The sequence below is a fragment of the Coenobita brevimanus genome, chromosome 77 (genome assembly GCF_032717465.1).
Source record: "Coenobita brevimanus isolate Jiangsu-jjx chromosome 77, ASM3271746v2, whole genome shotgun sequence".
Classification (NCBI taxonomy): Eukaryota; Metazoa; Arthropoda; class Malacostraca; order Decapoda; family Coenobitidae; genus Coenobita; species Coenobita brevimanus.
In genome coordinates, this window is record NC_137030.1 from 8,695,522 (window position 1) to 8,839,700 (window position 144,179).

Here is a 144,179-nt window from a genome sequence, read left to right on the forward strand (position 1 = left end):
GACCTTTATGGGTAGTGTTTCTGTCTCACTGTTTCTATATCACCTACAGTACAGTCACTGTTAAGTCTTCAGCATGACACTGGGGTCTGGAGGCATAGTCACTGGGCTGCTGAGGTCTGGGCTTAACTGAGGAGGTGCCTGGGGGTGGAAGGAAGCCCTCCTGCAGAAGGCATGGGACAGCTCTCGGGTGCGTCACGGCCCAGGTGCGTGTCTGGTCCGGGGTGCAGGGAGGCCCTTTTCTGCTCGGGCCTCGACCTGGTGAGGGGCCCTTGGGACTGGGGCCAAACAGTGTCAGGAGTCGGGCCTGCCACTTCTTGCTCCTGGCGGAGGGCTGATGGTGAGTGAGGCCAGAGCGGTCCTACCCTGGGGTCCAGGGACTGGCCCTGGAAGGAAGGGGACTGCGGTCGCCGCTGGGTGGGGGTGCCATCAGGGGTTGACTGTGGCACCTCCCCCACGGGGCATCTGTCAGGATCTGGCGTTGTCCAGGGGCAGACTGAAGGGCATGAACCCCGCCTTAGTGATAGGACCTCGCCACCACTCCTGGAACGGCAGCACCTCTGGGGAACCACACCTGGAGGGAGAGACAAAAAGGCATCCCGTGCAGCCGAGGGGTAGAAAGTGGGCCGCGCAAGGGACCTCCTCCGGGAGAACCTTCGGGACTGTGGATGAAGGGCATACAGTGGCCGTCCCTTCCCCGACGCATACAGTGGCCGTCGTCGCGGTTCCACAGCCCCTTGGGGTAGCAGCAGAAGGACGTACAGTGGTCATTTCTTCCCCAACGCATACAGTGGCCGTCGTTGCGGGGCTGCTCCCAAAGAAGGAAGAGGCAGATGAGGGATGTACAGTGGCCGTTCCCTCCCCAGTATGTACAGTGGCCATTACCGCGGGTCTGCCTGCCCAACGAGAAGTAGCTGATGGACGTACACCGGCCGTTCCCTCCCTGGTACGTACAGTGGCCGTTACCGCAGGGCTACTCCTGCAAGAGGCAGAGAAGGTGAATGAGGGATGTACAGTGGCTGTTGTCGCGGCTCCACTCCTGCCTTTGCCCGTCGGTGTGCATATGGTGGCTGTCACACTGAGGCTGGCTCCAGATGTGGCTGCAGCAGAAGGACGTACAGTGGCCATTCTGTACCCGATGCGTACAGTGGCTGTCGTCGTGGAGCTGCAGGGGGAGATAGCTGAGGGACGTACAGTGGCAGTTCCCTCCCCGGTACGAACAGTGGCCGTTACCGCAGCGCTGCCTGGGACTGTATCTGGAGCAGTCCCACCCCAATCCCGACAAGGGCTGGTCCAGCCGAGTAGTAGTTTCGCATTCCTGCAACGTCGTAGTTGGGTAGGTTGAGGGGAAGAGGGACACAAGGTTAGGGTGCACCTGAGCCCATCTCGCTCTGGGCCAGTGTCACAATCACCTGGCCCACCGTGGTGTCCTCCTTGGGTGGGGGTAGCACTGCAGCTTTGTAGCGGGGTGGGGGGTCTGGCGGCGGAAGCGCGCATTTTGCCACCGTCTGTGGTGAAGAAGTCACGGCCCCGTGACTGGAGGTGATATGTGCTTGTGGTGGAGGTCTGGTGTGTAGGGGTGATGTGTTGGAGGAGGGCGGTCCAGTGTTGTGTTATGTGGTTGGGTTCTTGATGAGGGTTGAGTGTGATGTGGAGTGTGGAGTGTGTAAAGTGTGGTGGAGGCTGCAAAGGAGCTGGTGTGTCCCTCGTATTCTCTGTTGAGGTCCGTGTGGAGGATGCCAGATGACACGCTGAAGTCTTGTCTCTGGTGGTGATGAGTTATTGGGGGTGTAGGTTGGTGGCGGAGAGTTGTGGGGTGGAGGAGGGGGTGAAGGTAAGGCAGCAGAGTGAGGTGTGTCGGGCGGAGAGGATGGTGATGTGCCGGAATCGGAGGAGGCCGGCGGGGGGTCAGGTTAGGGTGAAGTAGGGGAAGGGGTCCGTGAGGATGGTGAGGTTGAGGGTGGGGTGGGGGAAGTGAACGAGGAAAAAGAGGTGGGTGAGGGTGAGGAGGAGGAGGGTGTGATAGGGAAGGTGAATGAGTTGACTGTGTTGGCGGGGAAGGCGAGTGGTGGTGAACTGATGGTGGTGGGTGGTGCAGAGTGCTAGGTGGAAGGCAGTAGCCAGGAGGTGGTGGTTTTAGGAAGTAGGTTGGGGAAGATGAGGTAAGGGTTCTAGGAGGCCTGTGAAGGGGGAGGCAGGCTTTGTGTTGAGGGGGGATAGGAAGGGGGGAGGCGATAGTAGTGGAGAAAGTGGTGTGTGAGGTGGGAATGTTAGGAATAGGGGAAGGTAAAAGAGAAGAGATAGTAGGAGGAGAGTGAAAGGAAACATGATGTTTCCCCCTGTTGGAGACTGGGGGGGTATGTGGGGTGGCCCCAGTCATTACGGTGGGGTGCGAGGGCACCTTCTGTGCCTTTTCTGATGTCTTATCTTTCCCTGAGGCTTGGGGCAGTTGGTGTATGATGGGGAGGCTTGTAGGCGCCCTTGTGTTGTTTTGCTGCGCCGGGCAGCTTTTAGCTGCTCACAGATGTCTTTGATTGGGCATCCATGGCAGCAAGGAGAAAATTCCCACGGGTTGACGGTGACGAGACTCATGGGGAATTGATTGATTTCGCCGATACGTCGAGGGGTGGTGTGGATGACTAGAAGGTGCCTCATTAAACTGATTTCTTTATCCAGGTCTCCCGTCGGTTCATGTATCATAAAATGTTCTTTAATGAAACCGGGGAGGATCTTGAGGAGTTTGTGGAATATAAGCTGTTCGCGGGTTTTTGCGTCTGTTTCCGGGTACGCAGTGGTGACAAGCTGCCTAGCCTGGATGAATGTGTCATCAAGGCTTCCGTCGTATGTGAGGGTGTCTAGTTGCGAGAGGGCGACAACTTTGCCCAAAGAAGGCCTAACTGCCCGTTTCATGATATGTGTGAATTGGTTCCACTTTAGTTCGGGGACGATTTTTGTGGCTATGGTTGCCACAATTATGCCCAGGTGAGACAGTGTGACGGCAATTTTCTCCCTGTCGTTATCAAACCCTATGTCTAATAAGGGTTTTCCTCATCTAAGTACACACTGATGTCGTACTGTTTGGGGTTGAATACAGGCATTTGGACGTGTGGTTTGGCCGCCATTGTGCTAGATTTCCCATTATGTTCCTCCGTGTTCTAATCAGATCCAGAACAACTGCTTGCCACCAGTGTTATGCTGGGTGTTTTTAGACCGTCTTCTCATTCTAAAGACACCAGCGACTGAGCGGGGTCCTCTTTCTAGACCAGAAATAGAACACTTACAAAGGAACAGGGCATAAAAACTTGGCAGGACACCTTAACACATCTATTGTCTTAGTTCAATTCCCTTACAATATACATACAAAGATACACTGAATATGGATGGGGTAAAGTGACAGGTTAATTAATATTAGCATAACATATCACATGGGCACTGTGTTTACACCTGAGTTAATACACGAGAGAATATCACATAACCGTGGTGACACTGTTCATACACTTGGTCTCTTTGGACTGTACGTGGTAGGTTGGTCTCTTGACCACTCACTAATATATTACTCTGGTTCTGTGGCGCTTAGACATACACATAGCACTCTAGATAAACAGGAGTAGAGACCTTTCTGGGTAGTGTCACAAAGAAATGCTTTACAACTTTCTCTCAACAAGCATTGACTAAATGTTTACATATCTGTGAGAAGTGAGGACTGAATAAATAAGTGAATGATAAAATATGGTAATTTATTCCCTCTCTTCTTTTTTTTTTCATTCATTAGGAAGATAATTTATTCATTTATAACATGCAGCAATATCATAACAATACAGTTATAAATAAGGGTAGGGGAGAACGTTGAATGTAAACATTTTCCAATGATGCGCACATGAGTGCGAGGTGTGTGGCACATAAGGTCTGGGTCAGCCCATGGGGGTCATGCAGTACTCAGAAGCTGTTTGATGCAGGTTGCATCAAAAGAATTCGAGAGGGTTAATAACTATAAATATGTAGACAAAGCATTACTATGCAAGTATGTGGAGATGGTCTGGAAGCTCAACTACCCACACAACCTAGTGCAATCTATCTTTCCATCTCAATCATGCTGTAGTAATTTTTTGTGGGGATTTAAAGATGATATAAACTTTTTGTGAGATTGAATATGACTGGCCGACTCACCTTTCTCGATCGCTTCATATTCTAACTTTGGTAATTCACTCAAATTTAATGGCCAACAAATACTGAAATGATTGAGCTCTTTGACTAACAAGTGGTTATTTATGAAGTTGAACCCCGAATGACGATGGACAGACAGCTGGAATGGCATTTCTTCTGGACACAAGGAACAGTATTATAGAGCAGCAGAGCGAATCTACAGTACTGTCCTGGGATGTTTACACTCCAATGGCCTTTTCCATGCTGACTGTGAATATGACGATGAACAGACCGCTGGAATGGCATTTCTTCTGGACACAGTGGACAGTATTATAGAGCAGCAGAGTGAATCTACTGTCCTGGGATGTTTACACTCCAATGGCCTTTTCCACACTGTGAAAAATGGTGAATCCCTCTGAGTTTGTTTGGAGTGGCCACTTACTACTTTAATCATTTACATGAATTACCATTGAAACTACAATTTATCCATCCATTCATACACCATCCAATCCTATGTTGCCCCTTGAGAAGCATAGGAGCCTGGGGCTAGGCAAATTTGTCCTGACATTTAAGATGAGTGACCAACTTCACTCCTCCCTGAGTGGCATTTTGTGAGCAATAAATCCCAACCATCCCCTGGATATCAACCTCCACAGGCTCAATCTGACTGGAGTGCTTTAATTACTGTACCCACATAACCACCAGGCGGCATAATTTGGCTATATGGTTACCAACCAGCATAGTAAATGGTTTCCTGGTGTGCAGGAAACCATTTGTCTTGTCACTCTGAGTAGAGTCACCCATAGGCAGAAGGAAGAGGAAGGAATGAAGGAAAGAAAGACAGAAGACAGAGTGTAAAGTCACCCATAGGCAGAAGGATGAGAAAAGAATGAAGGAGAGAAAGACAGATCAGGAAGGAAGGAAGACAGGAGAGGGCAGACATCCAAAGCAGCACTACATCCAGTGAGTGGATGGTGAATGCCCCCACACAATTTATTCCTTCACTAAATTATCAACATAAACTTAACTTCATTGCTGCCATGGATTAACAACACAAACAAAATTTTATGAGCTTAAATTAGTTTTATATAAGCACTACAGCCAAGTTCAATATTAATTTTATTGGACCTCTCCATTTTCTTAATGGAAAGTTCCACATCAGCAGTCGCTATTTCATGAATTTTAATGCATGGAATTTTTTTTTTTTTTTTAAATAACAGAACGGAGGAAGGAAAAACAAATGGGGGAAAAAAAAATAATCCATACACCAGACTACTGCTGTCCTCCATTCATAAAATATCTGTAACAGTTAGACTTGAACAGTTGTGGGTTGAAATTTGGAGGAAAACAACTCTGGGGAAGTGAGTTCCAGAGAGATGCAGTTCGGGGAATGAAAGAATTCTGATAGGCAGAAGTTCTGCAATATGGTTGAGTGACATTCCAGTCATGAGCGCTACCAGATGCCCGTGTAGCACGAGGGAAGGCATGGAGAGGCGGCACCATGGACACAACCTTGTCTGAGCACTTGCCAAAAAAATATCTGTAAAATAATGCAAGGGAGGCAACTTTCCCTCTTACTTGCAGGGGAGGTAGTTTATATGTAATGGCAGGGTTGTTAATGATTCTAACAGCTTTATTCTGAATTTTGTCCAGTTGTCTCAATGCAACCTCTCCACAACCATTCCACAAGGGTGAGCAATATTCAAGCTGAGAGCGCACATGACTCTTATAAATTATAGCTAACTGCTCATCGGCGAAGAAGTTACGGACTCTGTACAATAATCCAAGTTTCTTTGAGGCGGCCTTAGCAAGTGATCTGACATGAGAGGTCCAGCTGGGGACACTGTTAAGTGAGACACCAAGAATTTCAATACTTTTGGAGATGGGAATATTAGTAGCACTGAAGGTAATGTATGAATCTGGCAATATCTGTCTATTAGTAAACTGTATATATTTAGTTTTACTAGCATTAAAAGAGACAAGGTTGTTTTGTCCCCATTCACTGATTGTAGCTAGATCTTGATTTATGGAGATGGCTGTACTGAGTTGAGAGGTAGAGATATTAGACTTTGTAAATGGATGTCTGAGTGTGAATGAACTATGTAGTGTTGAGTCATCTGCATATGAGTGAACGGGATTGTGAGTGGCAGATAAGAGATCATTAATATGAACCAGAAATAGGGTTGGCGCCAGAACTGATCCCTGCGGCACGCCAGCGTTAACCGAGTGGAAATTCGAATATACATCATCTACTTTTACTCTTATTTTCCTGTCACTAAGATAAGAAGAAATCAAAGGAACAAAAGACGTTAGTCCATAGCAAGGGAGTTTGGACAGCAGGGAACAGTGCCATACTCTGTCGAAAGCTTTAGAGATATCAAGAGCTACTGCATGAGTTTCTCCAAAAAGATCAATTGATTGATGGATGGTATGAGTTAAGAGATTGAGTATGTCAATGGTGGATCTTTCGTGGCGAAAACCGTATTGTCTATCACTAATTAAGTTGTTGGATTCAAGATGTTTAACAATATGCTTATTAATTAAAGTTTCAAATACCTTACCAAGAGAAGATGTGACAGCTATTGGTCTGTAATTGGAGGGGTCAGACGAACTTCCTTTCTTCGGAACTGGGTGGATATTGGCTTCTTTCCATGAATTTGGGAATAAAGAAGTACGTATGCATAGTCTGAATAATTTGGCTAGGACAGAGGCAAGTTCAGGGGAACACTTTTTCAAAACAATTGGAGGAATTCCATCTGGGCCTGGAGCTTTGTTGGTAGGTAAATTGTCTAGGATGGATTTTACGAATCTTGTCTGTATTTTAAGTGGGGCAATTTCGGGAGAATCAAGTTCCAGTACTGAGACATTCTGGCTGGTATCATCTATGGTAGAGTTTCTTGCAAAGGTACTAGCAAAGATATCTGCTTTCCCACGTGGATCATTTGTAATATTGCCATCTGAAGATTTTAGTGGGGGAATGGAAGATGACTTGTTAAAGTTATTATTGAAAGAATTAAGAGTTGACCAGAATATTCTATTGTCATTAGGGTTGTTAAGTAGTTTTGATGCTTGCTTTTGAAGAAAGTTTGATTTAGATAGATTTAATACAGCTTTTGCATGATTTCTAGCAATTTTAAATTGGGAGAGTGATTCAGATGTTTTTGATTTTAAGTAAGAGTTATATGCTAATGACTTTTGGGCTGTTGCTCTGGCACAATTGCCATCAAACCATTTTGGAGAGTTTGATCTTTTAGTGAACTGTTGACTTGGTATGAATAAATCCATACCAGCTAGTATTAAGTTGCAAATGTGGGACTGGGTAGTATTGGGATCACTAGAGAAGAAAGACTGCCATGGAACATCAGCAAGATAATTTCTAAATCCATCCCAGTCTGCCCTGTCAAAGTGCCATCGGGTCACCCTGACAGGTTCGGAATGGGGAGGTGTAGGAGGGTTAACTAGTGAGGCTTTGATGAGATTGTGGTCAGAGGATCCAAGTGGTGACAGTACCTCTATCCTGTATTGATCTGGATTATTTGTCAAGAATAAATCCAAGAGATGGGCATTATGGTCAGGTATATCAGGTATTCTGGTTGGTTGCTTTACCAACTGGGTGAGATTAAACGATTTCGCAAACAGCTCGCATTCTAGACCAGCATCGTCAGTCCGGGCAGAATGCAATAACCATTCAACATTGTGTATGTTAAAATCACCCAAAATGGTAATTTCATTGCCAAGGGCAAGGTCAAGGATACTCAACTAAGTGGATATGGAATCAAATACACTGGGTTCCGAAGAAGCATTGGGGGAACGATAAACTACACAGATATATTTGGTAATGTTTTGGCAATTTAATTTATATAATGAGTAATCAAAACTGGATGAAGTGAAGTTTAAAATAGTATCAACTGCATATTGGAATTTGATATAACAACAGGTGCCGCCCTTGTTTCGAAAGTTTGTAAGGAGATGGTAACCGGGAAAACAAAATGGAGATATATCGGTAGAGGGTGAGATTTGTGGTTCTGTGAGGAAAAGGGCCAAAGGGGATATGGACTGAAGGAATAATAAATTAACTCATTCATCTTCTAATCCAGTGTTGCCCCATGAGATGCGCAGAAGCTCGGGGCTAGGCAAGTTGGTCCTCATATTTAAGATGAGCGTGACCAGCCTCACTCATCCCTGAGTGGCATTATGTGAACAATAAACTCCATCCACCCCTTGGAATTAAACATGCACTGGACCACTCTCATTGAAGCACCATAATTATCCATTAAACCCCCAGATGCCATAATTTGGTTATATGGTTACCACCCAGCATATTAAATGGTTTCCAGGTGTACAGGAAACCAGTTGGCTTGTCACTCAGTGTCGAGTCACACGTAGCCAAAAGGAAGAGGAAAGAATGAAGGAAAGAAAGACATAAGAGAAGTTATTAACATCTTGATTACAATATAACTGTCTTTGACATCAGATGCAGTACATTTTATTTGATGGTATTTATAAGCTACCATTAACTAACAAAAGGAATGCTATTTCTTGGATTTCAAAACCAATTAGAATCATCAGCCCATCATTCTGAGTTTAAATCTTTGCTTCAAACTATAAGAATTATATCTAAGGACACCTCTCAATGGGTGTGAGGGGAGAGGATTTTCCCAGATGCCTTACTCACTCCCAATATGTTCTTACAAATGTGATGAAGAAAGTTTGCTTCCTGATTCACAAACTTTTACCTGGGCAAAACATAACTAAAAACCAATAAAAAAATAACTGTGCACTACGATGAAGAAAGATTATCATGATTCATAAAACCCTGAGTTGGGCAATCATCACTAAACACAACCATAAACCTGTAAACAAATTTTTTCCAGTGAGCTTGGAGAAAGCTCATTACCCACTTCAAACAACATCTACCCCAGTGATAGGCAACTATAAATCAATACTCAAAGCATTACCGCTTAATTGGAGACAATCTGTTACATGTTTAACACAACCTTGAGCTGAACAATCATCATACATAACCATAACTCTGTTGCAGATACAAACCTGCTTGCATATTTACAATGAGAAAGTTCACTACACAATACACACAAGATTAAGCTGAGTAATTCATTACCATCAATCAGGAGGGAAAAAAAATGGTAATGAAATCAGGAAAATTCACTGCTTAACCTGACCTACGGTCCTTCATTTCATCCCCATGAAGCATTCTGCATACATTCCTTAACTTTATTCTTAACCTCATTCTCAGCTGACTCCATTAATCAACATCATCATCATGAGCCTATAACCACCTTCAGCTATGGTGAGCTTTTGTTGTTGTCCTGGGCTCACATATATGTAAACCCAGGAGACTGATGGCTAAAGATTCCCTTCTCCTCAGTCAACCATCCTCTTTTTGGGGGAGGGAAGGAACTGAGGGGCATTTATATAACTGGGCAGCTCCACTACCCAGTTGAATGGGTGCCACCACTGGAAGGCCCTTCTCTTCAGCACCATGGGGATGGGTCCAGAAACTAAAGGGAAAGTACATAAGTTGGAGAACTACTAACAGCATGCCCAGTGAAATGCCCTTCAATGAAATGTTACTGTGGACTAACACTTCCTTTAGCTTGGAGAACAAAGGTGCCTCAGTGCTTCCTTTTCCAGTGCTGTGAGGTCAGGATGCCATAGGTCCAGCATAAACACAGCTCTAGGGTTATTCTGTGGGGCACCAGGGGGTGTGGGAGCATAGGAAGCAGTGTGAAGGAAGGAGTCATCAAAGAGTAAACACTGCCCTGCCTCCCATTGGTGCTGTCTGCCAGCCACCTCCAGCCAGCAGCCTTTGGGGATCTCCAGACCTAGGCAGGAGGTAAAGATCAGTGGTCATCACTGTTATCAGTTTTACTATCATCAGCAGCAGCAGCTTATCATTATCACTCATCAGCACCACCAGTATCACCCAGTTCAACATTATCAACATTATTATCAAAAGCTTTGTCTTTATTGCCTTTATCAACAGAACACCAACACCAACACTGCCACCACCAATTTCATCAAATCTAATTAAGTTTGGGACCACAACAACTGCAACCATAATATAACAGTAATGACCATCACCATCATTACTGTCATCATCTTCCTAACCTAATTTCCTACCCTATACCTGTATTTCAAATGAGTGGGTATGATGCAGCAATAGGAAATGAATCAACATGGATTAGCCATCTTTTTGAACGTGGGTCATTACACTGATACAAATGACAACATGACTAACCCTATCATCATCATCATCGCCCAATTTCCCATTATATGCAAAAGGGGTGGGTAAGATCCACAAATAGATGATAATCTAATGAAAACATAAAAGGATTCAGAAGCCTCATACAAGAATCTGCCAGTAATAACATGAATCACAGATAACAAACAAAGGTCAACGAATTGCTAAAAATGGAATGAACAACTACTGTTGTAATAGAAAAATGCATTTTTTTTTTTTTTTCATCACCCAATAACAAAGATAAAGAGTGCAATGACTGACTGAGAGAGGATATAGGACTACTGTCATCATCACCATATCACCATCAGCATCATTTTATCATATCATCCTAACCCTAAGTTCCAACTGACAGAAGGGGTGATGTAGATTTTAGAAACAATGAAGGAATGCACACCGAAGTAAAACCATCAGACAGCATCCTCAATGAAATAGGCCTCACAATCACTGACACCTCATCCAAGCTTCTGAAATCCTGGTTCCACCTCAAGCAAAGCCATTTGTAGATTCTTTTTTCTGTCAGATACACTGTTTGTACACATGAAGGATCATTACTCAGTCAACTATGAGGTTAATAATGGGGTGTCATACTTGTTATGTGCATCTCTGTGCATACTTCATCCATCTACTTCAGTCTATGATTTAGCTCCTTCAACTACCATATTTTTCTCCATGGCCATTCATCAGGCAAAATGAAGAAGGACTGATGCTATGTTTGGAAATGATAGTGATTTTTTTTTTTTTTTTAAATTTAAATCAGAGGATGTGTTGAAGAGAGATGTCTTCACACGGAGGCACCGATATAACTAGGCAGCTCCATTGTCTGGTTACACAAGCATTCCTCATGTGCCTCACTATCGCCTGAAAGGTGGAGGATGAACTCCAGAAAAGCCATTTTAGCTTGCAGTTCAATAAGTTCACATTTATATGAGTCTAAGGCCACAACAGCCACAGGAGGTCTTCCTCAAACTGAAGACATCTTTCATTTTCTTCTTGCTACCTCCAGATGATTTTACTAGATTTGGAAGTGACCATTCATTCTCTTGTTTATACATATAAAAAAAAAAATCTAAAAAAAAAATCTGGAGAAAGCAAGAATAAAATTAAAAGATATCACACCACTGAAGTGATTAATACTTTGTATACACCACTAATCACTCAAGAACAAAATGCTCAAAAGCCTTGCAACCCTGTGAGATTACAGCCTTTGTTTAGATGGTACTCTTTACTGTACTGGATGGTAGGCACAATGGATACCTTGTTAAGGCACCTAAATCAGATGTGCCACACAGGTCTAAGGCCAAAGGGTAGCTGAGATTAAATGTACACATATTCAAGGGCCAGCGACTAGTAACTTTCACTTTATATGTCTGGACTGAGGAGGCTAGTCCCAGGCCTTGGAGATTCTGAAAATGGGGAAGTAAATAACTAGATGTTGGACAGACAGAGTAACTCTCTCACCTAAGTGGCAACGTAACCTGATGTTGGAAGGTCCGTGGTGGGGTGAGATAAGTGAGTCGGGGTAGAGACAACTGAAGCTGGCATTACCAAACACACAATCAGTCATGGCAGGCGGCAGTGATTGCAGCAGGGCAGCAGTGTTTGGACACCTGGTGGAGGGGGGTAAACTTTGTATCATCTATAGTGTCCCATAAATTCTGCCCCTCTCCCGGTGACGACTCAGGATGCCTGGAACCATTGTCTGACTCTCTTCTTCTTCATTTCTGCAACATTCGTGGCTTTTCCTCTAACTTTCGCTCTGTTGAGCACCACCTCTCCTGCTCTAAACCTCACCTTCTTTTTCTAACTGAGACTCAGCTGTCCAAGGCAACTGACAGCAAACCCTTTTCTGTATCCTCCTACTTTCTCTATACTCATTTCAAAGCCAAAGGTGGCTGTTGTGTATATATACGCAACAACTTATCTTCCTCTTGTGTTCCTGAACTAGATTCTTCTGAATTCTCTATACTCTGGCTTTGGTTTTCATGTCATACTCTGACTAAATATATCTGTGCTGTTTACTTATCTCCTAATTCTACTGACTATCAAAAATTATTTGACTATCTTACTTCTACGATGGAACATATTCTATCCACTTCTCCTTTCTCTGAAATCTCCATTTTAGGAGATTTCAATGTTCACCACCACCTTTGGCTCTCCTCTCCTTTCACTGATCCACCTGGTGAACAAGCCTACACCTTTTCTATCCTTAATGACCTAGAGCAGCTTGTACAGCACCCTACCCGTATCCCTGACCACCTTGGAGAGAGCTCCAACATACTTGACCTCTTCCTTACAACTAATCCTTCTGCTTACACTGTTAATCTTTTCTCTCCGTTGGGCTCCTCCGATCACAACCTTATCACCTTAACCTGTCCTATCGCTCCGGTACGGCCTGCGGACCCTCCAAAGAAACGTCGTCTGTGGCACTTTGGAGCTGCGGATTGGGAGGCCCTCAGGCAGTACTTCTTTGATTTTCCCTGGAATGATTATTGCTTCCATGGCCGGGAGCCATCTGGGTGTGCCTTGCGCATTACGGAGGTTATTCTCTCGGGCATGGAAGCATACATTCCTTTCTCATATCCTTTGACTAATGCACAAAAGCCTTTGTTTAATCACGCTTGTTCTAATGCTGTCCACAACAAGGAGAGGGCCTATAAAAGGTACCGGACCCAACCCACCCCTGAATCACATCATCTTTACATTTCTGCCCGGAATCGTGCTAAGTCTGTTCTTCGCTCTGCTAAAAATAATTTCATCCATACTAAATGCTCTCAACTCTCTAACTCGAATTCTTCCTGCTCCTTCTGGCACCTTGCCAAAAACCTTTCTAACAACTTTACCTCATCATTCTTCCCTCCTCTTTTCTACTCTGATGGCTCTGTAGCAATTTCTTCTACTGATAAAGCAGATCTCTTTGCTCAGACTTTCTCCTCCAATTCCAACCTAGACGATTCCGGTGCTGTTCCTCCATCACTTCCCCCCCTCTAACTTCCTCATGGTTGATATTAAAATTTATTCAGCTGATGTATTTTCTGCCATCACAGGCCTCAATACTAATAAGGCATATGGGCCTGATGGAGTCCCTCCTGTTGTTCTCAAGAACTATGCTTCTGTGCTTACACCCTGCCTAGGCAAACTCTTTCGCCTTAGTCTATCAACTTGTACCTTTCCATCTTGCTGGAAGTTTGCTCTCATTCAGCCGGTCCCAAAGAAGGGTGACCATTCCCAACCCTCTAACAATCGTCCGATTGCTTTAACATCCTGTATCTCAAAAGTTTTTGAGTCTGTTCTTAATAGAAAAATTTTAAAGCATCTTTCCTATCACAACCTTCTTTCTGATCGTCAGTATGGGTTCCTACAGGGATGTGCCACAGGCGATCTTCTCACCTACCTTTCAGACTCCTGGTCATCTTCTTTTCGGGACTTTGGTGAAAGCTTTGCCATTGCACTTGGCATCTCAAAGGCTTTCGATTGAGTCTGGCATAAATCTTTAATTTCCAAACTGCCCTCTTACGGTTTCTATCCTTCTATCTGTGCCTTCGTCTCCAGCATCCTTTCTGGTCGTTCTATAGCCGCTGTTGTAGACACCCATCGTTCTTCTCTTAGATCTATTAACAATGGTGTTCCTCAGGTCTCTGTCCTATCAACAACTCTCTTCCTTTTATTCATCAATGACCTTCTAAGCTGTACATCTAACCCTAACCACTCATACACTGATGACTCCACCCTTCACTTTTCCATTCGATTCCCGCAACGTCCATCTCAGCAGTTACTTCAACTAAAAGGGATGAGGCTATGGCACACCTAATGTCTGACATGGCTCATATCTCTAACTGGGGTAAAAATAATCTGGCTGTTTTTAATGTATCAAAGACTCAGTTTTTGCACCTATGAACCCGACAAAATCTTCCACAGGTATACCCACTAATGTTTTATAATATTCAGCTTAATCCTGCATCATCCTTGAACATGCTTGGGGTTTCATTTACTCGGGACTTATCTTGGAAAGATCATATTACATTTCTTGTAAAATCTGCTTCCAAGAGATGGGTGTGCTAAGCCGACTCCGTTCCTTCTTTATCCCTGCACAACTGTTGACTCTACACATGGGTTTTATCCACCCCTGTGTGGAGTACAACTCTCATATGTGGGGAGGCTCCCTACATACAGCTCTTCTCAATAGGGTGGAGTCAAAGGCTTTTCACCTCATTAACTCTCCTCCTCTTACTGACTCCCTTCACCCTCTGTCTCTTCGCCGCACTGTTGCATCTTTTATTTCTTTTCTATTGCTACTTCAATGGTCACTGCTCCTCTGAACTGTCTGCATGCATTCCTTCACTTCTACGATGGGTGCGTAGCACCCGTCTAGCAGCAAACTCTCATCCCTTTTCTGTCCAACTCTCTAATGCAAGAGTTAACCGTTACTCCCAGTCTTTCATTTATGCAACAGGTCAACTCTGGAACTGTCTCCCTCTGTCTGTATTTCCTGCTTCCTATGATCTCCAGTCTTTCAAACGCAGTGTGTCCAGGCATCTCGAAATGATCGGATCTTGAATTTGGCTCACTCTTGTATTTTGTTTTTCTCTTGGAAGGAACAGTTTTGCGGGCTCATTGCCTTTGGTTCCTTCTTCCTCACATAAAAAAAAAAAAAAAAAGTATTCATACATGCTAGAGCAAAACTTTCACTTTCATTACTCCTAGTATATATACTCGTATTCTTATAAGACCACGAATAGGATGGATGGACAGTGTGAAGAGACCGTTGGATGCGAGAGGGATGTCTGTTGAGCAAGGAAGAGTGGCTGTGCGTGACAGAAATAAATGGAGAGAAATTGTGAATGAATAAGTGATGTCGCAGCCCTGAGGGGATATTCTCCCGCATTTGGTCTGATCAGTTAGTCAGGTCAGGTGTGGGTAAGGGGATGGGTCTGTTATGATGTGGCAGGGGTAAACCAGTTCTGCTGTCGGGCCCTGCTGCAGATGTCACTGATTGCATTGCGCAGTTGACCCTTGTGCGGTGAGGATCTGTCCGTTCTCCCCTTTGGGGCTAAGATGCGAATGAATGTGTTTGAATGCATGAGTAAATGGGGAGTGTGTTGTCCTGTCTCGGCTACCTCCCTTTCCTTGGGGGAAGCAGCCTAGGTATATAGATAGATAGATTTTCATTTCTATTTACATTCTCTATTTTATTTACACTATGTTATGCACTGTCACTTGCAGTAACTTATAAAACTATTTTCCACTGTTCAGTTATATTTATTCATTGCTTTCACTTGCTGTTTACGCATTATTTACACAGTATTTACATTTCCACTTGCACTGTTTTAGAGTCACCAGAAAGATTGTAGTCACTGTCCATCATTATCATCGATACATTAGCCAGTTCACGTTCCACAGCAGAGTCACTTAGCCCTTTACCCTTACACATGAGGTTTAATAGAGGTAGAGGTCACAGGGCCCTTTGCATGGGGCTAAAATGCGGAGGAATTGGACAGGCGCGAATCCGATGTGGTTTCACCTTGAAAGACGACAGTAAACTGAATGCTGTGGCCTAGGGGCAGTGAAGGATTGCCAATGTCAGCTTGGTGACAGATGCTAATATATACGCTAAGAAATGATTGGCAGGAAATCTAGACAATACATAATAAATTTGGTAGTTCCAGGTGAATGTAAATATCACTTAGGCTTCTCCCTTCCTTTCTTATATAAATTTTTATTATGATAACAGGTCATACGGCATATTTCAGGGGGAAATAAACAGGGAAAATTAGCGAACGAGTGCATGTGAGGTGTTGCCAGGTGATAATTAGCCCATTCCAGATGTATGGCAGTATCAATTACCTTTTCTCTTTCTTTAATATATCATTTGGTATAAGAATAGGGCAAGGGGCACATTTCAATGGATAAAATGAGTGGAAAAATCCGTCCAGGATTTGTGGTCAAGCAGCAGGAGAGGGTTATGGTGGGGAGGTAAGGAGGGGGGGAGTCAAGGACAGGAGAAAAATGGCTAAATTGTCAACAGTGGATGCGAGTACAAGTGACATTAGCAGAACTGAGTATAGCTGGACACTGGTAGTACTGATAGCTGATACAAGCCACCACTTAGAAGCCCGGGCGAATTCAAAATAACACAGAATCAGAAAAGTGACACCCCGCCGTATGATCCCTTGCTCTCGAGCGTCACGAAAGTGACGCCCCGTGGTTAAGGGGTTAACATGGCATAAAGTTCCCACATCACCATCTTGAATGCCTAGTTGTAACAGCAAATTAAAATATGATGTCGGTCACAAAGGAGTGCCATGGAAAGGAAGTAGTCATACTACTGTTTTATTTTGCCACTACAGGAAACACTGCAGAAAACAAAAACTGGGCCAAGTTGAGATGAAAAAAAGTACTGACTTTAAAAGTTTTAGCATTATTGTATCACAACATTGGCCTAGACTAAAGTATATAAGGTGCTCACTGTACTGATCAGTATCAGTATCATTATCACTATCATCCTATTATTCACTAAAACAGTGGGAAGGCAAGATCCATATATAGGAAAAGGCAACCATAAAAGAACAACAACCAAGAAAGCAACCAGTGAAATGAGCCATACATTGTTTAACTCATTCCTGCTATCAAAAATCTCACCTCCACCTAACAAGCACAAAAACCATTTACACAGTTTTATTGATACAGTGCTACCTACTTCTCCCATCCTTCCTGTCACTTTTTATTACTCTTCAATTCAGCTAGCTCTGCAATGAATGACAAGCCTAATGGTTTCCTGTAACCCAGGAAACCATTTAAAACCCTGAGTGGTACCCACATAACCAAATAATTGAGTAATGTGGAGCCAAATATGGTGCCCTTCTTAACTGGGTGGGAGACTCAAAAGCAGTGTCCATCCAGGAACCAAATCTCCACATTTTTCCCTGCACCTTGCTGTGATGGGGCACTGTCTACTGCAAGTGAACATCAGTTCATTGGATGGCTTGGCTCTGCAGGGGTGGTTGTTTGCCTAAGGTCAGGCAGTGAAGAGGAAGAGGAGGCAAACAAAATGGAGGTAGGTGAATCAAGGCAATGCATCGATGTTCTGCTGATGGAGTGAGTCAGCTTTTCCTGCATGCTGGTGGATGTCTTAGCTGGGAAGAATGATAATGTCATTTGCCTCGTTGCTTGTTTCTTGTGTGAAAGTAGCTCGCATTACATATGCAACTGCTTCTCATTTGCATAGCATGTTGCATCATTCCAGGCTGATTGGATCCTTTTCCTGAATGAATGCAAGGGCATGGTCCATCATTCCTAAAAACTCCTTAAGAGTCTTCAGATCCAACACTTATGCCAGTTCCTCCTCCTCTGCCACCTCTTCACCTTCTCCTTGTGGCATCTGCTCCTCCATTTCCATCAGCAACTCACTGGATATATTTTTGGTGTGGCTAATAAGAACCCATGCCGCCATGTGGCCTGCATTTGTTGCCTCCCCATACATCATGATACCTACTGTATATAATTTTCTGAGGCTGGCATGGGCCATGACTTGATCAAACCAGCTATTGCTGACTTCTCTTTAATATCCACTCCCTCCCTCTCCTTCAGGTCCTTCTAGAGTGATACAGCCTTGTCACAGACAAAGCTCTTACCTAGGGACACCCTAGCATAATTCTTCTTGCTCATCCACAGCACAAGTACTCGCTCCATCTCCTCTCTTATCAGTTCCCTGGTCCGTGTAACGCACATGGCAGTCTGGGTGGGAACCTGTTTCCCGGCTGTGAGGACTGCCACAGACTTCTTGATCATGGTCAACACAGTCGACTGGGACATCTTAAGGGTGTGAGCAATCTTACTTGTCCATTCTTCAGCCACATGGCACTTTACAATGTCCTACTTAACTTCAAGGGAAATGCTTCACCTTACCCTCTTGGCTTTTCCTTCAGTGCCTTCACTGACACTGCACTCTCCACTGGGCCCTTCACTTGCAACACACTTTCCAATGGACCCTTTACTAGCACCACACTTACCACTGGGGACTGCACCTTTGCCAGACATGAATTCTAAGTTTCAAGCTACTGTATTTCACTATTAAATCATATCTATCCACTTCATACTGAACACTACACAGTTGAGGGAACACTTGCACTGCAATACAGTACACTACTGCAGTAGCAATGGTAGTCCAATGGCGATGCACAGGCAGGAAGACGATGTAACACGATGAACATAAGGGGTGATGATCGCTGCAGCAAAACACATGAAAGCGGCCAATCAGGATGCAGACTTCAAAGGAGTGGCGTGATGGAGGAAGCATATGTCGAGGCTTTAAAAAGGGGTTCTGTACATGAAAACACACACAGCCATCTTGGCTCAAACATATGACTGTTGGCTTATGTGTGTGGCAATGTGGATGCAAATAATAATTGCATGTGGGAGTTGGATTGCACTGGCCATCATTATAATGATTCTCACGACAGCTCAGCAAGGCCAGGTAGACCTTTTTGTACATTGTTCTAGCGATTCATTGCATGGTGAGGCCTGACTACAGATGGTATTTCTTATTAACTAAACATCATCATCATCATCATCATTATTATCATCCGGACCCCCTTTCCCACCCTGGACAGGGAGATTCAGGGTGATAACAAATGATTTACATTAATGTCACATAACAGAATAAAACATTTACTGAAATAGGACAAACAATGCAGGAAGTCCTCAAGACATCTCAGCAATGTGTTCCACAGTATCACAGAGGGAAATTGGTAAATCAGCTATCTAGGAAGCATGGAATCTTTGATGCAAGTTTTCTGTAATTTACTATTGACTTACTGGCAAAAAAAAAAAAAAAAAAAAAAAAAAAAAAAAAGCAATTTGCAACAAGGATTTACTGTACAATATTTCAAAGTTCTTCATCATGTGTTTCATAATACACAGCAATGTATAAGTGTCAATTTTTTTTTGGTTGGCTGCACACAATGACTAACCTGTGACTGTTGGCCTGGTGTATGATGCCCTGGTCCAGCAATGGGAAGACACACCAGTGTCCACGCTCAATGTCATTCAACTTCCACCCAGAGTGATCTCCGTTCTGCAGTGCCGCAAACACTGACTGAAACACATAACACTTAAACAATGTTTACTCATACACTAATCATGCACATAATCAATTGGCTACATCAATGATATGATATATTGTATAAAGCAAAATATTGTATAAAGTGGAGAAAAAACAAACAAACAAACAAAAAAAAAGCATTATAATTGGATGGAACGCTTTTGGTAAACATAGAGACATTATGAATAGTAGCCTGCCAGTTTGTATGAAACGAAAAGTATATAACGAATGTATAATTCCAGCTATCACGTATGGTTGTGAGACCTGGAAACTGACAAAATCAATGGAAAATAAATTAATCCATTCTAAGAGAGCAATGGAAAGGTCAATATTGGGAATATCTTTAAGAGACAGGAAAAGATCAACTTGGATGAGAAAGCAAACTAAAGTCAAAGATATTATAAAAGTTATTAAAGAACAGAAATGGAGGTGGGCAAGCCATGTAGCAAGAATAAGGGATAACCGATGGAGCAAGAGGTTGACTGACTGGACACCAAGAGACTGTATGCATAGCAGAAAAAGATCAGACAAGGGGTGGAGAGATGAGATAGAGAAATTTGTAGGGAAAACGTGGCAAAGATTGGCTCAGTCAAGGAATTCGTGGAGAAGGCTGAGGAAGCCTTTGTTCAGCAGTGGACTTGTAATGGCTGATGATGATGATGATATATATACTGTACATATATATATACAGTAAGGAATATATATACATAAGGCAGGAATATTGTGCCCTGAAGCTCCCACTTTATGAGAATTCCGCATTATAGGGCCGTATGTTTACATGTTAAAGGGCTTCATGGTACCTAAGCCAGCCCCAAGTTAACCTTTTGTGGAGCGCTTTGGAGCACAAATGTGGTGGAGTACACTGCTCTCCTGGTCCTCCCTCCATTCCCTCTCTTCTCCCCCCCCTTCCCTCCTTCATCCCCCTAGGGCTGTTTCTGCCCGGGCACAAAGAAAAAAATTTCCACTGCCAAATTTGCCCTTGGAAATTGGTTATTATTGGTATAAATTGTATACCATAATCTTTGCTGGTGTTTATACTGTAAGATAAGCTAATAAAAACACACAAAACTGATGAGTAAAAGTGAAGAAATGCATATGAGAATAAAATTGTTCAAGTGTAAAAACAGCTTCAAATAACATCCCACCATCTTAGTGCAAAATTCTGCAAATACTGAGCAAGAGCAAAACATATGCTGAGTTGCAGAATTTCACATGGTTTCTTGTGTTCGTTCATTCATTCGTTCATTTTTGAAGGCTCCAACATGCTTTCAGGCATCAGCCTTGGTCACCTAATGGCAACTCTCCATGCTTGACGATCTATTGCAGCCTCCCTGTTCAGTCCCTTAACCCTCAGGGTCACACTTAATGACCTTGTCCCACGTCTTTCTCGGTCTACCCCTCGCAACCCCACCACCAACATTAACATTTCTCACCCTCTGCACCCAATTATCATCCACCATCCTCTCCACATGCCTAAACCATCTCAATCTACCTCTCCTCATCACAACACCAACACACTCCAGTTCCATCCTACCTCTCAACTCTTCCATTGTAAACCCAACCCCCCCAAGCCCTGCACGCAGGGATGCACTGCACATCCACCTAATCATTGTTATTTCTGTATGTTTGAGCCTGAGAATATCCTCTTCCTTTACTCCCCAGGTCTCACTACCATACAACATCACACTCCTAACACATGCATACAAAGGCCCCTTAGCACGTACGGAGAGTCCTCTCAATGTCAGGAGAGGTAACAGTTCCCTGAACTTCTTATAACTGCTTCTCACCTGAGTCACAGAGCCAGCTTCAGCCCCACCTCCAGCACATAACATGTCTCCCAAATAACAAAACTCTTCTACACACGCAAGAGACTCACCAGCAAGTTCAATCCTTTCGCGCCTGACAATCTCCACCTGCTCTCCCCGACATGCTGCACACATAAAATCAGCATTATCTTGCAGTCTACCTCTTATACCACTTCATCTCTTGTGCAACCATTTATCACAAACACTGCACAAGATGGAATTACTTCTCACGCCCTTGTGGCAAACTGCACATGGCCACTCTCCCTCGTCTTTGACAGTACCGCCACCAACCCTAGATATCATCATTTTTGTTTTACCTGCATTTACCCTTACGCCCTTGTGCCCCACACCATCTCTCCACTTCCTAAATCTTTCCTCTGCCTCCCTTTCATTCTCCGCAATCAACACCAAATCATCAGCATACAACATCTCCCATGGGAGTCTGTTTCTGAAGTCACGTGAGAGGGCTTCAAGTACCATATAAACAACATGGGACTCAAAACTGACCCCTGATGCACACCAACATTCACGGAAAACTCATCATTCAAATCTCCATTCACTCTTACCTTGGTGCGAGCACCCACATACATGGCCATAACCACCCTAACTAACCACTCCTCCAAGCCAAGCTTTCTCACTGCCCACTTCACCACCTCTCCAGGGACTCTGTTAACGGCCTTTTCCAAATCAACAAAAACAAAATACAGATCCCTTTTCTTCCCAATATATTTTTCTTGAAGCTGTCGAACAATGAATATGGCATCAGTGGTTCCCCTGCCTGGCATAAACCCAAACTGTATCTCATCAACATTCACTCTTTCTCTAATCATACCTTCTAGAACTGTCTCCATTACCTTCATTATGTGATCTAAAAGCTTTATACCTCTATAATTTCCGCTTTCCAGGGCATCACCCCTCCCTTTGTACACATTTACAATTACACTCTTCAACCAATTATGTGGGACAACACACTCATATATAATTATATTTATCAGGTCAATAACTAACCTCACCCCATATCTCAGGAGGCTTTGGGCATTTCGGCAGTCAACCCAGACATACCTGCTGCCTTCCCCATATGAATCCTGCCTATTGTCTCACTCACAGTAGCAGCGTCAATCAAAGCCCAAGGACCAAACTCTGGATCTGCTGGTTCCAAACCTTCCCTGTCCCAGTCACACTCCTCATTCAACAACTGGCTATAATGCTGTCTCCGCGCATCTTTAATATCCCCACTGTTCACCACTACCCTTCCTTCATCATTCTTCACACACTGCTCACCTATAATATCCTGATTATCCTTCTTCATCCGATTTGCCACCTTAAATACCATATTTTTCCTTTCCCCATGATTGTGTGTGTGTGTGTGTGTGTGTGTGTGTGTGTGTGTGTGTGTGTGTGTGTGTGTGTGTGTGTGTGTGTGTGTGTGCTTTTTTTTGTAATTTCGATACCATCAATTGTTTTTGAGTAAATCGCCAAAAACTAAAACAAAAAACTGCTGGGTGTGGCAGGGGATGGAGGAGGGATGGGGGGGGAAGAATTGGGGATGGAAGGAGAAGAGGAGGGGAAGTGTGTGTTCTTACCTAATTGTATCTTTACAGGAATGAGTCAAGCTCGTACTGTCCTGTGTCTTAAGCCATATTTATCGTACATATCCTTAAATTTGTGAATTGTTTTGGCACACACTATTTCATTCGGTAGTGCATTCCATTGATCAATTGCTCTGTTTGGGAAACTGAATTTCCTTACGTCTTTATCACCTCTCTTCTTATGCAGTTTTTTGCAGTGTCCTCTTGCTGATGCTTCTCCATATGTTAAGTAATCATTTATGTCTATTTTCTCCTTTCCTGATATGCACTTATATAGCATTATCATGTCACCTCTTTTCCTTCTCTCCTGTAGTGTTGGTAGATTCAGTTTATTTAGTCTTTCTTCGTAGCTTAGGTCCCTTAAGCTTGGTATCCATCTTGTAGCGGCCCTTTGAACTTTTTCAATATTGTCTATATGCTTTTTGAGATGAGGACTCCAGACTATTGATGCATATTCCAGGGTTGGTCTAATGAATGATGTTATTATCCTTCTTAGCATGTCTTCATTTATGTATGTGAATGCTATTCTCATATTTGCAAGCAGTGTATACATGTTCCGTACCTTCTCGCTGATGTGGTCAGCCGGAGATAGTCTGTTATTGATAATCACACCTAGGTCTTTCTCTCTTTCTGATGTGTATAGGGTTTTATTTCCTAACTTATAATCCCAGTCAGGTCTTTTTCCACTTTTACCAAACTTGATTACATGACACTTGTCCACATTGAATTCCATTTGCCATGTACTACTCCATTCATGAAGTTTATTTAATTCTTCTTGTAGCTCCCTACAAGAGTCTGTGCTAGTAATTCTCCTTTGTATTTTTGCATCATCCGCAAACATATTCAGATAGCTCTCATTTCCAGTGTTACTGTTTATATCATTTATGTACACTAAAAACATGATTGGTGCCAGCACCAAACCCTGTGGTACTCCACTAGTCACTTCTTTCCATGATGAGTAGTTTCCTCTTAGTACTGTCCTCATTTCTCTTTTTATGAGAAAGTCTTGCATCCAACAAAACAGTTTACCTCGAATTCCTCCTTGATGGTACAGCTTCCATAAAAGTCTTTGGTGTGGTACTGTGTCAAAAGCTTTCTTGAAATCTAAATAGATACTGTCCACCCATCCTTCCCTTTCCTGTATTGTGTTTGTTACTCTGTCATAGTAGCTCAACAGATTAGTAACACATGATTTTCCTTTTCTGAAACCAAACTGTCTTTCTGTTATCATACTGTGTTCTTCTAGATGATTTACCCAAGCTTTTCTTATAAGGTTTTCTAATACTTTGCTTACAACACTGGTCAGTGATACTGGTCGGTAGTTGAGAGGATTTTGTCTATTTCCTTTCTTGAATAAGGGGACTATATTTGCTTTTTTCCAAATATCAGGTAGTTTACCTTGACTCAAGGATTTCTTGAAAATTAAAAATAATGGTTTACTTAACTCCTTTGCACATTCTTGTAACACCCAACAAGAAATTTCATCAAGACCACTTGCTTTTCCTCTGTCTAATCTACTTAACTCCTCCTGTATTACTTTTTCTGCTATTTGTATATCTGGTAGTATGTGTGGACATGCGTGTTCCACATAGTCCCTCTCAAAATTTTTTTCTCCTGTAAAAACTAATTGGAAATTCTTATTTAGTGCTTCACAAATATCTTTCTCTTGTGTATAAGTGATTCCCTCGTCCGTAATGGATTGTATTATATCTTTTACTTTGGTTTTGCTTCTGATATAGCTGTAAAACAGCTTTGGTTGATCACTACTTTTATTTATTATATCCTCCTCAAACTGTTTTTGGGCTTCCCTCCTTATTCTTGTATAGTTGTTTCTTGCCTGTTTGTAATTATTATACGCCCTTTCACTATTGTGTCTTCTGTATCTATTCCACAACAAATCTCTTCTTTCTTTTGATTTTTTACATTCTGTATTGAGCCATTTCTGTATTTTCTTATCTGCTTCTTTGGGCTGTGGGATGTACTTCTGGACTCCTATTTCATAAAATTCACAAAAATTTTATATACAGCATTTAAATCTTGTCCTCGAAGCTCATTTTCCCAATCAACTTCTAAGAAATACTTCTTTAGGTCTTGATAATTTCCCTTTTTATAGTTTAGGCTCTTTTTGTAACTGTCATTGCTGTTTACTATGTCATATGCTATCCTGAAGTTAAATTTAGTACTGCATGATCGCTTTTGCCGAGTGGAGGGTGATATATTAAACTGTCAATGTCATTTTCTTGCCTAGTAAATATTAGATCTAGCACTGAAGGTACATCAAGTCCTCTTTTTCTAGTGGTTTCCCTCACATGTTTCGTTAAGAAAAACTCTTGTACGAGATCCAGGAGCTTTTGGTCCCAACAGCTTTCTTGGCTATTTATATCTAGAGTATTCCAATTTATATTTGTATTGAAGTCCCCAGTTAGTATAATTCTTTCCGATTTCTCTTCCATTTTATGTAGCAATGATCTTATACTCTGAATTGTACTCTCTGCCAGGTCCTCATATTCGTCTCTTTCCCATGTGTTTGATCTGGGTGGCATGTACAAATTGGCTACAATTACTTTACCTTCAGATGTGTCAATCTCTACTGCAATCAGTTCTACTTGTGATGGTATATCTAGGTTTATTTCCTTGACTTTTAGATTTTTCTTAGTTAATATTAAAATTCCTCCTCCTTTTTTTAAATTTCTGTCTCTTCTCCATATATTGTATTCCTCTAAGTTTAGTATGTCATTGGATATCCTTGGTGTTAATTTTGTCTCAGTTTGGCATATTATTTGTGGTTCATTTTCTCTGACATAATCATTCATCTCTAGTAATTTAGATACCATTCCATCCACATTTGAGTACATCAACTTTATCATCTTGTTTATATACTTGCCATGACATGGTTCTACTAACTTCCTCCTTTTTCTTCCATCCTGTTTGTGTACCACTTTCGTACCTGCAATCCTATTACAGTACTTTGTAAAAAAATTTCTTCTTCTCCTCTTCTGATCTTCCATCATTTTTTGTTTTTGCTTCCTCCCTTTTCTCTTTCAGTAATTCCAGTTCCTCTTGTGTTAGGCATCTTTTTATCCATACATTTTTGAACTCCTCTTTTTCCATAAGATTCTTTGCATTTTTTAGTATCTCTTCCACAGTGTTTACACTCTGGAAAGTCACCTTTAGAGGCCTTGTCTTGCTTTTCTCGTATTTCCCTAACCTTTTGTGTTCTTCTATATCTTTACTACAGATTTCCTCTGATACTTCTTTCAGTAAGCTCATTACATTTGCCATCTCCTTTTTGTCTCTAGTGATCTTGTTTTTAATTTCTTCCTCTTCTATACCAGTGATTACTATTGATTTATTTATTTCTACTGAATCTCTGACTAACTTTGGATTGTTTTGGATTATTCTTTTCACTTCCTTTTTAATGCTTTTTTCCTCCACCCTTGTTTCTAAGTCTTTCTTTACTTTCACCATTTCAGCATACGTGGTTTCTACATCATTTTTGTAGCTTTGCACAGCTTCATTCACCTGTGTTATCTTCTCCTCAATATCACTGCTCTGGTCCATAAGACTGCTTGCTTGTCTAATTGTCTCTGTGTCATTTTTTAACTCTTCCATAACACTCTCGTGATTGACTACTGTACTTCCCATTTCACTCACTTTCTTCCTAAGCGTACTCAATTCCACTGTTAGTTCACTGATGGTTGCGTCTTTCTTATTGGCCTCCCTTCCTAGTTTTTCTATCTCTTCCTTTTGCAAGTGCATTTGCTTCTTTATTTCATCCATTTCATTTTTGAAAGCCATTTCTAGTTTGTGTACACGTTCAACCAGTCTATTGTGAGTCTCCACTTCAACCAGTTCTTGGTAGAAATCATCATTTTGCTTTTTACTTTTATCCCTTTTCTTTTCCAAATTTGTTTTACTGAAGTATGTATCCATTTTGTAATACTAAATGAACAGAGTATGTACTTACACTTTCCACATGTTGCTGTAGTATAAACAAACCCAGCTGACTCAACGCATCGTGGTTCTATGTTCTGTTTGAACCAGTCTTATTTAAACTTATTATTTCTTTTCCTTTTAATAATGAAAAATCATTTAGTCTAACCTGGTACAGAGCTTGACTCATTCAAAGATACTTATTTAGGTAATGTCTCTGGCCGTGTTGGTCTGGTATAGAGCGCCGGTAACGGACGTCTACCTACGACGATGCCCTGTGTGTATGTGTGTGTGTGTTCTTACCTAATTGTATCTTTACTGGAATGATTCAAGCTCATACTGTCCCATGAATTAAACAATTTTTATCATACACATCCTTAAATTTATGAATAGTTGTGGCACACACTATTTCATTCAGTAGTGCATTCCACTGATCAACTGCCCTATTTGGGAAACTGAATTTCCTTACGTCTTGATCGTCTCGCTTTTAATGTAGTTTTTTGCAATGTGGGGCTGAAACAGGGATGTGTAATGTCTCCATGGCTGTTTAATATATAGATGAATGGGGTTGTAAAGGAGATGCAAGGTAGGGTAGTGGATATGAGGGTGGCTCTAATGAATGAGGGTGAGATGTGGAAGATTCCGGTGTTGCTGGTTGCTGATGATACAGTATTGTTGAGTGAAGATGAATGGGAGTTGCAAGGTTTGGTGAATGAATTTGGGACTGTGTGTAGGAAGAGGAATCTGAAAGTTAATGTAATCAAGAGTAAAGTTATGATGTTTGAGAAGAATGAAGTCACAGAATGCACAGTGAGGTTGGATGGTGAGGATGTGGAGAGTGTGAGTGCATTCAAGTACTTGAGTAGTGTGATGAGTAAGGATGGAGCTTTTGGGGATGAAGTGCTTGAAAGGGTACAGCAGGGTAGGAAGGTTGTTGGTTCATTGAAAGCAGTGATGAGAAACAGGGAAGTGAGTATGGAAATTAAGAAGTCCCTGCATGACAGTACTGTGATCCCTACCCTGATGTATGGAAGCGAGGTGTGGACCTTGCTAGAGGGGAACAAGTCAAGAGTGAGAGCAGTGGAAATGAGTTACTTGAGAGGAGCAAGTTGAGTGACATGGAGGGACAGATTGACGAATGAAGTGAAGGAACGTTGTGGGGTGGATGTGGATGTGGTTGAGAAGATAAAGAGAAATACACTGAGGTGATTTGGACATGTGGAGAGAATGGAGAATGAAAGACTGACTAAGAGGGTGTATGTAGGTGAGGTGGAGGGAAGGAGAGGGAGGGGTAGACCGAGGATGAGGTGAAGGGATGGAGTTGTGAGGTATATGGGGGAGGGGGGAGTGAGCTGGGGGGTCGGGTAGTCAAATGGTGGGTGACAGAGCGACTTGGAGGCGTTTTGTCTGCGGCCACCCTTTACGGGATTAGGGCGTCGGGCTATAGATATATAGATAGATAGATAGAGTGATCTTCCAAGAGTTAAGCACATGTCTGGATGCAGAATTTCATGAGCTTTCTCATGATCACTTTGGAATTTCCATATGACCAATTGTAAGCAAATAAATTGAAAAAAAAAACTTGAAAACTCACAAGTCAGTGCTATCACCATGGAGGAGGGTAGGGACTGAGGAAGTGAGGGGGGAGCTGGGAGGATATGGAGGAGGGACGGGAGGGGGGGAGAAGCGAGGCTGTGGGCAGGATCCTCCCACTTCCATCAACAGGTGGAAGGACACTTCTACCATGCATTTACTCGTGGCTTGTGGTCCATTAGACACCAAGTGGCCATGGGGAAACAACTCACCAGGACCGAGGGACTTTCGATGTTTGGTAGAAAGGCAGACGGCCGCTGTCGCTGAACATGTACTCGTGGCTTGTGGTCTGTCTTCGATGGAGAGGGCGGTTGGGAAAGACTTAGCCCATATGCCGCACAATATTGGACATTCAATGAGAATGCATACGGACGTTTTGACACCGTTTGTGGGTTACAGTTATGTTACTTGGGTGCTGGAGGTTCGTTGGGAGCGATATGACGAGCGCACGATTTTGACCATTCAGCACAGGGCCGGACGGACATTTTAGCTCTGGTTGTGGGTTATGAACTACTACCTGCTCACGGCTCATGCCCAGTGGCCACGATACTGAATGTTTGAACAAGTCGACTACCGTATTTGCCGGTGTATAGGGCAACTTTGGAACCTCAAAAAAAAAATGCCTAGAATTGGGGGTCGTCCAAAACACGGGTATAAAATCCTAACCTCTACATCCTGAGATTTTGGAATCCATAGGCGTGATAGGGAACATCGCTAAACACTCACCTTGGTCCTTGTTTCCATGTATATAGTACACAAACGGTCAAAAACTGTTGAAATTACTATCATCATCATCAAACAACTTGTCTTCTATATGAAGGCAAACTTTTATAAAAAAATGTCTCCATGGATACAGCCATGAAGTCAAGAAAGATGAGTAACTTGTTTAGCCCACGCCATGAACACCACTATGTGTATCTGCAGCGACTGGCGGGTTGTTTACGAACTACCACCGAGTGTAGGGTTGCCAGGTCTGAAGCAGGGTTCATTACCAACAGTGATAAACTACAGTGACATTGACGTTATTCCTGGTGGATTAACTTCAATCCTGTAACCACTTGATGTCTGTCTGAATAATCCATTCAAAGACCGCATCGTTGAGCAATGGAACAAGTAAATGATCAGTGGTGAAAAGTCGTATACAAGTGGTCGGAATATGCGTGCCTTGGGTCTGGATGAGTTGTGATTTATCAAGGCATGGAATGATATTTCTGTGAAACAGTCATCAACTCCAATTAAGAAATGTGGAATATTCAGTTCAGTGGATGGCACAGAAGATGACATTTTGTGGGGGGATGAGGAAGAGGAAGCTGATGCCAAAGCTTCACCTTTGAATAAAATGTAACGTTCCTTTAACCTATTTTATAAAATCCATGGTAACTTGATTTTAAGTTTTTAATAAAGTATGAGTTTATACTCGAATATTATATTATAACTAAAATGCCGGGAATGGTGACTGAGGGCAACACGACACCCCTGGGAGGATCCTACAGAGGGGCAGACAGAGCGTGACCCGACCCCAGGCGACAGGGACATAAGTTCGCCCGGGCCACGCGCCCCTATGACCTGGAACTCGCCCACCGCCACCATAGCAGGAAAAAGAAACTACCTTGCGGGCAAGCTGACCATTGATAGGATCGGGGTGGAGCTACTCCTATAGCTCCAGGCAGCACCCCTGCAACGTCCAGTAGCTGTGCCCTTTTTGAGACAGCCTGCAGCTGCTCACCCCTTCTTCAGGTGACGGCCGGTAGCTGCTCCCACCTTCGTCAGGAGACAGCTGGTAGCCACTCTGAAGGTGCCCTAGAGACGGCTGGTAGCCACTCACCCCTCTTTCAGGAGACGGCCGGTAGCCGCTCCGAAGGTGCCCTTGAGACAGCTAGTAGCCGCTCACCCTTCCTTCAGGAGACGGCCGGTAGCTGCTCCCACCTTCGTCAGGAGACGGCCGGTAGCCGCTCCAGCCTTCGTCAGGAGACGACCAGTAGCTGCTCTGAAGGTGCCTGAGACGGCCGGTAGCCGCTCACCCCTCCTTCAGGAGACGGCCGGTAGCCGCTCTGAAGGTGCCCTTGAGATGGCTGGTAGCCGCTCACCCCTCCTTCAGGAGACAGCCGGTAGCTGCTCCCCCACACGGGCCATGGCAAGTAGCTGGGCTTCAGCGACAGCCGGAAGCCGCGCTCCCAAAAAGACCACGGTCAGCAGCCGGGCCCTATGACAGGAGACGGCCAGAAGCCGCTCCTCCGTCAGGTGCTGCCACCCCCCCTCCAACGTGACAACCTCCAGAAGGAGGGTCCCAGTCCCGAGGACCTGTGGAGAGGCCCTGTGCTATCCCCAGGGTTGTCCTCCGCCCAGCCGGCTCCAGAGGGACCTTGCCTGACAGACTCTGATGACGGCCGACACTGCAGCTCTCTCCATACGGTGTCCCCAATGGCAGGAGACCGCAACCACCGGGCCCCTGAGGCCACCCCCAGGACCCTCGGGCGAGGCCTTTCCCCACCCCGATGCAGATGACCCTTGTCCTCTGTCAGGAGCCCAAGTGGGTGCTTCAGGAGGCTGTTTGGCCCCAGCCCTGAGGGCCGCACTCCAAATCCCAGCCCTGACAGTGCAGGGCCCTTCGCCGCCCACAGCCTCGGATGAGAGAGGACCCCCCTACAAGTGATCCCGTGGCCGCTTGATACAGAGGCCACAGGCGGGACTCAGCCCCCATCAGGAGTAGGGTTGTGAGTCCTCCCGCTGCCCCCACTAACCATGCCGCCGCCCCACCGACAGTGAGTGACGGTGAAGAGTGCAGTGACAGTGTAATAGTGACTTGAATATCGGGCAGTGTATTATCCGAGGGAATATAAGTCCAAGGGTTATTAACGTGTGATAGTTATGGTTATGGGCTTCAGCGATGGCCGGAAGCCCTCGTCCTCTGTCAGGGAAGGAAGGTTGTTGGTACACTGAAAGCAATGATGAGAAATAGGGAGGTGGGTATGGAAGTTAAGAAGTCACTGCATGATGGTATTGTGATCCCTACCCTGACGTATGGAAGCGAGGCGTGGACCTTGCAAGAAGGGAACAAGTCAAGAGTGAGAGCAGTGGAAGTGAGTTACTTGAGAGGAGCATGTGGAGTGACGTGGAGGGACAGGTTGACGAATGAAGAAGTGAAGGAACGTTGTGGGGTAGATGTGGATGTGGTTGAAAAGATTAGGAGAAATACACTGAGGTGGTTTGGACATGTGGAGAGGATGGAGAATGAAAGACTGACTAAGAGGGTGTATGTAGGTGAGGTGGAGGGAGGGAGAGGGAGGGGTAGACTAAGGATGAGGTGGAGGGATGGAGTTGAGAGGTATATGAGGGAGGGGGGGGTGAGTTGGGGGGAGGGGAGTCAAATGGTGGGTGACAGAGTGACTTGGAGGCGTTTTGTCTGCGGCCACCCTTTGCGGGATTAGGGCGTCGGGCTATAGATAGATAGACAGATAGATAGTTATGGTTTGGGCAGATAGTGAAATAGTGAGAGCAAGAAGAAAGATCTAATAAGAGTGCAGTGATTTCAGTGAACATCAAACTCGCCCTTCACAGTGTAATTCCTCTGCACTGCAAGATCTGTGAATTAGCTGCCCAGCCTAAGCACAGTTTATGTTTCCCTCCAAGTGACAATAATCTATTCCCCTTCCAAAAGACTGCAAACATTATTCGTTGTGCTGTTCACCTACTATCCTGAACTACTGTCTAAATAGTATCCGGTGTGATACTACTGTCCGCGATACTTGCATATGACTTATAAATACCCAGATTTCTGTTGTTGTGACATCTACCTGTTCCACGAATAGAATTAGTCAATACACGTGTAAGGTTGTTGCCTTGAGTTTTTGTGTCCTGCCTCTCTCTTATTTGTATAAGCTCTGGTCTAGAAAGAGAACCCAGCTGCACACTAGGTGTTCAAGGGACAGGAAGCTGACCTTTAAACACCTGGCATAACAATAACCAATTTTGATATAGGAGGTGGCACATGCAGCTTAGATAGCCTGTAAAACCCACAGAAGAAGCTGGTTTACAGTAAAACCTAACCAAAGGCTGTGTTGCTTAGCAACGTGTTAACAGAACATAAGAACATGAGAAGAGAGGATAACTGCAGTAGGCCAGTTGGCCCGTGCTAGGCAGCTTCTAGAAGAGTAACTGAAGTACTAGAATGAGATAAGGACAGCAAAGAAGAAGGCTCTCCCCAGCCCTCCAAACCCTCCAGCTGAAGCCGGCAGGAAAAAGCCAGAACACCACGCAGTATAGAAAAACTGGCGTGGACATTTTATAGGAAAGTGTGAAAGGAGAGCAGAGACTATCGTAGTGTAACCTGAAAAGGAAAAAGTATGAATCAGTATAGGTTATAAGATTTTCTTTATTTCTATACCCACCCCTTGTTTGTCATATGCTTATCAAGCCTATGCTTGAATCTCTCAATACAAGAGGCAGCAACAACTTTACTAGGTAGCTTATTCTATTCGTCTACTGCTCTATTACCAAACCAATTTCTACCTATTTCCTTATTGAATCGGAATTTTTCTAGTTTGAAACCATTACTTATAGTTCTATCTTGTATGCTCACTTTAAGTACCTTGCTAATATCTCCCTTATTTATACCCTTCATCCACTTAAACACCTCAATTAGGTCTCCCCCCTACTCTACGCCTCTCTAGCAAGTGCAGACTTAGGGCTGTTTCACATCGGCTGTCATGCCATGTGGGCCACGTTATGCTGCAGACTCACACTAACGATGTTTGCTATGCGAGTGTTCACACCAGACGCTATGTGTGTTAACACACACACAGTTTCTTGGCTGCAGCGATGGGAGATGGTACTCTGTGGTCCCCTGAGGAGGAGGAGTTATTAATGTTAACTGTAGCCATGAGCAATAAGAGAAAACAGAAGTGGGTACATGGAACAAATATGAAAAGACTAGAATGTGATGAATATCATCATCTTATTCAAGAGCTGGAAATAGATGAAGAGAAATTTAGACAATATTTCAGACTGTCTCCCGTGAGGCTTCTGAAGTACGCAACGCATTCATGGAGTACTTCACATCAGAAGAGGGAAGTGTTCCCTGGCAGACGGATATGGTCAGCCGTCGTTAATGAGAGAGAGAGAGAGAGAGAGAGAGAGAGAGAGAGAGAGAGAGAGAGAGAGAGAGAGAGAGAGAGAATGTTCTCTATGAGTCTGTAGAGAATATATATTGTATAGATACATACAAAGTATTTTTATTACATTGTAATCATAGGATATGTACTATTTACATCAATCAGTTAACAAAGACAAAAAATATACTAACAATCCATTTGAAGGCTCTTTGCTATATTCTCCCAGCATCTGTCCTTCAGGGTAATGTCCCGGTAGCCTTCCGTGGTCATATCATACAAGCACGGATATTTCTGTACCTCCTCTATCAGCTGCTCCATTCTGCATATGGGCTCTCCAATGATACGTCTCGTTCAAGTGCACATAACAGACAGCAGACTGACATCTGGGGACTGAGAATGGGGAGTGCAGGGCAGCTGGTGCAAGTCCCAAGACCAAGTGCGCATGCGTGAGCAAAGCTACGCCGGGAAAAATTGCCGGCCCGGCAATTGGGAAAGCTATGTGAGTGGTGTCACAGGCATCACATGCGTAGCTTTGCATCCGGTGTGAACTGTCTCATTTAAAACAACGCAAGTGATTGAAAGCCATATGGCTCGGCATCGCCAGCATAACGTGACTCACGTAGCATTGCAGCCAGTGTGAAACGGCCTTTAGTCTTTTCAGTCTGTCTTCATACGACAGGTTCCAACCATCATGTATCATTTTTGTCATTCTTCTCTGTACATTTTCTAATGAGTTAATATCCATTCTATAGTAAGGGCACCAAAATTGTACTGCGTAGTCTAAATGAAGCCTTACTAATGCTAGATTCAGTTGCAGTATTACTTTTGATGACCTGTTGCTCACGCTTCTCGAAATAAATCCTAGGACCCTATTAGCTTTATTTCTTGCTTTAACCCGTGGCGTTCCGTCGACGTGAATTAACGTCCACACGTTTTGTCACTGCCAATCCCACTGACATACATAAACGCGAATCAATTGCGAGGTCCCTAATTTGCACAATTTTCAATTTCCGCGAGTGATTTGTTGGTACGTATACACGGGACACTTTCCTCTACAAGATGCCTGGCAGGGACAATGCCTTACCCAGCATGACCTCCCCCCCCCTGCTCGCCACTGTCTCAGCAATTCACCCGTTACCAGCGACCTGGCCAGTAAAGCCATGTCATGCCACGGTACAAAATTCAGGGCCAGAGTGATTCCCCAATCGATGACAACGTGGAGGACAAACTTTACATAGCATTAGAGGAAGAAACAGTCAGAAATGATGATCAGGTAATGTTGCCAAAAAAGGTCAGGTATGTTGAAGTGTTTATTGAAACAATGTTTATATTGCCTATATTACTGTGTGAAAACCAATATTCTCTCATACTACATATAAATTCGTACCAAATAAATAAATAAATACCATTTATGAGTGGTGTGGAATGGTCACACTTCCATAGAACTCGTTTTCTTTGGAGCCAGCCTCATAGAAAACACAGTAAGGTGAGGAGGTACTGCTACCTGTATCGAGTATTTTAAACCTCAGGTGAGCGATTTCTCTATGATTTTTCGATGTTTCTCACCAAAAGCGGAGGTTTGAGCCAAAAAAAAATTTGTTCCAAAAATGGTCGGGATTGGGGGGAGTCAGTGGTGGAAAAGTGGTCGGGATGGGGTGGGTTAATACACTGTTGCCTTGGTTTGAGGTCGTTACTAACCATAACTCCTAGATCTCTCTTGCATTCCGATTTGCTAATTTCTTTGTTATCTAAGTTGTATTTAGTATCTCCAATGGTCTTGCCTACATTACGTACTTTACATTTTTCAACGTTAAATTCCATTTGCCAAGTTTTAGACCATCTGGACAATGCATCGAGGTCCTTTTTTAAGTTATGGTAATCATCAGTCGAGTTAATGATACACCCTAGTTTCATATCGTCAGCAATTTGCTGATGCTAGTGACTCCTAAGTCTAGATCATTTATATATATTTTTAATAATAAGGGACCGAGTACTGAACCCTGTGGTACACCGCTAGTTACTAATCCCCAATCTGACTTAGTTCCATTTATTAATACTCTCTGCTTTCGTTCTTTCGGCCAGGATTCTATCCATTTTAATATATTGCCATCTATACCGTGTGCTTGAACCATTCTAACTAACCTTTTGTGTGGGACCCTATCAAAAGCTTTACTAAAATGTTCGTTTCGTTTCGTGTTCGTTTTTAAAGTCTCCAACATGCTTGCATGTGTCGGCCTTGGTCACCTAATGGCGGCTCTCCACGCTGCACGATCTATTGCAGCCTCCCTGTTCAGTCCCTTAACCCTAAGGTCACACTTAATGACCTCGTCCCATGTCTTTCTCGGTCTACCCCTCATAACCCCACCCCCAATATTAACACTTCTCACCTTCCTCACCCAATTATCATCCCCCATCCTCTCCACATGTCCAAACCACCTCAATCTACATCTCCTCATCGCAACACCAATACACTCCAGTCCCATCCTACCTCCCAACTCTTCCATTGTAAACCCAGCCCCTACAGGCCTTGGACGCAGGGACGCACTGCACATCCACCAAATCATTGTCATTTCTGTACGTCTGAGCCGGCGAATATCTTCCTCCTTCACTGCCCAGGTCTCACTGCCATACAGCATTACACTCCTAACACATGCTGCATACAAAGACCCCTTAGCATGTAGGGAGAGCCCTCTCAATGTCAGGAGAGGCAAGAGCTCCCTGAGCTTCTTCCAACCACTTCTCACCCTAGCCACAGAGCTAGCTCCAGCCCCACCTCCAGCACACAACATGTCTCCCAAATAACAAAACTCTTCCACACACTTTCACCAGCAATTCAATCCTTTCACGTCTGAAAATCTCCACCTGCTCACCCTGGCACGCCGCACACATAAAATCAGCATTATCTCGCAGTCTACCTCTGATACCACTACATCTCTTATGCACCCATTTATCACACACACCGCACAAGATGGAATTACTTCCCACGCCATTGTGGCAAACTGCACATGGCCACTCTCCCTCGTCTTTGACAGTACCGCCACCAACCGTAGATATCATCACTTATGTTTTATCTGCATTTACCCTTAAACCCTTTTGCCCCATACCATCTCTCCACTTCCTAAACCTTTCCTCCGCCTCCCTTTCATTCTCTGCAATCAACACCAAATCATCAGCATACAACAACTCCCACGGGAGTCCGTTTCTAAAGTCACGTGAAAGGGATTCAAGTACCATGATAAACAACATGGGACTCAAAACTGACCCCTGATGCACACCAACATTCACGGAAAACTCATCACTCAAATCTCCATTCACTCTCACCTGGGTGTGAGCACTCACATACATGGCCATAACCACCCTAACGAGCCACTCCTCCAAGCCACACTTTCTCATTGCCCACTTCACCACCTCTCTAGGGACTCTGTCAAAGGCCTTTTCCAAATCAACAAAAACAAAATAAAGATCCCTTCTCCTACCAATATATTTTTCCTGAAGCTGTCGAACAATGAATATGGCATCAGTGGTCCCCCTACCTGGCATGAACCCAAACTGCATCTCATCAATATTCACTCTTTCTCTAAGCATACCTTCTAAAACTCTCCCCATTACCTTCATTATCTGATCTAAAAGCTTTATACCTCTATAATTTCCTCTTTCCAGGGCATCACCCTTCCCTTTATACACATTTACAATTACACTCTTCAGCCAATCATCTGGGACAACACACTCATAAATAATCCTATTTATCAGGTCAGTGACTAAACTCACCCCTATATCGCCTGAGGCCTTCAACATTTCGGCAGTCAACCCAGACACACCTGCTGCCTTCCCCACCCTCATCCTGCCTATTGCCTCACTCACAGTAGCAGTATCAATCAAAGGCCAAGGGCCAGACACTGGATCTGCTGGCTCCAAACCTTCCCTGTCCCAGTCAAACATAACATCGTAAGCTTTATCGCTATCTACTGCCTCATAGACCTCCAAGTAGAATGACAACAAGTTTGTGAGGCAGGATCGTCCTTGCCTGTATCTGTGCTGACTTTCGTTTATAAGATTAAATCATTCTAAGTGTTCTCTAATCTTATTTGCCAAAACTGACTCTTAACATTTTTCCTACTATTGACGTTAGACTTATCGGACGATAATTCGACGCAGCTGATTTATCACCCTTTTTAAAGATGGGTACTACGTTTGCGGTCTTCCATGCCTCTGGAACTTCTCCTGAAATTAAAGTCATTAAATAACGTTAAAAGTGGCTGACATAATTCCTCTTTGGTTTCTTTTATATATTTTGCATACATATTGTCCGGACCTGGCGATTTCGAGGTTTTAAATTATTAATTTCTTTCAATATGTCCTCCTTACTAATGGTTATTTTACTAGGGATATTTTCCGTATTATCATCGTAAATATATGCTGCTTGAGGGACCAGGTCTACATTTTCCTTGGTGAATACTATCTATCTATCTATCTATCTATAGCCCGACGCCCTAATCCCGCAAAGGGTGGCCGCAGACAAAACGCCTCCAAGTCGCTCTGTCACCCACCATTTGACTACCCTCCCCCCAACTCACCCCCCCCTCCCTCATATACCTCTCAACTCCATCCCTCCACCTCATCCTTGGTCTACCTCTCCCTCTCCCTCCTCCCACCTCACCCACATACACCCTCTTAGTCAGTCGTTCATTCTCCATTCTCTCCACATGTCCAAACCACCTCAGTGTATTTCTCCTAATCTTCTCAACCACATCCACATCCACCCCACAGCGTTCCTTCACTTCTTCATTCATCAACCAGTCCCTCCACGTCACTCCACATGCTCCTCTCAAGTAACTCATTTCCATTGCTCTCACTCTTGACTTGTTCCCCTCTTGTAAGGTCCATGCCTCGCTTCCATACGTCAGGGTAGGGATCACAATACTATCATGCAGTGACTTCTTAACTTCCATACTCACCTCCCTACTTCTCATCACTGCTCTCAGTATACCAACAACCTTCCTTCCCTGCTGTACCCTTTCACGCACTTCATCCCCCAAAGTTCCATCCTTACTCATCACACTACCCAAGTACTTGAATGCACTCACATTCTCCATATCCTCACCATCCAACCTCACTGCACACTCTGTGACTTCATTCCTCTCAAACACCATAACTTTACTTTTGTTTACATTAACTTTCAGATTCCTCCTCCTACACACTGTCCCAAATTCATTCACCAAACCTTGCAACTCCCATTCATCTTCACTCAACAGCACTGTATCATCAGCAAACAGCAACACCGGAAGCTTCCAAATCTCACCCTCATTCATTAGAGCCACCCCCACATCCACTGCCCTACCCTGCACCTCCTTTACAACCCCATCCATGTATATATTAAACAGCCATGGAGACATCACACAACCCTGTTTCAGTCCCACCTTGAGATCAAAGAACTCACTCAGCTCACCATCCATTCGCACCGTAGCCCTAGCTCCCTCGTACATACTCTTCACAGCACTCAACAATTTCCCCTCCACTCCATATATTCTTAATACCTTCCACATACCTTGCCTATCTATTGTCATAAGCTTTCTCCAAGTCCATAAAGGCAGCATACACTTTCCTTCCCTTCTCTAGATATTTCTCCACTAAACATCTTAGAACAAATATCTGATCTACACACCCTTTTCCCTTCCTAAATCCCCCTTGTTCTTCTCCAACTAGCTCCTCTGTCATATGCCTAACCCTATCAATGAGTATTCTACCATATATTTTACCAGTCACACTAAATAGGCAAATACCCCTATGGTTACCACATACTTCTCTCTCTCCTTTTCCTTTGTATAAAGGAACAATTATACCTGATTTCCAGTCCTCTGGAACCCTTCCCTCTTCCCAAGCCAATCTACACAACTTCCATATCCACTCCACAACAATCTCACCCCCATACCTAAGCATTTCACCACACACTCCATCAATACCTGGGGCCTTTCCCAACTTAATATTCTTCATCGCTTCCACGACCTCCGCCCTACTGATCTCTTCCTCCCTCCTCTCATCTCTTCTTCTCCCAGCCATTTCCCAACCACTTACACTCGCACTGTTCTCACTCTCCACATTCAACAAATCCTCAAAGTGCTCCTTCCATCTCTTCAGTTTCTCTCTTCTCCACCAACAATCTATTATTCCTATCTTTCACTCCCCTACTATTTCCCCTTTCACACTGCCTTACTTTCTTTACCTCCTTCCAAAACAATTTCTTACTCTCCCTCCATTTCACACTCAGATTCCTCCCAAACTCTTCATCCACTTTCTTCTTACTCTCCTTCACCAGTCTCTTAACCTCCCTTCTCCTGCTCACATATACCTCTCTCTTCTCTCTCTCATCTTCTCCCCTACCTCTACTCGCTAACCATTCACTATATGCCTTCTTCTTTTGTTCCACAGCTCGTTTCACCTCATCATTCCACCATGCTGTCTCTTGCACACCCTTGCATCTCCTCCTCACTCCACAAACCGCCTCACACGCTGCGCCTATCTCCTCCGTGAATATCTTACATACGTTTTCCACCCCTTCCATCTGCTCTAGCTCATACCTTCCCAGTCTTTCTTCTTGGTGAATACTGATATGAAATAATTATTTAGGATGGAGCACATTTCTTTATCTTCACTGGTAATGTCACCTGATTGTGTTCTGAGTGGTCCTATCCTATCTTTAATTTTTGTATGATACATTTGATAAAAACCCTTGGGGTTCTCTTTTGATTCACTAGCAATTTTAATTTCATAACTTCTCTTTGCTTTTTGTATCTCCCTCTTTACTTCTCTATTTAAAATCGCATACTGGTTACATAAGTGTTCCTCTCCACGTTTTATTTTTCTATATACTGTATTCCTTTCCCTTGGCCTATGAGAGATTTTAATCTGTTGTTTAACCATCTTGGTTCTGAATTATTCGTTCTAAACGGCTTTGAAGGGATATATCTATCTTGGCCTCCGTGTATTATATTTACTAACCCGTTATATTTCTCACTGGTCGAACGTCTGCTTGGTACTGGATCTGAGTTAATCCCCGTCACCTGTACTACACTCCTACCCATGACCTCACCTTCCACAGACACCTGGCACGCATTCCCACCTGTTTCCTGCCCCTCACCTATGACCTGGGGTTCCCCACTGACCTGGCACTCCCTAAAACAGCTATTCTCTCTGTGGAATACTGTTCTAAAATAAGCTCTTAATCCATCGAAATCTCCTAGACGAAAATTAGGAATGGTGGAGGTATTTCCAGTGGAACAGACATCCCCAAAAATCTGAACTTAATCTCTTCATGATTGCTATTACCATGTCGTCCACCAACCTCTATATCACTAATGATATTTTCTTTATTAGCTAAAACCAAATCTAGTATATTATTACCTCTGGTGGGCTCCCTGATATACTGATAAAAGGAAATTATCCTGTACTACCTCTAGAAATTCCTGACTCTGCTTCCCCTGTCTGATTTCTTCAACCTATCCTTGGCAGATTAAGGTCCCCTACAATTATTACTAAGCTGGACTGTGATGCTTTCCTAATTTCCTCCCAGAGGTGTTTACTATCTGCTCTACTTAATTTTGGAGATCTGTAAATCGCTCCTATGACTAATTTCTCCCTATTGTTAGTAATTTCAACCCAGACACTTTCTGTGTCCCTGTTTACTTTAATGTCTGCTTTATTGTAAACAGTTTAATGAATCATATACATAAATAGCTACCCCACCCCCCTTTCTTCCCAGATGGTTTGATACAAAAATATTATAGCCCTTTATCTTATATTCTGCTAAAAATTCTCAAGTGTCTGTATTCATCCAAGTTTCACTAGTAACGGCAATGTCTATTTTCTCTCTACAGATTAAAGCCCTCAGTTCATCCATTTTATTACGTAAACTCCGGCTGTTTGTGTAGTACACTTTCAGATTAATACGAGTAGTTATGCCTCTACCTTGGGATTTACTGCTTTTTATTTCATTACTAACTGGGAAACTCTTAACTTAACTAATGTAACAATTTTTTGTACTATCACTTATCGCCCTTCTATCATTGCTTGTTCTGTCTTCTATCATCGCCTGCTCAATCTGAGGTGCCTGAGTGGTTGTATCTACACTAATGGTTAAACTTTTGTTCTTACTTTTGCAAGTCTTGATGCATCTATCCAAAAATGGTAATAATGATTTCTGAGTGCAGCTGCTGTAACTTCCTGTACATCTACTTCTCAACCTTGAAAATAAAAATCTCTAACTCCCTATCTATCATTCCAGCTAACACAGTAATCACTCTAATATCCAGATGCCCAATAACCGAACATCCCCACTAACCGAACCTTATCGTCCTGGGATTAAATTTTTTTTTTTTTTTGCCGTCCGTAATTTGAACTTGCCGCGCGCGCCGCGTGAGAGCATTGTTTTGGTTCGTCATTCCTCTGACGTCCGATAGAGCGCCGCTGCATCCTCCCCACTTCCCGCCTATCTCTCACCACGACTGGACCTACGCTCTTCGCCATGGCTGCCCACGTGCTTGCTTTTGTGGTGGTGCCGTACTTGCTGCAAGGCCTCCTGCTGCTCTCTGCCCTTCTCTTAGTGTGTGTGATGATGGCCCTGCCTCCTGAGAAAAGGAAGAGAGTGGTGTTGACTCTGGAGAAGAAACGGGAGATATTGGAGAAAGTTGATGCGGGTTGGTCTTCTTCACGCATTCTCCTCGAGTTCAACCTGGCCCGGTCGACTTTGTTCGATATCAAGCGTTCCCGAGACAAGCTCATGCAGTACACGGTTGACTTCTCGTCGAGAAGCAAACGCAACGTGGAGAGGAAGGTTATGTTTACCCCCAAGTATGCAGAAATCGACAGCTCCACGTGGATTTGGTATCGACAGCAACGTGCAGCTGGTGTGATGGTACGTGGAACGGAGCTGAAGGCTGCTGCTGAGAAGTTTGCAAGGCTTCACGACGCCCTAGACTTCAAGGCATCCGAGGGTTGGCTCTTCGCGTTCAAGTTGCGACATGGCCTTACTAACCGTAAAGCACATGGCGAAGCATTGGACGCTAACGAGGATGGAGTGGACGAGTTTCGGCACAAGGTGAAAGGCTTGATCGACAGGGAGGGCCTCACTCTCGGTCAAGTCTATAACGCTGACGAAACTGGCCTATTCTATCGCTCGGTGCCAATGAACACTCTAGCTGATGAGACGGAGAAGCGTGTACCTGGCTGCAAGCTTTCTAAGGAACGGATATCTGCTTGTGTTGTGCCAATGCTAACGGCATGCACCGGCTTAAGCCCGTTATTGTTGGCCGTGCAAAGCAGCCTCGGTGCCTTCGTGGGGTGATGGATGTCCTTCCTGTCGTATGGTACCATTCTTTGAAAGCATGGTTCACAGCTGTGATTTTCAAAGACTGGTTTCACCGTCACTTCGTCAAGGAGGTCATCCAGTACCAGACGAAGACACTGGGAATTCCTCGCGACCAGGTAAAGGCTCTCCTTCTCGACAATGCACCTGCCCACCCGTGCGACAAGGACTTGGTTGCTGAGAATGGCCGTATTAGGTGCATGTTTCTGCCACCTAATACGACTGCTCTCATTCAACCCATGGACCAAGGAGTGATCGTGGCAACAAAGCGCCTGTACCGTCGGAAGTTCCTGGACGAGGTGATGGTTGTGCTCGAGGACGAGGACGAGCGCAGGGAAGGACGTGACACTCAAGGCAAGCGGACTTTGGAAAATCTTCGCCGCTACAACATCAAGTCTGCGCTGTACAACTGGGCTAGTGCATGGAAGGAAGTCCCTGTGAAAACTCTTGAAAATGGTTGGTCTCGTCTGCTTCTCGGAACAGATGTGGAGTACGATTTCCTAGGGTTTGACGTGGATGACTTCCATGCACGGCTACGTACGCACGGCGACGATGTTGATGTGGACGATGTTCATGAGTGGCTGGACGACGACGAGGGCGATCCTGGGTATCAGACGTTGTCTGATATCAAGATCGCGTCTTCGGTTGCTGGTATCAGTCCCGAACTTGAAGATTCCGACGACGAAGGCGATGATGATGCGGACTCCTCTCAGCAGGACACTACTCCAGCCATCCCCAAGCTGAGCGCACTGCGGGAACATCTAGAGTTCATCCTAGACTACCTGGAACACCCGGACTGCGACAGGGAGATGGGGCCCTTGGGACTCGTGGAGGAAGTGCGTGCTTTCTGGCAGCGCATCATCAATCGCCAGAATCGTCAGTCCTTGCGTCAGTCAACGATTGACAGTTTTTTCAGGCCCGTGACCCCCGCTGTGCCAAGCCCTGGTTCCACTCCGTTGCCTCCCCAAGACAGGCCCTCATGCTCCGAGCCACAGCCCAGCACATCAGCTACAGTGGAGTCACCGCTCGATGTGAGTTTGCGGCTATCTTCAGAGTCTTCTGTAGTCGGTACGCCATCACCACGACCCACCAATGCACCCCTTGGTCGCCTGCCAGTGATACTCTCGGACTCTGACAGTGAATAAACAGCAAGAACTTCTCCACTAGACCACACGGGAATTTTGAGTGTTGTGCAGTGAAAAAAACAGTGTGTTGTGTTAAGGTTTTCGAAATGAGAGAAAAGACTCAGTAGAAAAGAAATTTAACGTAACTAACCTTCTTTGTTTTGGCTTTGGAAAATAAAAAAAACTTGGGAAAAGTTAATGTGCAACACTAAAATTTAATGGAACATTATTTGGACTAAAGTGAACACTGTGAAGAGAACGGACTTCTGTGTGTTATTGACTAAGTTCAGTGCAAGACTTCAGGAAGAGTGTACTGCAAGTGCTTCAGGAAATCGTTCTTACTGTCAGAGTCCGAGAGGAGGCGGTTATTCATCGAGGTGGCCAGGGACTTGCTGTAAGTAGCCAGAATGTTTCACATTGTACTTTTTTCCATACTATACTTACCAGAATGTTTCATATTGTACTTTTTTCCATACTATACTTACTAGAATGTGTCATACTGTGCTTTTTTCCATACTATACTTACCTCATGCATGTGCAGTAGGAATGTGTTTTTCAGAGTTAGGTTCGGTTAGAGTCCATAAGTACCAGAATGTTTATTAATGTATGAACATACTTCTAAACCCACATTTTATGTTTCTTTTGCTTTTATTTCAGTCATTTATGTGCCTTATTGGTGTGATTTGGGTGTTAAATAGGTGCTATGCATGTCCGGAGGGAGTTGTATAGGTGTTTCTCTGAGTTAGGGTCCATAAGTACAAGTCCATAAGCTGGGGCCCAATATCCGGATGAAACCAATATCCGAACCTACCGATGGCTCTATTGATCTGGATATTGGAGGGGTTACTGTAACTCCCTGCCTGCTGAGTCCCATCCCAACTATACAAGGCACTCCATCCATAAAACTGGTCCCAGCTGTCTATGAAAGGTATTGCATTATCTTTGCAGTACTTTTCATGGCGGCAATTAAAACCTATTGCCCCGCTCAACCACTCCCTTCCAACCCACCTCCTTGGCAAAACACTGAGCACTACAGGGGTTCCTCCCCTCTCCCTAACAGTCTCTAACATCAACTTGTCCTTCTGCCACAGTACCTCACTCTTACACCTACTAATATCATTGCCTCCTACACTGAGGCACACAGTGGGTTTGTCACCACTATCCTTCACAATATTTGAAATTTTCTCTACCACAATAGCCACCCTGGCCCCTGGAAGACACACATGTTTAGCAAGTGGAGTATACATGGCTCTGTTAAGATATCTCACCTGGGAGTCTCCAACAACGGCAACATTTTTCTTACCTTTCTTGTTCTGACTATACTTACCTGTACGGGAAGTATCACTTTACTAGTCGTTGGGAAAAGTGATAAAGGACTGGGGTTACTGGACCAGCAAGCTCCCAATGTCTAAAGAGTTGGGGCTCATCTTATGCACAGAGTATACCTCTAAGCCCACATTTTGTATGGAAATATTGGAAGTAGTCTTATACACAGGTAGGCCTTATACACCAGCAAATACGGTAGCAGGCCGAAGTTCTCAGGGAATTTTACGTCCAGATAATAGCGAGTAAATTTGGATAAATGTTTAATACAGCCAAGGTCCAGCCTCCAAATAATGAACACATCCAGATACCGAGCGTCCAGATAAATGTGGGACTACTTTGTGTGTATGTGTATGTGTGTACAGTAATCACTCCAATATCCGACGTAATAGAGCCATAGGCAGGTCTGGATAGTGGTCCTGTCCGGATATTGGGCCCCAGCTTATGGACTTGTACTTCTGGACCCTAACTCAGAGAAACACCTATACAACTCCCTCTGGACATGCATAGCACCTATTTATGACCCAAATCACACCAATAAGGAACATAAATGACTGAAATAAATGCAAAAGAAACATAAAATGAGGGTTTAGAAGTAGGTTCATACAATAATAAACATTCTGGTGACTGGCTCCTGGACTGGTACTTATGGACCCTAACCTAGCCTAACTCAGAAAAACACCTTCCTACTGCACATGCATAGCTCCTAACACCCTATTCACACCAATAAAGGACATTAAAGAGTGAAATGAGGTAAGTATAGTATGGAAAAAAGTACAGTATGAAACATTCTGCCTACTTACAGCAAGTCCATGGCCACCTCGATGAATAACCACCTCCTCTCTGACTCTGACAGTAAGGATTTCCTGAAGCACTTGCAGTACACTGTTCCTGAAGTCTTGCACTGAACTTAGTCAGTCGCACACAGAAGTCCGTTCTCTTCACAGTGCACACTCTTGTCTAACTAATGCTCCATTGTAACTTACTAAGTGTTGCACTTTAACTTTTCCCATTCTTCTAATAATTTTCCAAAGCGAAAACAAACAAGTTTATTTACGTTAAATTTTGTTCCAGTTGAGTCTTTTCTCTCACAACTGTAAATCCTTAACACAACACACTGTTTTTTTCACTGCACAACACTCTAAATTCCCGTGTGGTCTAGTGGAGAAGTTCTTGCTGTTTATTCACTGTCAGAGTCCGAGAGTATCACTGGCAAGTGACCTAGGGGTGCATCGCTGGGTCGTGGTGATGGCGTACCCATTGCAGACGACTCTGAAGACAGCCGCAAACTCACGTCGAGCGGTGACTCCACCGTGGCTGATGTGCTGGGCTGTGGCTCGGAGCATGATGCAATTATGCGACTGAGTGGCTCTGTGGCGGGAGAAATGTAAACATCACGTGACACCAGAAGCGTTTTTAATTGGGTGGCATCACGATCACGTCACGATAGCGGGCGGGGAAGGCTACTTGATCAAAAGTTTTTCATTGGCTATCATCATCATGGGAATGTCCAGTATAGCCGTGTTGGACCGGGGGTGATCATGCTAGAGTGAACTCTGCGGATTTGGCCCACTTCTCGGAGCTCTGTGCGTGTTATGCTAACACACTCGTGTTGCAGTAATTAAATCGTATTAAATAATACTAATTAATTGCTCACCGTGCTGGACTCGAATCGTGCTGGACTAACGCATGCTGGACGCGAGGGTACCGTATATATATATATATATATATATACTGTATATATACATGTTTATATACAAATACATATACATATATAATATATATATATATATATAAATATACAGTAGAACCTCTTTGGTCCGGACCCCTTTAATCCGGATTTCTGTTAATCCGGACAAAATTTAAAAATAATAAGCTCCAAAAATATGTTGAAAGTAATTCTAAAGTCATTTTCAAAATCGGCGCGGAAAGCAATCGTCATTCGTTTAGTCTCGGATCACGCTAGGTCGCAACATGGGCGCCTGTTCACACACACACTAGCATTCGTTCCATCAACTAGTTCACCAACCATTTATATTTTTACGCTGTATTTCAAAAGTTAATCCTCCTTACCATGCCCCTTAATGCAAGTGTAGCTTCTGTAATGAATAAAGGTGTTAAAAAGAGGAGTTTGCTTACAAAAAAATGAGTCAGAATATTCTGCAGTGTTTAGTGATTACTGTAGGTTATTTTTTGTACTTAAATGTGCTTTACTTGTACATCAAACATTAGCTTCTTGCCCATATGGGTGTTATCAATATGCCAAAGATGACAATGTATTTTTTGCCTACATAAGTTTTATTTTTATTCCAAATACAGTAATCACTCCAATATCCGGATCAATAGAGCCATCGGTAGGTTCGGATATTGGTTTTGTCCGGATATTGGGCCCCAGCTTATGGACTTGTACTTACGGACCCTAACACAGAGAAACACCTATACAACTCCCTCCGGACATGCATAGCACCTATTTAACACCCAAATCACACCAATAAGGCACATAAATGACTGAAATAAATGCAATAGACACATAAAATGTGGGTTTAGAAGTATGTTCATCCATTAATAAACATTCTGGTACTTATGGACTCTAACCGAACCTAACCTAACCGAACCTAACCGAACTCTGAAAAACCCATTCCTACTGCACATGCATGAGGTAAGTTTAGTATGGAAAGAAGTACAGTATGACACTTTCTGGTAAGTATAGTATGGGAAAAAATACAATATGAAACATTCTGGTAAATATAGTATGGAAAATAGTACAACATGAAACATTTTGGCTACTTACAGCAAGTCCCTGGCCACCTCGATGAATAACCGCCTCCTCTCGGACTCTGACAGTAAGAACGATTTCCTGAAGCACTTGCACTACACTCTTCCTGAAGTCTTGCACTGAACTTAGTCACTAACACACAGAAGTCCGTTCTTTTCACAGTGTTCACTTTAGTCCAAATAATGTTCCATTAAATTTAAGTGTTGCACATTAACTTTTCCCAAGTTTTTTTAAGTTTCCAAAGCCAAAACAAAGAAGGTTAGTTACGTTAAATTTCTTTTCTACTTAGTCTTTTCTCCCAACTTGAAAACCTTAACACAACACACCGTTTTTTTCACTGCACAACACTCAAAATTCCCGTGTGGTCTAGTGGAGAAGTTCTTGCTGTTTATTCACTGTCAGAGCCCGAGAGTATCACTGGCAGGCGTCCAAGGGGTGCATCGGTGCATCGGTGGGTAGTGGTGATGGCGTACCGACTACAGAAGACTCTGAAGACAGCCGCAAACTCACGTCGAGCGGTGACTCCACTGTAGCTGATGTGCTGGGCTGTGGCTCGGAGCATGAGGGCCTGTCTTGGGGAGGCAACGGAGTGGAACCAGGGCTTGGCACAGCGGGGGTCACGGGCCTGAAAAAACTGTCAATCGTTGACTGACGCAAGGACCGACGATTCTGGCGATTGATGATGCGCTGCCGGAAAGCACGCACTTCCTCCACAAGTCCCAAGGGCCCCATCTCCCTGTCGCAGTCCGGGTGTTCCAGGTAGTCTAGGACGAACTCTAGATGTTCCCGGAGTGCGCTCAGCTTGGGGATGGCTGGAGTAGTGTCCTGCTGGGCGGAGTCTGCATCATCATCGCCTTCGTCGTCGGAATCTTCAAGTTCGGGACTGACACCAGCAACCGAAGACGCGATCTCGATATCAGACAACGTCTGATACCCAGGATCGCCCTCGTCGCCCAACCACTCACGAACATCGTCCACATCAACATCGTCGCCGTGCGTACGTAGCCGTGCATGGAAGTCATCCACGTCAAACCCTAGGAAATCGTACTCCACATCTGTTCCGAGAAGCAGACGAGACCAACCATTTTCAAGAGTTTTCACAGGGACTTCCTTCCATGCACTAGCCCAGTTGTACAGCGCAGACTTGATGTTGTAGCGGCGAAGGTTTTCCAAAGTCCGCTTGCCTCGAGTGTCACGTCCTTCCCTGCGCTCGTCCTCGTCCTCGAGAACCACCATCACCTCGTCCAGGAACTTCCGACGGTACAGGCGCTTTGTTGCCACGATCACTCCTTGGTCCATTGGTTGAATGAGAGCAGTCGTATTAGGTGGCAGAAACATGCACCTAATACGGCCATTCTCAGCAACCAAGTCCTTGTCGCACGGGTGGGCAGGTGCATTGTCGAGGAGAAGGAGAGCCTTTACCTGGTCGCGAGGAATTCCCAGTGTCTTCGTCTGGTAATGTATGACCTCCTTGACGAAGTGATGGTGAAACCAGTCTTTGAAAATCACAGCTGTGAACCATGCTTTCAAAGAATGGTACCATACGACAGGAAGGACATCCATCACCCCACGAAGGCACCGAGGCTGCTTTGCACGGCCAACAATAACGGGCTTAAGCCGGTGCATGCCGTTAGCATTGGCACAACACAAAGCAGATATCCGTTCCTTAGAAAGCTTGCGGCCAGGTACACGCTTCTCCGTCTCATCGGCGAGAGTGTTCGTTGGCACCGAGCGATAGAATAGGCCAGTTTCGTCAGCGTTATAGACTTGACCGAGAGTGAGGCCCTCCCTGTCGATCAAGCCTTTCACCTTGTGCCGAAACTCGTCCACTCCATCCTCGTTAGCGTCCAATGCTTCGCCATGTGCTTTACGGTTAGTAAGGCCATGTCGCAACTTGAACGCGAAGAGCCAACCCTCGGATGCCTTGAAGTCTAGGGCGTCGTGAAGCCTTGCAAACTTCTCAGCAGCAGCCTTCAGCTCCGTTCCACGTACCATCACACCAGCTGCACGTTGCTGTCGATACCAAATCAACGTGGAGCGGTCGATCTCTGCATACTTGGGAGTAAACATAACCTTCCTCTCCACGTTGCGTTTGCTTCTCGACGAAGTCAGCCGTGTACTGCATGAGCTTGTCTCGGGAACGCTTGATATCAAACAAAGTCGACCGGGCCAGGTTGAACTCGCGGAGAATGCGAGAGGAAGACCAACCCGCATCAACCTTCTCCAATATCTCCCGTTCTTCTCCAGAGTCAACACCACTCTCTTCCTTTTCTCAGGAGGCGGGGCCATCATCACACACACTAAGAGTAGGGCAGAGAGCAGCAGGAGGCCTTGCAGCAAGTACGGCACCACCACAAAAGCGAGCACGTGGGCAGCCATGACGAAGAGCGCAGGTCCAGTCGCGGTGAGAGACAGGCGGGAAGTGGGGAGGATGCAGCGGCGCTCTATCGGACGTCGGAGGAATGACGAACCAAAACAATGCTCTCACGCGGCGCGCGCGGCAAGTTCAAATTACGGACGGCAAAAAATCGGTTTTTTTTCCAATTTTTTTGGATTTTCGGACCATTTTGGGAATGTTTGATCCCAGGACGATAAGGTTCGGTTAGTGGGGATGTTCGGTTATTGGGCGTCCGGATATTAGAGTGATTACTGTATTACAGTTAATTAATTAATTAATTTTTTTGCCTACACAGGCCTTAGTCACTTACTACAATTTAAAATGTAGGCTAGTTTCTTGTCATGGCCTTACCTGTAAATTATGCAATACGAAACTATAGCACATGATTAGTTTTGTTATTTTAGTACCGGTATCCTTTCATCTTTTGCAGTTATGTAGGGTTGACATATGCCACATATGTTAATAATTAACAAACATACCATATGTAGATAGAGTTTGGTATGAACTGGAGATTACCCTGATGGTCCGGACAATCTGCTAATTCGGACAACCCTTCCCCCCATATAGTCCGAATGAGAGAGGTTCTACTGTATATATATATATATATACCACCCCTTACGGGATTATGGCGTCTGGCAATAGATAGATAGATAAACACATAATATATATATTTACACAAACAGTAATCCCTCCAATATCCGACGTAATAGAGCCATAGGCAGGTCCGGATAGTGGTCCTGTCCAGAAATTGGGCCCCAGCTTATGGACTTGTACTTATGGACCCTAACTCAGAGAAACATCTATACAACTCCCTCTGGACATGCATAGCACCTATTTAAGACCCAAATCACACCAATAAGGCACATAAAAGACTGAAATAAATGCAAAAGAAGCATTAAATGAGGGTTTTGAGGTAGGTTCATACAATATTCACCATTCTGGGTACTTACAAGTGCCTGGCTCCTGGACTGGTAATTATGGACCCTAACCTAGCCTAACTCAGAAAAACACCTTCCTACTGCACATGCATAGCTCCTAACACCCTATTCACACCAATAAAGGACATTAAAGAGTGAAATGAGGTGTTTGAGGTAAGAATAGTATGGAAAAAAGTACAGTATGAAACATTCTGCCTACTTACAGCAAGTCCATGGACATCTCGATGAATAACCACCTCCTCTCAGACTCTGACAGCAAGAAGGATTTCCTGAAGCACTTGCAGTACACTGTTCATGAAGTCTTGCACTGAACTTAGTCAATCGCACTCAGAAGTCCGTTCTCTTCACAGTGCGCACTCGTCTAACTTATGCTCCATTGTAACTTACTAAGTGTTGCACTCTGCACTTTAACTTTTCCCACTCTTCTAACCATTTTCTAAAGCAAAAACAAACAAGTCTATTTACGTTAAATTTTGTTCCAAAATTGTCTTCTCACTCACAACTGTAAATCCTTAACACAACACACTGTTTTTTTCACTGCACAACACCGTAAATTCCCGTGTGGTCTAGTGGAGAAGTTCTTGCTGTTTAATCACTGTCAGAGTCCAAGAGTATCACTGGCAGGTGACCTAGGGGTGCATTGCTGGGTTGTGGTGATGGCGTACCCACTGCAGACGACTCTGAAGACAGACGCAAACTCACATCGAGCGGTGACTCCATCATGGCTGATGTGCTGGGCTGTGGCTCGGAGCATGAGGGCCTGTCTTGGGGAGGCAACAGAGTGGAGACAGGGCTGGAGACAGCGGCGGTCACGGGCCTTAAAAAACTGTCAATTGTTGATTGACACAAGGACCGACGATTCTGACGATTGATGATGCGCTGCCTGAAAGCACGCACTTCCTCCACAAGTCCCAAGGGCCCCATCTCCCTGTCGCAGTCCGGGTGTTCCAGGTAGTCGAGAACGAACTCTAGGTGTTCCCGGAGTGCGCTCAGCTTGGGGATGGCTGAAGTAGTGTCATGCTGAGAGGAGTCCGCATCATCATCGCCATCCTCATAGGAATCTTCAAGCTGGGTACTGACACCTGCAACTGAAGATGCGATCTCGATATCAGACAATGTCTGATACCCAGGATCGCCCTCGTCGTCATCCAACCACTCACGCACATCGTCCACATCAACATCGTCGCCATGCGTACGTAGCCATGCATGGAAGTCATCCACGTCAAAACCTAGAAAATCGTACTCCACAACCGTTCCCAGAAGCAGACGAGACCAACCATTTTCTAGAGTCTTGACAGGTACTTCCTTCCATGCAATGGCCCAGTTGTAGACTGAAGACTTGATGTTGTAGCAGCGAAGGTTTTCCAAAGTCCGCTGGCCTCGCGTGTCCCGTCTCTCCCTGCGCTTGTCCTCGTCCTCGAGAACAACCATCACCTCGTCTAGGAACTTCCTTCGGTATAGGCGCTTTGTTGCCACGATCACTCCTTGGGAGAGCAGTCGTATTAGGTGGCAGAAACATGCACCTAATCTGGCCATTCTCAGCCACCAAGTCCTTGTCGCACGGGTGGGGAGGTGCATTGTCGACGAGAAGGAGGGCCTCTACCTGGTCACGCAGGATTCCCAGTGTCTTCGTCTGGTAATGTATGACCTGCTTGACGAAGTGGCGGTGGAACCAGTCTTTGAAGGTCTGGACTGTAAACCATGCCTTCAAAGAATGGTACCAGACAACAGGAAGGACATCCATCACCCCACGAAGACACTGAGGCTGCTTTGCACGGCCAACAACAACGGGCTTAAGCTGGTGCATGCCGTTAGCATTGGCACAACACAAAGCAGATATCTGTTGCTTGGAGAGCTTGCGGCCAGGTACATGCTTCTCCATCTCCTCGGCTAGAGTGTTCGTTGGTAAAGAGCGATAGAATAAACCGGTTTCATCAGCATTGTACTCTTGACCGAGAGTGAGGCCCTCCCTGTCGATCAAGCCCTTCACCTTGTGCTGAAACTCCTCTACTCCATCCTCGTTAGCGTCCAAAGCTTTGCCATGAACTTTACGACTGGCAAGGCCATGCCGTAACTTGAACGCGAAGAGCCAACCCTCGGATGCCTTGAAGTCTAGGGCATCGTGAAGCCTGGCGAACTTCTCAGCAGCAGCCTTCAGCTCCGTACCATGTACCATCACACCAGCAGCACGTTGCTGTCGATACCAAATCAACGTGGAGCGGTCGATTTCAGCAAACTTGGGAGTAAACATCACCTCCCTCTCCACGTTGCGTTTGCTTCTCGACGAGAAGTCAGCCGTGTACTGCATGAGTTTGTCTCGGGATCTCTTGATATCGAACAAAGTAGATCGGGCCAGGTTGAACTCGCGGAGGATGCGGGAAGAAGACCACCCCACATCTACTTTCTCCAATATCTCCTGTTTCTTCTCCAGAGTCAACACCACTCTCTTCCTCTTCTCAGGTGGCGGGGCCATCATCACACACACGAAGGAGAGGCACGAGAGCAGGAGTGCCTGCAGCAGGTAAGGCACCACCACAAAAGCAAGCACGTGGGCAGCCATGACGACTAGCGTGCACTCGCGACGAGAGACAGGCGGAAAGTGGGGAGGATGCAGTGGCTCTCTATCGGACGTCGGAGGAATGACGCGCCACAACAAAGCTGTCCTGCACTGTGCACACCAAGTTCAAATTACGGGCGAGAATTTTTTTTTTTTTTTTTTTTTCCCGGACCATTTTGGGAATATTGGATCCTGGGATGATTATGTCCGGTTAGCGGGGATGTTCGGATATTGGGCGTTCAGATATTAGAGGGATTACTATATATATATATTATATATAAGCATACCCCGGTATAACGATCTAATTGGTTAGGTAAAACCCCATCATTAGGCGGGGTACTTTTAACATGTATTTCAATGTGGACCGTTTACTAGCCTTGGGTTTCCCCCCAAACCAAGTCCAAAATCCACCCAGATGATCCCCAAAACAGGTTTAAAGGCAATCAAAATGGCCTAACAGCTGTCAAGGAAGCTAACCTAGGCCTAACACCCGTAAATAACTCACCTAAACCTACAAATATAAACTGAATATCATCAAATATGTCTGGAAAAAAATCAAGCTTAGTAAACTATACCCCAAAATGATAATGTTCACCCCACCTGTGGCTAAAACACATTAATTTAAGTCTAAAAGCAGTTTATAAATCAACCTAAACACACAATTATAGTCTAAAATATCATCAAAATCGGTAAGAAAAATAAAAACCCATCATTAAACCAGGGTCTGGCCATCGTTAGGAGGGGTATGGTGCAATTTCTACCTCCATCGTTAAGCCGGGGTATCGTATATCGAGGTACTACTGTATATATACAATCGGCGCAAAGGAAATCTGGACCTAGTTAGGGCACTACCAAAACAACAACACATCATCACAGAAAACATTTATTTACGAACAGAAAATGTACTTCACTGCTTATCTTAGTACTTTGTCATTTCCCTCTTGACCTTGATCACCTCTTGGATTCTCCTTGGCATACTCTCTACTAGATTTGTGAAGTAATTGATAGCCATCTCCAGACACCACACACGCTTGATAACCTCCTGGAGCTCGGGCACTGACGACACTTTGGCAGCCTTCACCTTGTCCTTGATTTCCTTCCAACCATTTTCAATAGAGTTTAAGTCGGGACTGTTGCCTGGCCATGGGAGAATGCGAATATTTTTACTCTAGAGCAACTTCTTCACTTTTTTGAGCAGTGTGACAGGGGACTGAGTCAAGCATGAAGATGGAGGTCCTGTGGATAACCACGTGATCAAACAGATGCCTCTTCAAAACCTCACAGTATCGAGCAGCATTCATTGTGCAGTTTTTTGGTAAGAAATATATACCACCTCTGCCCATTTTGGCACTGAAACAAGCCCAAACCATCACTGAGTGACTGTGCTTTACGGTCTTGATGGTGTAGCGGCTGTCATACCTGTTGGTCCCCTCTGACCTGTGTGCCTTGATTTGATGTGAGCTAAGCACCTGAAATGTACTTTCTTCTGAGAACATAACTTCACTCCAGCCTTGTACAGTCCAGTGCCGATGTTGTCTTGAAAATTCAAGTTGCTTCTTCTCATCTTCTCTGTTAGGAGAGGCTTCAGTGCAGCAGTACGGCTGAGAATCTTGAGGTATTTTTGAAGCTGATGCTGTATGGTTCTTTCAGACATGTCTTTCAGCAATTCAGGGTACATATCTTTCAGTTGTCTAGCAGTTAAATGTGGGTCTTTTATCACAGCTTGCTTCAGTAACCTGTCTGTAGTTTGTGATGTCTTCCTTTTAGGTCCTAGCCTGGCTTTATATTGGGGAACTGTGTTTTTTGGCAGGTGCCGGGCAGCAGCAAGAAGTGCCATAACGGTAGATTTTCCTCACCCAGTTTGAATACAAATATCCTTAATTTTTACATTTTCCTCTCTCATAGTTAAAATTCGGGCTTTTTCTACATCAGTTAGTGGCTTGGGACCCATCTCCAATGACTCACTAAGGCAGAGGAGGGTGTGAAAAAGAAAGCTTTGAAATTAACAAGGGCTAGGCAAGACAAGAAAATATGACATGATCTCCCATTCAGAGTCAGGCAGATACTGAGCTCATAAACTCGTTGCATGTGGTGGTAAGCTGTAAAGTTGCTAGAAACCACCAGAAAAAAAAATCCACCAACTATAGGAATTTTCCTACAATATTTCCTGCACTCTGCAAAATATATGGTGTGAATTAGAGTGTCCAGATTTCCGTTGCGGCAACTGTGTATATATATATATATATATATATATATATATATATTCACTCTCATCTTAAATGTCAGGACCAACTGCCTAGCCCCGGGCTTCTACGCTCCTCATGAGGCAACGTAGGATTGGATGATGGATCAATGGATATATATAGATATATATATATATATATATATATATATATATATATATATATATACAGTACTCGTCAGAAGTATTCAGCGTTGTCCGCCAGGCGCGCAATACTTATGGCCCAAAAAGAATCACCCATTTTGGGGGGTAAGAATTGAGCCACAAGTTTGAGCTCCGAGCATGACGTCACGGTAGCCTGAGGCCTTCCGACGCGCTGGTTGGTTCCCGCCTCAGTCGCCCACGGGCTGCCTGAGAGAGAGGAACTCCGCCGAGTGTCCCTCTCAAATTGCGCCATTTTTTACCGAGTGTCCCGCAGTGTTCTGGCCTTCACAACTTTGTTATGGCACCTACCCGTGAACTATCGAGTGAAATCATATCCCAGATCATTGCTCTAAAGGAGGCAGGCCACCAAACAAAGGAAATTAGTGAATTGGTTGATGTGGCATGATCGACAGTGCGTCGTTGGTGTGCGCGGTTTCGGGAGGAAAACATTGGTGCAGTTCCCACAAAGAAACTGCGGTCTGGTAGGCCTAGGAAAACTTCCCCAAGGTCTGTTAATGTTTTAAAACGTGCAGTGGAGTTTAATCCTCGTGTGAGTGCAAGGAAGATTAAGGAGAGCAACCCGGAAGTGTTTGGTGAGGTGTCAGTGAGAACAGTGTCTCGTAGGGTGCATGAGCTTGGTTACACAAGTCACAGGCCTGTGAAAAAGCCTCTTCTCACCAAGAGCCAGAGAATTCGTAGGCTTGCCTTTGCTAATAAATATCTAACCTGGGGTGAGGAGCAATGGTTGTCAGTGTTGTGGTCTGATGAGGCAACGTTTAGTGTTACCTGTAACAGAGGAGCACGTGTGTATCGACGCAAAGGTAATGACCCACTTGACCCACGGTATGTAGAAAGCACAGTTAAACATCCTGATTCACTCATGGTATGGGGTTGTTTCTCAGGGAAGGGTTTGGAGAAGCTTGTTGTACTTCCCAAGAACCTCAGAGTGAATCAGGATGTTTACCTGGAGCTTCTGTGTGATCATTTACCAGACTCCTTTGAGATAACAGGTGCACGAATGTTTCAGCAGGACGGTGCACCTGCTCACAAGGCCAAATCGGTCACCAATTGGCTTCGTGACTGCGAGGTATCATTCATGACAGACTGGCCAGGAAATAGTCCAGACCTCAACCCCATTGAAAACCTCTGGTACCTCGTAAAGAAGAGTCTCCAAGGGAAAGACGTGAGCTCTCTGCCTAAGTTGGAAGCCGCCATTCGTGACTCCTGGGACAAAATACCCCTCCAGCACCTCAGGAGCCTCGCCCTTTCACTTCCAAGACATCTCAGGTCCGTGAAGAAAGGTAAAGGCTACCCTACGAAGCACTAAAGGTAAATAAAATGCATTATTTATATGTTTTTTCAATGTTGAAAGGTTTGTTTCTCAGGAGGGACGCAGGGCGCTCTATACTTCTGACGAGCACTGTATATATATATATATATATATATATATATATATATATATATATATATATATTTACATAAATATATATATATATATATATATATATATATATATTTACATAAATATATATATATATATATATATATATATATATATATATATATATATATATATATATATATATATATATATATATATATATATATATATATATATGCACTCAACCCCCTGCTATCGCGCGTTCAGCTATCACGTTTATCTGCTATCACGCACACATCAAATGCATGACCATACATGCTATCAGGCACCCCAAGACCGCTATCACGCACAGAGTTTGAAGACAGGCTAAGTGAAACTTATTCACACAGCACTTCATACGAGGTTTGCGAAGGACACGATGGTTAATCGGAACGGTAACTTGGTAAAATTGCCGAAGATACCACGGGCATTTGGAATGCATCTGAACGGATTCCTGCCGAGGATACGACAGGCAAAACAAAACAGTGTGAACAAAACCCATTCGACTCGAAAGAATATATTGTACTACAGCACTGAAATTTAGCCTAACACTGAATACTTATTAATACTGTATTTTAGAATAAATATCAATCGTTTTGAAACCCTTATAAAGAGTTAATATTTCCAATGCCGAGAAAACTGTGAAGTCGATAAAGTAATCACGTGTTTACAACTAAGACGGGGTTCTGGCAACAGTATGAGGAACGTGTGTGATAGCGTGAAAGTTTTGTTCCACTTAAATCTTCCTCGGCCATTCCTGGTATGATGTAACGTGTGATACCCCCTTTAGCTGTGAACACTAAGAAATCATGGAGACAGCTAAAGAGATCTGGTGGCAATTAAGCCACTCCCAAGCCTTGGAACCCATCAAACCACCCAAGCCTTAATCCTTATAAAAGTTTGATGGCCTTTTATGTTGTTTATTTATTCATTACACTGTTATTATTAATATAATAATGCTTATTTCATGCTGGAGAAGACATTGGCAAGAAATCGCAGGCATAAAGTGATTAAAAGTTAGAAAAATGGGCCACCGAAAAAACAATTAGAAATTTTCCCATTGATTGTTCAGTTCAGCTATCGCGTATTCAGCTATCACGCATGTTTGCTGTGACCAATTAGGCGCGATAGCAGGGGGTTGAGTGTGTAAATATATATATATATATATATCTATAGTATATGTATATGCATATATATATCCATCTACCTATATTTATATAAAGTCTCATGCCTGGACTTGGGAATGTGTGGGCAGGCAAGGCCTGTGATTTGTCTCTCCCTTCATTTAATTCGTAGTGACCTATGACAAAAATTCAGAAAATGCAAAGCAAGCTTGATGAAATTAATTCACTCAAGGGGATCAGAGTGGTATCTTGGAATGTGGGTTGTTTGAAGGGTAAAGCAGTGGAAGTGGTTTAGCACCAGTCTAGCAGGGCAGTACTCCCAAGGTGGATGGAAAGCTAGAGTAGACTGTAGCACCAGTCGAGCAGGGCAGTACTAACGAGGTGGATGGAAAGCTGATGACAGGGACTGCTGGAGCTCCCGTTTCATCAGCCCTCAGGACTAGTTCCTGACCATCCCCCTTTGCTGAACTTTTCAGTGTCTCAGTAACACAGAGAATAGGCCAGCAAGCTCTCCAATACAAATTCCTCTAACTATCTACACCAAACTAGATGCACAGTACACACTACACTTCCTTTTCCAAAATTCAAAAAAATTATGGTATCTCAACACTCAGCCTCGGAGTCCCCGGGGGAGGGGGGGGGACCATAGATGCCCCCACCTTCCGCCAATCTCCCGGTGACGACTTGAGCTGCCTGAAACCACTGTCTGACTCACTTCTTCTTCATTTCTGCAATATTCACAGCCTTTCCTCTAACTTTAGCTCTGTTGAGCACCACCTCTCCTCCTCTAAACCTCACTTTCATCTTTCTAACTGAGACTCAGCTGTCTGAGGCAACTGACAGCAAACCCTTTTCTGTATCCTCCTACTTTCTCTATACTCATTTCAAAGCCAAAGGTGGCTGTTGTGTATATATATACAACGACTTATCTTGCTCTCGTGTTCCTGAACTCGATTCTTCTGAATTTCTCTACACTCTGGCTTCGGCTTTCCTGTCATTCTCTGACTAAACATACCTGTGCTGTTTACTTATCCCCTAATTCTACTGACTATCAAAAGTTCTTTGACTATCTTACTTCTATGATGGAACACATTCTATCCGTTTCTCCTTTCTCTGAAATCTCCATTTTAGGAGATTTCAATGTTCACCAACACCTTTGGCTCTCCTCTCCTTTCACTGATCCACCTGGTGAACAAGCCTACATCTTTTCTATCCTTAATGACCTAAGGCAGCTTCTACAGCACCCTACCTGTAACCCAGACAAGCCTTGGAGAGAGCTCCAACATACTTGACCTCTTCCTTACAACTAATCCTTCTGCTTACACTGTTAATCTTTTCCCTCCGTTGGGCTCCTCCGATCACAACCTTATTACTATAACCTGTCCTATCGCTCCAGTACGGCCTGTGGACCCTCCAAAGAAGTGTCATCTGCGGCATTTTGGAGCTGCGGATTGGGAGGCCCTTAGGCAGTACTTCTTTGATTTTCCCTGGAATAATTAATGCTTCCATGGCCGGGAGCCATCTGAGTGTGCCTTGCGCATTACGGAGGTTATTCTCTCGGGCATGGAAGCATACATTCCTTTCTTGTATCCTTTGTCTAACGCAAGAAAGCCTTGGTTTAATCACACTTGTTCTAATGCTGTCCGCAACAAGGAGAGGGCCTACAAAAGGTACCGGAGCCAATCCACCCCTGAATCACATCATCTTTATGTTTCTGCCCGGAATCGTGCTAAGTCTGTTCTTCGCTCTGCTAAAAATAATTTCATCCGTACTAAATGCTCTCAACTCTCCAACTCGAATTCTTCCCGTTCCTTCTGGCACCTTGCCAAAAACCTTTCTAACAACTTTACCTCATCATCCTTCCCTCCTCTTTTTTACTCTGATGGTTCTGTAGCTATTTCTTCTACTGATAAAGCAGATCTCTTCGCACAGACTTTCTCCTCCAATTCCACCTTAGACGATTCCGGTGCTGTTCCTCTATCACTTCCCCCCCCTCCGACTTCCTCATGGCTGACATTAAAATTTCTTCAGCTGATGTATTTTCTGCCATCACTGGCTTCAATAGTAACAAGGCATATGGGCCTGATGGAGTCCGTCCTGTTGTTCTCAAGAACTGTGCTTCTGTGCTTACACCCTGCCTAGGCAAACTCTTTCATCTTTGTCTGTCAACTTGTACCTTTCCTTCTTGCTGGAAGTTTGCTCTCATTCAGATAGTCCCAAAGAAGGGTGACCACTCCCAACCCTCTAAGTATCATCCAATTGCTTTAAAGTCCTGTATTTCAAAAGTTTTCGAGTCAATTCTCAATAGAAAACTTTAAAGGCATCTTTCCTATCACAACCTTCTTTCAGATTGTCAGTACGGGTTCCGTCAGGGACGCTCCACTGGCGATCTTCTCATTTACCTTTCAGACTCCTGGTCATCCTCCTTTCAGGACTTTGGCGAAAGCTTTGCCATTGCACTTGACGTCTCAAAGGCTTTCAATCGAGTCTGGCATAAATCTTTAGTTTCCAAACTGCCCTCTTACGGTTTCTATCCTTCTAACTGTGCCTTCAACGCTAGCTTCCTTTCTGGTTGTTCTATAGCCACTGTTGTAGACGGCCATCGTTCTTCTCCTAGATCTATCAACAGTGGAGTTCCTCAGGGCTCTGTCCTATCACCAACTCTCTTCCTTTTATTCATCAATGACCTTCTAAGCTGTACATCTAACCCTATCCACTTATACGCTGATGACTCCACCCTTCACCTTTTCATTTGGGTCCCGCAATGCCCATTTCAGCAGTTACTTCAACAAACAAAGGATGAGGCTATGGCACACCTAATGTCTGACTTGGCTCGTATCTCTGACTGGGGTAAAAATAATATGGTTGTTTTTAATGCATCTAAGACTCAGTTCTTACACCTATGAACCCGACAAAATCTTCCACAGGTATACCCACTAATGTTTAATAATATTCAGCTTAATCCTGCATCATCCTTGAACATGCTTGGGGTTTCATTTATTTGGGACTTATCTTGGAAAGATCATATTACATCTCTTGTAAAATCTGCTTCCAAAAGATTAGGTGTGCTAAGCCAACTCCATTCTTTTACTGACTCCCTTCAACCTCTGTCTCTTCGCTGCACTGCTGCATCTTTATCTCTCTTCTATCGCTGCTTTAATGGTCACTGCTCCTCTGAACTGTCTGCATGCATTCCTCCAACTCTACGACAGGCGCATAGCACCCGTCTAGCAGCAAACTCTCATCCCTTTTCTGTCCAACTCTCTAATGCAAGAGTTAACCGTTACTCCCAGTCCTTCATTTATGCAACAGGTCAACTCTGGAACAGTCTCCCTCTGTCTGTATTTCCTGCTGCCTATGATCTCCAGTCTTTCAAACGCGGTGTGTCCAGGCATCTCGAAATGATCAGATCTTGAATTTGTCTCTCTACTGTATTTTGTTTTTCTCTTGGAAGGAACTGTTATTGCAGGCTCATGGCCATTGGTTCCTTCTTCCTCACCAAAAAAAAAAAAAAAAAAAAAAAAAAAAAAAAAAAAAAGAGTATGAGGTGGGTAGATGTTGGCTGTATACAGGAAGTTAGGTACAGGGTAGGATTAGCTAAGACGACTGCTGGGAGAGATGGTTGGCATAAGCTATTTTGGCATGGAAGGGCAGATGGATATGGTGGTATAGGAGTGGTGGGAAATGTGGGTTGAATATGTCATGAATGTAATGACAGTGAATAAACAGATTAAAGCAGTGAAAATTTTGTTCAGTAGGCTCATGTTGTCATTTATATTGGCATAGGCTCACATTCTCATTATATTAGCGTAAGTTCATTTAATTTATATCAGCATAGGCTCACACTGTCCTTTATATCGGCATAGGCTAACATTATCGTTCATATTGGCATGTGCTCCACAGGCTAGATTGGATGATATAAGGAAAGACAGATTCTGGGACAACTTGATACATGTGGTATGTGGTATGGGGGATGATGAGATTGTAGTTCTGGGAGAGGACTTAAATGATCATGTAGGTGAAGCGGCTCATGGATGCAAAGGGATGCATGGGGATACACATGTGGTATGAAAAATGTGCAAGGGGAAAGGATAATCGAATTTGGGGAAGCAAAGAACATGACTGTGTGCAACAAGCATTTCAGGAAAAAAGAGAGTAGGCTGATTACATACAAGTCTGAGGGAAATACCAGATTGACTATTTCCTGGTCAGAAAGGCTGATAGGGGGTTGGTGAGGGATGTTAAGGTTATAGAGAGCATGGAGTGTGTGCAGCAATACAAATCAGAGATACATGACATGGTGGTTACGGAGCAGGTGGTGAAAAGGACATATGCACCTAGGAGGAAAAGATGAAAGTTGAAAAACCAAGCAGTAAGGGATGCCTTCTATAGCGAGATAAGCAGAGTTGTGGATGAACTGGAAGTTGATGATCAAAGTGTTAATGAACAATGAAGTGCTCTCAAGAACAATCTCCTGAGAGTTACTGATTCAGTGTGTGGATGAACAAGGGACCCTCAGAGACATAGGGCAACATGGTGGTAGCATGAGGGTGCAGAGGCCACAGTTGAAGAGAAGAGAGTTTTTTCGGAAATGAAGAAGGGCGGTAACAAAGATGAAGACTTGGCTGCCAAGCTTAGGGCTAGAAAGGAGGTACACAGAGCAAAATCTGAGTCTCAAGAGAATTTTACTGGATAACCTAAACAGTGCTGAAAGGAGGACTATGATATTTAAGGTGGCACATCAGCTTAAGTGCAAAACAGGGATATCATAGGTTAGCAGTGTGTGAAGAATGATGAGGGAAAGGTATTGCTGAACAGTGATGATACTAAAGATGCCTGGAGACAGTATTATAACTGGCTGCTGAATGAGGGCTTTGACTGGAAGAGGAAACGTTTGGAGTCTGCAGATCTAATGTTTGGCCCTTGGCCTTTGATTGATGCTGCTACTGTGAGCAGGGCAATAGGGAGGATGTAGGTGGGGAAGGTAACAGGTGTGTCTGGGTTGACTGCTGAAATGCTGAAGGCCTCATGAGATATAAGAGTGCGGTTTGTTACTGACTTGATAAATATGATTATATATGAGTGCATTGTCCCAGATGATTGGCTGAAGGGTGTGACTGTAAATGTGTACAAAGGGAATGGTGATGCCCAGAAAAGGGGAAATTATAGAGGCATAAAGCTTTTGGACCAGATTATGAAGGTAATGGAGAGAGTCCTGGAAAGTATGATTGGAGGAAGAGTGAACACTGATGAGGCCCCAAAATAACACCAATATATCTGTTATCTGTTAATGGATTCAAATAAACTCCATATATAGCTACCAACCTCTGTCTGTGTCAATCATAAACAGTACTGCAACTGAAAAATTTCCCAACATTTGAAATACAACATACGTATGAAGGAAATGAAATGTTATGACCTTCGTGCAAACCTCCAGGCAGTGACTCTTCCCCCGTCTAAGTATCTCTCGATATGAATGGTCAACCTGCTCCAGTCATGAGTTCTGTGGCCTTCTTTGGCCTCATCCAATTCAGGTTAACTCTCTCAGAGTTTACCATGTGAGCAAGGTCAACCTCAAAATGATGGATCATGTGCCCATATAGCTAGAGCTGGAAGTAATGTATCATGTGGGTAATAGGTGTCAATTCAGTCTCACTAAGTAGTTGCTCTTTATGTACCCAGTTGTACCAAAAACATCCCATGATCCTGTGAAGGCACTTAGTAACAGGGGAGTCAATCTGGCACTTCAAGCCACTGTTTGGTGATTATGTCTCATTGCCACAGAGTACGACAGGAATTACCAGTGCCTTGAAGACAGAAATTTTGGTCCCTCTACACAAGCAATGGCAATGCCAAATGCCCAAGCCGAATGAATTCATAACCCCGAGGGCCAGACCGACACGACAAGAAATCTGATCTGATCTACCACTGTTATTTACTACACAATCAAGATGTGTGAATCTTTCCAAGACTTCAGCTTTATCACCACATGCTTGGACAGACTGAACTGCTTCATCCAACAAACACTGCATGCCTGAAACTTGGTCTTGGCCCAAGAGACCTTTAATCCCAATGGCTTTGCATTCTCATGAAATTCCTCGAGAGTACCCAGTAGCGTCCCTAGAAATTCCAATAGGATAACTTTATCATCAGCAAAGTCATGGTCGGTAACCCTGAAACTGTCAACTGATACTCCATAGTGACTAGCTCACAGTGTGGCCAAGTACAAGTACGTTATGTTATACGGTTGCGTCAAGTGAATGTCGATCGCATAACGATTCATTCCATAACAAAGTCGGGATAACATGGATTCAACGAAGTTAGGGAGGAAGATCGTCACAAATCAATTCGCGACATTTCCCTTTTGTGAGAAGCCACGAACTATTAGTGGAAAACTCACTGTGTATCGCTCAGTTAACCGATTCTCTCTCCATTTCGGAGTATACTTTTCAAAACATTCGTCATTTTCAAAAGTGACCGATTTAATGCACGTCACTAAGTGCTCTACTGAGCAATACAATTGTTTCTTTATCGTTCGCCTCTGCTTGCCTAAACCGTTAGCCACGCCTTCTTCCGGTGGCTTGTGCGTCCTGCCCATACAATGTATTTTGAATTCAGTCTAGTGTTTGTTGTGACGGAGAGAGGTCCTGTGCTCAAGAAGTGTGAGAGGTCAGCTAGCGCCCAAGCTCCACTAGTACAGTTAATCCAAATTCCCACCCCCCGGGTGATACATAGCATTCATCGACCGGTATTTCCTTTTTGTATAATCCTAGTTTTAAGAGTTTAGTTAAGGTGTTTTTTCCTAGGCGTAAGTATTTAGCTTTTGTGTGAGTGAAAGAGTGCGTCTCATTAATTTGATTTGAATTGTAACGTTAAATTTATTTTTTGTAATCAATAAATTTAACAGTTCTTTTTCTTGAGCTTAATGTAAAGTAAAATCTTGTTTCATTTCTCCAAATTAAGCTTATTTTCCATATAGCTCCTAGCTTGCATAAACGTTTGCCTTCATAACTGGTACTTAGACCAGTCTTGTTGTATTAACTTAAAATCCGTTGTGCCAGATAGGAGTTAAAGCATCAGCGACAGCCTGATATTAGTATTAGTTATTTATTGTCAGGGGTGAAGTAACTTTCTCCAGAGGCTAACAGTACAGTAATTCAGCAATTGTGAGTAATTAGTCTCTGCTGTGTACTGTTGAGAAAGTTTTTAAATTCTTGTTCTTAGAGAATCGTTGCACGATTTAGCAAGACAATCATTGTCCCTGCTCTTTAATATTATTGAATATTAATATCAAACAAATAATATTTAAGCGTTTATTTTAAAATTACCCTGATATTTTAAAAACCCCGTGACAATTGGTGACCTCATTCCAGGATATTAACTCCTAGCTCTAAAGCTATTCACGAGATAGTGCTCACTCATTCATATTTAGGTATTTATAATTAAAGTTTATAGGCACAAGTTTACTGGTGTTTGCCGTTAATTTAGCAAGTGAGTTTTTTGCTTTATTAATCAACAGAGTACTTAACTCTAGTTTATTCTTGGTAACGCCAGACGATTTTATTCGCTCCTGGGAAGTCGGCGTACCCATTGTGTTTATTACTGAGTCTTCCCAGTCATTTACATTTTTTATTTATTCTTTGCCAGTTAACTAGATAAGACTGGTCACCACTAGCTTGTGTCTGTATTCTTTATTTGTATTATTAGCATTCGTTTGCGAAGCAGTCAGTGCTCAGTTTCGTTTGCTTAATAAATTAGCACCATGGCAGCCAGTGCTTATGTACAGGAAGCCAAAGATATGGGTCTCACTGACCCAGAGAAAATACAGAGTTACGTTCTCTCACGGTTCAATTACGAGCAAGAACGTGAGAAAGACGCTCGTGAACGTGAGCGAGAACAGCGTGAACACGAACAAAAACAACGCGAGCTCGAGTTATAAAAAGAGCGAGAACAGCGCGAACACGAGCTAGTACAAGAGCGAGAACAGCGCGAATACGAGCGTGAACAACGAGACAGAGAACGAGAACACGAACGTGCCGAGCGAGAAGCACGCGAGAGACATGAACTTGAAGTGCTGAAGCTCAAGCGAGATTCCTTGGCTTCAGACACGTCTGCTGCAGTTGGTCCAAGCTCCACGAGCGTTTCCCCTGCACATGTCCTGGCTACCCCACGCATCAAGCTTCCTTCATATAAGGAAAGCGAGCGAATCGAGCCGTACATAGCTCGTTTTGAGGACATAGCAGACATGTATCAACTGGATGAGGCAGCTAAGCGGCTTCAGTTTCTTAGCCTATTTGAGGGCCCTGCCCTCGATATTCTCCACAGAATTCGTGGAGACAATCTCACATATGAGATGATGAAAGCAGCACTCATTAAGGCGTATGGTCTCACAGTAGACGACGCCAAAGTTCAGTTCATGCGAGCTCGTCTCCAAGACAAGGAGACAGCTGTTCAGTTCCTTGATCGTCTCACAGCTTACTTAAATGAGTGGATGGAGAAAGATGAAACTCCTTCCACGCATGAGGGGATAATTGACCTTATGCTGCGTACACAGCTAGAGAGGTCGTGGCCTGCTGAGCTCATAGCACAGCTTAAGATCTGCCAGGTGAAAGATGCCAGCCAAATGGCAGAAAAGGCTGACGCATTCTTTACTGCATACGGGTATCAAACTCGTAAGCAAAACACCTGGAGCAGAAAAGATACTGCCAAGTCTAGGAAGCCGTCTCAGACTGAATCCCAGCACCAAGGCCGTTCTCAGAGTAATGGTCAAGGTCCAAGCAAACCACAGAAGGACCAGGCGCAAAACACTCAGAAACCTGAGTGGAAAAGGTACAACAAGTACCCTAACCAGCAGCAGTATCAGCCACGCAACCGACCGTCGGGACAAACTTTTTCACCACCAGCTCAAAAGAGGCAGGAAGCGAATGCAGCCTTCATTCCTCAGCAGCAGCATGGTGGTAACGTCCCTACCAGTGTGGGTACTTCCCCACAGTTCACTAGTCCCACAGTGACAGTGAACCCCCCTCCACAGATGGCCAATGTTCCATCTCCTTATAATTCACAAGGCACAATGTTTGCCGCATCAATTCAGCAGCCTCATGAGTGGCTAGCTGCTTCCTCCACAGGCCCCACCACAGGTGACAGTACCTTCCTTGTACAGCCAGGGTTTGTGGGAGGCATTCCTGTGAAGGTCCTGAGAGACAATGGTTCCTCAGGTTGCTCTGTCAAGCAGAGTTTAGTTCGGCCTGAGCAGTATACAGGTCGACAGATCCATGCAAACCTTATTGATGGATCAGTGAGATTGTTCCCTGAGGCATGTATCCAGGTGGCATCTCCATTTTATACTGGTACGACACTTGCAGTTGTCATGCCAGAACCTTTATTTGAACTCATCATCGGCAACATTCAAGGAGTCAAGGATAGTTGCTCCGATGATGATGCTACTCAGACTTTCGGCTGCTGCGGTAACACGAGCCATGGCTGAGGCTCCAGACTGTGTCACCCCAGTGATCATTGAATCGCCGCAAGATCTGATGTGTAGTCAACTTGTTGTACAAGAACAACATTCTGACCCGACACTTGCTGCCGTGCGGAACAAACAAAAGGGTCGAGTGATTAAGTATTCACGGGGAGGTCGAGCCAAGTTCCTTCGTAAACAAGGACGGCTCTACCGTGAGTCACGAACACCCGAGGGCGAGGTTCGACTGCAGTTTGTCGTTCCCGCCAAGTACCGCCTAGCAGTGTTACAATGGGGTCATTGTTCAGCCTCAGGAGGTCACATGGGCAAAAGGAAGACCCAGGGCCGTATCCGAGCTGACTTTTTCTGGCCAGGGATGGGATGGGACATAAATAGTTTTGTCAGTTCCTGCAGTGTGTGTCAAAGTAACACCACTAATCAGGGACATGCCCTTCCTGTGCCGTTCGTAACCACACCTGTAATCTCTGAGTCAGTTGAGAGACAGGATAGCGGTGAAGTGAGTGTAGACCTGACGTCTCACTTGTTGGCCCCACAGGACACAGTATGTCCAGGGCCTGTACATACACGTGTACTGTAGGTTAAGGGGGAAGAGAGAACTCCGCAGAGGCGACTTGAGGCTATGGAAGACCCAAGTTTGCACAAGGATTCTCAGCTCCCCGATACTAATATAAGTATTGTAGGTTAAGGGGGAAGTGAGAACTCCGCAGAGGCGACTTGAGGCTATGGAAGACCCAAGTTTGCAAAAGGATTCTCAGCTCTCCGATACTAATATAAGTACTGTAGGTTAAGGCACTTCCTCTCATTTTCTTTTTTAGTGTGATGGGCAAATAATATTTCACCAGGATAGGCATCCTCTGTCGGAAATTTAGGAATAAAGGTTGAGGACCTGTGTGCAGTTCGAGGCTATGGAAGACCTAAGTTTGCACAAGGATTCTCAACTTGCCAACCATAATCGTGTGCTATAATTAATGGCGACCTCGAATGTACGTCGTAGCACTGACTGCTAGGCAGAGAGAGTAATTGTAACATAATAAAATTTTGTCTCATTGACACTTTTGATGCTCCACCTCAATTGGTTTTGCAGGTTCAGCGATGGGTGTAGCAGTTTTGCTGTGCGGGCCAGCTGATCGTCTGCCGCACGCTGTCGCCTCTTCTCTGCCTTCGTCGTCGCCATATTATTATTTACTGTGTCATTTTACACGTAGGTACAGTTACACTACAACTGTCACACCTACACCGTGTATTACATACACCACGCTACACAACAATTAGTTGTCAGTGTAAATGTAGCGAATTTTCGCTCAGTTTGACCTGAGTACAGGATTTTCACCGTCGTCACGGAGTTTTTCCCTCAGGCTTGCTTCTATTAACGTAAATACGAGGTTTTTTCGCTCACTGGCGACTGCGACTTTCTCCTGTAGCAGGATAGCACACACACCACAGTGTGAATCTTGTGTGAATGACTTAGGATGTCTACATATATATATATATCCACAAATTTTTTCCCATAAGGAAAATATTTAATTTTGTAGGGGCGTAATGTCACGAATCAATTCGCGACATTTCCCTTTTGTGAGAAGCCACGAACTATTAGTGGAAAACTCACTGTGTATCGCTCAGTTAACCGTTTCTCTCTCCATTTCGGAGTATACTTTTCAAAACATTCGTCACTTTCAAAAGTGACCGATTTAATGCACGTCACTAAGCGCTCTATTGAGCGATACAATTGTTTCTTTATCGTTCGCCTCTGCTTGCCTAAACCGTTAGCCACGCCTTCTTCCGGTGGCTTGTGCGTCCTGCCCATACAATGTATTTTGAATTCAGTCTAGTGTTTGTTGTGACGGAGAGAGGTCCTGTGCTCAAGAAGTGTGAGAGGTCAGCTAGCGCCCAAGCTCCACTAGTACAGTTAATCCAAATTCCCACCCCCCAGGTGATACATAGCATTCATCGACCGGTATTTCCTCTTTGTATAATCCTAGTTTTAAGAGTTTAGTTAAGGTGTTTTTTCCTAGGCGTAAGTATTTAGCTTTTGTGTGAGTGAGTGAGTGCGTCTCATTAATTTGATTTGAATTGTAACGTTAAATTTATTTTTTGTAATCAATAAATTTAACAGTTCTTTTTCTTGAGCTTAATGTAAAGTAAAATCTTGTTTCATTTCTCCAAATTAAGCTTATTTTCCATATAGCTCCTAGCTTGCATAAACGTTTGCCTTCATAACTGGTACTTAGACCAGTCTTGTTGTATTAACTTAAAATCCGTTGTGCCAGATAGGAGTTAAAGCATCAGCAAGAGCCTGATATTAGTATTAGTTATTTATTGTCAGGGGTGAAGTAACTTTCTCCAGAGGCTAACAGTACAGTAATTCAGCAATTGTGAGTAATTAGTCTCTGCTGTGTACTGTTGAGAAAGTTTTTAAATTCTCGTTCTTAGAGAATTGTTGCACGATTTAGCAAGACAATCATTGTCCCTGCTCTTTAATATTATTGAATATTAATATCAATCAAATAATATTTAAGCGTTTATTTTAAAATTACCCTGATATTTTAAAAACCCCGTGACAAAGATCTTGACCGTGAAACCTAAAATGTCCAAAACAAAACTCTACCACCTACCTGAAGTTCGTTGTTCGCCAGTAAGAGTTGCCACCAAGGGTCCCCCCCTTACCCCCCTGAGGCTAGGGGACAGTTGGAGGGCCTGGACATCACTCCACACAAGAGACAGTAGAAATTCATTTAACATCACACACTGCACTATTTGTTAATGCATTTGCACTGTTATCTGGCGACAGTAATGATGTTTCAGTTGCCTTTCATGCACAAAATAGAACGAAAGACAGATAACCACTGTGAATGAAAACACTGGGTGGCCACCTTGATTCAGTCAGATGAGTTGAGGCATTATTGGGAGGCTGTGTACATACGGCTGACATGATTTCCAAGTCACAAGTTTCAGTATATCATGCACAAAAAGGTATCACTTCACTTAATATTGCACAATGCACTATGTTAAGCACCTGCACTGTCATTTGGCAGTAGGAGTGACATTTCAGAGACCTTTTCATGCAAAATAAATACTGTAGAATGAATGGCAGATGATCACAGCAAATGTAAACACATGGCAGCCATTTTGGCTGTCATCTAAGTGGAGGCCCATTATGGGGAGGCTGTGTATGTAAGGGTGCCATGATTTCCAAGTCAGAAGTTTCAACATTTCAAACACAAAAAGGAATCACTTCATTAATATAGCACACTGCACTATTTGTTATGCACCTACACTGTTATTTGGTGATAGCAATGGTGTTTCAGTGGTCTTTCATGCATGAAATAAAATGAAAGGCAGATGATCACAGCCAACGAACACAATGGGTAACTATATTGGCTTGTGTAAGCCACCACATCTGGATGAGATTCTCAGAGGCAGCCGTCAAATATACCGTTCCAGCAAAATCACACATGATTTTTTAACAGTATACTGAGACAGGGTGCAACTTATGAATAACTGTTGAAGCGATTTATCACATAAAGAGATGTCATACAATAAGGCTGGACTGTACCCCATCCATGTATGTTGAAAAGCAAGGAAGCAAAGACACAGTCCTGTCTTACCCCAACAGTTACTGGAAAGAAGTCAGATGTTCCTCCTCCACGCCTGACAACACTCAGTTTTGAATACAGGCTAGCACTCGGTCAGATTATCCCTGCAGGAATCCCATGGAGTAACAGGAGTTCCCACAGTACCTCCCAGTTTAATGAGTCAAATGCCTTCTTGTGATCTGCATAGGCTGCAAGAGAACCTTATTGATATCCAAGGCAGTGTTCCACGAGAGCTCGAAGAGCTACGGTGAGGTCAACTGTATACTTCTTGGGTGCAAATCCAGATTATTCAGGCCTCTGAAACTTTGGCAAATGATCCTGGAAACGTAACAAGAAAATGTGAGCAAGAACCTTGCCTGGCACCCTGGGCACTGTAATACAATAGTAGTTATTACAGTCATGCTGGTCTCCTTTGCCTTTCCAGGCAGGGTTAATCAAATCTATTGTCCTGTGAAGAGGAATGATATCCAGTCTATGCCTGCATTTAATGTTCTGACCATGGCTTCACCCCCTGGTATGATCAGTTCTGCAGGGATGCCACAAACACCAGCTGCTCTACCACTTTTCAACCTATCCACTGCCTTGTTGATTTCCTCTCGAGAAAGCATGAGCTTCACCCCCAGCTTTGAGCAGTTCTGCCAGGATGCCACAAACACCAGGTACTCTACCACTTTTCAACCTAACCACTGCCTTCTAATTTCTTATACGGAAGGGATTGTGTCATCAACTTGTGGGAGAGCAATCAATGGTTGCACACCCACTGTGGAAGCTCTCCGTTGCGAGGTTCAGCCATATGCAGCTGTTCAAAGTACTCAGCCCAATGAGCCTTGTACTCGCTCACCCCTGACACAAGCCATCCATCTGCTGTTCAAACAGAGTTAACCTGGAAGGCAAGTCCTGGTCTGGAGTTGAGTATGGCACTGGTGGCCATCAGTTAGTTAACCGAACTGATCCAGTGATATTGCCGTTTTTGATAACTAACTGCAAAATTTAAATTCCCTAGATTTATTTTGGGGTATTTTTTCCTGGCAGCATGGCCATCATAACCCTGGATGGGTAAAGTGGGGTGCATCAGCATGGACCCCACCCTCTTTTGAAATTATGAGGTCGTATAATTCCTATGAAAGCAGGGGGCTGAGATAACACGTACCTTCAGGGTTCCCTGAGCTGCCACAGGGGTTAGCTGTATAAGTGTGCTCTTTTGGCTGTGTGAAACCCTGAAATATCCTGAGATGTGACAGCATCTTAGATTACCTGTTGTGTGCAGCACCACAGATTACCTTCTGTGTGTATTTTGGTGTAACTAATGATGAATTTCCTCTTCAGGTGCATAATTTTTTCAGATACATATATACATATTTTCAAAATGATGTATATGAGTACATAAACTAATTAAAACAATTCAATATGTACATAAATCATCATCATCATCTGGACTTCCTTTCCCACCCTAGGGCAGGGTGAGGAGTAGCAATGTCCAGACAGCCCAAATTTGCCCAATCCAATGGGCCACACCTCCATCTGCTCACCATTCAAGCCCCTGGAATCCTGGCTCTATCTGCTATGCCAAAAACATCCACCACATTCTGCAGCTTCATAAAAATGTATCCGACAGAGTCAATCCAGATGCTGTCACGTTAAAAAAAGGTGCCAAATCCCTGATCATGCGCTCCTCCTCAGAATATTCATCCAGCCAGCTCGATCTTGTCATTCCCCTAGCCTCATCGACTTCCAAATCTCTCTTCCTCACAAATTCATCCACCACATCTCTCCACCTTCTCCTTGGCCTACCTCATCTCATCCCTGATTCATATTCACTCAGATATACCTTTTTCACTACCACTGTTATCCGTTCTCTCCACATGACCATACCATCTCAGTACACTCTTCAATTCTGGTGTCCACAGACTTCCTCACCCCACACCTTTCATGTTTTCATTTTTGAAGGCTCCAACATGCTTGCATGCATAGGCCTTGGTCACCCAATGGCGGCTCTCCATGCTGCAAGATTTATTGCAGCCTCCCTGTTCAGTCCCTTAACCCTGAGGTCACACTTAATGACCTCGTCCCATGTCTTTCTCGGTCTACCCCTCACAATCCCACCCCCAACATTAACACCTCTCACCTTCGGCACCCAATTATCATCCCCCATCCTCTCCACATGCTCGGTCTACCCCTCACAATCCCACCCCCAATATTAACACCTCTCACCTTCGGCACCCAATTATCATCCCCCATCCTCTCCACATGCCCAAACCATCTCAATCTACCTCTTCTCATCACAACACCAATACACTCCAGTCCCATCCTACCTCTCAACTCTTCCATCGTAAACCCAGCCCCTCTAGACCTTGCACACAGGGATGTACTGCACATCCACCTAATCACTGTCATTTCTGCACATCTGAGCCTGTGAATATCCTCCTCCTTTACTGCTCAGGTCTCACTACCATACAGCACTGCGCTCCTAATACATGCTGCATACAAAAACCCCTTAGCAAGTAGGAAGAGTCCTCTCAATGTCAGGAGAGGCAAGAGCTCCCTGAACTTCTTCCAACCACTTCTCACCCTAGCCATAGAGCCCCACCTCCAGCACATAACATGTCTCCCAAATAACAAAACTCTTCCACACACTGAAGAGACTCACCAGCAAGTTCAATCCTTTCACGCCAGACAATCTCCACCTGCTCTCCCTGACATGCCATACACATAAAATCAGCATTATCTTGCAGTCTACCTCTGATACCATTACATCTCTTGTGCAACGATTTATCACAAACACTGCACAAGATGGAATTACTTCCCATGCCCTTGTGGCAAACTACACATGGCCACTCTCCCTCATCTTTGACTGTACTGCCACCAACCCTAGATATCATCATTTTTGTTTTACCTGCATTTACCCTTAAGCCCCTATACCCCATACCACCTCTCCACTTCCTAAATCTATCCTCTGCCTCCCTCTCGTTCTCTGCAATCAACACCAAATCATCAGCATACAATATCTCCCATGGGAGTCCAAGTCTGAAGTCAAGTGAAAGGGCTTCAAGTACCATGATAAACAACATGGGACTCAAAACTGACCCCTGATGCACACCAACATTCACAGAAAACTCATCACTCAAATCTCCATTCACTCTTACCTGGGTCTGAGCACCCATATATATAGCCATAACCACCCTAACCGGCCACTCCTCCAAGCCAAGCTTTCTCATTGCCCACTTCACCACCTCTCTAGGGACTCTATCAAAGGCCTTTTCCAAATCAACAAAAACAAAATAAAGATCCCTTTTCTTCCCAATATATTTTTCCTGAAGCTGTCGAACAATGAATATGGCATCAGTGGTCCCCCTGCCTGGCATAAACCCAAACTGCATCTCATCAATATTCACTCTTTCTCTAATCATACCTTCTAGAACTGTCTCCATTACCTTCATTATCTGATCTAAAAGCTTTATACCTCTATAATTTCCTCTTGCCAGGGCATCATCCTTCCCTTTATACAATTTACAATTACACTCTTCAACCAATCATCTGGGACAACACCTCATATATAATTATATTCATCAGGTCAGTGACTAACCTCACCCCTATATCTCCTGAGGCTTTCAGCATTTCAGCAGTCAACCCAGACAACCTGCTGCCTTCCCCACCTGCATCCTGCCTATTGCCTCACTCACAGTAGCAGTGTCAATCAATGGCCAAGGGCCAAACACTGGATCTGCTGGCTCCAAGCCTTCCCTGTCCCAGTCAAACTCCTCATTCAACAACTGGCTATAATGCTTTTTCCATGCATCTTTAATATCCCCACTGTTCACCACTACCCTTCCTTCATCATTCTTCACACAATGCTCACCTATAATATCCTGATTATCCCTCTACATCTGATCTGCCACCTTAAATATCGTATTTTTCCTTTCCCCATGATTTAGGTTATGAAGTAAAAGTCTCTGTGACTCAGACTTTGCCCTGTATACCTCTCTTCTAGCCAAACGCTTGGGAGCCAAGTATTCCTCCTTGTTACCATCCTTCTTCAATTCCCGGAAATGCCTTCTTTTCTCCTTAACTGCAGCTTCTACACCCTTATCCCACCACCAAGTTACTTTACGTCTTGGTGGGCCTCTTGTCCAACCACATATTACATCATTTCATGAATAACATTATTTCGTATCCTATCCACTCTCTGTACTCCACATACATTCCTCAGCAGTCCCAGCTCCACTGCTCTCACTCTTGACTTTTCATTTTCATGCCACACCATAGTCTCACATCCCTATGTTAAAGTTGGCACTAACACTCCTTCATATAAGTCTCACAAATCTGCAACACTCAAGTCTCTGTTTCTTATCAAGGCTTTCATTGCACCAGCTACTTTCCTTCCTTGTTTTACTCCACTTTCAACTTCTTTTGCACATTTTCCTCTCTCACCAATTCCAGTCTCTCTCCATTCACTGTAACATCGTACTGGGAGTCACCTTCTCTCTCAATAACCATCACTTTACTCTTTTCTACATATACTCTCAAGGCACAATGCTCACAGACATCAGCAAAACTCTAGTCTACCAAGTTCTTGTCCAGCATTTGCAAGTACTACTGCATCATCAGCATACAACAAATTTGAGATATTCCATCCATCATCATTCATTACAAACGCCAACCCCCTCTCCATTACTCATATTTTTACTTTTCTCATCACCCCATCAAAATATATATATTGAACAACTATGGGAACATCACACAACCTTGTTGAACGCCCACACTGATCGTGAACCACGCACTTAGATGCACATTAACTCTTACACATGCTTCACTACCATCATAAAAACTTAACAGCACCTAGCAGCTTACTATCTACACCGTACATGCACAAAACCTTTCACAATCCTGCTCTGTCTACTTTGTCGTATGATTTTTTCAGATCCATGAATGCCAGAAACACCTTATATTCCTTCTCACAAGCCTTCTCCACTATCTGTCTCACTGCAAATATTTGGGCCACACATCTTCTGACACTCCTTAAACCAGCCTGTTCATCACTCACTAGGACTTCTGATACCTCTCTTACTTTCTCTATAATAATTCTTCCATATACCTTCCTTACCACACTCAATAAACTTATGCCACGGTAATTCTTGCACTTACATCGCTCACCTTTACTTTAGTACAGGGGTACAATCACAGCCTTTTTTCCACTCTGCTGGCACAGTTTCACTCATCCTTGCCTTCTTATGAATCTCCAACAACCACTTCATTCCTCTCTCTCCATTACACTTAATCATCTCTGCATACAGCTCATCAACCCCAGCTGCTTTCCAATTTTTCAGCCGCTTCACAGCGCTCTTCACTTGTGTGAGTGTCACGTTTCCTGGCACTGCATACCTTCTCTGCACAACCCCCCAAACAATCATGTTTACAGTGACTCTGCTCTCTCTATTCCCATCCATCAGGCTTTCAAAATATTCTTTCCATCTGGTCCTTACTTCATCCCCATGGGTTAATAATCTTCCACCTACATCCTTCACACCTTCACATTTATTTCCACTTTCACATCTACATTTCTGCACCTCTTTCCAGAATAACTTCCTATTTACAAAGTAGTTTATATTCATTTTTCTTTCTAGATGATCATATACCTCCTCCTTCTTCCTCTTCACTAGTCTCTTTACGTGCTTCTTTTCAGTTCTTATTTCAATTGAACCCCCGTCCTGTAACCACCCTAGCAACTTCTTCCTCTATTCCTCCTCTGCTCTCTTCTCTTCATTCCACCATGCCGTAGCTTTCTTCTTTGTTATTACGCTTGCCACACCACACACCACTTTAGCATGCCTAACTAAGCAATCCCTAAATGCATTTCACAGGCTGTCCAGATCCATTGCATTCCAAGTCACTAACTCTTCCCCTACTTTGGTCCTGTATTCATCTGCCATTTCTTTGTTCCTCAGCTTCTCAACTTGCAGTCTTTCTCCCAGACTGCTCCTCTCTCTCCTGGTCCACCTTACTCCTCTCAGCTTGATCTTGCATACCACAGCCATATGATCTGACTGACCTCTACACTGTCCTCTCATGGCCCTCGTATCAGCAAGGTAAATAAGTAAATATGGACCTAAACTCATCCATCCATTCATCATCCAAACCTGTGCTGCCCCATCAGGAGCCTAGAAGCCCTGGGCTAGGGAACTTAGTCCTGACATTTAAGATGAGAGTGGCCAGCCTCACTCATCCCCGAGTGGCATTACGTGAGCCATAAACCCCAACCATCCCTTGGATATAAACCTCACAGGCTCAATCTGACTGGAACACCTTAATTACTGTAACCATTAAACCACCAATGCCATAATTTGGTTATATGGTTACCACCCACCATAGTAAATGGTTTCTTGGTGTACAGGAAACCATTTGGTTTGTCACTCAGTGTAGAGTCACCCACAGGCACAAGGAAATGGAAAGAATGAAGGAAAGAAAGATAGAAGAGGAAGTGTAAAGTCACCTGTAGGCGGAAAGAAGAGGAAAGAATGAAGGAAAAAAAGACAGAAGAGGAAGGAAGAAAGAGAGGAAAGGACAGACACCCAAAGCAGCACTACGTCGAATGAATGGATGGTGAGCGTCCCACAGATAAATGCATACATACATACACAGAGTACATAAAATTTACATATACAGTATTAATGGGGACTAATATACCACATGGAATTTCCTGTATCTTGAAAAAAAAAAAAAAGAAAAAAGAAAAAAAAATGCTACATTTCACTTGTCCCGTTTGGAGATGTGTCTTCACTACCAGGCCTGCCAGTCCCCTCAAGTCACCATCAGTCATCGTACTGCCACTGGAGGAGCAGGAATGTCCATGGAGAAGACTTTTTTGGGGGGAAGGGCATATTTTTTGGTAGTAGTAGTATTTCCCTCCCCCCCAAAAAATGCATTTTTTGTTTTTTTCATCATTTATTCCAATAGCCAATTATATTAAATCTTTCTTCATTTAGGCTTATAAAATTGGTGCAAACCTTCAGTGTGTAATGTAAAGGAGAAATTTTCAAAATACTGATTAACTGATTTTTGGTGAATTTTTTCCCTCTGAGGTGCTGCCACACCCTGCTGCATAGATCTCAAATATGATTACCTATTCAGGGTTATGGAAAAAATAAAAATATTTATGAAAACACTTCTCACAGTCAAATAAGCTAAAAAAAATATTATTAGAGAGAATGCAGCCACCCCAGTGGGTAATTTGCAATGGAATGATGCTAGTTTGGAACACCAGGTTCAATTATGTTTATCCCATTAACTGCAGCCACAGCAGTTCCGAAGTGCACTGCAATGTATGGTGCCAGCGTCAGGTTGGAAATTTAATTTTCTCTTGCACTGTTTTGAGGCAAATTGTTGACAAACTACATGAAATATTGGTGTGTCATGTGGAGACATTTGCAGCCTTTTCATTTGTTTACAGCCTACCCCATAAACACCTCATTAGTCACTGTTTGGTATGATGGAAGGTAAATGTCTAGAGAACCAAACTTTTAAAATTCGCCACTGTTACACCAGAGTAGATACTGTCGCTAATTTTGTATTGCATAGCATTTATACATACTCATTAAATCTGTTAAGATGAATATTCCTGGTGGTCACATTTTCTTTCTCAGTCACACCTTCAAAATAAAAATAAAAATTATCCAAGCTCATTATGACCAAACCACATAAGACGCTGACCTAAAAATCTGCCCACCCATACTGCAGCAAGCTCTCTTCAATATTATGCCAACAAAATTGATCTTTGAATGTATTTTTTTTTTTTTTCAGTCCAATATTACCAAACTTCAAGACACTGTAGCAGCTAAACTATGGCATAAATCAACCTGAAATTGATATACTGTACATACAATTTATCTATCTATCTATTGCCAGACGCCTCAATCCCGTTTGGGGTGGCCACATACAAATCGCCTCCACATCGCCCTGTCCCCCACCATTTCACTGCCCTGCTCCCAACTTACACCCCCCTCTCATATACCTTTCCACCCCATCCCTGCATCTCATCTTCGGCCTCCCCCTCCCTCTTCCCCCCTCCACCTCACTCACATACACTCTCTTCGTCAGTCTTTCACCCTCCATCCTCTCCACATGGCCAAACCACCTCAGTGTGTTCCTTATAACGCTTCCTATCACATCCACATCCACACCACAACATTCCTTTATATCCTCATTCGTCAGTCTGTCTCTCCATGTGACTCCACAGGCTCCTCTTAAATAACTCATTTCCACTGCTCTCACTCTTGACTTGTGTCCTTCCAACAACGTCCAAGCTTCACTTCCATACGTTAGAGTTGGTATCACAATACTGTCATGTAGTAACTTTTTCACTTCCATGCTCACTTCCCTGTTTCTTATCACTTCTTTCAAAGAACCAGCAACCTTTCTTCCATACTGTACCTCTTCAAGCACTTCACCCTCCAAACCTCCATCCTTACTCATCACTCTACCCAAGTACTTAAATGTACTCACATTTTCCAATTTCTCACCATCCAACCTCGCTGTACATTCACTGACTTCACCTCTCTCAAAGACCATCACTTTACTCTTCCCTAAATTCACCTTTAGATTCCGTTTCTTACACACTCTCCCAAACTCATCCACCAAGCCTCGCAGTTCTCCTTCGTCGTCACTCAACAACACAGTATCATCTGCAAACAACAGTACAGGGAGTTTCCAAACACTATCCTCTCTCACCAGGGCCACTCCAACATCCACTACTCTACCTTGTACCTCTTTTATTACCCCATCCATGTACAGACTGAACAACCATGAAGACATGACACATCCCTGTTTCAACCCAACATTCAAAGAGAAAAATTCACTTAGTTCACCATCCACACGCACTGCAGCCTTCGCACCATCATACATACAGTAGGTTCACGCAGTGCGCGATTCACATTGTGCGCGAGTGACCAAAAATCATAACCAAAAACCCTTGAATGCGCGAGTTTACCGCACAGAACGCGAGGCAGAGGCAAGGAGTGGCTCAAAAATGCCATTTTCTATTAGTGTGCGACCACCCCTCACACAGCGCGTCACGTGTCGTCATGTTGTTGCAACGGATAGACAAGGCTGACGCAGAGCCCGACGCCAGGCAGCGTCAAGTTGAGCAGCCTAGCGTGATGGAAGGCAGGACTGAGCTGTGTATGTCAAACATTGGCAAGATCCTTGCTGCCGTGGATAACCTCAAGGAAGAGGTGAAGGAACAGGAAGTGAGCAACCTAAGAATGGAGGAACTTCTGGTTGGTATCGACAAACTCTTCTGTTTCTACACAGACAGGCACAGGGAAGAAATAAACAGGAGAAGACAGACGCTCATAACAAGGTACACACAGCGGGCTCAAGTTGGTGAAATTGGAGAACCAGCGACATCGTCTGCTCCTGTTCCTGTTGAGGATGAAGAGGATGCAATGTCAGAAGTGTCAGCATTGGACTTTGAAGGGTTTATGGCCGAAGTGAGTGACTTTGATGCTCCTGGGGAAGGTGATCAAGAGGAGTCTGTGGAGGGAAGTGTTGGTGCAGTGGGAGGTGCGGTGGGGAGTGCGGCGCTGTAAGTGTTGCCGCGCCTCGGAACCCCTGTTATTTAAGGTCATCAGACCTGTTGTCTACTGTTGTTAAGGTGGCTACCCATATTTTTGTTATTGTAGCTATAGCTTTAGTACAATGTCTGAAAAATATGACCTTTATTATGTCTCTAAGGACCAAAAAATGTCCAAGTATGAGGGGGTACCGCCCATATGTAATTATTCCTATAAGATTATGTATTCCCAGTGCGCGAGGTCATGGACCGCCCAATCTCTCGCGCACTATGCGAGCCTACTGTACTCTTCACAGCATTCAACAACTTCCCATCTACTCCATATATTCTTAATACTTTCCACAATCCTTGTTTATCCACCCTGTCATATGCTTTCTCCATATCCATGAAAGCTCATACAACTTCTTTCCCTTCTCTAGAAACTTTTCCACTAAAGATCTAAGAATGAATATCTGATCTACACAACCTCTTCCCTTCCTAGAGTCTCCCTGTTCTTCTCCAACTAATTCCTCTGTTCTTTCTCTAACTCTGTCAATAAGTATCCTACCATACACTTTTCCTATTATACTAAGAAGACAAATGCCCCTATGATTACCACACACTTCTTTTTCCCCTTTTCCTTTGTAAAAGGGAATAATTATACCTGACTTCCAATCCTCTGGGACTCTACCTTCCTCCCACGCCAATCTGCACATCTTCCACATCCATTCTACTACTATCTCTCTCCCATGCTTCAGCATTTCACCACACACTCCATCAATTCCTGGGGCTTTCCCCAATTTAACTTTCTTCATTGCTTCCACAACTTCTATCCTACTGATTTCTTCCTGTCTTCTCACTTCCCTCCTTCTCCCAGCCATTCCCCAGCCACTTATATTCGCATTACTTCCATCCTGTATGTTCAACAATTCCTTAAAGTGTTCTCTCCATCTGCTCACTTTTTCTCCTCTATTAATTGGGAAAACAAGAAAAGAAGTATGAGACTTTTTTTTTTTTCTTTTTTTTTGCATGAGGTGCACTTCGGATTTCCAGCCTGCTGCATTTTATGGGTTGACTGCTGGAGGAGACTGGTTACAAAATTTGCTATAACTGTACATAAATAGTAATGGAGTGAAGAAAGTACCTACTGGTTTTCACTTGAATTACTTCATTAGAGGGGGTATTAGCAAAGATATTTACATTAATTTGGGGACTTAGAGTAGTGAATCACCCTATAGAGGCCAAAGGGGTACCAGCATTATAAAATGTACTGTATTAACAATATAATAAGTCCGAAATATCCCATGCAAGGTCAAGGGGCCTTAAACTAAGCTGCTGCACCACAGATGTGAATTTTTAATCCTTTGATGTACCACCACCGCCACCACCATCAAGACCTTCATTCCGGTCCCAGACATGGGTGAGGTAAGGTCCAGAAAACCAAAACAAACTTGACAGAACGAGACACTAAACAAAGATAGCCCAAATGAATAAGCCAAACTCCCTATTACTCACCTTTCAAGCCCCTGGAATCCTGGCTCCACATGAAAGGTCAAAACTTATCCCACATGTAGCTTCATATTCACCTATCTGACAAAGTCAATCACATGACTGCCAAGTTAAAATGGGTTGACGTACTCTGGTCCTACACTCTTCCACACCAAATTCATTGAGCCAGCTCAGTCTCTTATCAGTTCCCTAGACTAAACAGCTTCCATACCTCTCTTTCTCAAACACTCATTTATCATAGCTATCCACTTTCTTGCCCTAGTATGGTTCTCTTCCAACTTTAAACTTGCTCAGAGAAGCCCTTTTCAACACTCTATTCATGCCCATTTTCTCCACATGACCATACCATACTCTCTTCAACTATGGTGCCCAGAGACTTCCATACTCCACAGCTTTCATAAATCACACTGTTCCTCATCCTGTTCACTCTCCATACTCCACACGCAATCCTCAACACTCTAATATCCATTCCTTGTACTCCTGACTTTTCATTTTCATGCCACACCCTGGGTTCACATCCACACTGTTAACAAAGACTCTTAATCTCCTTCATGCAAGCAACTTGCAGCTGTCACACTCAGATCTGTTTGATGCTAACTTCATTTATTCCTGCTGATGTCAATGTTCTTTTTTTTATTTTTTATTACTGTATTTCCATTACAGAGAAACTCACAATGGCAAAAAAGTTAATACCTACCTTAACCCACTGAGCTGGGGAGATATATATACATTTTTTTTCATTTTCACTGCTACCAGACTGTCTTATTTGTTTTGTTTTGTTTCATTTATAAAGGCCCCAGCATGCTGGAATGCGATGGCCTTATCACCTAATAGCAGCTCTCCGTGCTGTTCAAGCTCTGACAGGCCCCATTTTCAGTCTCTCATCCCTGAAGTAACACTCTATGACCATGTCCATGTTTTTTTTTGGTCTGCCTCTCACAACCCTACCCTCAACATTCACAACTCTCACCTTCCACACCCAGTTGTCATTTTTCATCCTCATGGCATGCCCCAACTATCTCAATCAACCTCTCCCCATCACAACACTAATATATTCAAGTCCTATCCTTCCTCTAAATTCTTCAATCAAAGCCTTAGCCCCTCCAGGGCTTGCATTCATGGACACACTACACATCCATCTAATCATTGTCATTTCTGCACAATTCTGAGCCTGCAAATATCCTCTTCCTTTACTGCCCAGTTCTCACTATCATACAGCATTACACTCCGAACACATGCTGCACACAATGACCTGTTAGCATGGACAGAGAGCTCTCTCAATGTCAGAAGGGGCAACTGCTCCCTGAACTTCCTAGAATGACAGAGCTAGCTCCAGCCCCACCTCCAGCACATAACATGTCCCCCGAACAACATAGCTCCTCCAGGCATTCAAAAGGCTCTCCAGCAAGAAAAATCCTTTCACTCCTCTCAATCTCTACATGCTCTCACCGACACCGCACACATGAAACCAACATTATTTTGCAGCCTACATCTAAATACCACTATATCCCCAATGCATCCACTTATCACAAACACTGCACATGATGGAGTTACCTCCAACACTCTTGTGGCAAACTGCACATGGCCACATTCCCGCTGCTTTAATGTACACCCACCAGCCCTAGATATTACTGCTTTTGTTTCATCTGCATTTACTCTCAAACCCTTGTACCCTGTTCCATCTCTCCACTTTCTGAATTTCTCCACCTCCCTCTCACTCTCTGCAATCAGCAACAAGTCATCAGCACACAACATCTCCCACGGGAATCCATTCATGAAGACACGTGAAAGATCTTCAAAGCACCGTGATAAACAGTAAGGGGCTCAAAACTGACACCTGATGCAAGCCAACATTCAAAGTAAACTCATCACTCAAATCTCCATTCACTTTCATCTGGGTGCAAGCATTCTCCTACAATGTTATGACCACTCTAACCATTCACTCCCCAGTCCCAAGCCTTCTCATTGCCCACTTCACCACTTCCCTACGAAATTTGTACTTAAAAAAAAAAAAAAAAAAAAAAAAAAAAAAAAACTGGCCTTGCTATATGTCAGTTTGGTATGTGATACACTGACTGAAGAATGAACTGAAAGTTATACCCAGTATCATGATAACAAGAGCAAAATCTGATTACATGGTAATTATGATGGTTGCATATGACAATCCTGCGAGGGCAAGGTGATGCACACAAGCTGACAGTCAGACATTTGACCCAAGATGTCCACTCAGTGTTTACATGACTAGAACCCCCACCTTAGGCCTCTGCATCCACAGCTTCCTCCACGCAACCCCTTCTAAGACCCCATCTCGCTCATGTCCCACAGCTGTGATTGTCATCCTTGTGTTCTGTGTGTTACATACCATAACCGTCTTGCATGTGCAAGGTCACCACTCCTATTGCCAAACAACAGTGTAAGTGCACAACCATTAGTGCTCTGTGCAATATTAAGTGGAGAGAGAGCTTTTTGTGTGAAATACTGAAACTTGACTTGGAAATCATGTCTGGTGCTACCTTCAGTGGAAAATATGGTGTTACTGTTACCACCAAGGGAAAGCCTAAAAGGGTAAGGAATTGCCTTTCCCTTGATGTGACATTGAACACTGTGAAGTGCCATAAGGGGGGGGGGGGGCAGGAAGCATGCAAGATCACAGAGGCCCTAACATCAGCAAACTCTACAAAACACTAAACAGCATCACACTTTCCAACAGCAACACCACACAATCACATGCTGCCATCACAACAACAGACACCATACCCTCAAACAAACAACAAGCAAACACTCTCATCAATCACTTTTCACAGGTCAGCCATCTAACTCCCCATCCGGAAGACCGACATATCATCAGACGTAAGAGACAGTTCCCCACAGACCCAGACCACGCACCTTTCACTTACAACCAGACGAAGCACATCATTAACAACCTCAAGCACTCATCTGCCTGTGGACCAGACAACATAAGCAACATTCACCTTAACCCCTTAAACGCGGCCGTGAACAGTCGACCCCCCCCCCCGAGTGGCGGGGTTGTATCACGGTCTGGTACCTGTAGGAAAATATTAGCCAAAAATCAGAGATTAACCCTAGAACATTATACTTGGTATGGCAGATAGTACTTACATTCAGCTTTCTCCAGAGACAGGTGTTGAGCCTTCATGGACTACCCAAGGACTTGTGGAGACTTGCAAAGTTGGGTAACCAAATCTTCACTTTCACACCTCCAGCAACCCGGTTTCCCCTCTACCACAGCCTCATTCTGTCACAGTAAACTTTATACTACAGCGTAAAGGTAGTTTGGAATCTGTATTTGTACAATAAGCACTGAAAATAAGGCTAAAATCAACGAAGCGTACGGCCGACATGCACCGCGGCAGTGGTCTTCCCTTCACTCAACAAACATTTCCATTTTCACAGCTAAAAACATGTATACTACATTATTTTCAATCATATTACTTCCCAAAAGATCACCACGGCGCGCCTTTTATTCTGCCTTACGCCCGCCACTTTATTCTCGTTCCTGTCGGCCGCTTGCACTGACTCAGAAGAGCTAGAACTCGCCATAATGTCACTTTGAAAGCCTGCGGTAAACTGACGCTAAACAGGGGCAAACCGTGAGAAAAAAAGCTACAACTGGGGAAACAGGCGTTTCCTATTAGCATAAACTGCTTGTGAGAGGAGAGCGCAGATTTACAGTTCTGAGCACTCAGAACGCTACCATGTATCACTGCCAGGCTGGCCAGGCCGTGGTGGTGGTGGTGGTGGGGGGGACGGGGGAAAAACGCGATACTTGGCAACAACGGAGGTCAGTAGTACAAAGGTAAAGTATGCTAACTGTAGCTAAAGGGTGGTGGTACTGATAGACAATACCAGCTGGAGCCTGCTTGCCCGCGGTTATTCATTTACTAGAATCGCAAACGCGACGATCCGCCGTTATGTCCTTTTCGCCGAGCGTCGCAAACGCGACGATCCGCGTTTAAAGGGTTAAGCACCTAGGACCACAAGGCATACAAGCACTCACCAACATATCAAACTACAGTTACTCACACAACATAATACCCAACATCTGGAAGCATGGCAATATCATCACTATCCCTAGACCCAACAAAGACCCCACGTTACCCTCCTCACATCGCCCCATCACACTCCTCTGCACCCCCTCTAAAGTCACTGAACGACTGATACTACAACTAGTCACACCTCACATTCCCCTAGCCCAGTCACAACATGGCTTTAGGCCACTACACTCCACAAACACCCTTCTTACAGACCTTACACAGAGAGTTTTCAATGGCATGAATTCAGCTAGGCCACCACACAGAACACTCGTAGTCACACTAGACATTAGCAAAGCTTTTGATGCCATCCCCCGCCACAACCTCACAAACAAAATACTCAACACAAACATGCACAGTAACACAAAAAGATGGCTGGCAAACTACTTAGCAGGCAGATGTGCACACGTAACATTTGCTGGTCAGTCTTCTAACATCAGAAACTTCACAAACGGCGTCCCCCAAGGATCTGTTTTGTCCCCTACACTCTTTAATCTATACATGCATGACGTACCCACACCCCACACACCACAGATACACATAGCTTCCTAAGCAGATGATATAACACGTGTACACACCAAAATGCAAACACAGCTGCACATATTATTCAATCTTACCTCAACACACTACACGAATGGTTCACCACAAACAGGCTCAAAATAGCCCCAGCCAAATCTACAGTGACTCTTCTCACAAACTGGACAGCAGAACACAGTCACATCCCACACCTCACCATAAACAACACTCCCCTACCACACACACACACACACACCCAAAATCCTTGGTGTAACATACAATATATCAGTGTCATTTAAACAACACATCACAAACATTAAAAATAAAATAACACCAAGACTCAATGCACTGAGGTCACTTGCCCATACAACATTCGGACACAAAAAAGAAACCACCACCACAGTATACAAACAATACATACGTTCAGTGATGAATTATGCAAGCCCTGCCTGGGCTTCTAACCTGACCAAAACACACTACAACACTCTACAGATCATACAGAACAAGGCCCTAAAAATAATCACAGGCTGCACAGCTACTACACCCACAGACCACCTACATCAAGAAACCCAAAGTCCTCAAAGTCAAGGATCACCTAGACATGAGAGGCACCCAGTTTCTTGCTGCAGCCTCCACAAACCCACAACATCCACTACAGTACATGGCAGCACATCCACCCACACCAAGGAACATCAAAACAACACCCAGCACACGATACCATACACAAATACTGTCTCCTCTCCCCCCTCGCCCACCTCAGACCAGCTTCCAGAAGCATATCCACATTCAGATCACTTGCCGCTCCATTCAGTCATTTAAAGACAACACACAGCTGCATGCACGGCCTCCTGACATCCACCCTTCTGAATCCTATCTTCCTCGTGAGGACAGGGTCCACCTGGCCAGGCTGAGATGTGGGCACCATCCAGCCCTCTTAAGCTACCAGAAGAGGCTGGATGACTCTGTCGCTGATGCCTGTCCAGGATGCAACACAGCACCCCATACTATTAAGCACATTATGGAAGACTGCATTACACACAATCACCTACGCCAACAACACAACATACACTCTTTGAGAGCTCTGCAGGAAAGCCCGGTCTTGGCCATGGCCTTCCTAAGGGACTCGGGGCTGCTCGGCCAGACTGCCTAGGGAACAACTACTACTACTACTACTACTACTACACAGGTCCTTAAGGTGCCCTGGCCCATGGTCTCTACTGTATTTTAAAAATCTGACATTGTCCTTGCAGTGTCACAGAACATGCCTACCCTCACTGCTATGTGCCTAACAAAAACTAGGGAACCCATTATGGAGGAGATGGAGTGTTCACTAGCACTGTGGGTTAATGGACTTTAAAGAATGAGGCATCCCCTGCATCATAGCTTCATTTGCACAATGGCTCCTGATCTGTGGATGGATCACAAGGAAAAGAAATGAATTGAGGCAAGGGAAGAGTTCAAGGTCAGCACAGGGTGGCTGGAAGGTCCATGCTGACCTAAGAAATGTGACCATGCATGGGGAGCGTGCTAAAGCTGACCACATGGAAGATGAGGCCCTACCAGCCAAGGTGAAGGTGATCATAGAGAAAGGTGGATACTCTTCAAAACTTGTCCTGAACTTTGATGAGACAGGTCTGTTTTGGAAACGTATTTTTTATATGGCATACATAAGCAAGGAAGAATGATGTGTGCCAGGCTTTAAGGGAGCCAAGGACCACCTTACCCTCCTACTTTGTGCAAATGCAGAAGAAGACCTTAAGCTGAAACGCATGCTTATATGTCACAAGCAGAAACCCCAAGCAATGGCAAGGTATACCTGACAGGTTACTGTCCCCCTGTCTGTGTGATTATGCCAGCCAGAAGGACTGGGTGGACAATATAATCGTGGTGTACCAGCCCCCCACCACATCTTTACTCCAACCCATGAATCAAGCTGTCATCAGCACCTTTAACCCTTTCACTTCAGGTGTATTTTTTTGGCTATGAGATATAAAAAGATAATTGTTTTAGTAAACTATTCCACACCAAAAAGCAGACCATAATTTCCTGAGTAAGATGATGTCCAACATGAGGTAAAAAAATAATAATTACCTGTGTGGTGAGCTGTTAAAACCTGTGGTGCTGGAGCTCCTCCACTGCAAGATGTATGATACTTGGCATAATGATAAACTAAAGCTGTTTTTTTTTTCTTTTATAGTAGCACTTTAATTTTCACTCACTTTCATCTGACAACATAATCTGAGCAACCAGACATCGCTTCCATCAGATCCAAGTAAGCTACCATGGCAGCAAAACATCTCATACCACATGCCTCGACATACTTCTCGTACGTGATGAAAATACAGTAACAGACAATAAAATAGCCCTCCTGCAATGGCAACTCTTCAGTCTTGGCACCTCCTGATACTGAAACACTATTGGGTCCCCAGTACTGGCGTGCAAATATAAAAAGGCCAGAAAATGTATATGTGCCACCCAATGGCTAAAGTCATTTGCTTAGTGGCATGTTGACCACCCGATATGAAAGGGTTAAGGTCCAGCATGTACACTGCACCATGAAGCAAATGGTAAGGGTGAGCAGCTCAGGGGAGACTGACGCAGTGCACCTTTTTTGAAAACTATGACATAAAGAATGCCATTGATGACATCATGGTGGCACAGAAAGAGGTACAGTACAGCCAAGAACAGCAAACACTGTCTGGAGGAAGGTACAGCCAGTGTGTGTTCACTCCTTCATGGGGATCCTGGCAGTGAAGAACATCTGCTATGAAATCCTCAACCTCTTGCATGAGGTGGGGTTTCATGAGGCTGATGCGCACGAGGTCCTGGAGAGCCACACCAAGCAACTCGACAGATGGGCTCACTGAACCAAGAGAACGGGTAGAGAAGCGAAAGGAAGGTGGTGACGGTGGGAAAGACGAACCCATTCGTGTTTGGAGGCACAGGAAGGTGGTGACAATGGAATGGACAAGCCCATTTGTGTTCTGGACATCAAAACAATGAAGGAGTACCTTGTTAAAATGGACAAGGCCATTTTGTACATCCAGGATGAGGACCCAAACCTAGCAAAGAATGATATGGCAACATACGGCATAAAGCATCACTTGAGGCCATACAGTAGCTCCTGGCAACTAAGAAAAAGGCAGCATGGCAGACCACCATCACCACCTTCTTCCTCCTTGTGACAACCAGCAGCACTAGGGAAGAGTCGAGGCCATCAACTAGTGGGGTGAGAATGTTTTGTCCTGCCTCACCTGTTTCCATCTCGTCTGTCTCATCTTCATTGCCACCTGGCTCACCCCTACGCCCCCCTGCTGTCACACTGCCATGCTCTCCCACGCCACACCATCATGCTCTCTCTTGGCCATACTACTATGCTCTCCCTTGGTCTCACTGCTTCACTCTCTCCTCATCTCCTGAGGACCTGGGGTGATTGTTCAGGCCCTCCAGCCATCCCTATGCCTTGGGAGGACCCTTGGTGATGACTTGGACTGGCCTAGGACATACTTAGGGGGGTAACAGAAGTGTTGTTTGAGATTTTAAGTTAACCCCTTAACCACGGGGCGTCACTTTTGTGATTCTGTGTTATTTTGAATTCGCCTGGGCTTTCAAGTGGTGGCTTGTATCATCTATCAGTACTGCCAATGTCCAACACTAGTCAGCACTCCTAATCTCATCTGTACTCCCATCCATTGTTGACAATTTAGCTATTTCTCCCCGTTCTTGACTTCCCTCCCTACCTCCCCTCCATTACCCTCACCTCTCGCCTGCCCGGCCATGCTACGCTAAGTAAATCTTCCCTGGAATTTTCCACTGATTTCATCCATTGAAATAAGCCCTATGCCCTATTCTTATACCAAATAATATATACAAAAAAGAAATAAGGTAAGTGATAGTGCCATACACCTGGAATTGGCTAATTATCACCTGACAACACCTCATGTGCACTCGTTCGCTAATTTTCGCTGTTTATTTCCCCTTGAAATATGCCATATAAACTATTCACGTAATAAAAATATATATAAGAAAGGAAGGGAGAAGCCTATGTGATATTTACAGTCACCAGGAACTACCTAATTTTTTATGTATTGTCTAGATTTCCTGCCAATCATTTCATTGCGTATATATTAGTAGCTGTCATTGGCAGCATTGCACTCCCCCTAGGCAGGCCACCACACTGTATTCAGTTTACTGTCGTCTTTCAAAGTGAAAGCACGTCGGATTCGCGCCTGTCCAATTCCGCCGCTTTTTAGCCCCATGCTTAAGGCCCTGTGACCTCTACCCCCTACTAAACCTCATGTGGAAAGGAGTCAAGGGCTAAGTGACTGCTGTGGAACGTGAACTGGCTAATTTGTCAATGAAAATGATACAGTGGCTACGATCTTTCTGGTGAGTAAAATAGTGCAAGTGGAAATGTAAATAATGTGTAAACGCCAAGTGAAAGCAATGAATGTAAATATAAGTGAACAGTGGAAAATAGTTTTATAAGTTACTGCAAGTGACAGTGCATAACACAGTGAAAATAAAACAGAAATGTAAATAATGTAAATAAAATAAAGAATGTAAAGAGAAATGTAAGTGAGTAGAAATATAAGAATACGAGTATAATACTAGGAGAAATGAAAGTTTCACTCTAGCATGTATGAATACTATGAGTTGTGAAAGTGAAAGTGACAGATTCACTCTCAATGCTAGTATACAGGACGAGAAAGTGAATGCTACGTATTTTACTGAAAGAGAAATCGAATACCTACAGTGACAATAAACTACTATTACTGAAGGAAACTTATGGATAAAGACTGCAGATATATATAAGTGTTATATAGTAACAGAAATATAAAGTGTGAGTGTTTTTATGAATAATAAATGACAGAACACCAGTGGCGAATGATCGCAAGTGGGAAGGTCATACGCGCTCGTAATTTTCATTGCTTTCACAGTGTTTTTTTTGGGGAGTATGGATTCCAAACTATTTGAGAATCATAGAATAGTGTTTCTAGTGATAATATCAGGCTGTGGTAATCATATTACGGGTTGTCAGGAAGTGTAAAGTGGAGACTTCGTTACCCAACTTCAGAGGTCTCCACAAGTCCTACGGTACTCGACGAAGGCTCAACAAACATCCCAGGAGAAAGCTGAAGGTATGTGCCATATGCATATGTAATTTTAATATTCTAGGACTAATAACTGATTTTTGGCAAAATATTTTTAGAGAGTCTGTCGGAGCACGAATATGCCCGCGAGACACGCAAGTCAAGCAAAAACTACCCCATGGTTTAGGGGTTAAAGGGCCCTTGACCCCAACGTACCCCATTGGACAAATGCCACATCAATCTTGGTATATCATAAACTGTTATGTGACGAGTTTTCACTTGAAACAACCCCATCACATACCAAGGCATGACTACATGGCTCCCTCTTCTTTCCGACATATTTTTCCTGAAGTGTGTGATAATGAATATTGTATCAATGATTCCTTTGCTGGGCATAAACCCAAACTGCATCTCATCAATATTCACTCTTTCCCTTATCATACCTTGAAACTCTCCCCATTACCTTCATAATCTTATCCAAGAGTTTTATGCATCTACAATTACCTCTTTTCTGGAGACCAGGAACGGTGGCATCTTCGTCGTGGGTCTACCCCCCAGAGGCTGTCGAAGAGAAGAGGAGGACAGCATGGGGGGGCCAAACCACTGCAAACCCCCACCCGGCCCCTCACGGGGCTCGAGTACCTGGGAGTGGCTTCGGTCGCCCGGGCAAGTACCACATCTCCCACCACAACACACACAACAACACCGTTTTTTCTGCACCAAGAAATGACTCCCCGGCTGTCATTTCTCGACGACTTCTTCTAGCTGGCGACGTTGAGAGCAATCCAGGACCCACCAACAAATACATATGTCCAACATGCTCAAAACCTATCATGTCGAGCCGACAGACAATGAGTTCATTTCAGTGAAATTCTTGCAAGAACTGGACCCATTACACCTGCACAACACTTGCATCCACAAAACATTACACAAACATCTGGACCTGCTCCTTATGCTCCTTCCCTGCCCCCACCAACCCCTTACCAATCCTACTCCTACTTCCTTCACACCTCCACAGCCAAACCCACCGATCCTTCCCACACCATCCAGTCCCCCAACTCCTCCCATTCCAACCCATCCTAATCCACTTCAACCCTTACCTCCATCACAACCTCCTCCTACCCCTTCCCCTCCACCCACACCGCCTCCCCCCCGTGCAGCAGCAGCCAACACACATCGCACACACAACATTAACATCCTTCAGATAAACATAGATGGCATAAACACCAAACAAGAACACACACAATTCATCAAACAACAGAACATACACATTGCTATCTTACAAGAAACAAAACTACACAGAGCACAGAAAACACCTACATTTCATAACTTCACCACCATTCGACAAGACCGGGCCAACGGTGGTGGCGGTGGACTCATCACCCTGGTACACAAATCCATCAACTTTGCAGATACCAGTGCAAACACAAAGTCACTTCTCCCCCCACATGACACCACAACAGAAATACAATCAGTTAAAATATGCACTGGTAACAAATCACACATAACAATCGCTAACACAAACATTCCCCCCCAATCGTTCCCCACAGTAACACACAATTACTCTCCACAGATACACCACATCGCTAACATACCCAACATCATCCTGGGTGGTGATTTCAACGCCAAGTCGTCGGCCTGGCATGTCAACAACCCTGACACAGACATAGGGCTGGTACTACAATCCCAGACAGATCATCTTTTCATACTGAACAATCTAGACCAACATGCCCATATCCCACACCAAGCCCTCTTCCTCCCATCATCTCCAGACATCACCTGCTCCCCAAACCTCACCCCCAATACAGCATGGAGAGTGGTCAAAACCCTAGGTTCTGATCACCTCCCAATCATCATCACTATCAAAACCAGAATCACCCCAGCTGGCCACAAACACACATACACTAATTATAAAAGAGCCAACTGGGAGGCCTTTGAAACTGAAACAGAACAACATTTCGAAACACTAAATAGTACACCCATCACAAACATCAATACTGCTGTGCACACTTTCAATACAATTATACATAATGCAGACAAAAGACACATCCCTAGAGGCAACAGAAAGAGAGACAACCCCAACTTCACACCAGAAATTCAAGGCCTCATCAGACAACGGGACACACTGCGACACTCCCCAACAACCCATATACAAGACACTGTACAACAAATACAAGAACTCGACACTCAAATAAACAATAAAATATCAGAACAGCAAACACTAAACTGCAAAAATTACCTCCAAACACTTGATCACAAAACAAACATCAGCAAACTCCACAAAACACTAAACAGCATCACACTTTCCAACAGCAACACCACACAATCACATGCAACAGACACCATACTCTCAAACAAACAACAAGCAAACACTCTCATCAATCACTTTTCACAAGTCAGCCATCTAAACCCCCATCCCGAAGACCAACGTATCATCCGATGTAAGAGACAGTTCCCCACAGACCCAGACTATGCACCTTTCACTTACAACCAGACGAAGCACATCATTAACAACCTCAAGCACTCATCTGCCTGTGGACCAGACAACATAAGCAACATTCACCTTAAACACCTTGGACCACAAGGCATACAAGCACTCACCAACATATCAAATTACAGCTACTCACACAACATAATACCCAACATTTGGAAGCATGGCATTATCATCACTATCCCTAAACCCAACAAAGACCCCACATTACCCTCCTCACACCGCCCCATCACACTCCTCTGCACGCCCTCTAAAGTCACTAAACAACTGGTACTACAACTAGTCACACCTAGCCCAGTCACAATATGGCTTTAGGCCACTACACTACACAAACACCCTTCTTACAGACCTTACACAGAGAGTTTTCGATGGCATGAATTCAGCTAGGCCACCACACAGAACACTCCTAATCACACTAAACATTAGCAAAGCTTTTGATGCCATCCCCCGCCACAACCTCACAAACAAAATACAGTAATCCCTCTAATATCCGAATGCCCAATATCCGAACATCCCCACTAACCGGACATAATCCTCCTGGGATCCAATATTCCCCAAATGGGCCAAAAACCGCAAAAAATTTGAAAAAATATCTGACTTTTTTCCCTCCCGTAATTTGAAATTCCCGCCTGGCGCCGTACAGCTGTTACACCATGGTCCCTTCACCCCTTCCTTCCTCCCCCTCCCCCCTCCCATCTCCCCTGTCAGGGTTGCCATTTGGTATTTTTCATTACCAAGTGTGGGCCAATTTGGTAATGAAAAATTTGTTTGGTAATGAATCAGAATAATGCATTACCAAATGGATTTTTCACATGTATGAGGATACACAGGATGGAGATGGTGGATTGTTTGCTCTCTCTGATTAATCTGCTACCCTACATAGAGTGAAAATAATCAACATGGTGTTAATTATAAGGAGAGTGATTACATGTATTTCCACTTGTATATATAATTAGTGAAGAATAAATGCTAGCTTTACGAATTTGGTAATGAAAAGTTAAATTTGGTAATGAAAGTTGAGGAGATTGGTAATGTGGCCGTTGCGATCTGGCAACTCTGTTACCCCACCAACATCAACAGTCACAGTCTAACTCTGATCGAGAGCAGAAGCTCATAGCAGTGCAAGCCACAGGTGCTTGTTTTTTGTGAATAAACAGTGAATAAACTGCAATACCTCACCACTAGAACACACAGGAATTTACAGTGTTGTGCAGTGTTAAGAAATTAGAATTTAGAGTGCAGAGGATTAACTGTGGACTGCAAACTGGCGGTTCAAACCAGTCCAGGAGCAAGGGACTTGTAAGTACCCAGAATGTTTAATATTGTATAAACTCACCTCTAAAACCTCATTTTATGGTTCTTTTGCATTTATTTCAGTCTTTTATGTCCCTTATTGATGTGATTTGGGTCTTAAATAGGTGCAATGCATGTCCAGAGGGAGTTGTATAGGTGTTTTTCTGAGTTAGGGTCCATAAGTACAAGTCCATAAGCTGGGGCCCAATATCCGGACAGGACCACTATCCGGACCTGCCTATGGCTCTATTACGTCGGATATTGGAGGGATTACTGTACTCAACACAAACATGCACAATAACACAAAAAGATGGCTGGCAAACTACTTAGCAGGCAGATGTGCACATGTAACATTTGCCGGTTAGTCTTCCAACATCAGAAACTTCACAAACGGCGTCCCCCAAGGATCTGTTTTGTCCCCTACACTCTTTAACCTATACATGCACAACATACCCGCACCCCACACACCACTGATACACAGCTTCCTATGCAGATGATATAACACTTACATGTATGCACCAAAATGCAAACACAGCTGCACACATCATTCAACCTTACCTCAACACACTACACGAATGGTTCACTACAAACAGGCTCAAAATAGCCCCAGCAAATTTTACAGTGACCCTTCTCACAAACTGGACAGCAAAACACAGTCACATCCCACACCTCATCATAAACAACACTCCCCTACCACACGCACACACACACACACACAAAATCCTTGGTGTAACACACAATACATCAATGTCATTTAAACAACACATCACAAACATTAAAAATAAAATAACACCAAGACTCAATGCACTGAGGTCACTTGCTCATACAACATTCGGACACAACAAAGAAACCACCACCACAGTATACAAACAATACATATGTTCAGTGGTGAATTATGCAAGCCTTGCCTAGGCTTCTAACCTCACCAAAACACACTACAACACTACAGACCATACAGAACAAGGCCCTAAAAATAATCACAGGCTGCACAGCTATTACACCCACAGACCACCTACATCAAGAAACCAAAGCCCTCAAAGTCAAGGATCACCTAGACATGAGAGGCACCCAGTTTCTTGCTGCAGCCTCCACAAACCCTCAACATCCACTATATTACATGGCAGCACATCCACCCACACCAAGGAACATCAAAACAACATCCAGCACACGATACCATACACAAATACTGTCATCTTTCCCCCCTCGCCCACCTCAGACCAGCTTCCAGAAGCATATCCACACCCAGATCACTCGCCGGTCCATTCAGTCACTTAAAGACAACACACAGCTGCATGCACGGCCTCCTGACATCCACCCTTCTGAATCCTATCTCCCTCATGAGACAGGGTCCACCTGGCCAGGCTGAGATGTGGGCACTATCCAGCCCTCTTAAGCTACCAGAAGAGGCTGGATGACTCCGTCACTGATGCCGTTCCAGGATGCAACACAGCACCCCATACTATTAAGCACATTATGGAAGACTGCATTGCACACAATCACCTACGCTAACAACACAACATATGCTCTTTGAGAGCTCTGTGGGAAAGCCCAGTCTCGGCCATGGCCTTCCTAAGGGACTCGGGGCTGTTCGGCCAGACTGCCTAGGGAAGAACTACTACTACTACCTCTTTCCTAGGTATGATCCTTCCCTTTATACACATTATTCAACTTGGGAAAGGACTGTCATGCTGAAGGGGTTTATTATGGCTACACTGTACCAAACAGCTCCAGAGAAGAAAGTGTATCGTAAAATCTATCCTGAGCTGAATAAAATCAGATGGCAAGCATATCAAGTACTGAGAAAGATTCCTCCCAGATGAAAGGGTGATTGTTTTGATCATTAACTGACAACTCTGTACAGTATTTTACCTTCACTAGAAGCAGGTAATTTTATTTACCCAGACCAAATGACCAAGAGAAGAGGATCTGTCTATAAACATAGCTAATTTTTTTAGAAACAATCGGTAGAGAGGTGGCCTGCGGTCATACTGGACCCAGGTTCGAATCCCGGCTGGGACAGGGAACTGTTTCAGGATTTGAATTTCATGTAAAGCAGACTTTACCGATCTACCAGAAGACCCGCCGACATGTCGTAAAAATAACCCCGCTAATACCAAAACACCAGTCCTGTATGAGACAGCCCTAGCATGTATTCAATATGGACAGTGGGTGTTGGTGCTGAAGTGGTGACATGTAGAGGTGTATGATATGCAGGAGGACTACTGGGCCTTGGGAGCAGGCTGTGAAGCCTATGCCCTGAGTCGAGCACATAAAAAAAATAAATAAATAACATCTTCTCCACAATATTCATTTCCTATTCTTTTACCTTCCACACAATTTCATTTATCCTAGAAAATTCCTTTCACAATGGAAGGGTCTAAAACACTCCCCACTGGATTCCTTGACTCTGAAAGATCTCCCTACAGCTAAATAATCATGTGGCAGGTGAGCAACATTAAAACTAAAATGACATCCTTCAGGTGAAGGGGTGAACCCCTTTGCTAATCATGGTATCGCCAAATAATATACAGCAATCCCTCAATTATCCGACGTAATAGAGCCAAAGGCATGTCTGGATAGTGGATCTGTCTGGATAATGGACTTCTCCCCTAGCCCCCTTTCATACATACCCTAAGTTTGAAAGCCAATGTGAAAGGCCACTACAGTACATCGTACAACACCTACTGCTGGTGTTCTACATTACTCTACCTGGTAAAGAAAACCTATAAACCACAGACAAGCAATTACCATGGTCAAGCAGACCCATCAACCACCCAAGCAATCACCCAAGCAATCAACACTACAGGGCCATACCCTGCAGTGACGGGGAGAGGGGGAGGAAGTCCTCCAGGGTGAAAATGTTTGTTCTCTCGACCATGATTTCCACCAAGACGCAAGCACTTTGTCCGGATAAAATGGAGAAATGTATGAATAATGGTTTTGAACAGCCAGATCACAGCGTCTGGACAATGGATTGTTCGGACGATGGAAGTCTGGATAATCGAGGGATTACTGTAATCCTACTACATTTAAGAGGGATCTGTCAGACTTACAGGGTTAATGAAGGCTATATATAACCCCTAAAGTATGGACAGTCTCTTCTGAGCACCATCAAATAATCTACAGATAGAATAAACTGAAAAATATGTAACTGGAGAGGTTAAATTTCTCCACAGTCACTCATATACCTTATATTCCTGCAGGATAACAGGGAAATTAAGCCGGAGGAGCTCCATCTCATGCTGGTAAACAGGCAGGTCACCCCAATATGGATTGGCTGGTAGCTCCATGTGGAATAGGGTTGGCTTTTGGAATTCTGCAATCTGTGATTTTGGCGAAATTCTTTCTTTCTTATTAGAATCAGCTTTTGCATTTTCAGTTTCTTTCTGGTCTTGTTTTTCTGCTGCTGAGTTGGCCTTTTGGCTTAACTTCATGACAGCCATTTCTAATCGCTGTAAATCCAGCTTGAGGTCCATTTGCTTCATTTGTGGCCACCTGAGGAATATCCAGAAAATACAGTAATGTTCTTACTGCCTTTCGAAAGGTGGATTCACACTGAGCAAAACTGGCAAACATGTTGGCCTCTTTTGCAAGCCACTTTCACTAAAACTTAACTTCTGCTCTAATAAAGTATTTCATTCACAGTTAAAAACAGTTGAAAAACTGATATTTAGCTTATGTGTGCCATAGCAACAAACCTCCTAGAAAGCTGAATCCCTCTGACTGTTGGTAGTTCAGCTCGCAATGACAGCGAACAGGTTAGCTGTTTTCTGCCCAGTGTGAAAGTGACTTTGATCTCCCTCTCTCTCTTTAATTTTTTTCCTGCAGCCAAGTCTGCAGGTCAACAGTAAATTTCAAAAAGATAACCTATTAAAGTTCTACTGCTAACCATACAGCTGTTTTTCCAATTTTCTCTGGTCTACAGTGCTGACTGTATGAAAACTATCTATCTATCTACTGCCAGACACCTTAATGCTGTATGGGGTGGCCACAAACAAACTGCCTCCATGTCACCCTGTCCCCCGCCATTTCACTGCCCTGCTCTCAGCTTGCAACCCCCTCTCTTATATACCGCTCCACTCCATCCATCCATCCCATCCTTGGCCTCCCTCTCCCTCTCCACCTCACTCACATAATCTCTCCTCATCAGTCTCTCGCTCTCCATTCTCTCCACATGGTCCTAATGCTTTCTATCACTCGCTCTCCATCCTCTCCATATGGTCCTAATGCTTTCAATCACATCCACATCCACACCACAATGCTCTTTCACTTCCTCATTTGTCAGTCTGTCTCTACATGTGACTCCACATGCTCCTCTCAACTCATTTCCACTGCTCTCACTCTTGACTTGTGTCCCTCCAACAAGGTCCAAGTTTCATTTCCATATGTTATAGTTGGTATCACAATACTGTCATGCAGCGACTTTTTTACTTCTATGCTCACTTCCCTGTTTCTTATTACTGCTTTCATGGAACCAGCAACCTTTCTTCCTTGTTGCACCCTTCCAAGCACCTCACCCTCTAAACTTCCATCCTTACTCATCACTCTACCCACGTACTTAAACGCATTCATATTTTCCATTTCCTCCTCATCCAACCTCACTGTACATTCCGTGACTTCATTTCTCTCAAAGACCATAACTTTATTCTTCCCTACATTCACCTTTACATTCTGTTTCCTACACATTCTTCCAGACTGATTCACCAAGCCTTGCAGCTCCCCTTCGTCTTCACTTAACAACATAGTATCATCTGCAAACAACAGCACTGGGAGTTTCCAAACACTGCCTTCTCTCATTAGGGCCACCACAACATCCACTGCCCTACCTTGCATTTCTTTTATAACCCCATCCATATACGGTACAGACTGAACAACCATGGAGACATGACACATCCCTGTTTCAATTCAACCTTCAAATAAAAAAATTCACTAAGTTCATTGTCCACATGCACTACAGATTTAGCACCCTCGTACATACTCTTCACGGCATTCAACTTTCCATTTACTCCATATATTCTTAATACTTTCCACATTCCTTGTCTATCCACCCTGTCATATGCTTTCTCCAAATCCATGAAGGCCGTATACAACTTCTTTCCCTTCTCCTGAAACTTTTCCACTAAAGACCTACAAATGAATAGCTGATCTATACAACCTCTTCCCTTCCTAAAACCTCCCTGTTCTTCTCCAACAAATTCTTCTGTTATTTCCCTAATGCTGCCAACAAATAACCTACGATATACTTTTCCTATTACACTGAGAAACTAATGCCCCTATAAATAACACACTCTTTTTTTTTCCATTTTTTCCTTTGTACAGGGGAATAATTATACCTGATTTCCAATCCTCCAGGACACTACCTTCCTCCTAGGCCAATCTGCACATCTTCCACATCCATTTAACTACTCTCTCTCTCCCATGCTTCAGCATTTCACCATAAACTCCATCAATTCCTGGGGATTCCCCATTCTGACTTTCTTCATTGCTTTCACAACTTCCATCATACTGATTTCTTCCACTCTTCTCACATCCCTCCATCTCCCAGCTATTCCCCAGCCACTTATACTTGCATTACTGTACTTTCATTCTTTATGTTCAATAATTCCTTAAAGTGTTTTCTCCATCTGCTCAATTTTTCTTCCTTCTCCACTATAATCTACTATTTTTTATCTTTCATCATCATCATCATCATCATCACCCAGACCTCCTTTCCCACCCCAGGACAGGGTGAGGAGTAGCAATGTCCAGACAGCCCAACTTTGCCCAATCCAATGGGCCACACTTCCATTCACTCATCATTCAAGCCCCCGGAATCCTGGTTCTATCGGATACGCCAAAAACATTCACCACTTTCTGTAGCTTCACATAATCGTATCCGATTGAGTCAATCCAGATGCTGCCATGTTAAAAGGGGTGCCAAAATCCCTGATCATGCACTTCTTCTCACAACATTCATCCTGCCAGCTCGATCTCTTGTCAGTTTCCTAGCCTCACCGATTTCCAAAAGTCTCTTCTTCACACATTCGTCCACCATATCTCTCCACCTTCTTCTTGGCCTACTTTGTCTCCTCCCTTCTTCGAATTTGCTCAGATATACCTTTTTCACCACTCTACTGCTATCCACTCTTTCCACATGACCATACCATCTCAGTACACTCTCTTCAATTCTGGTGTCCACCAATTTCCTCACTCTGCATCTTTTACGAATCACAATATTTCGTATCCTATCCACCCTCTGTACTCCACATACATTCCTCAGCAGTCCCATCTCCACTGCTCTTACTCTTGACTTTTCATTTTCATGCCACACCATAGTCTCACATCCCTATGTTAAAGTTGTCACTAACACTCCTTCATGTAAGCCTCATGCAGCTGCAACACTCAAGCCTCTGTCTCTTATCAAGGCCTTCATTGCACCAGCTAGTTTTCTTCCTTGCGTCACTCTACTTTCAATTTCTTTTGCACATTTTCCTTTCTTTTGTATCATTGTACCCAGGTATTTGAACTCTCACCAATTCCAGTCTCTCTCTATTCACTGTTACATCACACTGGAAGTCACCTTCTCTCTCAATAACCATCACTTTACTCTTTTCTACATTTACTCTCAAGGCAGGACGCTTACAAACATCAGCAAAACTCTGCATTAGCCTACCAAGTTCTTGTTCGGTACTTGCAAGCAGTACTGCATCATCAGCATACACCAAATTTGAGATATTCCATTCATCACCATTCATTACCAACGCCATCCCTCTCTCCATTACTCGTGTTATTACTTATCTCATCACCCCATCCACACATATATTGAACAACCATTGGGACATCACACAACCTTGTCGCAAGCCCACACTGATCATGAACTATTCACTTAGATGCCCATTAACTCTTTCACTCCCCAGTTAACTTCTTTGACACCCTGTGTAACTCTACCTCTTTCCAGAACATTTTCTTAAATTCCCTCCACTTTACACTGAAATTTCTTCCAAATTCCTCATCAACTCTCTTCTCACTCTCTCTTACTAATCTTTTCATCTCTCTCATCCTCTGTACATATAACTCTCTCTTCCGTCTCTCAATTTCTTCCACGCCCCTGTTTCTCATCCACTCACTATATGCTTTCTTCTTTTGTGCCACAGCCTGTCTCACCTCTTCATTCCACTATGCCGTTCCCTGCATCCCTTTTCGTCTTCGCATCACCCCACACACCTCACATGCTGTACTTATTTCTTCTGTGAATATCTTGCACACACCTTCCATGCCCCCCATCTGCTCCAATCCATATTTACCCATTCGCTCCTCCACTTCTCTTACATTCTGCCTTTATTCCATCCTCTTGTAACTTTTCCACCCTCCTTGTATTAACTACTTCCTCCTGGCCTTCCCTTCTATTTCTCCATTTCATTTGGACCTTGATGCTCACCACCACCAAATGGTAGTCAGAAAGTCCACTCCCCCAACCCATATTTGCTCTTGCATCCATTACACACCTCATCCTATCATCCACACACATATAATCAATCACTGCCTTCCATTCATTCAGTTCACCACCCACCCTTCTCACCACTCGCCACGTATACCCATGGATCATTCTGTGCCTGAAGAGGGTACTAGCTATCACCAACTCTTCCTGCACAAATGTCCACTAAAGCACTGCCATTCTCATCCATCTCTGCTTGCACATCCCACTCACCAACTACTCCATCCACCTTCACATTCCCTACATTTCCATTCATATCTCCAATCAAAAACACTCTCTCATTCCTTTCAAACTCTTCCATGCACATTTCCTCATTTGTCCAGAACTCTTCTCTCACTCTGCTTGCACGATCTTGTGTTGCATACATGTACACATTTGCCCACATTTGTAGTTCAACTTTCAATCTTACCCACACAATCCTTGAGCCAACTGATTCATAATCTCTTATATTCTCCTTCCATTTGTTACTCACAATACACACTCTTTCTTTTGCCCTCCATTCCCACCTACTCTGGCGCATTTAGTTTCAGTTAATCCGCACAGGGTACATTCACTTTTGCACCCTCAAGCACCTGGACAATTTCTCCTTCACCTCATCATTTGCACCCCTTACATTCCCTGCCGCAATCTGTAGTACCATATCCTTTGTTCGGTTAGTCGTCACCTTCTGATCAGTCCTGGTCTGAGGCTTCTTGTTCGTATTTTTTTTAGTTAGTTGTTTTCTGGGGAGGGACACTAACCCTTTGCCAACCCATTTGTTGGCACGTAGGGAACACGTGTTGGTTGGTCATAAGGTTACTGATTTGATAAGATTGTATATGAGTGCACTGTCCCAGATAACTGGCTGAAGAGTGTGATTCTACATGTGTTCAAGGAGAAGGGAGATGGCCTGGAAAGAAAAAATTATGGAGACACAAAACTTCTGGACCACATAATGAAGGTAATGGACAGAGCTGTAGAAGGTATGATTAGAGAGAGTGAATATTGATGAGATGCAGTTTGGGTTTATGCCAGGCAAATATATGGGAAAGAAAGAGATCTGTACTTTGTTTTTGATGATTTGGAGAAGGCCTGTGATAAAGTCCCTATGAAGGTGGTGAAGTGTGCAGTGAGAAAGTCTGGGATTGAGGAGTGGCCGGTTAGACTGGTTATGGATATGTATGTGGGTGCTCGCACCCAGGTGAGAGTGAATGGAGATTTGATTGATGATTCCATGAATGTTGGTGTGCATAAAGGTCAGTCTTGAGCCCTTTGTTTATCATGGTGCTTGAAGCCCTTTCATGTGACTTCAGAAATGGACTCCCGTGGGAGATGTTGTATGCTGATGACTTTCTGTTGATTGCAGAGAATGAGATGGAGGTGAAGAAAAGATTTAGGAAGTGAAGAGATGGTATGGAGCACAAGAGCTTGAGAGTAAATGGAGACAAAACAAAAGTGATGGTACCTAGGGCTGGTGGTGGCACTGTCAAAGAAATGGGAGAGTGGCCATGTGCAGTTTGCTACGAGGGTGTGGGAAGTAGCTAATTTCATCCTGTGAAGTACTTGTGGTAAGTAGGTGCATAAAAGGTGTAGTGGTATTAGAAGTAGATTGCATGCTAATGCTGATATCGTGTGTATGGTGCGTCATGGAAAGCACATTAAAATTGTCAGGCATGAAAGGGCCGATCTTACTGGTGAGTTTCTTGAATCTGTAGTAGAGTTTTGTTACTTGGGTAACATGTTAAGTGCTGGAGGTGGGGCTGGAGCTAGCTCTGTGGCAGGAAGATACTGCCTCTCCTGACACTGAGAGGGCTCTCCTTCCGTGCTGAAGGATCTCTGTATGAGGAATGTGTTAGAAGTGTAATGCTGTATGGTAGTGAGACCTGGGCAGTTAAGGAAGAGGATATTTGCAGACTCAAACATACGGAAGTGACAATGATTAGGTGAATGTGAGGCCTGGGGGAGGGGGAGGAGGGCAGGCTAGAAGAGTTGAGAGGGAAGATGGGATTGGAGTGTATTGTTGCGATAAGGAGGGGCAGACAGACGGTTTGGGCAAGTGCAGAGGATGAGGGATGACAATTGGATGTAGAAAGTGAGAAGTGTGAACGCTGAGGGAGGAGTTGCAAGAGGAAGACCGAAATTGACGTGGGACGAGGTCATAGTGCGACCTCAGGGATGAGGGACTGAACAGGGAGGCTGCCACAGATTGAGATGCATGGAGAGCTGCAATTAGGTGACCAATGTCAATGCATGCAAGCATGTTGGAGTCTTCACAAATGAAATAAAACGATGGACACATCTGCATCTCTCCTCTAGTTTACTGGGGCATCATATTATGCTCCCCAACATCCCATTATTTGGTTATACGGCTACCATGCAGCAGTGTAAATGGTCTCCTGAGTTACAAGAAACCAGTAGACTTGTCAGTGGGTGTAAAGTCACCTTAGGATGAGGTCGGCAGCACTACATCAAGTGAGTGCAGAATGGTCATCATCATCTTCCTGGTTTTCTTTCTATGGACTTTGAAAATTAGTACACTGAAACCACATCAAACTACACTAATGATACTGATTTGTGATGCAGTCATCAGTAACAGGTGCCACGAATTCACCAAAATTCATGGAGAGACTAACAGAAAGGCGACGGCACTTTTCCTGCATGTACCATAGTACTACTCGTGGCATCCCAGAGGCACTAATGTATTTTTCAACAGTCATGCCTCTCTTTGCTTTGAACTGGCTAGTTATTAAGTCAGGTTTTGGTTATTCTACTTAACACTACTGGTCAATACTGGTACTGTATGAAGCACAAAAAGCATCAAAATAACCTTTTTTTTGACTGCTTAAAACTACAAAATTAGGTAATTCTTTACCAAATGGGCACAACAGTTCCATCTATATTACTGTATAACAAACTCACAATCTCAAGGTAGGTACAGGTAATTTTGGTACACAACAGTGACAACACAGATAGTTAACTGTTGAATTGTGACTACAAGAAGTAACAGGGGAAAAAAAAAGAAAAAAAAAAGGGGTATTTAGGGAAGTGGCTGGGACATATGCGGCATTGTTTACCGACGATATCTCCGACTGCCTGTGTTGTTTACAAACCATCGCTCCGACTGAACATGTCAGTGTCTCCTCGTGTCAAAGCTATAAGGAAACTTAATGATTTAACCAGACCAAACCCAATCCAACCCAACTTGCATTTAAAGCCAGCTTTCAGATATAAAAATACATGTTAAAAATGTAAAATACTGTATGGCCAGCTACTGGTATATGTAAGTGGAATATTTAAGCAGAGGTAAGACAGGCTGTGGCACAAAAGAGGTGAGACAGGCTGTGGCACAAAAAAAGAAAGCATACAATGAATGGATGAGAAATAGGGGCATGGAAGAAGTTGAGAGGCAGAAGAGAGAGTTATATGTAGAAAGAAAGAGAGAGGTGAAAACATTAGTAAGAGAGAGTAAGAAGAGAGTGGATGAGGAATTTGGAAGGAATTTGAGCATAAAGTGGAGGGACTGTAAGAAAATGTTCTGGAAAGAGGTGAAAAGAATAAGACAGGGTGAAAGTGAAGTTAGCAGGGGAGTGAAAGATAAAAATGGTAGATTACTAGTGGAGAAGGGAGAAAAAGTGAGCAGATGGAGAGAACACTTTAAGGAATTGTTGAACACAGAGGATGGAAGTAATGCGAGTATAAGTGGATGGGGAATGGCTGGGAGAAGGAGGGAGGTGTGAAGACAGGAAGAAATCAGTAGGATAGAAGTTGTGGAAGCAGTGAAGAAAGTTAAATCGGGGAAAGCCCCAGGAATTGATGGAGTGTGTGGTGAAATGCTGAAGCATGGGGGAGAGATAGTAGTAGAATGGATGTGGAAGATGTGCAAATTGGCGTGGGAGGAAGGTAGAGTCCCGGAGGATTGGAAGTCAGGTATAATTATTCCCTTGTACAAAGGAAAAGGGGAAAAACAAGTGTGTGGTAATCATAGGGGCATTTGTCTTCTTAATATAACAGGAAAAGTGTATGGTATGATACTTATTGACAGAGTTAGAGAAAGAACAGAGAAATTAGTTGGAGAAGAACAGGGAGGCTTTAGGAAGGGAAGAGGTTGTGTAGATCAGATATTCATTCTTAGATCTTTAGTGGAAAAGTTTCTAGAGAAGGGAAAGAAGTTGTATGCGGCTTTCATGGATTTGGAGAAAGCATATAACAGGGTGGATAGACAAGGATTGTGGAAAGTGTTAAGAATATATGGAGTAGATGGGAAGTTGTTGAATGCTGTGAAGAGTATGTACGATGGTGCGAAGGCTGCAGTGCGTGTGGATGGTGAACTAAGTGAATTTTCCTCTTTGAAAGTTGGGTTGAAACAAGGATGTGTCATGTCTCCATGGTTGTTCAATCTGTACATGGATGGGGTAATAAAAGAGGTACAAGGTAGAGTAGTGGATGTTGTGGTGGCCCTGGTGAGAGAGGATAGTGTTTGGAAACTCCCTGTACTGTTGTTTGCAGATGATACTGTGTTGTTGAATGAAGACGAAGGGGAGATGCAAGGCTTGATGGATGAGTTTGGGAGAGTGTGTAAGAAACAGAATCTAAAGGTGAATGTAGGGAAAAGTAAAGTGATGGTCTTTGAGAGAGGTGAAGTCAGTGAATGTACAGCGAGGTTGGATGGTGAGGAATTGGAAAATGTGAGTACGTTTAAGTACTTGGGTAGTGTGATGAGTAAGGATGGAGGTTTGGAGGGTGAAGTGCTTGAAAGGGTACAGCAGGGAAGAAAGGTTGCTGGTTCTTTGAAAGCAGTGATAAGAAACAGGGAAGTGAGCATGGAAGTGAAAAAGTTACTACATGACAGTATTGTGATACCAACTCTAACGTATGGAAGTGAAGCTTGGACGTTGTTGGAAGGACACAAGTCAAGAGTGAGAGCAGTGGAAATGAGTTATTTAAGAGGAGCCTGTGGAGTCACATGGAGAGACAGACTGACGAATGAGGATATAAAGGAGCGTTGTGGTGTGGATGTGGATGTGATAGGAAGCGTTATGAGGAACACACTGAGGTGGTTTGGCCATGTGGAGAGGATGGAGGGTGAAAGACTGATGAAGAGAGTGTATGTGAGTGAGGTGGAGGGGGGAAGAGGGAGGGGGAGGCCGAGGATGAGACAGAGGGATGGGGTGGAGAGGTATATGAGAGAGGGGGGTGTGAGTTGGGAGCAGGGCAGTGAAATGGCGGGGGACAGGGCGACTTGGAGGCGATTTGTTTGTGGCCACCCCAAACGGGATTGAGGCGTCTGGCAATAGATAGATAGATAGATAAATTGATAAAAACCCATTAAATCTTTACCAAATGGGTGCAGCCTTTCCATATTTTCTATTGAAATGAGAGTTTCACAGATTACTTGTTATCATTCCTGGATTACCATAAACTGGGGTGACTTTGGACAACAGTGCAATTTTCGTGCATAAAAGGCGCGCTTTTTTTTCAAAAACATGTTCCAGAAAAACAACGTTGGGTCTGGTTAGTACTTGGATAGGTGACCGCCTGGGAACACCAGATGCTGTTGGCATCCCTACGTGTCAAGTGGGGTTGGTGGAGGATTAGTGCCCCTCCCTGTAAAACAATTAACTCTAAGCCCTTGGCCACCCCGCCTGGGATACATGGTGTCTGGCAATGAATAAATGAATGAATGTTTCAGAAAAAAACCCTGTGCCTTATATGCTCAAGGTCAGGCTTTGGGTAGGCTTGGGCTACTGGCAAGTGGTAGTTTCAGTGCTGTGGTAGGCCTACCTCCCCGGAAAACAACTAACTAAAAAGACGAACGAAAAGCCTCGGACAAGGACTGACCAAAAGATGACGACCAAGGACCAGACAAAGGACATGGAACGGATCGCAACATGGAATGTAAGGGGTGCGAATGATGAGGTGAAAGAGAGAGAGATTGTCCAGGTGCTGCTTGAGGGTGCGGCAGTGGATGTATGTGGAGTAACTGAAACTAAATGGGGAGGTGAGAGTGTGAGAGAATGGGAGTATGGATGTGGTATATGTGCTGGAGTAGGCGAGAATGTGAGGGCAAAAGAAGAAGTGTGTATTGTTGTGAGTAAAAGATGGAAGAAGAACATAAGAGAGTATGGATCAGTTGGGTCAAGGATTGCGTGGGTAAGACTGAAAGTTGGAATACAAATGTGGGCGATTGTGTGCGCATGTGTCAATGCAAGATCATGCAAGCAGAGTGAGAGAAGAGTTCTGGACAAATGTGGAAGTGTGCATGAAAAGGTTTGGAAGGAATGAGAGAGTGTTTTTGATCGGTGGATGCAATAGTTGGTGAGTGGGGTGTACCTGCTGAGACAGATGAGAATGGCAGTGCGTTAGTGGACATTTTTTGTGCCGGGAGGGGGTTGGTGATAGCCATTACCCTCTTCAGGCACAAAATGATCCACAGGTATACATGGCGTGCGATGAGAAGGGTGGATGGTGAACTGAATAAAAGGAAGGCAATGATTGATTATGTGTGTGTGGATGAAAGGATGCGAAGATGTGTAATGGATGCAAGAGCTTATAGAGGTTGGGGGAGTGGACTTTCTGACCACTACTTGGTGGTGGCCAGACTCAAGATCCAAGTAAGATGGAGAAATAGAAGAAGGGAAGGACGGGATGAAGGAGCAGATGCAAGGAGAGTGGAAAGGTTACAAGAGGATGAGAAAAGGGCAGAATATAAGAGAGAAGTTGAGGAACAATTGGGGAAATATGAACTGGAGCAGATGGGGGATGTGGAAGGTGTGTGCAGGATATTCACAGAAGAAATATGTGCAGCATGTGATGTGGTGTGTGAGGTGAAGAGAAGAAGGAGGGGGATGCAAGGAACAGCATGGTGGAATGAAGAGGTAAGACAGGCTGTGGCACAAAAGAAGAAAGGATACAATGAATGGAAGAGAAATAGGAGGGTGGAAGAAGTTGAGAGGCAGAACAGAGTTATATGTAGAAAGGAAGAGAGAGGTGAAAAGATTTGTAAAAGAGAGTAAGAAGAGAGTGGATGAGGAATTTGGAAGGAATTTGAGTGTAAAGTGGAGGGACTGTAAGAAAATGTTCTGGAAAGAGGTGAAGAGAGTAAGACAGGGTGGCAATGAAGTCAGCAGGGGAGTGAATGATAAAAAATGGTAGATTACTAGTGGAGAGGGGAGAAAAAGTGAGCAGATGGAGAGAACACTTTAAGGAATTGTTGAACATAGAGGATGGAAGTAATGCAAGTACAAGTGGCTGGGGAATGGCTGGGAGAAGGAGGGAGGTGAGAAGAGAGGAAGAAATCAGTAGGACAGAAGTGGAAGCAATGATGAAAGTCATAATGGGGAAAGCCCCAAGAACTGATGGAGAGTGTGGTGAAATGCTGAAGCATGAGGGGGAAATAGTAGAAGAATGGCTGTGGAAGATGTGCAGATTGGCCTGGGAGAAAGGTAGAGTCCCGGAGGATTGGAAGTCAGGTATAATTATTCCCTTGTACAAAGGAAAAGGGGAAAAACAAGTGTGTGGTAATCATAGGGGCATCTGTCATCTTAGTGTAATACGAAAAGTGTATGGTAGGATACTTATTGACAGAGTTAGGGACAGAACAGAGGAATTAGTTGGAGAAGAACAGGGAGGCTTTAGGAAGGGAAGAGGTTGTGTAGATCAGATATTCATTCTTAGATCTTTAGTGGAAAAGTTTCTAGAGAAGGGAAAGAATTTGTATGCGGCTTTCATGGATTTGGAGAGAGCTTATGACAGGGTGGATAGACAAGGATTGTGGAAAGTATTAAGAATATATGGAATAGATGGGAAGTTGCTGAATGCTGTGAAGAGTATGTATGATGGTGCTACGGCTGCAGAGCGTGTGGATGGTGAACTGAGTGAATTTTTCTCTCTGATGGTTGGGTTGAAACCCATGTTTCCTTGGTTGTTCAATCTGTACATGGATGGGGTAATGAAAGCGGTACAAGGTAGGGTAGTGGATGCTGGAGTGGCCCTGGTGAGAGAGGGTAGTGTTTGGAAACTCCCTGTACTGTTGTTTGCAGATGATACTGTGTTGTTGAGTGAAGACGAAGGGGAGATGCAAGGCTTGGTGGATGAGTTTGGGAGAGTGTGTAAGAAACAGAATCTAAAGGTGAATGTAGGGAAGAGTAAAGTGATGGTCTTTGAGAGAGGTGAAGTCACTGAATGTACTGTGAGGTTGGATGGTGAGGAACTGGATAATGTGAGGACGTTTAAGTACTTGGGTAGTGTGATGAGTAAGGATGGAAGTTTGGAGGGTGAAGGGCTTGAAAGGGTACAACAAGGAAGAAAGGTTGCTGGTTCCAAGAAAGCAGGGATAAGAAACGGAAGTGAGCATGGAAGTGAAAACGTTACTACATGACAGTATTGTGATACCAACTCTAACGTATGGAAGTGAAGCTTGGACGTTGTTGGAAGGACGCAAGTCAAGAGTGAAAGCAGTGGAAATGAGTTATTTAAAAGGAGCTTGTGGAGTCACAGGACAAATGAGGATATAAAGGAGAGTTGTGGTGTGGATGTGGATGTGATAGGAAGCATTAGGAGGAACACACTGAGGTGGTTTGGCCATGTTGAGAGGATGGAGGGCGAGAGACTGACGAGGAGAGTGTATGTGAGTGAGGTGGAGGGGGAAGCCATGGATGAGATGGAGGGATGGGGTGGAGAGGTATATGAGAGAGGGGGGGTGCGAGTTGGGAACAGGGCAGTGAAATGGCAGGGGACAGGGCAACATGGAGGCAATTTGTTTGTGGCCACCCCATATGGGATTGAGGCGTCTGGCAATAGATAGACAGACAGATAGATTTGCAACAAAATATTTATATTACATATATAGTTATACACACATAATTATAGTAATAAATTACAAATATAGTTATTCAGTACTGTACATAATAAGGAAATCTGTGTCCACAGCAGCTGTGCGCTGTTGTTTGTTTACATCAGAGGACAGCGATCAGTATTGCCAAAACAAAAAAATTCTGGGAAGTTTTGGCGCAATATACGAATGCTGTGGGTATCTGTCTGATCGTTGACGTTATTTACTAAGGTAACAGTACATACCAGTGGTACTTTCTTGAAATAAATTAATAAACTAAATATTCAGCAGTAATTTCTGTGCCTGCCCTCCTCTCTTCCTATTTCTCCTATCTTTCCTGTCACTTCTTATTCCTTTTCTTTCCTTTACAGGTGGCTTTACATTGAGTGACAAGCCAAATGGTTTCCTCTAAGCCAAGAAACCATTTACAACGCTGGGTGGTAACCATATAACCAAACCATACGTGCTCCCAACGTGTCAACAAGTGGGTTGGTGGAGGGTTGGTGCCCTTCCCTGTAGAACAACTAACTCAGTGTCAAATGGCCACCCTTTGTGGGATTGTGGTGTCTGGCAATAGATAGATAGATACAGAATTTTCGTTACTGAAAGTTCTGATGACGCCACAACCTGTGCCGCCATGTTTATTTACAGGTGATCAGGGTGATGGTGCGTACTGCATAAGCAGTGACGATAGCATTGTATTAGGGGTGGTAGTTGGTAGTGTCAGCAGTGGAGATTGATAATATTAATGGTGATGATTGATAATTTTAGTGTTGTTGGTTGATAGTGGTTAGAGTTATTAACAATGGCCAATACTGGTGATGGTGGAGGTCAGTGGTGATATTTGGTAGTGTTAAGTAAGTACTGTAACTTAGCCTACCATGATAGCTTACCAAAGGGTGTCAGTCTAAATTTTCATGATTCCTGTACATGAAAACTTTATAACCAGCACATGAATGGTTATGCAGGGTAAGCATTCCCCTAGGATGGGTTAGGTTATTGGGTTACGTTGGGTTAGGTTTAGTGCGTTGGGTGAGGTTACGTTAGGTCTGTTTGGTTTGGCTTGGTTAGGTCTGTGTGGTTAGGTTTGGTCAGTTCAGTTACGTTATCGGGTGATGCAATATATTTTTCTGGTGGTTTTTGATGTGATTTGAGTTGTTTTTTTACTTCATTTTTTCAGAAAATGCTTGATTCCACCTACTTGTCCAATCAAGGTTCATGATTGGAAAAAGAGGGGATATGAAGCATTTCCGAGAAAAATGAAGGTCAAAAACATTCAAATCGCATCAAAAACTGCCAGAGAAATATATTGCACTACCTGGGGGGTGTATTGTCCATGTGTAAAAATTTACCCCTTAAATACCCCAAAATAGGTACATTTTGTCTCTTTTCAATCACTTCTTGCAGTCAGAGTGCAACAGTTAACAATCTGTGTTGCTTATGTATCAAAATTACTTACCTTGAGATCGTGAGTTAGTTTTAATAAAGGTGGAATCGCTGTGCATGTTTGGTAAAAAAATTACCAAAAATCCCCAGTGCCTGTGGTAATCAAGGAAAAATAAGAAGTAACCTGTGAAACTCATTCCAATAGAAAATATGGAAAGGCCATGCCTGTTTGGTAAAGAATTATTGAAATCAAAATTTACCTTCATAAATACAATAACCCCTTACCTATGTAAGATCTGTGTCATTAGTTCATGGAATCGATGGCATCTCGCACAGTCTGGGTTGCGGCAGGCTTCACCATCATTGTGTGTCGGCAGGAAACAAAACAGGTTCCCCAGTGCTAGCTTAATGGTGGCTTTCATCCCCAGCCTGCTCTCCCGGGCGTACACGAAGAGCAGAATAAGAGCAGAGCAAATGGTACCCAGGATGAAGGAAGGAAGCAGAGGCAAGGAAGGATCTGGGAGGGCCGCCAGGAAGGTAGAGCAGCATTCCCTTATACCCATGGCGACGACTGGAGTTAATTAGCGATGTTCTGATAATCTTATACCTTTCCTTTTCCCGCTTATAAATTGTCCTTGATGGCTTTCAACTTCAAACAGGCCTGTCTGAACAGAATATCAATTACCGCTTGACATTCGCGGTCGGTCAGCTGATGACCAGTGACCAACAATACTTCATGTACGACTGATCATTAAATAATTCTTATCTAAATTACTATACTGAGGATATCTACATAAGAAATAATTGTAAGCTATCACTTTTAAGTATTAATTACTAAATATAATGTGTTTTCTCCATCAAAAGATGCAACAAAAAGAGACGAACTCACGAAGATTCGTATGCCTACCTAAACATCAATAATGGAATATGTTTACAATGATTACATTCGAGTTTAGGTAAAGGAATTGAAGGTACGCATTGAAATACGTGAAATACAGCATAGTGCCCCCGGAAACCCCGACACCCCCACCGGGACCCCACAGAGGAGCAGCAGCAGCAGCACAGCGAGACTCAGCGCGACAATGGCACAAGCCAGCCCGGGCCGTACTCCCCTATGACGCTCAGCCGCCTCACCGTCGCCATAGCAGGAATCCTGCACTACCTTCCGGGCGAGGTTCCACCAAATCAGATCGGGGTGGAAATGTCTGTCCAGCTCCGATCAGCGCCCATCAGGAGTTAGCCACTCCCGCCTTCCCAAGGAGTGTGCCAGTAGCCTCTCCAAAGATATCTTCCCTTTAGGGACGGCCTGTAGCCGCACGCCCCTCGTAAAGGAATCGGCACACCACCGACCTGAGGGTAATCAGGAGACGGCCTGTAGTCGCTCCCACCTTCGTCAGAAGGTGTTCTTCCGGGGACAGCCGGTAGCCGCCCCACACTCCCTCCTGATGGAGTCGGCCTGTAGCCGCTCCCACCTTCGTCAGGTGTTCTTCCGGGGACGGCCGGTAGCCGCCCCACACTCCCTCCTGATGGAGTTGGCCTGTAGCTGCTCCCACCTTCGTCAGACGGCCTGTAGCCACTCCTCACCTCTCCTCCAGAAGTCAGCCTGTAGCTGCTCCCACCTTCGTCAGACGGCCTGTAGCTGCTCCGAAGGTGTTGCCCCCAAGTCGGCCTGTAGCCGTTCCACACCCCTCCAGCAGGAGTCGGCTTGTAGCTGCTCCCACCTTCGTCAGATGGCCAGTAGCCACTCCGAAGGCGTTGCCCCCGAGTCGGCCTGTAGCCGCTCCTCACACCAGGAGAAGGAGATGGCCTGTAGTTGCTCCTGCCTTCATCAGACGGCTGGTAGCTGCTCCGAAGGTGTTGCCCTCGAGTCGGCCTGTAGCTGCTCTCCATCCCTCTTGCAGGAGTCGGCCTGTAGCCACTCCTGCCTTCGTCAGATGGCCGGTAGCCGCTCCAAAGGTGTCCAGAGGTGTGCTGGTATTAATTCCCTCTCTCAAGCCACTGCCGGTAGCCGGGCCTCAGTGCCTTATGGTCGTGCCCCTGGGAAGCCACGGCCAGTAGCCGCGCACCACGACTGGAAGCAGTCGAGAGCAGCCCCGCCACACCAGCGTGAGACAAGGATCCCGACCCCTGATGCAGAGGACGTAGGAGAATACTGGAGAGGCCCTATCGCCTCTCCGGCCTTTGCTCCTTACACCTGGCCCTGGAGAAGACCCACCTGACAGACCCTGATTCAAGTTGGTGCTGCAGCCCCTCCCTGACGGTGCTGCTTGGCTCTGGGGGCCGCAGCCCTTGGGAGCTCCAGGCCCTCCCCAGAACGCCCGGGTGGGACCTCCCTACGCCCCGACGGCGGAGGACCTCCACCTCCGGCCAAGACCTGAGCCAGAGATTCCTGGAATTGATTGGCCCCAGTCCTGAGGGCCACATGCCTGTTCCCAGCCCTGAAAGCACGGGCCCCTTCGCCACGTGCAGCCCCAGACGAGAGAAGACGCCCCTGCTTGTTGTCCCGTGCCCTCTCAGCACAACCTTCCCTGCCGGTGCCCCAGTCCTGGCAGAATTGTCGCCGGCATGTCTCCCCGCCACCCCCACCGTATAGTGACTCATGACGTTGTGATTGTGCCCTGAAGTATAGTGTAACAGTGACGGGGTGATATAGTGCACCCAGAGTACCAGGTCAGGTGTTTACGTGAAGTTGGACTAATAATCTAATATACTACGGGGCGGAATAGTAAATAACAAATGCAGAATTCAAGTGTTGGTGAACCAGACTCATAGTGTGACGCCCTTCATATTATATCAGTGAAACACTCAAGTCGCGGAATTCATATTAGTAAAATATCCAAATATTCCTTTGCTATCAGAAAATAGTAAAGCTACCGTACTATCTGTAATGCTAGGTGTTTAAGGCCCGACTCCTCGGTCCTAGAACACCTAACGTGTAGCGGGGTCCTCTTTCGAGACCGGGGCTTGGTAAAAATAGGAGAGAGGCAGGACACAAAAACTCTAGGCAATAACCTTTATACTTATATTGCTTAGTCAGACACAAAACACCAGATAGGACAGCACAGTATTTGGTCAATTATAACTCTTACAACTAGATAATCAGTATCTCGCAGGATACTAGTTCAATGTACACTGGTAAGGACACTCTAGGTTGGTGTACAGGATTAATATCGTCTAGGGTCTCCGTGCACGTGGGGAAGTTGGAGGTGGAACTCAAGGGGGAGGTGGTGAAGCACTGGGGGTTTAATTGTATTATAGTAATATAAAGTGAAGATTATGGTTAGTGAGTTCAACTTATTATTTTCTGATAGCAAGGGGGTTTTGGGAATTTATCGTAACACGAATCAAGGTTTCTGCACACGTGGGGAAGTTAGGGAAGAGGTTCACTAAGGGAAGGTGTAAGGCACTGGGTGTCGCATTATATTTATAGTAATATAAAGGGGAGGTTATCGGTAGCACGGTCACTTTACTATTTTCTGATATTAAGGGATATTTGGATATTTTACTAATATGAATTTTAGGGCTTGAGTGTTTCACTGATATAATATGAAGGGCGTCACACTATGAGTCTGGTTCACCAACACTTGAATTCTGCATTTGTTATTTACTAATCCGCCCCGTGATATATTAGACTATTAATCCAACTTCTCGTAACACCTGACCTGGTACTCGGGGCGCACTATATCACCCCGTCACTGTTACACTATACTTCAGGGCACAATTACAACGTCATGAGTCACTATATGGTGGGGGCAGCGGGGAGACACGCCGACGACAATTCTGCCGGGTCTGGGGCACTGCCAGGGGAGGTCATGCTGAGAGGGCACAGGACGTCACACAGGGGTGTCTTCTCTCGCCCGGGTCTGCAGGTGGCAAAGGGGCCCATACTTTCCGGGCTGGGAAGAGGCGTGTGGCCCTCAGGACTGGGGCCGAACAGTTCCAAGAATCTCTGGCTCATGTCTCGGCCGGAGGTGGAGGTCCTCCACCATCGAGGTATAGGGAGGTCCCACCTGGGCGTTCTGGGGAGGGCCTGGAGCTTCCGAAGGCTGCAGCCCCCAGAGCCAAGCAGCGCCGACCTGAATCAAGGTCTGTCAGGTGGGTCTTCTCCAGGGCCTGGCGTAGGGAGCAGAGGCCGGGGGAGGCGATAGGGCCTCTCCAGTATTCTCCTACGTCCTCTGTGTCGGGGGTTGGGATCCTCGTCTCATGCTGGGGCGGCAGGGCTACTCTTGACTGCTTCCGGTCGTGAGGCGCGGCTACTGGCCGTGGCTTCCCAGGGGCGCCGACCATAAGGCGCCGAGGCCCGGCTACTGGCCGTGGCCTGAGAGGGGGAATCAATACCAGTGCACATTTGGACACCTTTGGAGTGGCTACAGGCCGTCTGATGAAGGCAGGAGCTGCTACAGGCCAACTCCTGCAGGAGGGATGGGGAGCGGCTACAGGCTGACTCGAGGGAAACGCCTTCGGAGTGGCTACCAGCCATCTGACGAAGGCAGGAGTGACTACAGGCCGTCTCCTTTTGCTGGTGTGAGGAGCAGCTACAGGCCGACTCGAGGGCAACTCCTTTGGAGTGGCTACCAGCCGTCTGATGAAGGTGGGAGCAGCTACAGGCCGACTCCTGCCGAAAGGGTGTGGAGCGCTACAGGCCGACTCGGGGGCAACACCTTTGGAGCGGCTACAGGCCGTCTGATAGAGGTGGGAGCGGCTACAGGCTGACTCCGTCAGGAGGGAGTGTGGGGTGGCTACCGGCCATCCCCGGAAGAACTCCTTTTGATGAAGGCGGGAGCGACTACAGGCCAGGGCCGGTCCTTCCTATACGCTCACTAGGCTCTGCATAGGGCCTCCAATCGATGGTGGGGCCTCCCGTCCTCAGGATGTGTATTAAAAAAAATAATTAATTCATCATCATCATCCGGACCTCCTTTCCCTACCAAGGGCAGGGTGAGGAGTAGCAATGTCCAGACAGCCCAAAATTACCCAATCCAATGGGCCACGCTTCCATTCACTCATCATTCAAGCCCCCGGAATCCTGGCTCTATCGGATACGCCCAAAACATTCATCACGTTCTGTAGCTTCACATATCGTATCCAACAGAATCAATCCAGACGCTGCCACGTTAAAAAGGGGTGCCAAAAATCCCTGATCATGCAGATCTCCTCACAAAATTCATCCATCCAGCTCGATCTCCTGTCAGTTCCCTAGCCTCACCGACTTCCAAACCTCTCTTCCTCCCACATTCATCCACCATTATCTCTCCACCTTCTCCTTGGCCTACCTCGCCTCCTCCCTCCTTCGAATTCGCTCAGATATACCTTCTTCACCACTCTGCTGTTATCCATTCTCTCCACATGACCATACCATCTCAGTACCCTTTCTTCAATTCTGCTGTCCACCGACTTCCTCACTCCGTATCTTTCACGAATCACATTATTTCGTATCCTATCCACCCTCTGTACTCCACATACATTCCTCAGCAGTCCCATCTTCACTGCTCTTACTCTTGGCTTTTCATTTTCATGCCACATCATAGTCTCACATCCATATGTTAAAGTTGGCACTAACACTCCTTCATGTAAGCCTCGTGCAGCTGCAACACTCAAGCCTCTGTTTCTTATCAAGTAAGTCGAGAATGGTGCTTATATTGATTAATTGGTTCCACTTGGATGAACGTTGTATGAACAATAATAACTGAATGATTGCAGACAAAAATTATATTAGTCTTTTTGAGCAACAAAAACTAGTGGTAGAAATTTGTTTACTGGGATTTAACATTAAATGCTGATGGCAATCCTGAGTGCTGCACTACAGATCAGCCGAGTCGCTGACAGTGTTGCCACACGTACGATAATTATCGTATGTTTACGATAACATTGCCTCTGGAATGATGTACGATACCAATTTCTATTATCGTACAGTTTGTACGATAATTTTGGGTTGAAAGCTAGCATGGCGGTAAATTTTGTGGCCACATATTCCAGTGCTGAATGTGAAAGAGTATTCAGCAAAGTTAATCTCAAAACCAAGCTAAGAAGTAGGCCAAAAATCAAAATTGTAAATGGAGGTCTTCGTTCATCAGAACGCCTAAAAAATTCACGAGGGCCATGTGTCAGATTCACTCACTCTAAAGATATGCTTGCACGCATAGCTGATCATGCACAGTTGTTCCACAGTTTGACAGATCAGAATCTTAAAGGCTGATATAATGGTGATCACTGAAAAAAAATTTAAATGGTCTTATGGAGTTATTATCTGCAAGAGTAAGCACATTTCTATGAATTATCTATTTAAGTTCTGTGGACTGCATTCTGGTGCTATAATCCATTTCACCGAGTCTGGCACCATCAGTGATGTCTTCAACACCTATAGCATTGATAAAACTCCCCAACACTGGATATGTCTTTTCGTATTGCCTTTATATAGGTTTTCAAGGTAATGTAATAGAGGCTGACCTAGTGCGGAGGATTTACATTAACAGTACAGGCGCTGAGGACATCACTGATGGTGCCAGACTCGGTGAAAATGACAACAGTTTACCGGACGGCCACACATAATGTTGAGTGAAGGTGTGATGACTTGGATTACTTACACTGCATGTCTTGGTGTGATCCCAGAATTTTGTCTTCTTCTTACCTCATTTCACTTATACTTAACCCTGGCTATGGCTTCTAAGAAAGATGCAAGTGTCAGTGGTGGTGTCAAGCGTAAACACCAGTGTATTCCAACAAAATCAAACCCCCTTGATTTTGGTTAATTGGTTCGCCATACTACCGCAAAGACTAACCCCCCTAATAATCAGATACAGTGGCGCACTAAGGGGGGGCAGGGGGGCGGCCCGCCCCGGGTGACAGCCACTGGGGGTGCCATTTAGCTGAATGGTATCTTTTTCATTTCACTTGCTGTCATTAGCATCAACAGAGAGCTAAAGAAGCATTTTAACTCTGATGATGTAATAGACGACTTCGCTTCAAGAAAATGCAGGAGGGTGAAAGTCTAAATTCATTGCTAAAATTCCTCGTGTAATAATAATAATATTCATTATCGCTATTTATAGTATAACATTAGAATCTTCAAACTTTCTGTGGATTATGATTACTAATATATGAGAGCCTACAGCGTTGTGGTGTAAATTTCAGAATTATTACCGATTATAATGGTATTTTTACTGATGTTGCAGGTTTTGTTTCAATATTTTTGTTGCAACCTGTATGCCACTATTAAGCATTTTAGATATAAATTTTTCCTTTTCTAATAGTTGTAGTTCATAATCTTACAATATATATATATATATATATGCTGTAGCCTTTTTGCCACTATGGAGTTATATGGCAATGACCATTTCTATTTTTATATATCTGTTTTTATATACCATTTCTGTTTTTATATATCTCCGATAGAGCCAGGATTCCGGGGGCTTGAATGATGAGTGAATGGAAGCGTGGCCCATTGGTCTGGGCAAATTTGGGCTGTCTGTACGTTGCTACTCCTCACCCTGCCCTAGGGTGGGATAGGAGGTCCGAATGATGATGATGATGATGATGATATATCTGAGTAATAATTACTTGTAAATTATAGCTTCACACAAGGTATCATTATTTTATTTTTATTCAAAGAATAAAAGATTATGCAGTGCAAGTTTTTTACTTTATATTGCTCAGGATAGGGGTATAACTTGAGGGGTGAATGTATAGGGTAGAGGGAGAAATGTAAATAAAGAGTGGGGGGGGGGGCTCCAAAAGAGATCCAGCGTAGGGCCTCAGAAAAGCTAGGACCGGCACTGCTACAGGCTGTCTCCTGATTACCCTCAGGTCGGTGGTGTGCCGATTCCTTTACGAGGGGCGGGCAGCTACAGGCCGTCCCTAAAGGGAAGACACCTTCGGAGAGGCTACTGGCACACTCCTTAGGAAGGTGGGAGTGGCTACAGGCCAACTCCTGAGGGGCGCTGATTGGAGCTGGACAGACAGCTCCACCCCGATCTGATTTGGTGGAACCTCGCCCGGAAGGTAGTGCAAGATTCCTGCTATGGCGACCGTGAGGCGGCTGCGCGTCATAGGGACGTACGACCCGAGCTGGCTTGTGCTGTTTCCATGCTGAGTCTCGCTGTGCTGCTGCTGCTCCTCTGTGGGGTCCAGGTGGGGGTGTCAGGGAGTTTCCGGGGGCACTATGCTGGATTTCACGTATTTCACTGTCAATAACCTCCACTTTATATTACTATAAATATAACGCGACCCCCAGTGCCTTACACCCTCCCTTAGTGAACCTCTTCTCTAATCTCCCCACGTGCGGAGAAACCTTGATTCGTGTTATGATAAATTACCAAAACACCCTTGCTATCAGAAAATAATAAGTTGAACTCACGAACAATAACCTCCACTTTATATTACTATAAATACAATTAGACTCCCCCGTGAGACCCACCTCCAACTTCCCCACTTGCACGGAGACCCTGGACGATATTAATCCTGTACACTACAGCTAGAGTGTTCTTACCAGTGCATAATGAACTAGTATCCTGCGAGATACTAATTATCTAGTTGTAAGAGACATAATTGACCAAATACTGTGTTGTACTATCTGCTGCTTTGTCTTGTGTCTGACTAAGTAATACACGTGTAAAGGTTATTGCCTAGAGTTTTTATGTCCTGCCTCTCTCCTATTTGTACTAAGCCCCGGTCTCGAAAGAGGACCCCGCTACACGTTAGGTGTTCTAGGACCGAGGAGTCGGGCCTTAAACGCCTAGCATTACACTGGTGGACAGCGGTGGTTCTTGACCGGGGCGTACGAGAGAGATAGTGAAGAAATATCAGCAAAATGGCAACGAAACCACACGTGCAATTACCCAAGTTTGACCCCGACCAGTACGATATACACACGTATCTGGCGATTATCAAACCCTTACTAGATATTGGTTTTGATAATGATCAGCAAAAAATCGCAGTCATACTCCCACTACTGGGCAAAGTGGCGGCGAACATAGCACCGAAAGTAGTTCCGGAGCTCACCTGGCAGAACTTCACAAAGTTCGTCATTCAGACCATCACCCCATCACTAGGGAAAGTGGTGGCACTATCCCAGATGGATAGTCCTACATTTGACGGGGATTTAGATAATACCCTACTTCAGGCAAGACGTCTGGTCACCGCTGCCTACCCGGAGGCAGATGAAAAAACCCGGGAACAACTTGTGTTTCACACACTCCTCAGGATTCTCCCCGGTTTCATTAAAGAACATTTCATAATACATGAACCGACGGGAGACCTGGATAAAGAAATCAGTTTAATGAGGGCCTTCTAGCCGTCCATGCCACCCCTCGACGCATCGGCGAAATAAATCTCATCACCGTCAACCCGTGGGAATTTTCTCCCTGCTGCCACGAATGCCCGATCCACAACATCCGTGAGTAGCTAAAAGCTGCCCGGCGCAGCAAAAAGACACAAGGGAGCCTACAAACCTCCGCACCATACACCGATTGCCCCGAGCCTCAGGGAAAGAAAATACCTAGGAGAAGGCACAGAAGGCGCCCCCTTACTGCCCCCGCATCCCACCGTAATGACGGGGGCCACCTCACATCTCCCCCAGTCTACGACAGGGGGAAACGTCACCTTTCCTTTTCCTCGCCTCTCGCTATCTCTTCTGTTCCACCTTCCCCTATTCCTAACCTTCCCATCTCACACACCACTTTCTCCACTACTATCGCCTCCCCCCTTCTTATCCCCCCTAGACACAAAGCCTGCCTCCCCCTTCACAGGCCTCCTAGAACCTTTATCTCATCTTCCCCTAACCTACATCCTAAAACCACCTCCTCCTAGCACCCTGCACCACCCACCACCATCACTTCACCACCACTTGCCTTCCCCGCCAACACGGTCAACTCATTCACCTTCCCTATCACACCCTCCTCCTCCTCATCCTCACTCACCTCTTTTTCCTCGCTCACCTGCCCTACCCCACTCTCAATCTCACCATCCCCACGGGCCCCCAGTTCATCCCCAATAACCTCACCAGATGCCTCGCCGCCCACCACACCCCGCACCTCACCACCCACCACTCTCTCACGAGCTCAGCCCCCTGCTACCACCTGTGCCGCCCCATCACTGAACACCGAGACAACACCGCGAGGCCGCACCTCCCCACCACCACCGGCTCCTTCTCCCGCCACATCTCACCCCACCTTTCCTCGCCTCCGACGACACACACCACCCGCCACACCCCACTCCTCAGCCCCTGCCAAGCCACCACGGTTCCAGCACCGCACACCGCCCGCCACCACCCCCACACCCGCACCATCCCCTGGCTTTGCACCCACCGCCCACCCCACACCACGAGCACAGAACCCTGCTACCGCCCAAACCACCCCACCACCAAACACCGGGATGGCGCCACAAGACCGCACTCCCTCCTCACCACCTACACCTCAAGCCACTTCACCTGCCACCTCACCACCGCTACCGACCTCCAGTGCCAGATCACCCTCACACCCACACACACGCCACCCACCTCAAGCCCCAACGCCTCGCCCACGCCCACTAATGGAGCGCTGCCCAAAACTACCCCGCCCTGGCGCACCACTTCCGCCTCCACGCCGCACCACACCTCACCTGACAGCTCACCTGCACCATCAACACCCGGCCGCTCCTCCACCTCCTCACCACGTCCACCCACCACACCCTCGCCCTAGCCGTCACCCACCGCCGCCACCGCAACTCCCAGCCCACAGCCCACACACACCCCCACCTCCACCTGCACCGCTCACAACCTCACGACACCACTGCCCACTCACCCCACACCCCGTTCACCATGCCCCGCCGCCCACACCCCTGCCACCCCACGGCTGCCCTTGCGTGCCCCACGCACCTCACACACACGCCAACCCCGCACACCCACATCACCACCCACACCCACCCTCAAAACAACAATCACACGCTCCGGCCGCCTCTCCCGACCACTCGCATTCGTTAGAGTTTCCAGCATTCAGCACCACACCACACCAACAGCAACAACCACCTCGATGAGAGTCAGACGGGCTGTATGGGCACCTACCCTCGGCAGAAACCGCAGGCTCCGAGGACTGCACCACCTACTCCACCTCCTCCGCTTCTCCCCCACTGCCTCCACCCTCTTCCTCACCTGAGATGTGGAGCAGGATGAGAACCTCGCCACCCCTACCTGGAAAGCCCTCTTCAGGAATCTCCAACCAGTCTACGCCACCCATGACACTCACGTCTATCACCTCCAGTCATGGGGACGTGACTTTTTCCAAGAGGACGGTGGTGAAATACGTGAAATACAGCATAGTGCCCCCGGAAACTCCCCGACACCCCCACCGGGACCCCACAGAGGAGCAGCAGCAGCACAGCGAGACTCAGCGCGACGACGGCACAAGCCAGCCCAGGCCGTACGCCCCTATGATGTGCAGCCGCCTCACCGTCGCCATAGCAGGAATCCTACACTACCTTCCAGGCGAAGTTCCACCAAATCAGATCAGGGTGGAGCTGTCTGTCCAGCTCCGATCAGCGCCCCTCAGGAGTTGGCCTGTAGCCACCCCTGCCTTCCTAAGGAGTGTGCCAGTAGCCTCTCCGAAGGTGTCTTCCCTTTAGGGATGGCCTGTAGCCGCCCGCCCCTCATAAAGGAATCGGCACACCACTGACCTGAGGGTAATCAGGAGATGGCCTGTAGTCACTCCCGCCTTCGTCAGAAGGTGTTCTTCCGGGGACAGCCGGTAGCCACCCCACACTCTCTCCTGACGGAGTCAGCCTGTAGCCACTCCTGCCTTCATCAGACGGCCTGTAGCCGCTCCGAAGGGGTTGTCCCCGAGTCAGCCTGTAGCTGCTCCTCACCCCTCCTCCAGGAGTTGGCCTGTAGCCTCTCCCACCTTCGTCAGATGGCCTGTAGCGCTCCGAAGGCGTTGCCTCTGAGTCGGCCTGTAGCCGCTCCACACCCCTCCAGCAGGAGTCGGCCTGTAGCCGCTCCCACCTTTGTCAGACGGCCGGTAGCTGCTCCGAAGGCATTGCCCCCGAGTCAGCCTGTAGCCGCTCCTCACACCAGCAGAAGGAGAAGGCCTGTAGTCGCTCCCGCCTTCGTCAGACGGCCGGTAGCCGCTCCGAAGGTGTCCAGAGGTGCACTGGTATTAATTCCCCCTCTCAGGCCACGGCCAGTAGCCGGGCCTCAGGGCCTTATGGTCGTGCCCCTGGGAAGCCACGGCCAGTAGCCACGCCCCATGACCAGAAGCAGTCAAGAGGAGCCCTGCTGCCCCAGCGTGAGATGAGGACCCCGACCTCCGACACAGAAAACGTAGGAGAATACTGGAGAGGCCCTATCGCCTCCCCTGGCCTCCACTCCCTACGCCTGGCCTTGGAGAATACCCACCTGACGGACCCTGATTCAGGTCGGTGCCGCAGCCCCTCCCTGACGGTGCCGCTTGGCTCTGGGGGCCGCAGCCCCTCCCTGACGGTGCCGCTTGGCTCTGGGGGCCGCAGCCCCTCCCTGACGGTGCCGCTTGGCTCTGGGGGCCGCAGCCCCTCCCTGACGGTGCCGCTTGGCTCTGGGGGCCGCAGCCCCTCCCTGACGGTGCCGCTTGGCTCTGGGGGCTGCAGCCTTTGGGAGCTCCAGGCCCTCCCCAGAACGCCCGGGTGGGACCTCCTTATGCCCCGACGGTGGAGGACCTCCACCTCCGGCCAAGACCTGAGCCAGAGATTCCTGGAATTGTTCTGCCCCAGTCCTGAGGGCCACACGCCTCTTCCCAGCCCGAAAAGCACGGGCCCCTTCGCCACGTGCAGCCCCAGACGAGAGAAGACGCCCCTGCGTGTCGTCCCGTGCCCTCTCGGCACGACCTCCTCAGGCGTTGCCCCAGTCCCGGCAGAATTTCGCCGGCGTGTCTCCCCGCCGACCCCACCGTATAGTGACTCATGACGTTGTGATTGTGCCCTGAAGTATAGTGTAACAGTGACGGGGTGATATAGTGCACCCAGAGCACCAGGTCAGGTGTTTAAGTGAAGCTGGACTAATAATCTAATATATCACGGGGCGGATTAGTAAATAACAAATACAGAATTCAAGTGTTGGTGAACCAGACTCATAGTGTGACGCCCTTCATATTATATCAGTGAAACACTCAAGTCGCGCAATTCACATTAGTAAAATATCCAAATATCCCTTGCTATCAGAAAATAGTAAAGCGACCGTACTATCAATAACCTCCCCTTTATATTACTATAAATATAACGCGATCCCCAGTGCCTTACACCCTCCCTTAGTGAACCTCTTCTCTAATCCCCACGTGCGCAGAAACCTTGATTCGTGTTATGATAAATTAACCAAAACCCCCTTGCTATCAGATAATAATAAGTTGAACTCACTAACAATAATCTCCACTTTATATTACTATAAATACAATTAGACTCCCCCGTGAGACCCACCTCCAACTTCCCCACTTGCACGGAGACCCTGGACGATATTAATCCTGTACACTACAGCTAGAGTGTTCTTACCAGTGCATAATGAACTAGTATCCTGCGAGATACTGATTATCTAGTTGTAAGAGTTATAATTGACCAAATACTGTGTTGTACTATCTGCTGTTTTGTCTTGTGTCTGACTAAGTAATACACGTGTAAAGGTTATTGCCTAGAGTTTTTATGTCCTGCCTCTCTCCTATTTGTACTAAGCCCCGGTCTCGAAAGAGGACCCCGCTACACGTTAGGTGTTCTAGGACCGAGGAGTCGGGCCTTAAACGTCTAGCATTACACGCTTTAATTGGAGCAGTAGGACTTTACCAATTCAATTCAAATTCCTCCAGTTCGTTTTCTGTGTATTTCTTACTATTATCAGGGTAGTAAATTATCCCTTCCTGCTGGAAAAATTTCCCTCTGTTTTTATCATCACGTACAGTACATATCTATGGTCATATTGTTACACCCCCTGATTCCCCGTCCCGTATTGGCACTGCCATAGGCTCCAACAGTAGTTCGGTATAGGAGGGACGTTGCCCAGTGAGGTGTTCTTCCTATGGACAGCCTTTCGGTGTGCACCAACATGATCAGCTCAGGCGTGGTAAATAAACACTGGCTCAGAGTTGCCAACTTCTAAAATTTCTGCGCCCTACACAGACACTGAAATCTCCCTACATTTTCCATCATCGCCTTACGCCTCAGGATGATGAAATTACTCTACAAGTTGGTATTTTATATATATATATATATATATATATATATATATATATATATATATATATATATATATATATATATATATATATATATATTGTTGTGCTGAGTGTTTTTAGGTCGACTTCTCGTCCTAAAAACACTAGCGACTGAGCGGGGTCCTCTTTCCGGACCGGAAGTAAAGCACCCACAAAGGAATAAGACATAAAAACCAGGCAGTATACCTTAACACATCCATTGCCTTAATTCTACACCGTTACAAGACAACACAGAGTGATACTTGAGATACAGGAGACAGGGACACAGAGTTAGCCTTTGACACCACAATGTACACTCACACTTAATACACGATATAATGCATGTACACTAATGTCCTGAACTATATATGTTTATACCCGTATTTCACTTTTAGGCAGAATATATACTTAGTTGGAAACAAGGGGAGTAAACAAGATTAAGAGTCCGTGGGGGAAATACTTCTATAAATAAGACAGGGTGCGGATCGCGACGCTTGACGTAGTCACTTAGTCGCGGCGGCACTTACACGCAGACTTTTGATTCACCCGCGCACCCTAGTCTCCATTCACAGTTACTGAAAGTTCTTTTACTTGGGGATTCACACAATTACTCTAAGTTCTCTTACTGAGGGTTTAAATCATTTTCTGTTCTGCCGGGTATCGAGTTCTTTTAGACTAATAGTAAATGTCACTGGTTTTACACTGGTCTTCACTCAGTCACTGTTCACTGTTATTTCCCCTGGTTTGTTCTCGGTACAAGGGGTGTCACTATTTACCTGTATTTCCTGGGTAATGTTCACTCCGTAGTATGGGCGTGAGGGGAGAACCCTAGGGGGACCCGGCCTGCAAAGGGCAACGCACTACCCGCAGGGTAGTCACTGCCCGGGTCCTGCTCGTCGGTGAGGTGCAAGGAGGCCCTCCTGTCTGGGGGCCTCGACCTGAGAGGTGGCCCTCGAATCGGAGCCTCGTTGGTGGGGTGCAGGGAGGTCCTCCTGTCTGGGGACCTCGACCTGAGAGGTGGCCCTCGGGACTGGGGCCGAACAGCTGAAGGAGGCGGGCCTGTCGTCTCTGGCTCCGTGGAGTGAGGGAGCCTGGGTTGCCCTCGTCTGGAGTCTGCTGGTCGGGCCTGGGGGTCCTGGGACTGCGGTCACCTATAGGGAGAGGCGCCGACAGGGCTGGGCTGCGGCACCGTCTCCGTCGGGTGTCTGGCAGGAACAGAGATCTCCCAGGCATAGGAGGTAGGTCCGGTATCGGCATATATATATATATATATATATATATGAAATGCGCACTCCCGCCGCCAGACCCCCCACCCCATAATGGAGCCGCAGCCCCACCCCCACCCGAGGAGGACACCACAGTGAGCCAGGTGAGTGCGACGCCAGCCCAGAGTGAGACGGGCTCAGGTGCGCTCTCACATTGTGTCCCTCTTCCCCTCAACCTGCCCAACCACGACGTTGCAGGGATGAGAGACTACTTCTCGGCTGGACCAGCCCTTGTCAGGATCGGGGTGGGACTGCTCCAGATTCAGTCCCAGGCAGCACTGCGGAAACGGCCACAGGACGTACCGGGGAGGGAACGGCCACTGTACGTCCCTCAGCTGTTTCCCCCTGCAGCAGGACGATGACGGCCACTGTACGCATCGGGGAAGGATCAGCCACTGTACGTCCTTCTGCTGCAGCCACATCTAGAGCCTGCCTTGGTGTGACAGCCACTGTATGCACACCAACAGGCAAAGGTAGGAGGAGTGGAACCACAACGACGGCTACTGTACGTGTCGGGGAGGGAACGGCCACTGTACGTCCGTCATCCACCTCCTCCTCCTCCTACGGGAGTAGCACTGCGGTAACAGCCACTGGAAGTACCGGGGAGGGAACGGTTACTGTACATCCCTCAGCTACTCCCAATTGGGCAGGCAGACCCGTGACGATGGCCACTGTATGCGCGGGGAGGGAATGGCCACTGTATGTCCCTCATCTGCCTCTTCCTTCTTGAGGAGCAGCACCATGGCGACTGCCACTGTATGCGCTGGGAAAGGAATGGCCACTGTATGTCCTGCTGCTATCTCAAGGGTCTGTGGAACCACAACGACAGCCACTGTAGCGTTGGGGAAGGGATGGCTACTGTACGCCCTTTGTCCACAGTCCCGAGGGTTCTCCCAGAGAAGAAAGTCCCTTGCGTGGCTCACTCTCCATCCAGCGGCTGCGCAGGATGCCCTTCTGTCTCTCCCTCCAGGTGCGGTTCCCCGAAGGTGCTGCTGTTCTAGGAGTGGTGGCGAGGCCTGGTCGCTGAAGGTGAGATCCACGCCCTCCAGCCTGCCACTGGACGACGCTGGGTCCTGACAGACGCCCCACAGACGAGGTGCCGCAGTCAACCCCTGACAGCGCTCCAACATAGAGGTGGCCGCAGTCCCAGGCCTCCCAGGGCCAGTCCTCGGACCCCAGGGCGGGACTGCCCTGGCCCCACTCACCGTCAGGCCTCTGCCCAGAGTAAGAAGTGGCAGGCTCGACTCCTGATGCTGTTTGGCCCCAGCCCCGAGGGCCCCTCCCCAGATCGAGGCCCTGACAAGAAAGGGCCTCCCTGCACCCCAGACCAGAAATGCGCCCGGGCTGTGATGCCCCCAAGAGCCGTCCCATGCCTACTGCAGGAGGGCTCACCTGTAGGGCTCCCTCTGACTCCCGGGCGCCACCTCGATTAAGCCCAGAGCTCGGCAGCCCAGTGACGACACAGTGAGATCCCAGTGTTATGTTTGAGACTTATCAGTTACAGTGCTTGTGTATTCTAAGGACAGTGAAACAGGAACACCACCAGTAAAGTGTCTCTAACCCAATGTGCTCAGTGTGCTGTGTCAGTGCCTAAGTTCCCAGGATTAGAGCAATATACAAGTGTGTGGCGAGACCTAAGTGCAGCAGACCAGTATACTACGTAAAGACTGAGGTGATAGACTGTATGAACAGTGTCACCATACCTATGTAATATTCTTCTGTACCCTAACTCAGGTATAATCTCAGTGTCTGTGTGACATGATGTATTATTGTTAACTAGCCTGTCATTATTCCTGTTCTACATCTAGCGCACTATTGTATGTATATTGTAAGGGAAATTGGATTAAGGCAATATATGTGTTAAGGTATCCTGCCGAGTTTTTATGCCCTGTTCCTTTGTAAGTGTTCTATTTCCGGTCTAGAAAGAGGGCCCTGCTCAGTCGCTGGCGTCTTTAGGACGAGAATTCGGCCTGAAATCACCCAGCATAACACTGGTGGCCAGCGGTGGTTCTGAATCCGATTAGAGCACGGAGGAGCAAACAGGGAATTCTACCACAATGGCAGCCAAACCACATATCCAATTGCCAAAATTCAGCCCCGAACAATACGACATCGATGTGTACTTGGCTATTGTAAAACCCATACTGGACATAGGGTTTGAAAATGATGGAGAAAATTGTTGACACACTGACACACCTGGTCAAAACTTGGCAAGCATAGCCACGAAAATCGTCCCGGGAATAAAATGGGACCAATTCACACATATCATGAAGCAGGCAGTTATGCCTTCCTTGGGCAGCGTTGTTGCCCTGTTGCAACTAGATGCCCTCATGTACGACGGTAGCCTCGATGACACGTTCATCCAGGCCTGGCGACTTGTCATCGCCGCCTGCCCGAAGGCCAAGCAGTCACCCGGGATCAATATATATTCAATACCCTGCTGAGGATCCTCTCGAGCACAGTCAGGGAACACCTCACAATTTATGATCCATCGGGAGACCTGGACCAAGACCTACAGCTTGTATGATGCCTCCTCGCTGCCCGCCCCACACCTCAACCAATAAATGCAGTTAGCAAGTTCCCCACAAACAAAGCAGTGCCACAAAAGCAATGGACGCCCCCACCACAACCCACTACAGAGCTGTCACCTACCATACCCAGGGCACACCCTCCGAAGAAACGTCCCAATCCCAGAGAAAACTCCAACTTGATATCCATAAATCCATGGGAATTCACTGCCTGCAGTCACAGCTACCCTCTGCATGACATACATGAGCAGCTGAAAGCCGCACAATGCAGGGCGGCCCCACAAGGGCTCCAGAAGGTATCATCCTTGGATGACGACACTCCAGAAGATGATGCTCCACCCCTCTCCTATATAGACCCAAGTGGAGCGTGATGAGGAGAGTGTCGTGCAACATATGGATTTTTAGGTCTGCCCCTGCACCTCCTTATGGTGGCGGGGGCCACTTCACATAAATACTGACCTCCAGTCTACGACAAGATAAGGCTGAATGGGGTCAAGGCAAGACTATTGGTCGACATGGGAGCGGCCAGATCCTGCCTCTACTCACATTTTTACTCCCTCGACAGCTCCGCCTTCGGCCTCCTTCTCCCCATTTCAGCCCACCTCATAGACGCAGGGGATGGCCCCCCTGCCCATCCATGGGGAAACCTGGGACATGCAGACTGAAACCCACCAACAAGTGTCCGCAAGACACCTCTTCATTGTCTTTGATTCTACCTGCTGTGCATACCACGGCTACTTGGGGCTGGACCTCCTACAGAAGCTCCACGCCATCGACTGGCACAAGCGCCGCCTCCTGTTTCGTCCAGCCCCTCCCCCTGACCAGCCACAAAGCACGTGCACCCCTCCACCCTTGACACCCCCCCTTCCTTCTCCCCCTCAACCACTCTGTACATGCACATCTCCTCCACTGGCGCTCCCCACTTCACCTACCATTACACCTTCCTACCTCCATCTCCTTCCTCTCCTACTTTCCCTCCACCTCCAACTTTTCCTGCCACCATCGCTTCTGCGTTACCATCCCCTCCCACCACGAGGCTTGGTTGCAACTAAACAGGCCCAGTGGGACCTCTGTACTATTCTCCCCCAACTTACCATCTGGGTCCCTTTCATCATGTTTACTATCTCCCACATTCCTCCCTCCCTATGTCCAAGCAGTGCAAATCGCCAACCTCACTGCCACACCACTCACCCTCCCTCGAGGTTTAGTAGTAGGAGATATGGAGGAAGCCGAGCCTTGTGACACCCCCTCCCCCTCTCCTGCCACGCTACCTACTCTACCTGAACACCTTTCCACCCACCAAGCAAACAGCCTCCAACAACTCCTCCCGGACTTCCAAGACCTTTTTTCATCTGGCCCAGCAGACATCGGGCACACCACCTACCTGATCCATGAAATTCACACCACGGGACCATCCATCTGCCAACCCTCATGACGGAAGAACCCTAAACAACGGGTAGAGGAAGACTGGCAGGTCCAGGACATGCTAGATGCCGGCATCATTTCCCCCTCCACCAGCCCCTGGTCCTCCCCCATTGTACTCAGAAAAAAGGATGGCACCATGCGGTTCTGTGTCGACTACAGTAAACTCAACGATGTGACCACCAAGGATGCCACCCTCCTACCCAGGATAGACGATTCCCTCGACTCACTACACGGCTCTTCATGGTTTTCCACCCTGTACCTACAGTCAGGGTATTGGCAAGTCCCTGTCTATCCAGAGGACAAACAGAAAACAGCCTTCTCAATCAGCAACGGCAAACACTATGAATTCTACATCCTCCCTTTCAAACTTTGCGATGCCCCAGCCACGTTCTCACGTCTAATTGAGTCAGTCCTCAGCGGCCTGACCTGGGAGATCTGCCTGGTGTATCTGGACGATGTCATCGTGTTCAGCCGAACCTGGGCCGACCACCTCTGCCGCCTCAAACAGATATTTACGTGAATACGCCAAAAAGGACTAAAACTCAAGCCTTCAAAGTGCGTCCTAGCCGAAAGATCCGTCTCCTTCCTAGGACACGTGATTGGAGCCGAGGGCATCTCCCCTGATCCTGACAAGTTGCGCACTATTGCTGACCTCCCTCTTCCTAAGGATGTCCACGAGGTGCGCTCCTTCCTCGGACTGACCTCTTATTACAGGCGTTTTGTCAAAGGTTTCACCGACATTTCCAAATCCCTGCACAACCTCACAAGGAAAGGCAAGCCTTTCGTTTGGACTGAAGCCCGGGTCGCGGCCTTTAGCACTCTGAAAAACAAACTCGTCTCAGCCCCAATTTTCGCTTTCCCTGACTACAACCTACCTTTCTGTCTGTACACAGATGTAGCTCTGGTTCCCATCGGTGCCGTACTCGCACAGGTGCAGGATGAGAAGGAACACATCATTGCCTGTGCCTGCCATACCCTCAACCAGGCTGAGAGAAATTATGCTGTCACTAAACGCAAGTGCCTGGGCATCATTTGGGCTTTAGACTATTTTAGATCGTACATCATCACTGACCATCAATCTCTCCAGTGTCTGTGACAATCCAAAACCACCAGCGCACAATTAATTCAATGGAGAGAAGCGCTAGAGGAGTTTGATTTTGAAATATCATACCGACCCGGGAAGCTACATACAAATGCTGACGCTCTATCACGCCTACCCATTAATTCCATCCGCACCAACACAGACCTTATCCAAATGTGGCAGGCCAAGCAACGCCTCCCATGGATACCACCGCACACTTTCGCCAAATTATACCAACACGGCGAACACCTGTTTAACCAAGACGGCCACATAGTTCTAGACCCCATTGCCGCACATGACGCCATGGTTCACCTCCACGCTAACAACGGCATCCACCTCGGCACCAAAAAACAACTACAAGTTTTCAATGGTATATATTGGACGCCCAACCCCTCCACCATTGCCAAAAACTTCATCCAAACATGCCGAGCCTGCTCCTTGGGGAATGATATCACTTGTATGGCCAGACCCGCGGGAAAAATCACCGCCCACAAACCACGGCAATTACTGTCAGTCAACGTACTCGGGCCCCTACCACTAAAAGCAGGCTACAAGTACATCATTACTTATGTAGACTTTACTCCAAATTCCTCATCACCTGCCCCGGGAAAGAACACAATGCAGTGACAGTAGCTAATGCATTGGTTCGCCACGTTTTCCCATATTTCGGGATTCCCCAGGCCCTACATTCTAATAACACACCCGAATTCACCGGCAAGGTCTGGGATGAATTAGTCATTCTATTCGGTTATCAACTATCCCACTCTTCCCCCTACTGGCCCCAAGGAAATAGCGTGTGCGAGAGAAGCCATCGGTCCCTTCTCAATCAGGTGCGGGCCTGAATTATACAAATGGACAATGAAGATTGGCCAGCCCATGTGAAAACTGTTCAGTGGGGTCTGAACACATTCCTTAGGGATGTTGGGATCACCCCCCATGAGCGAGTCTTCAGGGAATCTCCGCTCCTTCTGCCCCTCCGCTAGCACCTTCAACCCCCTCCCCCGCCCTCCACTACCGACCCCCTACACCACCTCAAGAGGCAGCTCCACCACCTTCAACAAGAGCAAGACTTACAACCAGACACAATCACCTCCAACCCCTACAAACAGGGAGACTCTGTCGTCATGGCACACTTACCTACCCTAAACAAGGTATCTCCCTGATTCAAAGGCCCCTTTACCATCATCAAAGTCCCTAACCCATACCAAGTTATCATTCAGCACCATGGGCATACACGCACATATCGCAACTGACACGTGCGCTCCTTCTGACCCACTGACAATAACACCACACCAAACTGTGCGCCCCACACCTCCTGTCGCGCCGTGCCACCCTCTCCTTCTTCCAAGAAACCAGCCACTGACTCATATGCCTACTCCTTCTCACCTTCCCTCTCCGCCTCACCCGCCACAACCCCCTCCCCCACTGCACCCTTACCTGACTGACCACTAGCCTCCTATGGTTCCAGGACATCACCACCCTCCCCGCCTAGCACACCCCACACTGTCGTCTCACCCTCACCTCTTCCTCCACCTCACAATTTTCCATCACCAACCCACAACTCTTACAACTCACCGACATCACAAAACTCCACAAAAACTCCCACCCCAGCCACTGTGGAAACAACCACCCGCACCACACCGCCATGACACACACCTTCCCTCACCCCCGCTTCCCCTGTCCCCATACCCTGCACTGCCTCACCTATGAGCTTCCCACGTGCAGCAACACCACTCGCCTCACGCGCCACCCACACGCCCTCACCTTCCCATCCCTTACCCACCGATGACGCCCGCTATACACGCCACCCTACATTACACACACCACCTCACCAACCCTCCCACAACCAAAACCAAACACCCACACCACCACGTGGCCTCACAGCCATAAAAGACTTTGTAGTAACTTATAGAGAAGTTTTGTTGTTTAGTTGTCACTCTCGATTTCTTGTAGTAGGAATTAAAGATGAATACAGTGAGTTGATCTTAATTTATTATCTTCAGAGAAAATCTAAGTTGAGCAGGGTATGTCTTACAGAGACAATATAATAAGTAAGTCTAGTTGGGCCCCTCTTTCTTGGTCACTCTCTCCACTACCTGTCGGTTCTAGTGCTAGCCTCCTTCTGCCCTCTGCTTCCTAAATTTTGGTGAAACAGGGTTCGTGTCACGTGTGTTACACTGTGGTTGGAAAGTTCCAGAAACCTGTGTGTGAGTATGTGTGTATGTCACTAGGCTTTGTTCGCATGCTATCTCGCTGACACACTACCTACATCATCCCCTGACTTTGCTACTTCCTGTGTATGGTCAACATTTCCTCAGTTAACTTGCAAGATCATTTCCCTTTCCCAGGCTTGCATGGAGCTGTCTATCTATCTATTTATCTATTATGCTTTGTAATTATAATATAGACTCATAACATTGCTCGGCCACGCTGCTGAAGGTCCTCCGACAGCAATCATCATTGACATATGCTAACCTATTAGTACATAATATTCATTATAATATTGTATACATATAATAATCATAGTAAATTGCAATGATGCAGTAATATTACATTTTAAACAAGTTGTATACATATTTGAATAAATGCACTAAAGGTAAACTATTTAATTGTAATACAGTATGTACATGGGTTATTGTAGTAAAATGCATACATGCAAGAAAAAAAAAAGTTTAAAATTAAGATTATGGTAAGAGTTATTAATATTTCATTGAAAGTTAATGGTACTGGTATGCCATACTTCTATATCATGGGTCATTCTTCTTTGTTACATATATATATATATATATATATATATATATATATAATTAATACTATATACAAAATATGTACACTTCATTCAGGGGGGTTAACTTGGATGTTAACTCTCCCCCCACTAAATACTGACTCCAAATTTGCAATTCTTGCATGCATTCTGTGCATTGTATTTGCAGTACTGCTGTTCGCAATGCACAGAATGCATGCAAGAAAAAAAAAAAAAGACGCGTTATAACTGTGGCTCTGGTGCTTTGCTGCGTGTCTTGACCTCTGCGTCAGCGATGGAGGTAGGCGGGAGAGAGTGGTGGGGGTTTGTGTGCTTGTTGCTTTGGTCTTGACTCTTCTTTGCTTGCTTTGTTTTATATTCTTCTTGCTGCTGCTTGAAGTTACGTGAAGATTATAGAGTTGTTTTGTAGACTTGTAGGCTATTTGCATTGCAGGCTGTATTTTGTAGCAATTCACTGTAGAACTGAAGCTAATCTTGTAGAGTCTCGCCTGCTTTTGTAGAAATTCGCTTTTGATTCGGAGACGATGTCCATAGTTCTGCTTGCCACCAATATGTCATAAAAGACTTTGTAGTAACTTGTGGAGAAGTTTTGTTGTTTAGTTGTCACTCTCGATTTCTTGTAGTAGGAATTAAAGATGAATACAGGGAGTTGATCTTAATTTATTATCTTCAGAGAAAATCTAAGTTGAGCAGGGTATGTCTTACAGAGACAATATAATAAGTAAGTCTAGTTGGGCCCCTCTTTCTTGTTCACTCTCTCCACTACCTGTCGGTTCTAATGCTAGCCTCCTTCTGCCCTCTGCTTCCTAATTTCTAGTGAAACAGGGGTCGTGTCACGTGTGTTACACTGTGGTTGGAAAGTTCCAGAAACCTGTGTGTGAGTATGTGTGTATGTCACTAGGCTTTGGTCGCATGCTATCTCGCTGACACACTACCTACATCATCCCCTGACTGCTACTTCCTGTGTATGGTCAACATTTCCTCAGTTAACTTGCAAGATCATTTCCCTTTCCCAGGCTTGCATGGAGCTGTCTATCTATCTATTTATCTATCTATCTATTATGATTTGTAATTATAATATGGACTCATAACAGCCTCACAGCCTCACCCCCCACGCCTGTCCTCACTACCACCACCACTATCCGGACACCTCTCATGCCCACCAGCCAGATATACCCTTAGACCCTCTCCAACGCCACTGACATCACCACACTCAGCCCCAGACATGACACATACCCCCAGTACTACCCCCATCACACTCAGCCTACATCAGGCGAGGTGGAAATTTCCACTGACCCAATTCCCCAGAAGGAGCCGCCACTCCTACCCTAACCTCCCCCATAAAAGCTCAAGGACCTCACCCTTAGCCAGAATACAGCTACGAGCCCTGCACCAAGCACCACCACCAGAGATGAGAGTCCAATGCATCGTATGGCATCCCCCACACGGGCCTGGACAGAGAGTACGAGGGACACGTCAATGCCTCCGCAGCCTCCGCCACACTCCACACACTTCCACACTCCACATCACATTCAACCTACATCAAGAACCCAACCACATCACTCAACACTGGACCACCCTCCTCCAACACCTCACATCTACACACCAGACCTTCACCACAAGCACATACCACCTCCAGTCACGGGGCCATGACTTTTTCAATGCGGACAATGGTGAAAAGCACCTCCCACTGCCAGACCCCCCACCCACTATGGAGCCGCAGCCCCATCCCCACTCCAGGAGGACACCACAGTGGGCCAGATGAGCGCAACGCCCGCCCAGAGCGAGAAGGGCTCAGGTGTGCCCCAACCTTGTGTCCCTCTACCCCTCAACCTGGCCAACCACGACGTCGCAGGATGTGAGACTACTTCTTGGCCGGACCAATCCTCGTCAGGATCGGGGTGGGACTGCTCCAGATTCAGTTCCAGGCAGCACTGGGTAATGGCCACAGGACGTACCGGGGAGGGAATGGCCACTGTACATCCCTCAGCTGTTCTCCCTGCAGCACCGTGATGACGGCCACTGTACGCATCGGGGAAGGAACAGCCACTGTACATCCTTTTGCTGCGGCCACATCTGGAGTCCACCTTGGTGTGACGGCCACTGTACGCACACTGACAGGCAAAGGTAGGAGGAGTGGAACCATGACGACGGCCACTGTATGCATTGGGGAGGGAACGGCCACTGTACATCCCTCATCCGCCTCCTCCTACGGGAGCAGCACTGCTGTAACGGCCACTGGACGTACTGGGGAGGGAATGGCCACTGTACATCCTTCAGTTACTCTCTGTCGGGCAGGCAGACCCACGGCGACGGCCACTGAATGTGCTGGGGAGGGAATGGCCACTGTACGTCCCTCATTTGCCTCTTCCTCCTTCGGAAGCAGCACTGCAGTGACGGCCGCTGTATGCGCTGGGGAAGGAACAGCCACTATACGTCCTGCTACTATCCAAAGGGCCTGTGGAACCGCGACGATGGCTACTGTATGAGTCAGGGAAGAGACGGCCACTGTACACCCTTTATCCACAGTTCTGAGGGTTCTCCCAGAGGAGAAGGTCCCTTGCACTGCCCACTCTCCACCCGGTGGCCGCACGGGATGCCCTTCTGTCTCTCCCTCCAGGTGTGGTTCCCTGGAGGTGCTGCCATTCCAGGAGTGGTGGCGAGGCCCGGTCACTGAAGGCGGGATCCATGCCCTCCAGCCTGTCCCTGGATGACGCCGGGTCCTGACGGACGCCCCACGGACGAAGTGCCGCAGTCAACCCCTGATGGTGCCCCAACCTAGAGGTGACCACAGTCCCAGGCCTCCCAGGGCCAGTCCTTGGACCCCAGGGTGGGACCGCCTTGGCCCCACTCACCGTCGGCCCTCCACCCGGAGTAAGAAGTGGCAGGCTCGACTCCTGACACTGTTTGGCCCCAGCCCTGAGGGCCCCTCCCCAGGTCGAGGCCCTGACATGAAAGGGCCTCCCTGCACCCCAGACCAGAAACACACCCGGGCTGTCACGTCCCCAAGAGCTGTCCCATGCCTACTGCAGGAGGGCTCACCTGTAGGGCTCCCTTAGATTCCCGGACGCCATCTCGATTAAGCCTAGACCTCAGCAGCTCAATAAAGACACAGTGAGATCCCGGTGTTGTGTCTGAGACTTACCAGTGACAGTGCTGGTGTATTCTAAGGACAGTGAGACAGGAACACCACCAGTAAAGTGTCTCTAACCCAACATGCTCAGTGTGCTGTGTCAGTGCCTAAGTTCCCAAGACTAGAGCAATATACAAGTGTGTGGTGAGACCTAAGTGCAGCAGACTAGTGTACTACGTAAAGACGAGGAGATAGACTGTATGGACAGTGTCACCATACCTATGTAATATTCTCCTGTACCCTAACTCAGGTATAATCTCAGTGTCTGTGTGACGTGATGTATTATTGGTAACTAGTCTGTCACTATACCAGTTCCACATCTAGCGCACTATTGTATGTATATTGTAAGGGAAATTGGATTAAGGCAATATATGTGTTAAAGTGTCTTGCCGAGTTTTTATGCCCTGTTCTTTTGTAAGTGTTTTATTTCCGGTCTAGAAAGAGGACCCTGCTCAGTCGCTGATCTCTTTAGGACGAGAATTCGGCCTAAAATCACCCAGCATAACAATATATATATATATATATATATATATATATATATATATATATATATATATATATATATATATATATATATATATTGTTACGGAAGAGAGAAAGATAATGTACACTTTAAGTGAGAATACTAAAAATCACTACTGTCCCGTAAAGTTCCAGGTTCAAAACAAAAGAGTTAGGTAAAATTACAAGTTAAAGTTTAATGCTCAAACTAACAACAAAACATTCAGGACTCATAAGGATAATGTAATGGCAAAAAACAGGTTAAATATATGGTTAACTGCAATAGCCTCTATTAACACGAAATTAGCATGAGTAAATTTATCTAAGTCAGCCCTGATAAAATGAGAAAACACTGGATAATGCTCAGTTAACACAAGATATATTATTACAGATACAAAATATTATTACCATTGGCTGATAATATAAATTACAAAAACTTGACTAGGTCTACGAATCAACGCCTTAGGCTATACAGTACAAGAACAAAATGTAATAACACTTATACTCAAATTACACAGCTGCTAGATGGTTGGAGACTTCCTGAGCACTCACAATAATAACAACTGTACAGGGGAGGACAGAGATGTGAGCAAAATGAGGAGTAGATCTAAGTGGCAATTAATGCAGAGACTGAGCTCATTATATAGGGGCCGGCAGAGCTTGATACAACTTGTAAGAAGGACGTGCAAATGAAGCCAGAGGGGACAAAGAGTTGACACTCCTGCTCTGAACAACAGAAAGAACGACTTACTCTACTATAAAGGAAGAGGGGGGAGTGAGGTAGAACACTCTCATGATCAAACATGCAGCATACTGTACTTTAGAATTACACAAAGGATGATGAAATCATAGGCTATGTAACACCTCCCCACAAAGAAAAAGAAATTTACAAAGGAAATTTCTTATTACTCTAAAACAATCTGTCTAAAGTCTAGATAAGCAATCTGCAATAACATTTTCTTTCCCCTTGACATGTTGTATGTCTAATGAATACTCCTGAAGAAGTAGACTCCATCTTGTCAATCTCTGATTTTTATCTTTAAACTTACTAAGGAATTTCAGTAGGTTATGATCGGTATAAATGACTATGGGGTCAAAACCAGAACACAAATAAAATGAAAAATGCTGTAAACCCAAAATCAAGGCCAAAAGCTCTTTCTCAATAGTTGAGTAGTTCTTTTGAGGTGGAGTGAACTTCTTACTGTAATAAGATACAGGATGTTCAATACCCTGATCATCCTCTTGAAGCAAAACAGCCCCAGCTCCTGTTTCACATGCGTCAACAGCCATCTTAAAAGGCTTAGCAAAATTTGGAGTAGCGAGCACTGGCTGACTTAATAGGATAGCTTTAAGTTTACTGAAAGAGGATTCACAGTTATCGGTCCAGACAAATTTAACTCCCTTTTTCAGTAGGTCTGTAAGTGGTGATACAAGAATTGAAACGTTAAGAACAAATCTCCTGTAATAACCTACCATTCCCAAAAATCTTTGTAGCTCTTTCCTACTTTTAGGTCTGGGAAGATCACTTATAACCTGAACCTTAGCTCCTGGTGGTGCAACATGTCCATCACCAATTACGTACCCAAGGTACTGAACTTTAGCTTGACCAAACTCACACTTTGATAAATTAGCTACAAGATTAGCCTGAACCAAACGCTCAAGAAATTTACTGACATGGCATAGGTGATCTTTCCAGTTGTCACTGAAGATTAATACATCATCAATATAAACAACACACCCTGCCAAACCCTCTGTTACAACATTCATGAGCTTCTGAAATGTAGCTGGTGCATTCTTCATACCATATGGCATTACGGAACATGCAAAAGTCTTTCCTAGTGTTACAAAACATGAGATCTCCCTAGCACGTTCAGTCATAGGTACTTGCCAGTATCCCTTTAACAAATCAAACTTACTTATGTACCTAGCCTTTCCGATCTTGTCTATGCAATCTTCCACACGAGGGAGAGGGTAAGTGTCCGTTTTGGTTATCTGATTAACACGTCTGTAGTCGATGCAAAGCCGCTGTGACCCACCTGGCTTAGGGACTAGAGTGACAGGAGAACTCCACTCGCTCTGACAGGGCTCAATCATCTTGTGGTCCAACAGGTAGCCAAGCTCCTTCTCGATGAGAGGAACTTTCACTGGGTTCACACGGTAAGGAGGCAATTTAATTGGCTTTGCGTCTCCAACATCGACATCATGCATCAACACAGTGGTTCTTCCTGGAGTGGCACGGAACACTTGTGGGTACTCCTGCAGTAATGACGAAAACTCCTGCCTTTCCTCGGGAGCTAGATGAGAAAGCTTAGTCTGAAGATCATTCATGATATCAGGATTCTTCCCCAAACTATCACTCAGGCTCATGCTGCATGGGAGAACTTCACTTGCAGACTCGGGTGGAACAGCTACAGTGCAGACTGGGTTATTTTCGTCCCGCCTGTGATATAACTTTAGCATGTTGATGTGACAAAGTTGCTTGTTCTTTCTACGATCTGGTGTGGCGATGACATAGTTGACATCACTGAGTTTCTTCTCCACGAAATAAGGACCACTAAACTTGGCTTGAAGAGGTTGCCCATGCACTGGTAGCAGAATCAAAACCTGATCTCCTGGCTGAAAGTGGCGTAACCTGGACTTCTTATCATACCAAGTCTTCATCTTCTCCTGAGCAGCTCCTAAATTCTCTCTCGCCAGCTGTAAAGCAGTGGACAGCCGTTCTTTGAACTTCATCACATACTCCAGCAGATTGACGTCATCTTCCTCCGACAGCCAGTATTCCTTGAGTAACTTAAGGGGTCCTCTTACTTCCTGGCCAAACAGTAGTTCAAAAGGTGAGAAGCCCAGTGATTCATTTGGAGATTCTCTTGCGGCAAATACAACGAATGGAAGACCTTTATCCCAGTCTTTCTGATGTTCCAAACAGTATTTCTTGAGCATCGATTTGAGTGTTTGATGATATCTCTCCAACGCTCCTTGGGTCTGGGGATGGTAAGCTGAAGACGTGATCTGGGTGATGCCCAACTCTTTCAGAGACTGCTTGAAAACATTTGACATGAAATTACTTCCCCGGTCTGACTGTACCTCCTTGGGCAGACCAAACTTTGTGAAGAACCCTAGCATTTCCTTAACCACG

At 45.2% G+C, this 144,179-nt stretch overlaps 1 protein-coding gene across 1 annotated transcript; it reads right to left on the minus strand.

Moving 5' to 3' along the window:
• Positions 1 to 9,742: 9,742 nt before the first annotated feature.
• On the minus strand, positions 9,743 to 114,869 carry LOC145408361 (aspartate beta-hydroxylase domain-containing protein 2-like). Its single transcript, XM_080279086.1, has 5 exons — positions 114,458 to 114,869; positions 99,692 to 99,998; positions 19,369 to 19,493; positions 11,861 to 12,009; positions 9,743 to 9,983 (listed from the first exon to the last, which is right to left on the minus strand). Exons 1-5 carry the CDS (start codon positions 114,733 to 114,735, stop codon positions 9,751 to 9,753), a joined length of 1,092 nt encoding a protein of 363 aa, XP_080135212.1. The 5' UTR covers positions 114,736 to 114,869; the 3' UTR covers positions 9,743 to 9,750.
• Between the last annotated feature and the right edge of the window lie 29,310 nt (positions 114,870 to 144,179).

Coding starts and splice junctions, on each gene's coding strand:
- LOC145408361 (XM_080279086.1), bottom strand. CDS start 114,735: ATGGGTATAAGGGAATGCTGCTCTACCTTCCTGGCGGCCCTCCCAGAT. Junction 12,010..19,368: donor CACCAGGCCAACAGTCACAG/GTTAGTCATTGT, acceptor CCCCTCCACCAG/GTGTCCAAACACTGCTGCCC. Junction 9,984..11,860: donor CAGGTTACGTTGCCACTTAG/GTGAGAGAGTTA, acceptor CCTCCTGCCTAG/GTCTGGAGATCCCCAAAGGC.